Source organism: Peromyscus californicus, unplaced genomic scaffold, assembly GCF_007827085.1.
Source record: "Peromyscus californicus insignis strain IS unplaced genomic scaffold, ASM782708v3 Scaffold_5__1_contigs__length_169319896, whole genome shotgun sequence".
Classification (NCBI taxonomy): domain Eukaryota; kingdom Metazoa; phylum Chordata; class Mammalia; order Rodentia; family Cricetidae; genus Peromyscus; species Peromyscus californicus.
Window position 1 is genome coordinate 21,330,705 of NW_026294573.1, and position 122,307 is coordinate 21,453,011.

The window sequence follows — 122,307 nt, forward strand, 5'->3', positions numbered from 1 at the left end:
AATAAATCTAAAAACATTTAAAGAATATGTTGGGGCTTTGGACAAACAGACAAATAGTAGGAAGCCTCTGTTTCACAGCCCTGTTGCCTCATGGAAGAAAACCATGGCTTCCTTGGTTTGAGCCACTGGGACAGGCAAGAAGCAATAGAAAGGGAAAACTTGGCCTGTTTCAGAGCTTAGGGTGGAAAACACTTTACAAGAAACAAATGGGAGCCAGCGGTGGAGCTAGACTTTAATCCCACCCAGCACTCGGGAGGCAGAGGCAGGCAGATCTCTGAGTTGGAGGCCAGCCTGGTCTACAGATCCAGTTCCAGGACAGCCAAGGCTACACAGAGAAACTCTGTCTTGAAAACCAAACCAACAAACAGAAAACTACAACAGCAGTTCTTCCTTGCATAGAGCTGAAGCTAATGTTCCTGCTCTGTTTTCTGTGGTTTCTCCCTAGTAAGAAAAAGTCCTGAGAGCCAGGAAAGGGTTACAGTCTGGACCAGGAAGCAGTGGCGGTTGGCAATAAGGTCGCTAAGGCACGGAAGCTGTGAGGAGTGATAAGCGCACTGACAATCGGAGGACTCTAGCGAAGCATCATGTGAACCCTGCAGTAGGGGTGGCCCACGCCTTTGCCTGAGGCCTAGTCGATGCCATACTTGTGGGCAGTGGCCTCCGAAGCAGCATAGTAATAGTACCCCTCAAGACTGGCTCAGTAGCTGGATCTGTACCACCAGGCACCAGGGACCGCCACTGCACAGTTGCCCTAGCTTGAATCATGGTCTCTGTCATAGGTGGTAAAAGCCTTCCCATTGTGGAAGCTCAGAGAGTCCCCTGCAGGGAGGAGTGGAGGAGTGGAGTATGCCAGGCACCCTTAAAGATAATACCCCAAGGCAGCCTCCAGTCAGTGATGAGGTAGACATTATCAGTCCCCATGAGACCCCGACAGCACCAAGGGACCAGTCTTGTTTGTTTTTCTATGGTCATTCAGCTAGTCCGTGGAACTGGGGCTTGAGCTCAGAACTATCTTGTTCCAAGCTCCAAATCTTATCCCCTCCAGAACTCACAGTTTCTCTCCACCCTCTTTGTCTCCTCTCAGCCCCAGTTAGCAGCCTGGGCAACCGTGTGCCAGGGAGAGCTGGGAGGAACCTCTTGGGCCTGGGCAGGAAAAGGGGCTCCCCAGAGGCACCTCCCCATAACCACTTCCCCCTTTCAGATATCTCCCAACACTCACTGCTTCTCTGAAAGAAGTCTCTCTGGTTCGTGCCTCCAGTACAGAATGTGGCTGCACATCAAAGCCTCAGCTGGAGGCCCTGCCCCCACACTGTGGCCCCACTCATGTTGTACAAGGGGAAACTGAGGCTGTGGCCGGGAAAGGACTTGCTCAGAGTCCCATAGTAAGACCCAGCTGCACACTGATGTTCTTCCCTAGAGCTTAATTCTTTCCTTCAGTCACCGTCTTGTTTCAAGATTGCCATTTCTCAGATGAGGAAACTGAGGTGCACAGAAGGGAAGAAGTCACCTAGCCTTATTCGTGTACGCAGGGAAAACGTTGAGAAACAGCCAGCCTCCCTGTTCCCCACTCCTCCAGGGGCCCCCTGCAGGCCACTCCCCTGCAGTGCCCTCTAAGAACTTGCCCAGCACCCACTGGTAGTACTTCTGAATATAGTTTAGCGGACAAAGGTACCAGTGCCTTTGAAGTCTTCCAGCTCTACCTGCCCTTCCTGGGCACCTGGGAGGAAGAGGAGGCTGGGATGGTAGGGATTTGGCCTTGCCCCGCCCTCTTGCTGGGAACTCACCCTCCAGAGTAAGCTAGTATAAATTCTCATTCTCCAGCCAGAACTCAGACTCCTGTCTCTCAAATCTGCTTTGTAGGAGGTCCAAGAGTGGAGGAAATCCACAGACCCATCCTGTCGTCCCCGGAACACCTGGGCAGTTTCTGTGCACGTGCTACAGCTCCAAACTGGTCTGGGGCAGGGGAAGCCAGGGGAGGTGGCAGTTGAGGCTGGGTGGATGGACACTTCTCTGCTCTTTGGATTGGGGGCTTATTGCTCAAATGTGTCACCTCCGAGTGACACATTTGAGCCTGTGAATGATGATAAACTCAATTCCTTCATTCACTTTTGTTGACACTCAACCCATGGCAAAATCTTGTAAGCCCCTGGGGAGATTGACATGATAAAAACACCATCCTCATCCCTGGGAGATGGCCAGTCCTTCAGGAAGTCAGGCAAAATAACCTGTTTAATTTGCTGTGATAAGAAGTGAGATATTTAAACGTTACCCACAGAAGCCTAAGCTGGCCTTTTCCTCTGCCTTTTCCTCTGCCTTTTCTTCCTCCCCCAAGCCAAACAGTCCTCCAGCCCGAAGAGTCCCCTCTTAACTACCTTCCAGATGACGTGCGTCCGATTCCATTGATGGCGCTTTCACTGTCTTCTGCCTCGTCCATTGAATCTTCTGTGGTACAGCCTGGTTTTTGTTTTGTTTTAAATTAAAATATTATCTGTTTGGGGAGAGAAAGGAAATGTGTGTGTGCGCGCGTGCGTGTGTGTGTGTGTGTGTGTGTGTGTGTGTGTGTGTGTGTGTGTGTGTGTGTGGTATATGTATACATGTGAGTTCGGTTGGTATGTGTTTAGGGGAGAGACTCTGTGTGTGTGTGTGTGTGTGTGTGTGTGTGTGTGTGTGTGTGTGTTATATGTATACATGTGAGTTCGGTTGGTATGTGTTTAGGGGAGAGACTGTGTGTGTATGAGTGTGTGTGTATATGTGTGAGAGTGCAGGTGCCCTAGAAGAGCATGTCAGATCCCCTGGAGCTGGAATTCAGGCAGATGAGCCGCCCAGTGTGGGCCCTCTGCCCGGTCAGGGCTCTCTTCTAGCCATCTCTCCAGTCCCATGCTGCCCACCATGGGCCTCTAACTCCAGATACTCCGAGTATTAGGATTACAGGCATGCACTACCATACCTACATCTGACTTATCTTTCTTTTTTCTTTTTTCTTTTTCTTTTCTTTTTTTTCTGAGACACGGTTTCTTTGTGCAACAGTCCTGGCTGTCCTGGCACTCACTTTGTAGCCCAGGCTGGCCTCGAACTCACAGAGATCCACCTGTCTCTGCCTCCCAAGTGCTGGGATTAAGGTCTTTCTAAAACTAAGTCTGACCTGGCCTCTTTTCTGCCTAAACTTCCTGCATGGCTTCCCCATTGCCCTCCAGATCAGTAATGCAATGTCCTCTGTGAACTGGCCTCTGTAAAGGTCCTGGCTGCATATTGATCTGCTGCTAAACACCGCCCTCCCAACACCCTCAGCTTACTCCCATGACTCCTTAGCCCTTCCATTCTCCCACTTTCCTGAGTTTATCTTTGCTTCTACTTGTAAAGTGCTCCTGCACCTCGTGTGCCTAGAGAACTTCTACAGGGCCTTGAAGGTCCTTCTAAATGACACCTCCTCCATGAAGCCTTCTCAGACTTCTTCAGTCCCTGCAGGAGCTGGGCAAGCTCCTGTCTATGAAGTCTAGTAAGATATGCCTTGCTGCCGGGCGGTGGTGGCGCACGCCTTTAATCCCAGCACTCGGGAGGCAGAGCCAGGCGGATCTCTGTGAGTTCGAGGCCAGCCTGGGCTACCAAGTGAGTTCCAGGAAAAGGCGCAAAGCTACACAGAGAAACCCTGTCTCGAAAAACCAAAAAAAAAAAAAAAAAAAAAAAAAAAAAAAAAAGATATGCCTTGCTTCAGTAGACTTTGGCTCCCCCTAGGGAGACAGGGAGAGCAGTGACCACTGGGCTTTGCCTATGTCCTCTTTTCCTTACCAGCCAGCTACTCCCTGAAGTGTCCATATCTCAAAAGGCTGGGAGAGCTCTACCCCCTGGTAGACACAAATGGTACCAACCACTCAAGGTAGCACTGGGACTCAGCAGTTTCTGGCAGCTCTTGAGACCTGGGAAAAGGGAGAGAGATTGAAAAAGGCCCCAAGCTATTTCCCAAACTTCTCTACCTAGATTCTGGAACAAGTAAGGGACCCAGCAGCCCTCTCAGTTCCTGCGAGCTTCTGAAGAGGGGACTATGAAGAGACGTGAGGAGAGGCTCCACCACGCCTGGAGTCTTCCCAACACCCCAGCTTGGTCCGATTCCAAGTTCTTTGCTCCTGTAAAGGCCTCCTCACCCACCTGGCATCAGAGCAGGCCTGCTGATGTCCTGCCCAGAGAGAAAGAACTGGGTGTTGACTGTGAGGTCTGTGCACCTTCACCGAGGCTCCATGAGCCAGCAGTGAGGCAGAACCAGCCCTACTCCAAATTCTCACCATTCCCTCCAACACTTGCAGCCCTAAGTAGTGGAGAGGGCCCAGCCCTAGTCTGTGAACAAAGCAAAGTCTGAGGATAGCCTCAAGATCCCCAGGTTCCCCCTTGGGATCCATCTTGCCTGGTGGTCCAGGTCACCCTGAAATCTCAGAAGCAGATGTCCTAAGTCCTGCCCCATGCTCAGGACAAAACAAAAACAAAAACAAAAACAAACAAACAAACAAAACCAGGATTCGGTGCCCCGATCCTATCCTCACCCTTTTCTGGCTCTCTAATTGGTGGCAAGAAGTTGGTCCTTTCTGAGCCTCACTATCCTCTGCAGGAAAGCATGGGCAGTGTGACCTGCCTGGCACACCCCGGGATCCTGGGCACACACCCATTTGCAGCCTGGCACAGAGGAGGCTCCTGCTTCCCTGTTGCGGCTGCTCAACCCAGACAGCCCCTGCTGCACTCCAGTGTCTTTTTTTTTTTTTTTTTTTTTAAAGATTTATTTATTTATTACATATACAGTGTTCTGCCTGCATGTATGCCTGCAGGTCAGAAGAGGGCGCCAGATCTCATTACAGATGGTTGTGAGCCACCATGTGGGTGCTGGGAACTGAACTCAGGACCTCTGGAAGAGCAGTCAGTTCTCCTAACCTCTGAGCCATCTCTCCAGCCCCGCACTCCAGTGTCTTAGTCAGCGGTCTACTGCTGTGAGGAGACACCGTGACCACGTCAGCTCTTACAGAGAAAGCCTTTAACCGGGGCCTGGCTTACCATTTCACAGGTTTAGTCCATCATCACCATTGTGGAGAGGATGGTGGCGTACAGGCAGAAGAAGTAGTTGAGAGCTATTTCCTGATCTGCAGGCAGAGAGAGAGATAGAGAGACAGAGAGACAGAGACAGACAGACAGACAGACAGACAGAAAGATTGAGCCTGGCTGGCATGGGCTTTTGCAACCTTAAAGCCTTCCCTCAGTGACAAGGCCACACCTCCTAATCCCTCTCAAATAGTGCCACTTCCCCATGACCAAGCATTAACTATATGAGCCTATGGGGGCCGTTCTTACTCAAACCACCACACCCAGCCACAGGCTGCCCCAGCCAGGTCCTTAGCGTCCCTTACCTTGGGGACCTGTAGTTTCCTTCTCCCCAGGACTTCCTGGGACTCCCGGACGACTGCTTGGGAAGACAGTTTTGAAGGCTTCCAGTTCCCTGGGTTCTGCATGGAGACACAGGGCAGTGGGCACAGGGTGGACATGTCTCCTCCAGACTCCTCTGCAATTCCTTCTGCCTCCCAGACTCTAGACGTTAGGGTATCTGCTTCCTGAGATGATAAGGTTTTGCAGTATTTGCATCCTATTTACAGATATTTGCGTGAGCAGCCCAGATTATCAAGCTCTTACCTTTTTTGGGATGAGGGAAGAATGAAGAGTGGGTTGATGTGGAGAGCCACCTTTCAGCTCCCTGGGCAGCTAGGGTGAGCCTGGGCCCTCAAGCAGACAGCCCTTCAAACAGGCGAGCAGGAACAGTCGGGCCCAAAGTAGGTCCATGTTGCTGGGGCCACCAGTGGGAGGGCACCAGCTTAGAAGGACCAGGCCGTGAGGGTGGTAACTTGAAGCAAGACTTCTTCCCATTGTCCCCCAGGGACACCCCACCCAGACTGGAGCCAGCAGGGTTTTCCTCCCTCGGGCCCCAGAGAATTGATATTGCCTCTGCCTGTTCACCCTCACATCCAGGGCTCAGCAGCCATCTCTCCAGACCTCATCACTCACCCCTGTGGATTCTCCCCTCTCCTGCCCGCCCCTACCTCCCCCATCCCACCACACACACACACACACACACACACACACACACACACACACACACACCAGTCACTCAGCATTCACACCTTCTAGGTAGAATTTCTCCTTTATTCTCCACCTGTGGGGCTCTGCTCTCTGTGAAGGTCCAGCCCTGTTGCTGTCTCCACCTCCCGTCCTTGCCAACAATATTAATAGTGGCCATTGCCACCTTGTATGGGTCACCTGTTACACTCAGGTGTCACTCTTAGTCACCTGCCGGTGTTCACTAGTGCATATGGAGGTCAGAGGTCAGTGCTGGGTGTCTTCCTCACTTTCTACCTTATTGAGAAAATATTTTATTCATTTTATTTTATTAATTTATTTGAGACGGGGTCTCTATTATGTAGCCCTGGCTATCCTGGAACTCGCTATATAGATGAGACTGGCCTTGAACTCACAGAGATCTGCCTGCCTCTGCCCTCTGAGTGCTGGGATTAAAGGGGTGCTCTATGCCAGGGCCAGGCACACTTGCCTTCTATGTGGGAGCAGAGAGAGGGTCTGAAATGCTCACACAGCAAGCATCTTACTGACTTACTCATTTCCCCAGACTCCAGTTCCCTACCATTGGTCCTGCTACAAAGTAGGCACCTAAGAAACCATAGTTCCAGGACAGGCACCAGAAGTACATGGGAAACCCTGTCCCAAAAAGAAAAGAAAAGAAAAAAGAGGCTCATGCCAGGCATGGTGATGTAAGCCTTTAATGCCAGCACTGGTGAGGCAGAGGCTGGCAGATCTCTGTGAATTTCAGGCCAGTCTGGTTTACCAAGTGAGTTCTAGGCCAAGGCCAGCCATGGCTACGTAGAGAAACCCTGTCTCAAAAACAAAACAAAAACACGGAGCTCAGAGATGAGCCACGCTTTTGCTGTACCACCCTTACCTGTCCAAAGCCACAGAACATTCAGCCAATCCCTGTACAACAACCCCCACCCCAGCCAGAGAAAGAAGCACCCTTAGGGAAGTGCCCTGACCGCTTGTTCCGTTTTGAATTCCTTGGAGCCTTGGAAACATCTGTTAGCATAGGCAAATCAGTGGGGGTCAGGGTGCCTAGAGGCAGGAGGCTTGGCCCAGCTGTGAGAGGTAAGGACTGAGCTGAAGAAGAGCATGATGTGATGGGGGAGAAGGGAGGGGATGAGATCACCCATTCAGCAAACCCTCTGAGGGCCTGTCCTTTGTCAGGCCCAGTGTGGGTGGAGTGGGGATGGCTGAGGTACAATGAGGTGTCAGGGAAAGCAAAGTCTGTTTGTCTGTGGCATGGATGGGTCGCTGAGAAGGATGCCCTGAGCTTCTCCAGTTCCACCTCAAGGGATCTGTCTTATACGAGCCTACAGCAATGCCAGGCTTTGCACACGGGCCTGTACATGACTACTTATGAGTCAATATGGAAATAACCCCAGCAGTCATTGATAGGATCCAGGCAAATAAATTATGACCATCTGGACAAGTCACAGGATGCATCTGATCTGTAAGGAAGCAGTGACTGCAGAACAGCATGGACCCACTTTGTGCTATAAAAGAGATAAACATGCGTACAGAGGTTGTAAATTCACGGAGAACTGCTGTCTGAAATACACCGGTAACTGCAGCTATCTCCGGGAGCGGCCAAGGGAAGGAGTGCTTGTCACTCTTTGTCTTATTTTTCAATTGTAATAAACACCATGACCAGGGCAACTTATAAAAGGAAGCGTTTAACTTGAGGGTTCATGGTTCCACAGGGTTCGAGCCCGTGATCACCATGGCAGGGAGCACGGCAGCGTGCACATGGGCGTTGTGCTCAGCAGTAGCCGAGAGCTCACAGCTGATCCTCTGGTCGGAGACAGAGAGCAGGAGCTAACTGAGAACAGCCTGGGCTTTTGCAACCTCAAAGCCCACCCTCAGTGACGTGCTTCTTCCAACAAGGCCACCCTTCCTAATCCGTCCCAGACAGTTCCAGCGACAGACCCGGCCTTCAAGTATATGAGCCTGTGGGGACCATTCTTATTCAAACCTCCTTTCATTACTTTGTTTTGTTTTTGAGACAGAGTTTTTAAGGCTGGCCTTAAACTCTCGGCATCTTCTCCCCCAGCCTCTGGAGAACTATGAGTACAGGTGTGCACCACACCTGGCTTTATTTTTACATTTCTTTCTTTATCTGAGTGTATGTGTGCCATATTACATGTGTGGAAGTTGAGGGCAACCATGTAGGAATTGAACTCAGGCTTTTTTTTTTTTTTTTTTTTTTTTGTTTATTCGAGACAGGGTTTCTCTGTGTAGCTTTGCGCCTTTCCTGGAACTCGCTCTGTAGACCAGGCTGGCCTCGGACTCATAGAGATCCGCCTGGCTCTGCCTCCCGAGTGCTGGGATTAAAGGCGTGTGCCACCACCGCCCGGCTGAAATCAGGCTTTTACCTTCTGAGCCATCTTACTGGTCCCTACTTATTTACCACTATTACTATTTTTACCTATTTATGGGACAAGGTTTCATGTAGCCAAGGCTGGAGTTGAACTCCTGATCTTCTGCCTGTATCACAGATGCAAACCACACATAGCCCCACCTCCCACTGAGGCATGTTATTTGGGATTCTCCTCACTGTGTGTTTCCCGTCTTGCCTCTCCATGGTCCGTGGTGACAGCGGAAGGTGTCAGTACAACGAAACCGGATGGATGGATGGATGGAAGCAGATTCTCCTTCCTCTTTTCCATGCTTACAAGCTGTGCATCGGGCCTGGGGCTGATCCCTCCATCCTGTCTAATCTACCTGTATGATTGACAACGGTGTTCCCAGCTCTGTGGCCATCCGTGATTTCAAATTTGCCAAGGTAGCCATGCTTCATTACCACAGTTAGAGACCAGATGGTGACCTCGGAGCATGGCCTCAGAAGGATCTCCAGCCTTGTGGACCACCTCCGGGCACAGCCGGGGCATTCGGATGTGTCATCATGGCTGCTTGGAAAGATGGGGGAAGGAGCTGGCTCCAACACTTCTTTCTTTAAGATTTTATTTTGTTTGTTTTGTTGTTGTTGTTTTGTTTGTTTTGACAGGGTTTCTTGTGTAACAGCTCTGGCTGTCCTTGAACTCACAGAGATCCACCTGCCTTCCGAGTGCTGGGACCACCGCCCTGCTGTCCTGGAACTCATTCTCTACTTTTTTTTTTTTTTTTTTTTTTTGGTTTTTTCGAGACAGGGTTTCTCTGTGTAGCTTTGCGCCTTTTCCTGGAACTCACTTGGTAGCCCAGGTTGGCCTCGAACTCACAGAGATCCGCCTGGCTCTGCCTCCCGAGTGCTGGGATTAAAGGCGTGCGCCACCACCGCCCGGCTTCATTCTCTACTTTCAAAGGAAAAGACAGAATTTGATGAAGGAGGCAGACACAGAAAAGCAATCAAGCAGAGAGAGCTGAGGGAAGGGCAGTATGTCAGGAGGAACCACAGATGCAAAGGCTTAGAGAAAAGAAGAAAGCAAGGTGGCTGGAAACCGGGGACGCAGGGAGCTAAAGGAGGCTGGTGTCTGAATGGATAGATGTGGGCCTTGCATGGCCGCAGAGGAAGGAGAGCACTAAGGAAGGGACCCACGTGTGGCTGGTGATGTCGTATGTGAGCAGGTGAGCCCCAAGGCCAAGGAGTAGCTGGAACTACCTGTAGATCCCAGGTTCCCGTGAGGCTCTTCAGCTGCAGCCAGAGACCCCCTTGGGAACACGGGTGTTGAGTGCTCTGGAGAAGAATGAATCACAATCCGCCTGCTCTGAGCCTTTCCACATCCAACCAAGATGTTGTCCCACTTTACAGGTAAGAAAATGTGGCCCAGAGTTGTGAAATTCCTAGAGTTGGCATTAGCGGAGCTCACAACCTCCTAGCACAGCTGGAACAGAATATTCGAGATAAGACCCCAACACAGGCCTGGAAGCAAGTACAGTGCCAGGATTGTCTTCTGCCTGCCAGAGAGTCCCAGAGTGCTACTACCCCCACCCTCACCCCCACCCCACGCCCTCAGCTTTGGAGCTTAATTTTAGGGACAGAGAGTGGCAGAAGCTTCCAGAAGGGAATCCTGGTGTTCTGTTCACCCTAGAGTCAGAAATCTTAGACTCCAACCCCAGCTCAGTCTCTCCAGGGTTGCCATCATCCAGGGGTGCCATCATCCAGGGGTGCCGTCATGAGTGAGCACAGTTACCTGGCTGGTGGCCGTACTCTTTCTAGAAGAGGGTCAGTCACCACAGAGGGCTGGGGAGGTGACTCGGTAAGAGCCACTGATGTGCAAACACGAGTTCCTGAATTTGAACGCCCAGCACCCATGTAAAGAAGCAGGAATGCATGGGTTACCCCAGCACTAGATCAGGGGCATGCAGACAGACAGGCAGGTTCCAGCTGTCTGGCCAACCAGCTAGACAAAATGTCAAGCTTCCAGTTCAGTGAGAGACCCCCGCCTCACAACAATAAGAGGAAAAACAATAAAAGGAGACACCCAACCTCCTTCTTTGGCTTCGGCACGCTCACACAAGGGTGTGTGTTCTTGCGTAGTCACATACACCACACACAGATACACTATACACACATATGTGCTACACACACACACCACACAGATACACTACACACACATACATATGTTACACACACCACACAGATACAACTGCACACACACACACACACACACACACACACACACACACACACATAAAAATTAAATTAACCTGAGAAAAAAAATATCCCAGATGAAATTCCCTTTTGTTGTGATGATTTGACTTTTTGAGATGGGTCTCATGTGATTCAGACTGGCCTTGCATTCATTTGCTTACATTCTCACTCTAATCAGTGATGACCTTGAACTCCTGGTCCTCCTAATTCTATCTACCAAATGCTGAGGTGACAGGTATGCATCACAATGCCTGACTTGAAAATAAAAAATTTTGAGGCCTTATATAGCCAAAGCTATTCTAGAACTTACTATGTAGCTGTCACTGGCCTTGAACTCCTGACCCTGAGTGCTGGATACACACCACCACACCTGACTCCCAGTTCCTAGCTTGGAAATACCTTTAAAAAATGTGTCTTTAGCTGAGCGGTGGTGGCGCACATCTTTAATCCCAGCACTGGAGAGGCAAGCAGATCTCTGAGTTCAAGGCCAGCCTGGTCTACAGAGCAAGTTCCAGGACAGCCATAGCTATTACATAGAGAAACCCTGTCTCAAAAAAAACCACAAAAACCAAAACAAAACAAAAGAACAGTGCATGATCTTAACTGCAGAGCCATCTTCCCAATCCCTAAAATGTTTTAATTTAAATATTTTTAGTATCTATTTGTGGGTGGCAGGCACATGCCACAGCGCATGTGTAGCAGTCAGAGGACAACCTGCAGGAGCCAGTTCTCTCCTTCTATCAGGTGGGCTCTGGGGATCGAACTCAGCTTGTCAGGATTGCACGGTAAGCCCCTCTACCCACTGTGCCATCTTGCTGCCCTCCCACAGCTTGAAAATATCTTACAGGCAGACAACAGTACTAGACAGAAATCCCTCCCTCACCCCATCCAATTCACAGACAGCCCAAGACATCGGCCAGGCATCATGGGGTGGAAACAGGTCCTTTATTTGGGGGTAGACCCCAGACTGGGTTGGTGAGAAGCAGCAGCAGACCTCAAGTGCCAGGCTGGGGGCTCAGCTGGCTGGATGAAACATGAGGTGGATGAAGGATGCTCTCAGCTACAGGTGCCAGGCCCAGGACAGGAAAGAATGTCAGCCATCAGCGCTAAGCCTGCTTGGTGTCCTGTGCCTACGGGGGCCAGAAACGGGTGGCCAAAGTGTGTCCCACCCCCAGTGCTCATAAGGCAATCAAGAGGGTGGCCTCTGAGTCCTCTGTCCCTTCGAGGTGGAGCCAGGACCACTGGGGTCAGATTCTGTGGAGGCCAGACAGAGACAACACTCAGGGGTGAGGATCCCCTCCCCCCACTTTCCAGAGATCAGGCACAGCTGGAAGAATCAACATTTTAATGCAGGCTGCACACCTGGCCCCACAGCACACAGAACAGGCACACCAAAGCCTCGCCCAGCCCCTTCCTCAGAGAAAACCACACTGGACACACGGCCCTGGCTGCTGCCCACAGCGGCAGTGGACTGAGGACTGGCCTGGGGGCTGACACCTACTGGTTCTCTTCCCTGCTGGCAGCATGAGGAGACAAAGACACAAAGGCTCAGCTGGACCCTCAGACACTGAACTCTGAGGGCTGAGTCCCGGTCCCACCCAACATCTGGCAGGGGCAACCTCAGCTAGACAGAGGAGGGGTATTGTTCCCAAGGGGGATGTTGGGAGAGTAGGCATTGTCTTTAGGACCATCCCATAGAGACAGGTTGCCAGGTTGCCAGGCAGGAGGGAGTAGGGGAGGCAGCTGGCCCCCGTTGCTGGCCCCTGCAGCTGGCTGGCCGTGTACTCACAGTGTCTGGTAAGTGCTGTCCTTGGCCTTGAGGAAGCGCAGTATAAAGAAGGCTGTTGCTTGCAGACTCAGCACCAGCACAATGCCCCCGATGAAGCTGGCTCCGTCAAAACCCGGGCTGTGGGCTTCAGGGACGGGGGGACTCCCTGTAGGGTGGAGGTTACAACAGGCCTCTGTGGACCCGGATCCCACACCTGACACCTTGAGGCTTCCTTCAGCCCTCAAGATGGGGCCCATACTACCAGGCTCCGAAGTCCAGTTGAAGGCTGAGGATGGCGCTCAGGGATGGAGCGCTTGCCTAGCTTGTCTAGTGAGGCCTTGAGTTCGATCCCTGCATGCATGCACACACACACACACACACACACACACACACACACACACACACACACAGAGTGGGGAGGTGAGTCCATCTCAGGCTCTTCAAATCCCACAAGCTGGTGGAAGGGAGAGTTGAGGCTGGGATGGGTGGACCTTGTCCAGCTCTGTTCCTGAGTTGCTCCATCGCTTTATGTCACCCACACCCTCTCTGGGCCCCCTGGTCACATGGGGCCAACAGTGACCAAGGTCCTCTGCATCCTTGCTGTCCCTCACTAGCCTAGTAGAGGAAGGATGGACCTGGAACTCAGCCACCAGCCCTCCTTACGGCTCAGGGCACAGGCCTGGAGCACAGATGAACCCTCACAGTGCTTGAGGCCTTCTAAGCCTGGAGTCCTCACCAAGAGGGGGAGGAGCAAAGGATAAGGGGAGTCCCAGGACCAGCACCCTAGTGAGGGGACAAGTGAAGACTAAACACAAGGCCAGACCGGGCTGTCACCTCCCAGTGACCCTTTCCTCTGCCCTTTGCCCTTCCCTGGGAAGGCCTGAGCACTGAGTTACTTACTGGTCCAGGCTTTGGTGGCTACCAGCTGGACCACATTACCCATCAATTCCAACCAGGGATTTGATTTCAGGCCCTGGGCCAGGTGCCCAGGGCAGGAAAACACTGGTAAGTAGACGATCATTCTGGGACAATGGACAAGGGGCCCAACTGGGAACAGGGTCTCCTTCCCAGAGGCCATGGACAGTGCAGAACCTAAGGACACGAAGTGGGAAGGGGGCGGCTCTGCTGTGGCTGAAGCTGAGGGCTGCAGAGAAGGACGCTGGGGGAAGCGGACAGACAGGGAAGAAGTGAGCTGGGCATGGCAGATCTGGGGCTCAAGCCGAGGGAGCCGAGCCATCAATAATTAATTCTTTAAGATCAGTTGCCGGCTTTAATTAATCAAGAGCCTCTTCAGCCATCCTGGCTAAGTTTAGTGACCTCTAGGCCTCGGAGCGGGAGTGGGGACCTAGAGGCAGATGGGGTTCCTCCCCTGCTCTGCTGGGAACCCACTTTGGGGCCCTCAGCTTGCTGCAGGTGGTCACTGAGGGCATCTCTTAGCAACTGGAGCCACACCTCCTCAGCTCCAAGCAGGGATCTGGAGGGGTCACCCTGAGTTCCCAGAACGGGTGACGGAAACTGTCATTTCCCAACTGCTTTTGATGCTGATGCAACAGACCGTGAAGTGGGCCTCACACGGTCTCATAAATCCTCATGGCTCTGTGAGGCAAGTACCGTCCAACCCATCTCACGGGTGCCGAGAACTCAGAGGACCGAGGTCACGGAGGAGCATGTCAGGGCCTGTGCCCCACGCTGCCGTTTCCTTCTGCCACAGTCCAACCCCCTCCCCCCGGGGAGGACCCTACCTGTTGTGCTGGTCTTCGGTTCATGGGTGGGGTGGTGGTGGGAAGCTGAGGAGACAGGGAATCCACGATGAGACAGCTCTCCCTCTGACCAGGATCCCTAGCCTGGGTCAGTCGCTGGATCCCACTCAGACGGCACCCCCACCCCATTCAAGCCTGGTCAGCCAGTCTCCTCCCCCAGCTGCGCTCCATCTCCGATGCCACCTGCTTCAGGAGGATTCCTCCATTCCAAAGACCTCACTGCGCCTCACTTCACACAGTGCTAGCTCCCCCAGCCCCTGGGCACACCTGGACCAATGTGATAGGCTAGGGCACCAGCCAGGCCAAGGTACAACTGCTTGTGGACAAGGCCCCACCTGTCCGTGGGTGCAGTCCACTCCCCGAGAGAAGTTGGTACCTCCTGGAAGCAGGCAGTGGCTGCTGACCCCTCACTCCCCTCCCTTCATGTAGATTTAGAGTTAAACTCCCTTACCTGGGCATGACTCTGAACGGTTATAGACAGAGCAACCCTCCTTGACCACCTCAGCTTGGGCGACACAATGTCCTGGTGGGAGAAGCAGCAGGGAAGAGGTGTGGGGAGAAAGCTGGGGTGGGGTGGTGGGGATGGACTCGGGGAGGGCTCGGCTACAGACCTGGCTCCTCTGGCCCACATCGCTGCCAGACGCAAATGGAGAGGTTGTGGGCTCTGTCCACACAGCGTTCACAGTGTCCCAGGTGTTTGCAGCCCCCTTGGGCAGTAGGCCAGATGTTCAGGCGGATCAAGGCTGCCCGCCCAAAGCCTCGCGCTCCTTTACCTGGGAGTGGGGGTTGGAAAACAGCAAAGTGCCAGGTACCTTGCACTGCACACCTCCCCGACTATGGCGTCTCTCACCCCTCCGCACGGGCCTGGAGCTCCCCTAGCCTTACCCACCCCTCCACCCCCAGAACTTCTTCCTTTACATACTCCTGAAGTTCCCAGGGGCATTTGGAGTCACCCGCTCCACCTATCCACCTAAGTCTCCTAGTCCCCCCCACCTAGAACCCATAAATAAGCACTATGGTCTTAACACAGCCCTGGAGCCCTGAAGACGATGAAAAGGTCCCCCCCCACCCCCCACCCCCAAGCCTAGACGTGCGGGAACTGGAAGCTAAAGTGAAGTACACCTGCCCCTGCCTTGCCCCCTAATCAGGTCCTGCCCAGCGTTACCAGCTATAACCAGCTGGGCACACAGGAGGAGGCAACAGCAACCGCCGCAGAGAGCTGCGCGCAAGGCGCGGGGTCCGCCGGGTGCGGTCATGGGCGCGGGGGCCGGGATTGGGGGTCGGCGGACAGCTGGGGTGGCGCGTCCTTTCTTGACTCCACTCGCGGAGCTTGCCAGAGGGAGACCTGGGCAACGGGGGCGTGGCCACACAGGGGCGTGGCTGGTGGGTGTGGCCGGTGGGAGGGTCCAGGGAGAGCTTGGCCAGAGAAGAGGGGGCCAGAGGGAGGCGTGGCTGTGTTCGGCGGTTTGGGGCGGGGTTGGACCAAAGGGATGGGGCTCCGCCGGGTCACCGAGGGCAGCCGGGCGATGGTGGTACACGAGTTTAATCCATCAGCGCTCAGGAAGCAGAGGCAAGAGAATCTCTATGAGTTCGAGGCTAGCCTGGTCTACAGAGTGAGTTCCAGGACAGCTAGAGCTACAATAAAAGGCTGTGAGCCTCCTCCATGTGTGGGTGCTGGAGATCGAACCTGGGACCTCAGGAAAGGCAACCACTGCTCTTAACCACTGAGCCATCTCTCCAGCCTCCAGTAACCCTTCTTACCAACAAGATGTAAAATATATTCTAATCAGAGTCAGTCAGCTAATGTCCACAGCTGCTCCACGGCATGGGCTGTGCCATGTTCAGCCTGCAGCTTCTCAGGGGAAGTTATAACTCAGCTGGGCCTCCTGGGGGAGGGGGGTGTCCCTGTCTCCGGTGCACCTCCACCTGGGTGTCACTAGGCTTCTGTTTCCTGTCCTCCACACAGGAAAGCTCTAGCTTCTCTGTTCTTCTCACTGCCCCCCACCACCCAGGTTGGAGCTCACTTGGTTCTCACCCCTGCCCTCGCCCCCAGCTCAAATCCTCAGACCCCATCTCCCTGTCTCCTGGGCCCCACAGTCCCTCCCTGAGCGGGCCCTCACACAGATGTCCACATCTCTCTCAGTGACTTGTCAGCATGGCTTGCCCTCTACCTGGAACCCTTGAGCTCCTGCCTCTGGGTGTATCTTGCTTGTCTCAACCTTTCCCATCATGCCTCATTTCCATGATAGGAAGGCATTCTTCTTGCCTTTATCCCAGCTCTCTGCCCTTAGCTCCATCTGTCCAGCTATTACTCCTTTGAGCCACCACTGAAAATGATCCTTGGGAAAAAAAAAAAACCCACCCCAGGTCCTATTGCCCCCTCAGCCCCGCCAGCACCTTCCAGCTCCAGGCTCTCTCCATCACCCACTGGAGACTCTCCTGATGCATTCTGGGCTCAAGCCTACGCTCCCTTAGCTTCTGTGTTCATCCAGCCTCCTCTCTGGCCCTCATACTCTTCCCCTCCTGGGGGACTGTCCACTTGCTGTGCCCTGTCCTGGAAAGGCAAGCTCTTCTGTTCCCTCTTGAAGTGACTCATTTCCTAACCTCTCTGCTGAAAAGACCTCTCCTAATTATTCTACATGCCAGCACCTGCATTCCTTTGGAGCGCGTGTCCAATGCATAATTAACTGCCCATTTTTTTCCTGGTCTACACGCTCCACAATGGCAGGAGCCATGGCTTTCTTCTTCCCGGGTGAACCCCCTGCACACAGGATGAAGTAGATGCTGATTAGCTCTCCTGTCCTACTGTTCGTGTGCATGTGTGCCTGTGCATTGCTCTATGAGACCCTCAAGGACTTGATATCATAGACGACATCATAGTTGGCATCTCTTTGGGCGTTGTCTGTTTCTCTCTATTCTCTCTATTAAGATAGAAATTCCAGGAAGGAGGAATGTTTTCTGTTCACTGCGGTGTTTCTCTCCATGCCTGGCAAATAGCAGATACTCAATATAAATGAAAGTGGAACATGCAGGAGTGTGGCTTACGTATTGTTCTGTCCCCTACCTGACCCCGAGACCAGGCCACTGTTAGTAGAAATTGGTTGAATGAGGGCTGGAGACATGACTCCGAGGTCAAGTGTATGTGTTGATTTCCAGAGGGCCTGGGTTTGATTCCTAACACCGACAGTTCACGACCTTCAATAGCTCCACTTCCCGAGCATCTGATGCTCTCTTATGGCCTCAGAGGGTACCGGAAAAACAGTGGCACACAGACATACATGCAGACAAAAAACTATACACATAACATAAAAATAAAGAAATATTTAAAAAAGAACATTAATTCAATGACTGGATCCATACCCCACCCCACCCCAAAAAAATGTGCTAACTGTCCAGTCTCCTGAATTTTGGACAAAGTCAGAATGGAGACTAATTCTCTGTGCTTCTCATATATGCATGGACAGACACACATGTCCCTCTCTTTGGATGTAGGCCAAAGGTCCCCAGGCTGGCGGAGAAGACAGAAGTAAGGAAAGTTTTGCCTGGGGCTGGTGAGAGTAAGCTCCCGTGGTGGAGCACTTGTTCAGCATGCAGGAAGCCTGGGTTTGATCCCCTGCACCAAAAACGTAAACCCGTGTGTAGTGGTGCCTGCCTGTAATACCAGCACTCTGGAGGTGGAGGCATAAGATCAGAAGTTTTAAGTTTGTGGTCAGCCTTGGCTGCTTGAGACCCTGTCTCAAAGAAAAAAACAAAAAGTTTCACCTGGCCAGGGAAGCTCATAGCCATCTGGTGGCCACCTGAGGAACTGCAGGTTTGTCAGTGAGATGACTTCACTCAGCCCCTTGTTGGGAGAGGGTGCCATCTGTGCCAGAGTGGGAGGCACCCTGGGCGTGGCCACAGCTTTGAAGTCCAGTGCTACCACTCGCAGTGTGGATTGGGCAAGTCCTTCGGCTTCTATGAAGCGTGGGCTCTGTCCCTTCACTTTGTAGGGCTGGTGGTGGGGAAGCAGTAAGGAGATGGAGCAAGAAGGGCTTGTCCTTCCCCTGGAGAGAAGGTCTCAGGGAGGAGAGAGCACGTAAGAGCTGAGTTCAGCCGGGTGTGGTAGCTCACCTGTAATCCCAGCTAAGGAGGATTCCCACAAGTCTGAGACACACATGTGTATGCACATCGAATACACATGCACACACATGGGTGAGCATGTGCACAGACACAGACACACACACACACACACACACACACACACACACATACACACACAGAGTTTGGTGCCTGAGAGTGCACACATGTGAAAATCTATTGTCTCACTCCGTCTTTGAGTCTCCAAGTGCTCTCAGGTTAGACATACCCTCACACTTTCCCTCCCTGGCAGCCAGAAAGGCAATCCTCGCCATAAAGTACACAGTGACACGCAAATGAGGGAGTTCATGACCATCTGTTGGCTTCAGCAGAAACAAACGGAAGCTAATGTCTTCACCCTGGGATAACTGTCACTAAGAAATTTGAAGAAAACTAGCTCAAATGTCCAAGACCACACAGGATGTTATCTTCATAGTTAGATTCAGAACCTGTTTTGGTGCGGGATGTTGGGGCCACTGTATGTGTGTGGGGGGCACAGCTTGCTTGGGTGGAATTCATGGTTATCCTATAAAGAAAAATTAATCCAAATACAGATGGCAGGATATGGTCTGTATGAAGCAAAGATCTCAAGAAACTGCTGGGGTTGGGGATGGTGGGGGATGGGGTGGGTAGGATGGGGATGGGGAGACACAAGCCCTGGAGAAATGGCTCTGCAGTTATAAACAAACACTTGCTGCTCTTCTAAAGGACCCAACACCTCCTCCAGGCAGCTCACAACCACCTATAACTCCAGCTCCAAGGGATTTGATACTGTCTTCTGGCCTCTCTGAGTATCTACACATGCACTCAACCTAGAAACACACACATACACATCAATTAAAATAACTATCTTTTTGAGACGGGCTTTCTCTATGTAGGCCTGGCTGTTCTGGAACTCACTCTGTAGATCAGGCTGGCCTCGAACTCACAGAGATCCACCTGCCTCTGCCTTCCAAGTGCTGGGACCAAAAGTGTGTGCCACCCACCACCCAGCAGTAAAAATCTTTTTTAACAAAGAAAAGAAAATATTGTGCTGGAGAGATGACTCAGCAGTTAAGAGCACTTGCTGCTCTTCCAGAGGACCCGGGTTCAATTCCCACACCCACATGGCACCTCACAACTGTCTGTAACTCCAGTTCCAGGGGACCCAACAGCCTCACACAGACATACATGCAGGCTGAACCCCAATGGGAATGAAATACAAATAAGTTAAAATTTTTTTTTAATTTATGAAAAAGAGAAAGAAAACAGCTGTAGGGACAGGTGGACAGCACGGAGAAGTCAAAGGTCAGCGCTGAAGTGGCAAACAGGAGCATCTTTGAGGACTTGACTTGCAGAGATAGGACAGTTTGTTTTTATTTGGGTATGGGTCTCATGTAGTCCAGGCTGGCTTCATAGCTCAGGATGACCTCAAACTCCTGATCCTTTACCTCCCAAGTACTGAGGTTACAGGCGTGTGCCCCCGTACCTGGTGACTAGTTCTCACCAGCGCATCGGTGAACTGCAAACCAGCTGCTCACGAGGGCAAGTGTCCCTCAGATGCCACTTTCGTCCACCACCACCTTCGCACCTTGTTCCACCCCCTTCTCTGAAAGCCTAGCAGAGGAGGGACAGGGACAGGATTAATTGGTCATCTGTGACAGAGGTCAGGAAGCCTGTTTGGGAAGAAGTGGTTAAGAGCAGTGCTCTGGGGAGAGCAAAAGGGTTTCATACACAGGAACAGCCCATGCAAAGAGCTTGCAACAGGAGAGTCTCATCTACCTGGCCCCTCAAAGCAGAGCTTCCTGTCGCTCTTCATTTCTTTTTCTTTCTTTCTTTCTTTCAATTTAATTAATTAATTGGTTTATTTTTACACTTTTCATTCTCTTAGTGCTCACCTATGCTTCCCCGCTGTCCTCCACTGGCCAAACATACCATTGACAGCCAGTACATAGAGAGCCAGTGCTGATAATGGGCCCAACGCCTCCTGACAGTCCCCAGTAGGCGCCAATATCACTATTTCAGAAATGAAAAACAAAACAAAAGAGGCTCAGAGAGCCTGAGAGACTCACTCCTCAAAGTCACACAGCCAGGAAATGGAGGGATATTAGGGTTCGAAGCTGGTCTACTCCTACCAGCTGAACTAACTACATCCGACCCAAAATGTGCCATTCCCTTCAGCCCTGGTTCCGTGGTATCTGTGAGGGTGTGTGATGTTATTCCCTGCCTCTTGGCCTTCCTTTCCTAAGCCTCAGACCCTAACTTGACTCCTGACTCCCATCACCCTCCTACAATCTTGAACATTCCAGAATTGGGGCAGGACTGGTTACTAGGGTCACAAGGTCACTGATGGGGCGTTTCCCTAGGGACGGGGCTGGCAAAGAAGTTTCCCCCCTGCTCCACCCCCTGGGCTACCTAAGCTGGGCGCTCAGAGAGGCTGCTCTGAGCATGGAGCTGCCCGGTCCTTCTGTTTCCAAGTTCTTCCCGGCTCCCTATCTCCTGCTGCTTCGGGGAAGTGACACCCCCCCCTCCCCATCCCCGCTCTGGTTTTCCAGATCCTTCAATAAATTATTCAGGTTTTGAAATCTTGCCAGGCGCACCCTCCCGTGCTGCGAGGACGCTATTGGGCCCACATCAGTGACGTCACCCAGCTCCTTATCCCAACCCCAGCATCACGAGACCTGTCCTGGCAGCAACTTACCTGCTGGGTCACCGTCCAGTCGTCAGACTTCCTACCCTCTCCCCTCACTCTGGGACCCACTCACAAGTCACTTGATCTTCATTCCGGGACCCCACAGTCCTCATTTAGCTCTGTCGCCTCAGTCCTTCAGCACTTGACAGGGTCACAGTGACCTGAAGTTCCTTCACCCGAACAGTCATCTCCAAAGCTTTGTCACCACCTCTGAGACCCTGGGGTCTCCGAGCTTCCTCATGCTGCAGTCACCCTGACACATCCCTGGCTGCCCTGAGGAGCCCTATCCCTCCCCCCACCGCCAACGTCCCCCAGCCACCGTCCTCCCAGATCTGTCACCACGCTCATATCGTCACAGCCACCCACCTCCCTACTCCCTCGTGCTCCTGTCACCGTCACCTCAGGGCCCTATCAGAGGCAAAGCCTGTCATCCTCACCGGGGACGCCCATTCAGCCCCATCACCTGTCTGGTGTCAGCCCATTTCTGACACCCGAGGGTGCTCGTCACCCCCGCAGACTATCCCGGTCCCTTGTCCTCTTCCCACATCCTCGGTGGCCTCCCTGAGCCTTTTGTGAGGCTCTCCCATTAGCGCCCCCCAAAGCCCCCCGACCCGCAGAGGGCGCAGCGTCAAGGACAGCGCGGGCCGGCTCTGGAGGGGGCGGGGCCGCGGCCACGGTCACTTTTTATGAATGGGGGAGCGGGCGGCGCGAGGCCTCATTACTATGCCGCGCAGCGCGCGCTGCGCTCCAGCGCGCCGCGCCCATTGGCCGACTGGGCTTCTGACGTCACCAAACCGGTGGCCGGGGGCGGGGCGGGGCGGAGTGACTCACGCCGCGTCTCCCGCGGCCGCGGGGGCTTCTTGGGGTCCGCGCACACCTTGCTCTGCCAGGACCTGAGTGGAGGCTCCCCGCGGCCCGGCCGCGCCCGGTCCTGAGCGGTGAGTAGCGGGGTCCTGCCGCAGGTACCCAGAGTCTGGGAGGACACGCAGGGTGCAGGGGCACCGGGAGGGTGGAAGGCTGCTTGCCGCTGCTCAGGGTCCGGAGGTCGTAGCTGGGATTCTGGATTAGCAGATTCTGCATTAGCATGCGCCTCCCCAAGTGTTCGGGTGCTGGAGCGGTGTGATGGGGTGACCCGGCGAAGGGTGAGCATTTCTGCCGGACCCGAGGCCCTGGAGGGACCGGCAGTCATCTGAGGTTGAGGTGGCAGGAGGCATCTGGGGAGGGCACCTGGGCTTCCCAAGCAGGGGGAGGTGTCTTATTTAGGGATTCAGCTATCCAAGGCAGGAGGCGGAGTCAGGCCCAAGATCCAGGTGTCCCGGCAGGAGGGGTCTGACTCAGGAATCCAGGCTTCCACCAGGGGGTGTCTGCTACGGAGACCCAGGGGTTAGGTGGAGAACGGGGGTCTGTCCGGAGACAGAAGTTTGGAAGAGAGTGTTGGGAAATGAGTTCCGAGGTGTTAGCCTAGGAATGTGGATTGGGGGCTGGCAAGGAGCTGCACCGGCTTTGCCTGGGGGCGGAGCCTGAGGCTGGCGGTGCTGCGAATCGTGAGGGGTCTGGGAGCTTCAGGAACCGAGTCATCATCTCCGATGGGAGGGAGCTGACTGCCCTCCTCCTTGACAGGATTCCCTCCCCTAGTCATGAGCCTTTTTAAGGCTCACCTTGAATCCTGTGGTTCCCCATTCACTTATGGTAAGCTTTGATCCACTTCTCTGACCACACGTGGCAAGGAGGTCTTTAATAGGAACAGAGAGGAAGGTGAAGAGACACAGGGAAGGAAGGATGGCCAGGAATAGAGGCCCCTGTTTTGAGGCCTGGGGGCATCAGAGGACAAAGCCTGGGGCAAGAGCTTCAGGACATGAATTGGGGAGCAGGGCCTTGGTACCCTACTTGTTATCCTGAGAGCTATCTCCTTCCTCCAAGGCCTCTTGTCAGGATACAGGCCTGCCAGAATCTCATAGGGCCTTTCTTCTACAGGTACCACGATGTGGGGTCCAGGCAGCTCCATGGCCTGGCTCTCAGCTGGCTCAGGCAGCGTGAATGTGAGCGGTGTGGACCCAGCAGAGGAACCCACCGGCCCAGCTACACTGCTGCCCTCTCCCAGGGCCTGGGATGTGGTGCTTTGCATCTCGGGCACCCTGGTGTCCTGTGAGAACGCACTGGTGGTGGCCATCATCGTGGGCACTCCCGCCTTCCGTGCCCCCATGTTCCTGCTGGTGGGCAGCTTAGCCATAGCAGACCTGCTGGCAGGCCTGGGCCTGGTCCTGTACTTTGCGGCTGTCTTCTGCGTTGGCTCACCAGAGATGAGGCTGGTGCTGGTTGGCGTGCTAGCAATGGCCTTTACTGCCAGCATCGGCAGCCTGCTGGCGATCACTGTTGATCGCTACCTTTCCTTGTACAACGCTCTCACCTATTACTCAGAGACAACAGTCACACGGACCTATGTGATGCTGGCCTTGGTGTGGGTGGGTGCCCTAGGCCTGGGGCTGGTTCCTGTGCTGGCCTGGAACTGCCAGGATGGCCTGACCACGTGTGGTGTGGTATACCCGCTCTCCAAGAACCATCTGGTGGTCCTGGCCATCGCCTTCTTCATGGTGTTTGGCATCATGCTGCAGCTCTATGCCCAGATCTGCCGCATTGTCTGCCGCCATGCCCAGCAGATTGCCCTCCAACGACACCTGCTGCCTGCCTCTCACTACGTGGCCACCCGCAAGGGCATCGCCACACTGGCCGTGGTGCTTGGCGCCTTCGCTGCCTGCTGGTTACCCTTCACTGTCTACTGCCTCCTGGGAGATGCCAACTCTCCATCCCTCTACACCTATCTCACCCTGCTCCCCGCCACCTACAACTCCATGATCAACCCCGTCATCTACGCCTTCCGCAACCAAGACGTGCAGAAGGTGCTGTGGGCCATCTGCTGCTGCTGTTCTACGTCCAAGATTCCATTCCGGTCCCGGTCCCCTAGTGACGTCTAGTGTCATCCCGGTGGTTCTGTGGCTTTGACGACTTCAGATCAGAATGTTAGGCCCACCGGGGCTTTAGTTCCAACCCCCCAGCTCCACACCCTTAAGACCCAGCTGGTTCTGGAGTTCGAAGACATTGGGTGTTTTAGGATCTTGTTCAAGATTCCTTCAGGGGCCCAGCCCAGCTGGATGCATGGTTCTAGAATGTTCCAGATGGTGGTTCCAAGTGGTTTGCAATTCCAGAATGCTGGGAATGTTACAGTATGATTCCAAGTCCTTGATCTTCCTTCCCTGAAACTTGACCTTGGCCATGTCACTTTAGCTTTGAAGCTCCAGAGTCAGAGAGGTTAAACACTTAGTTGCCTAGATGAAAGATTTATCACTATATATGTGAACATACAAAGAAAGTATATTTATTTATTTATTATGTATTTATTTATAAATTTACTTATGGGTGATAAGGGAAAAAAAAAGAGACCCACACTTTGAAATCTAGTCCGCACCAGGGTGTCCCCAGCCCCTTGTCCCCATTTCTGACCTCAGTTCCTGGAGGGGGGATGGAGAAAGAAAAAACACGTATTTTGTTATTTTTGCTTATTTTTTATCAGAGAGATCAAGAAACCAGAGCCTCCTCCCAGGCCCGCACTGCTCGGGTTTGCAGGAGGAACACACCAGCCTCTGGTTTTTTTTATTTTTTTAAGAAGCCATCACCTGAGTAACCGAGAACTCCTCTGCGCTGAGGCCCGGCTTCCCTCTGGTGGCCATTTGGGGGAATTGCAACCCGGCGAGGCAGTCGGGACTGTAAAACGTACCCCCATCTCCACTCCAGCCTGGCTTTCAGCGCCACAGCCATGGCCTGGGGGCCAGGCCTTACCCTGAGGTGCCCGAGAGGAGGCGGGGCAAGAGCCAATACCCCACCCCTCTGCCAATCGGGGTACGGTCCCCAGTGCATTCCTGTCCAGTCCCCAACCCTACTCAATAAAAAACATTTTTAATAAATATTGGTGTTTGTGCATTTGCATGGTGTGGAGTTGAGCCAGGAGAGCGAGACTCCCTAAGGAATCTGGGAAACTGGAGACCCAGAGTAGAGTGTGGCTGACACCACAAGATGCCAGTGCCCCTCGGACCAGACCCTGGATACTAGCTTGCAAGAACCTCAGCACCCAGAGACTCAGCATTCAGAACCAGGATATTAGACTCCTCATAGTTTGAGGATACCCACAGTCTGTCCACAGTAGCTAGTTCAGGGCTCAGGCATGCAGAACATGTTTCTAGCATGCAAATTCCCTTCACAGTAATAGCTTCCTTCCAACAGTGCTTCCTCTGGGCTAGGCATTGTGCTAAGGGTACTGCATATGCCTAACCAACATCCCCGCACAGATAATATTTTCTCCATTTTACATTCATGAGAAAACTGAAACTGAGGTCATATAGCTAGGAAATATAAGACAATATGCAGACCTGGAACATCTGTTTCCCAAATCTGTGTTCAGACCTCTGGGCGATGACTTCTCATTTCTGTCAGTTTTTTTTTTTCCCCTGACCCTGGGGCTTAGAACCTTCTGGACCTTACCTTATAACCTTAGGGCCAGTGGCCCACATTTGGGAGGTGGTCACATGGGGTCTGGTCACTGTGGAGCTGGTAAAGCTTCTCCATGTAACTGTGTAACTGGAGACTTGAACTTGGGGCTTAGGAAGGCAGGCCTGTACTCACCACAAGGGCAGAGACAGCTTCAGGGGAAGCTCTGGGCTGGTGTGGTACATGCCTGTTGTAACCCCTGTGTGGGCAAGCCAGAGGCCAGATGATCATGAGTACTAGGCTAGCTTCCGCGACACACTGAGTTCAATACCAGCTTGAGTTGTGTAGTGAGACTCTGTTTCAAAATACCTAAGGGCTGGAGAGAAAGCTCAGGGGTAGAGTTGCTGACAAGGCTCTGGATTTAATCCCTATCAACACACACACACACACACACACACACACACACACACACACACACACACACACACACAAATATAGGGAGGGTTGAAGAGACAGCTCAGCAGTTAAGAGCATTGGCTGCTTCTACAGAGGGCCTGAGTTCAATTCCCAACACCCACACCGTGGCTCACAGCCATCTGTAACTCCAGTTCCAGGGGATATGGCACCCTCTACTGGCTTCCACAGGCACCAGGCACAGATACACATGCAGACAAAACACCCATTCATTCACATAAAATGGAAAAACAAAGAAATAGAAGAGCAGCCAAGTGTGACAGTACACGTCTGTAATCCCAACACCTGGGGAGGGAGGGCAGGAAGATCTGGAGTTCAAGGCCAGCTGCAGCTCCTGGCAAGTTTGAGGCCAGTTACACAAGGCCCCATTTCAAAACAAACAAACAACAAAAAAAACCCCTAAATACATGAATAAGGAAGCTCTCACTAGTTCAGCCTGGCAGTCTGTAAAGTTGGCCAAAGCCTGAAGGAGTCATCACAGTATTTCTGGTCTAGCCTACATTTCTTTTCTTTTCTTTTTTTTAAGACTTATTTATTTATTAATACAGTGTTCTGTCTGCCTGTATGCCTGCAGGCCAGAAGAGGGCGCCAGATCTCATTACAGATGGTTGTGAGCCACCATGTGGTTGCTGGGAATTGAACTCAGGACCTCTGGAAGGGCAGTCAGTGCTCTTAACCTCTGAGCCATCTTTCCAGCCCCCTAGCCTACATTTCTATCATCACACAGATAGAAAAACCAAGGCCCCAAGCTGGGTGGTTGGTGGTGCATGTCTTTAATCCCAGCAGAGGCAGGTGGATCTCTATGAGTTCAAGGCTAGCCTGGTCTAAAGAGAGTTCCAGGACAGCCAGGGCTACACAGAGAAACCCTGTCTTGAAAAAGAAAGAAAGAAAGAAAGAAAGAAAGAAAGAAAGGAAGGAAGGAAGGAAGGAAGGAAGGAAGGAAGGAAGGAAGGAAGGAAGAAAGAAAGAAAGAAAGAAAGAAAGAAAGAAAGAAAGAAAGAAAGAAAGAAAGAAAGAAAGAAAGAAAGAAAGAAAGAAAAAAGAGGCCCCAAGCAGCTACTTATCTGTTCAAAATCAGTTGTGTTGGGCCTGCTGGGACACAGCTCCATTTCCATTTCTCAGGCTCCCATTCTTTTTCCTAGAGTTCAAGATTCCTCCCTAACAGAGACTACAGGAGTCCAAGACCCAAGGGAGGGATGCCTCCTGGCTCCAGCCTTGGCTGTGCTCTCACTCCCTCTTTTGGAAGGCCACCTGGATGAGATCTTCACTGCACACGCACCTGCTCCACGCACCTGCTCCACGCCAACCCAGAAGCCACACATTGCACATCCTAGCGTCACGGTACCATCCGTGGGGCAAATGCCCTACATCTGAGGAAGACGGATGCTGGATGCAGTGGTGCATCTATTCCCAGCACTGGAAGGTCAAAGCAGGAAGACCAGCCTCAGCTTTAGTGTGAGTTCAAGGCTAGCCTCAGCTTTAGTGTGAGTTCAAGGCTAGCCTCAGCTTTAGTGTGAGTTCAAGGCTAGCCTCAGCTTTAGTGTGAGTTCAAGGTCAGCCTCATCTTTATTGTGAGTTCAAGGCTAGCCCAGGCAACATCAGACCCCATTTCAAAAAAACAAAAAATGCAAGATGTGAGAGGAGGCTTCAAGAGTAAATTGAGCATGGTGGCACATGCCTGGAAATCCCAAAGTACCATGTAATCCCACTTACTGAGGCAGGAGGATTGCAAGTTCAAGGCTTCCCTGGGCTATAGAAACTCTGAGAGTAGTGGGCCATCACTATTACCGATGTTTTTGCAAATAGCTCAATGTCTAGTAGGGGAAATAGCAATAACAGAAAAGGTTTTCTTTGTCTCTTTCTTTCTCTTCTCTTCTTTTCTTTTTTTCAAGACAGGGTTTCTCTGCGTACCCCTGGCTGTCTGGAACTTGCTCTGTAGACCAGGCTGGCCTCAAACGCACAGAGATCCGCCTGCCTCTGCCTCCCGAGTGCAGGGATTAAAGACATTCACTACCACTCAGAAAAGGTTTTCAATAATTGCAGTTAGAGCTGAAGAGACGACTTAAGGAGTTAAGCAGGTAGGATGCTCTTACAAAGGAACTGAGCTAGCTGGGGGCATGAGGTGTACACCTTTAACCCCAGCTGTCTCCAAAGACCTAAAACAAAGAAACAACAAACAAAACACCAAAGGAATGAAGTTCATTCCTCAGGACCCACACCGGGCTGCTCTCAACTGCCCATAACTTGAGCTCCCTGGGATCCAACGCCCTCTTCTGGCTTCCACAGACACGTGCACTTCAACATACACATACTCATACACGGATACACATACATACAAATAATTAAAAATAAAATATTTTGCCGGGCAGTAGTGGTGCATGCCTTTAATCCCAGCACTTGGGAGGCAGAGGCAGTCGGATCTCTGTGAGTTCAAGGCCAGCCTGGGCTACCAAGTGAGTTCCAGGAAAGGCGCAAAGCTACACAGAGAAACTCTGTCTCGAAAAACCAAAATAAATAAGTAAATAAATAAATAAATAAATAAAATATTTTAAAATATAAAGTTTTTAAAAAACAAAACAAACAAACAAACAAAAACAACCCTGCAGTGTTAATGCCTGCATCCTCAAATAAAAATAAAATAGGGAAAGACAGAGAATATAAGAGTAATTGTAAGATAAAAGTGGACAAAAGAAAGGCCTTCCTGGAGGCTGGGGATGCATTTCAGTTAGTAGAGTCCTTGTCCAGCATGCACAATGAAGCCCTAGGTTTGATCTCCAGAACATGTGCTCATGTCTGTGTGTCTGGGGAGGGGTACTAAGCCTCCTAGCCATGCTGCCTCTGCCAGCTTTTTTACCCCACGCTTGATTCTAACACTAAATGGTGTGGTGATGCACACCTGTAATGGTAGGACCTGGAAGGTGGAGGCCAGAGAGAATCACCAAGTCATCCGCAGCTATAAGGGGAGTTCGAGGCCAGCCTGAGCTATGTGAAACTCTCTCTCTCTCTCTCAATTTATAAAAGAAAAGGAAGGCCTCCCAGAAAGGTCACATTTATTGTCAGTTGAGCTAGGATTTGAACCCAGGTCATAGCTGCCTCCAAATCGTTTAGGGAGTGAGTTTTGGGAATGTGTCAAAAGAAGCTGGCCAGGATGAGGGGCAGGCAAGCCTGTGCCCATGCTAGGGTGAAGCTTGGGTATCCAGGTTATGACTCACCCTCTGAAGAGGCACGGTGGGGATGTGCCCCCTGGCCTACTCCTGAGCATCCCTGGGGAGCCCCGACCCAGGTAGTTTCCTGTTCCAACTGGGTGTGGCTGGACCCTTTCCATCCTCATTCCAGCTACAGCTCTGGGGCCCACAGGGGAGTCTATCAACTGCCATGCTGTGTCCACGAGTCTGTGATGGACATCAGAGAGGTGCTTGCGCTGTCTGGGCTGCGTACAGTGTTCTGAGCCTGCATGTGGAGCCTCTGTGGTGTGTGTGTGTGTGTGTGTGTGTGTGTGTGTGTGTGTGTGTGTGTGTGTGTGTGGTGGGCTGGCAGGGTCTTCCTTTCTTTGGATTTTTTTTTAAATTTTTTTGCAGAGACAGGTCAGTCCCCCTGCAGCCCAGCAATTCTTCCCCAGGGAACCCCTTGTTGAGTACTGCTGGGCTTAGAAAAAGCTGTTTATACAACAAAGCCTCCACCTCCCCTGAGCCACAATGAGCAGAAAGGTAAAAGTCAGACCCGGGCTCCTGAAGGCACTACTACATCCTGTCTCCAACTGAGGGTCTCTGAAAGAAGGGACATGTCCCTTCAAACTGAAGGCTCATCACAGCAGATTTCTTTGTCTCCTCCTCAGAGCTAGAGGCTCCTGAAGACCAGGTCGTGACTCTCCTCAGACCAGGGGCTCAGCAAGCTGAGCTTCCCCTTAGGCAGAGGGCTTCTAAGAGTCCTTGAGAGCGGGGCTGGGGCTGACTCTCCCCTTCATACTGAGCCTCTTGTCTCTTGGCCCCCTCTGGTGCTCAGGCCTGGGCTGCTCAGCCTGTGTGTCTGAGGAGGGGGTATTAAACCTCCCAGCCACTCCATCTGGGCGGCTTTCTCACCCCCATGCTCGAGTCTATCATCATACAGGCCAGGCCAGGGTGCTGGGCAGTGGGCTCCCTGAACTGAAGGAGGGGTCAGGGGCTCTCTTCTTGCTGGGCTGAGCCCTGGTCCTTGTGGGAGGTGGGGCAGCCCCGAGTGCTGAGCCCCGAGTGCTGTGCCCCGCAGGGGCCATGACCGTCTCTCTCTGCAATAAGTGAAGAGACGAGACAGCAGCTATTAATATAAGATGAGTTCACGGGCTCACAGCTTCCGCGGGCTGGAAAACAGGCTCCCGGGGCCGGGGGCTGCAGCAAGCCTCGTCTGTCAGATCCTCTTCTGCAGCCTGGAGCCCACCATCCCCCAGCTCTTTCCATGCCAAGATCTCTGCATACACAGACACATGGGCACACACACACACACACACACACACACACACACACACACACACACACACGGGAGCCAGGCACCTGACTGTTCAGAGACACATGCAAGCGTGCATGTATTCATCATCCCTGGATGCATCTGCACACTTGTGGCAGGCACACTTGATCTGCATACTAGATTCACCATTATACACATGAGCTTTAGGTACATGGGTACAAGCTGGAACACCCACCAAATGTACATATTCTTGCACACATGTGTATACAGACGTAACTATGTATGTACATATATACACATGTCTAGATATGTTTGTATAGCAAACCCATTTGTACACCACTGCAGTCATAAATACACATAAAAACCTACATAAGTGTATACAGGTGGCATTTACAGTCATGTAAACACAACTGCATACAGGACCACATTCAAGGACTTGAATGCATCTACATGCTACTTCACACACAGCATACACACACTCACACATGCTCCCTGCTGTTAGTGCTCAGCAATCACGAATCCATGGGCCCACCTCTGGTTCTGCAGCACCAACAGGCCTCCCTTCCTCTTCTTACCCTCCTCTGGCCTTATGAGAGGCATTTCCTGTTTCTGATAAGCCCTTGGCTGCCTTCAGCTCCCCACCCCCTAGGGGTCCTCAGATCCCTGATTAACCCCCTCACTAATTGGCCACCAGCCCCTTGACTTTGCTGCAGGGCCTTCTTGGGAGCTGAGAGCAAGGCTGAAAATTGGCTGAGCAAGATGGGTCCAGGGAATTGTGTGCATGTTGTGGGGAGGGAGCCAAGAGTCAGGGACCTGGCTGGAGCCCATCAGGGCACTCCACATATCACGGCTGGGGGCGGGGGTACTGGCATCATACTTTTCTCACAAGGGCATTCCTATTTTACACGGACTGTCATTTGTCACACATAAAGCCATTCCTATACGTGTACACACACACACACACACACACACACACACACACACACACACACACACACCACTAGCAGGCATATATAGGCCTGCCCCACCCAGCTCTACACACTAAGGTAAGTGAAGTGAACACTTGCATGTTTCCAAGTGTATTCAGTGCACCTGCTGAGCACACACCCAAGCAATACCTCACTTGTGCATTAAGTTACCTTTCAGACATGTAGAAACCACTTATTAAAGATTTACTTTCTTTTAGATGGGGTTTCAGGTAGCCTAAGCTGGCCTTGAACTCACTATGCAGTCAAGGATGGCAAACTCCTGATCCTCCTGCCTCCATCTGCCAAGGGCTGGGATTGCAGGCATGTAACACCAAACGTGGTTTTATATGATACTAGGGATTGAACTCACGGATTGGTGCATTCTAGGCAAGCATTTAAGCATTTACCCGAGTGCAGCCTTCAGACTCCCTGCAGCTGGAATTACAGGTGATGACAAGCTGCCCAACCTGGGTGCTAGGAATCAAACTCTGGTCCTCTACAAGAGCAGCAAGTAAGTACTCTTACCTGCTGAGCCGTCCTTCCAGCCCACAGACACTATTTATATATGTAAACGCATACACAGGGCCTGAGGCTATGGGTTCAATCCCCATTTGAAAAAAAAAAAAAAAAGCCAGGCATTGTGGCCCAGTGGCTTATACCTAGAATTTTTAACACTTGGGAGTCTGGGGCAGAGGGATCACCCATAGCTTGAGGCCAGCCTGGGTCATAGAGTGAGACTCTGCATCAAAATAAATGAATAAATAGCCACATAAACACAATCACAGTCATGTATGTGTGTAAGCTTAAATGCACTACTTATAGGCATGCATAAACTAACTCAGGTGAGAGCAAACACTGATAGTCCAGGTCTGGTGCACACATCACTCAAGTGTGCATATTTTGTTGTTTTTTTGTATTTTTTTTGAGGGGGGGCATGTTTCAAGACAGGGTTTGTCTGTAACAATCCTGGCTATCCTGGAATTTGCTTTGTAAACTAGCCTGGTCTCTAACTCACAGAGATCCGCCTGCCTCTGCCTCCTGAGTGCTGGGATTAAAGGTGTGCGCCACCATTGCCTGGCTTCATGTGTGCATATTTTTTTTTTGTTTTGTTTTGTTTTTGTTTTTTTTTTCGAGACAGGGTTTCTCTGTGTAGCTTTGCGCCTTTCCTGGAACTCGCTTTGGAGACCAGGCTGGCCTCGAACTCACAGAGATCCGCCTGGCTCTGCCTCCCGAGTGCTGGGATTAAAGGCGTGCGCCACCACCGCCCGGCTCATGTGTGCATATTTTGATGACCAAGCAAGTAGCCAGGGCTAGGGAGAAGCTTCCTTAGCTTCTTCCTGCCTATGCATAAAGCAAGCGAGAGGTTTACCCTGGGCAGTAGGAAACAGTGGAGTCCACACAGATTCCAAATTGCATTTCCCCAGCCTCCCTGCTGAATGCCTAAGTGTAGAACTTCCTCTGGGTTTCCCCTAAGTCTTCAGATAGCCATAGGGACCCTGTCAATGCTTTCCGGGGAGGGGGAAGGGCGGGGGAAAGTAAAGCTTCTGGCTTTACCCCTCAGCTCCAATCTCCTTAACTCTGGGCCCAAGCTCACAACGTGCTGTGTTCTCTGAAGCACTGGTAAGGTTTCTTTTTCAACATCTGATGCCAGTTTGCTGTGTGACTCTGGGCAAGTTGCTACACCTTTCTGTGCCTTTCCACATCTGTACAATGGGAATCAAAGGCTTCATGTGGGCAGATGTGCTCTACTCAGGCACACATCTGGGAGTGTTACTGTTTGCAAAGACAGTGAAACACCCTAGTGGGGCGGCTGGCACCCGGTATCAGGCTCAGCTCCTTGCTGAACAGAGGAAGTGCAGGCTCAGATAGAAAACAGTGAGCTTTGAGCTGGAGGAGCTCTGCTTGGTCAGCAAGGAAGTCTGCACCTCTGTACCTCCTGCGTGAGCACGAGCGTCTGCAGTTCCCTAGGGCAGGGCGGGGGTGGCTGCTTGCCTAAGTGGGAGGGTATCTGCCCTCCTGTCACACGGGACTGCAATTCTGATTCCTCAGGATGTTCAGGCTGTTTGTGTCCTTGGGCTTCAAGAGCCTCCTCTGGTGCCCCCGCCCCCAACCCTGGGCTTGCGGGGTGGGCAGAAATTGGTCCTGACCCAATGATCTAGGTGGAAACTGGTTGCCAATCACCCTGAGCAGAACTTCAGGAAATGGTGCCAGGTTGCCCGGGTGAAAAGGTGGCCAGGAGGGGGCAGTGAGCAACTGGCCGAGGCAGCCAGCCAGCACCATGGCTCTGGAGGACTGTTAGATGGCCTGCAATTATGCCAGCTCCTGTAGCTGTATGCCGACTTGTGTCCTTGTTTTGCAGAGCAGAGCTCTGTACACAACATGTGCATGTGTTCCTGGGCCTGGACTGTGTGCCGCTCATGGAAAATGTGTGTAAATGAACATGTGCATGTGTGAACAGGGCAGGGTACGACCACGTGGAGCCCATACTCGTGGAATCCACGTTGTTCCTAAGCAGCCAAGGGCAAAGGCTACTTCCCCGCCAAAGGTCGAAGACGGCTGGGCCCTCCCTCAGTCAAGCTTGCTTGACTTCAAAGAGCAAAACTAGCCCTCACCTGTTATTGCACCTGTAAAAGTGAGCATGGGAGGAGTGGGTGAGGCAGATAAGGGCTGAAACCTTAGACACGGGCACTCCCCACCCTGCTGCTGGATGGCGGTTAAGCCGTGTAAATGGCATGGCAGGCAGGGTGCAGGTAACTCACTTCACCTCTCTTGTCAAACGGGGGTACCTACCGGTTGGTACCTTTAAAGATCAAAACCAAGTATATGCTGCCTAGAGCAGCAGGTAGTGGGCGCTCAGTAAATGCCCATTTTCCCGAGGATGAATAGTTCCAGGAGGTGACCGGCACAGGGTCAGGGTTTCCGGGTGGCAGTAGCGGACCGGCATCCAGGCGCTCGGGCCTCCTCTTCCCAGAACACTCCTTCCCTGCCGTCCCTCCAAGGGCGGCTCCGGCACCATTTTGTCTTCTGCCAGGGCGGGCGTCTGGCTGCCTGTCAGTCACCAGCTCCAGCAGCCAAGTGCTGACTAAACACAGGCCGCACAGGAGGGGAGCGAGGGGCTCCGCGCCCCCTCCCCGGCACCCCACCTCCAGCGATGAGCTCAGAGCGGCTGGCGCAGCACTTGCTGACAATTCAAAACTTCTGCCCCCTCTCCCAGGACGCCTGTGGGTGACTCTCTCTGCGAACAGCAGGCCTGGTGACCCACTGGGCCTCCGACCCTTCTCCCTCTCATTTCCCCCGGGCCACCCCACTGTGTCTGCTGGGCCCGGAACTGGGTGTCTGCTCATAAATTACCCCCAGGGACAGTAACCCACAGCAGCTGTGCTCCGAATAACCCTTGCTTCCTGGGTAGGTTATTTTCTTTTTTTTGGCGGGGGGGTCCAGAATGCAAACCCAGCCCCCTCATTCTTCCTCAAACAAGCAAAAGAGGGGACGTGGAGCAGCCTAAACCTTTTTATCGGACCCCATTGTAAACTGTTCTATTTAAGGTAAGTTGCTGGGGTCTGAGAGGCAGACAAGATGCCCGCCAGATGTTGGGAGGCAGCATCAGCATTCAGTGTGTGCACCTCTCTTGCCTGGTGCAAGGAGCTGTGGGCAGCTAGCTCTAGGGCTGTCCTCCCACAAGGGCCCTGTGCCTACAAACCAGCTAGAAGCCTCTTGCCCTTGGGAGCCCGCCCATGACAGACCCCTTACAGAGCTCCCTTAACCACCTGTGGCCCTCAGGGCTGCCTCTTCTGACCCTCCTCCCATGAAACACGCGCGCACACACACACACACACACACAAACATATACCAGAGGTGACTGAGTGGCTATGAAGACTTTTATCAAATTATTGAAAATGTTGGCATTTAAACTATTCATGTGTATACATAAAAGTTACATGGAACCTTCAGGGCACTGAAGTACAGAGAAACAAAAGAAACCAGACTTGAAAACTTAAAAAAAAAAAATTGTTCTAGCCAGGCATTAAATGCCTATCATCCCTGAACTCAGGAGGCTGAGGCAGGGGGGGTCAGGTGTTCAAGACCAGTTTCAGCTGCGTAGCAAGTTCAAGGCAGCTTGGTCTATCTGAAACACTGTCTCAAAAAAGTGGCTGTTCTTTTTTTTTTTTTTTTTGGTTTTTTGAGACAGGGTTTCTCTGTAGCTTTGCGCCTTTCCTGGAACTCACTCTGTAGCCCAGGCTGGCCTCGAACTCACACAGATCCGCCTGCCTCTGCCTCCCGAGTGCTGGGATTAAAGGCGTGCGCCACCACTGCCCGGCTTTGTTTGTTTAGAGACAGAGTTTCCTTGTATAACAGCCCTGGCTGTCCTGGAACTTGCTTTGTAGACCAGGCTGTCCTAGATCTATCTCACAGACCCGCCCGCCTCTGCCTCCCAAGTGCTGGGATTAAAGGCGTGTGCCACCACACCAGCCTGCGGATGTTCTTTTACTGGTATGGAAAGGGCAGAAAAAAGGGCCACTGTGAGGGTGGCTTCATTTTACTACTATGATCTCCCAACTTTTAGGAGAAAGGGGTCTATTTTCAGACAGTATCCCCACTATATATTATTAGTTCACAAAATCTTGATGTGGGAAACACACCCAAAAACCTATTGGAATATGTCCTTATAAATATATTTATATCAGAGAAAACAAGGCACTTTGGGAGCATGATCGCTTTCTCTTCTAGGTGTACATCATTCTAGGCAGAGAGTAAAAATTGGTTAGTTTCTCAAGTGAATTAACTGAATCAAGTTAATACAGTAACAGAACTGTTCCTGGCCATCACTGAGGCCCTGTTAAAGTGAATGTGGCAGGAAGCTCAGGAGAAGGCATTCTCTGTGCAACACCTGGTCCCAGGTCGGATGGGCACTGGCCAAGCTCAAAGCTCTTTGCCCCCCAAGAAGGCTGACATATCTCCTGAACTGGAGCGCCTGGCCCCGGCACACTGCCTCCCTGCCCAGGCCGAGGTCAAGTGAGGGCCGCAGCAGGAGGCAGGTCCTAGTGCAGAGCAGGGACACGGTGGGAATGCTTAAGCAGGGTCACCAAAGCCACAGAGACCTCAATCTGTCCAAGCTGGCGCTGTGGAGTCGGAGGATCGGCGCCACGGGAAGAGATTTCACATTAGCCCTGACAACACTGCCTCAGCTCTGCGGTGACATTGGCCAGGGTCGTTTCTGAGGGCGCCTGAGCTTCCACTGGAGGCAAGCTGGAGCTTGGGCCAGCTGCTCCAAGCCTCCAAGGGATCCCCCCCACCCCCACCCTTGGAATGAAATCATCTCACGACCAAGGCAAAGCCACAAGTCACTTCTGACACTACCGATTGCAAGCCGGGCCCCTGGGCCCCAGGAATGGGGGCAGGCCCCCTGGGCTAGGCAGACCAGGAAGGGAGGTGGCTCCTTGGCTTTTGCACTTAAGAGTCCTTATGGGACACTGCTTTATACTCTTAGCAGCCTCAGCCCAGTTTAAATAACCACTAGACTTTGTATTCTACAATTACAGGATTCCATAAACACACCTATCTGCACTGGGTTCTTTATTATTTTAAAGGGCTCTGGGTTTAGAGGAGCATGTTTTAATTTTTTTGTACACATAAGCCTAAGTAGAGCCTAGAGGACCTCTCAGCCGACTGGGTCCCCAGCCCCCCAAGCTGAGGAGGCTCCGCAAGGCCGGCTGCTACAAAGCAGAGCTTGGCTGCATGGATTTTAATGAGAGCGTCAGGCAGAGCTGTGCTGCTGCTCTCCGGGACTTGCAGATCATTACCAAACCAGCTGTAGGATGAGAACACAGCACATCGAAACCCTAGGAGGTCACTGAGCTAATGATCTAATCCTACCTTCCGCAGACAGGGCCCCTCCCCATCTCCTCCCGCCCCCAGTCTTTCCTGGTGGACTCTGTCCATTCCAGAAGCCAGGCCAATACCGCCCCTTCAAGGTCGGAACAGAACCACAGTGAGTGCCTCTGGCTCCCTTTTCCCGGAGAGCAGGAGGAGGGGAGTCATTTAGTCAGAACCATTAGGCACAAACCCCGTCCTGGCCAAGCCCCAGGACTTGTATTTGGAAGGACCACTGCCCTCCCCTGCCTCTCCAGCCCCTGCTGGGCTGCAGCCGGGGTCAACAGCCATTTTAAGGTTCTGATGAAAGCACCTTCAGCTTCTCAAACCCAGGGTGGGAAACATGTGCAGCATGGAGTGCCAAGCCCTGTGCCAGGCGCGGGGCAGGGGAGGGGACGGACGGGGACAGACAGGGCACTCCGGAGCAGCCACAGCAGGAGGGCCCGCTGGCACCTGCGTGCTCACCACCTCAGTTAAGAAGGAGGCAGAGGGAGGTGCGGAGCAAGAGCAGGCGGCAGTGCCCGTGATTGCACTCTCCTCAAGCCGGAGGGGTTTATGAGGGCTTTGGCAATTACTACAACCATTGGCTCTGCTGGGTAGAGACAGATCCTGTTTCTCTTTGTTTCAGGCTCTGAAGCCAGAGAATCCAGCGGATTTCAGCACAAGAGGCCACACAACAGTTGGGGCAGAGAGGAAACCTTGCTGTTGGCCAAAGCTGACCAGTTTTTCCTGAATAATAGCACCGGTGTATTAGTTCTGGGAAAGGAGGGTAAAGGGGGAGCCAACATCACCATGCAGTGAGGTGGGGAGCCAGGAAGAAGACCCCATGTCCTTCTGCCTTTCAACCTTCTTCATGGCTGCCGGGCCCCCCCCAGGCAGGTACCTGCTGCGGCTGCCAGCCTGAGGGACTGAAGTTTCTACAGCTGGCAGAACCTTTGCTGAAATCGGGGAAAGGAGAGGAGGGAGCTGCAGTGAGCTGAAGCCTGCACCTGCCAGGGCTGCCGCCGCCCTCCTCCTCCTCCTCCTCCTCCTCCTCCTCCTCCTCCTCCTCCTCCCTACTCTGCTTCCCCAGCACAGCTCCATGCCACATGACTGGCTGGAGACAGAAAGGGGGATAAACGGTTACAAGAGAGGTCTTTGAGTGTCCAGGTTGTACTCGTGGGGCTGGCACAGACTGCAAGCCCTCCAAATGAGACCCTGCATTCGGGAGGCTGGAGTAAAATGGAGCAGGGCTGCTTTGCCCAGACTCCAGCAGGTGCTCATTATTTGGTCCCAGAAAACACAGGTGACTTGGAAATGGGAAACCTGGGCTCTTGCCCTGTCACTGTCTGTGTGACCTTGAGTGTCACTCCTCATCTTGGCCTGAGCGTCCCAAAAGGGTAGGACTCAAGGCACCCCACTCTCTTCCAGTCCTGCGGTGCCACGCCTTCAAGTTTTGCTCCTGACAGTCAGCAGAGGCCCAGGTCCCTGGGTGTCAGGGCTAGTTTGGTCATGAATATCAGAGGTTAAAACTGGGCTGTGCAGTCTAAAGGCACATGGGGTGAGGGAGGGGCATGCAAAGGACACCTGAACACCACACTCACTAAGAAGGAGAGTGGGAAGAAGGCAACAGCCCCAGCCTTCAGAAAGGCATCACTTCTGGGCAAAGGAGTGAGTCATTCTTTAGGGGCCGGATGCCTTCCGGAACAAAGGCATCCAGGCAGGGATGAAGAGAAGTCGCCCTACCTGCTGCAGAGGGCTGAGTGTGGGGCAGAGGGGTTGACAGTCTAGTTGCCAGGGCACCTGGCCTGTCCTATACTCTCAGGGTACAGGAAAGGGACCAGCTGTGTCCACACAGGCCACACCCATTGCTTTAAGACCAGGAGAGGATGTAAGGGTTTTGAGGAAGACCATGGGTTAAAAGGGTTCTTAGGGGAAGGCACTGTCTCCAGTTGACACCCAACCAAAGGGATCTGCTGTAGGGTTTTTCCTTCCTCTCAACAGTTAACAGTCACTTGAGGAGAAGGGGATCAGCTCAGCTATGGACCCTCAAGAGCCCACGGCCAGGGAAGAGGGAAAGTACATGGTGATTTGGAGGAAGCACTCAGCTACATCTTTGGTTGTTCCAGGGAAGGCTTTGGCCCTTGCAATTCTTTGTCCTCCCTTCCTTCCCCCATGAGACTGTTACAGTGGGAATCAAAGAAGGTAGGTAGGAAAGACAGAAAAGGGAATGTGGGCAGCAGGCAGAAAGTTAATCCGACCAGTCGTCTTCATCAAATTCAGAGGAATCGTCTTCCGAGTCGCTATACTCAACGGCAATCCGACGTGACAGGATGGTGGCCACGTCATTGCCCACTACATCACGCTTCTCTTGTTCCCGCTGCTCTTCAACCCTTCGAAGCTGGAAGCCTGGTGGGAGAGGGAGCAGAGTTAAGGAGCACAGCCCTAGCCTAGGAATCCTCAAGAATGAGTATGAATAATGGCTGATGATCAGGACAGGATTGTAAAGGACAGAAAGGATTCTTGCAGGAGCAAGATAAAAAGGAAGACAGGTCTTACAGAACCAACAGACAGCCCTGGGTTGGGGGCATCTCTGAAAGGAAGCCCCATGTTCTTCCTGGCCGTGGACATGGTCCTTTGCTCCCCAGGCTTCCCTATGAAGGTAGACTACCACCATATCCCATCAGGCAAGTGCTCAGACTACTCCCAGTCCCTGCTACAGTAGGGCTCAGAGGGTCACCAACAGGACACCCACAACAAACCCTTGGGACCAATGAGAGAGACAAGAGACGGGGGTGGAGTGGGGGTGGGGTTGGTGGAGGAGGGAGGGAAGTTGATGGTTGGGAGAGAAGGGAAGTGGTGATGAGGGAGCAGAGAGGGAGTGCATAAACAGCAGAGCAGAGAAGACAGTTGCAACCGAGTCTGGCAGAAAAGTTGCCCGCTGGGGCAGTGATTCATTTTCTTCTGGGGATCTTTCCCCAAGAAAAAGTATGGTATGTATGTAAACACAACATACAGCATGCTCATTTTAAGGAATTCCAGGATCCCAGCTTAAAAATAATTCACGTTCAACAAATGTAGAAAGAACTCTCAATCTCAGCATCCTTAGGGAAGCCCCACTCCCACCCCTGGGGTCCCAAGCTCTCAGCTGTCCAGGAAAGCTGTTCCCTAGAAAGGGTGAAGATCCGGCACCCCCATCCCAGGTTCAGAAAGGGTACCCGCCCTCAGACCCACCACTGGGATTTACCTTGGCGGATGGCAGAAAGCAGGTCACTACGTGCATCACTCACAGCAGGCAAGGAGGACTTGGGCTTGGTGGCATCAGAAAGAGGCGGTGGTGCAGCAGGCTGGACATCAGCACCACTGAAGGGGAGAGGCGGGGGCCCTGGGGGTGGAGGAGGTGGGGGAGGGGGAGGAGCACCTCCAGATGGTTGGGACAAGGGAGGTGGTGGCATTGGGTAGTCAGTTGCTGGTGGTGGGGGAGGTGGGGGAGGGGCAGCGAAATCAGGGTGAGGTGGAAAAGATGGAGGTGATGGTGGTGGAGGGGTCCCGGGAGACCCGAATCCTATAGGTGGTAGTGGAGGCGGCACCCCCATCGGAGGGGGAGGGGGAGGGGCAGGAGGTGGAGCAAAGCCAGGTTTGGGGCCTGGTGGAGAGCCCAGAGGAGGGGCTGGGGGTGGGTGGCTTGGGCTGACCACACTGGTTCTTTTAGGTCCAGCCAAGACAGATCCTCTTTGGTTGTCTGCAGGGTAGCTAAAAGGCCAAGGAGACAAGACTCAGCATCGTTCTTGCGATGCCAACCTGCCCAGAGGCGGGCTTATCTACAAGCTCAGGCCCTTCTTAGTTGACTCCCATTTCACTCTGGCTCAGACAGATGGAAATGGTCAAAACAGATCACCAAGGAAATGAGCATCACCATGGGGAAAGAACTTTCCAACATGTGAGGAATACAGCCAGAATCTGAAGGGAACGATCAGAGGAATGTTCTGGCAGGCAGGCTGCAGAGACATCTCTTAGGTCCCTTTAACCTTAGCTTTCCAGGAGATGGCTCCTTCCTGAACCCTCCTGGAGAGAGTGGCCCATGGGTGGCTATTAGTTTAAGCCTAGAGCTAGACCTAAATACATACAGGAAAGAGCTAGAACAAAAATTCAAAGCTGGGCGGTGGGCGTGCACATCTTTAATCTAAGCACTTGGGAGGCAGAGGCCAGCCTGGTCTGCAGAGTGAGTTCCAAGACAGCCAGGGCTACACAGAGAGACCTTGTCTAGAAAAACAAACAAACAAAACAAAACAAAAACCAAACAAAACAATTCAAGCCCTATCCATCCACTGGCTTCTGTTTCTTAGGCTCTGAATACTCATTGGACTTGATGGCGGCAAAAATCTATTTGGAGTTGGCCCAATGGAGGTAGCCTATGTAGTCCCGGCTGGCCTAGAACACATGACAATCCCATCTTGGCCTCCCACATGCTAAAATTATGGGCTTTGTTTATTTGGGACAGGGTCTCACTATGTATCTCTGGCTGGACTAAAACTTGCTATGTAGATCAGGCTGGCCTTACACTCACAGAAATTGGCCTGCCTCTGCCTCCTGAATGCTGGTATTAGAGGCGTGCTCAGCTCCCAGCTAACTCTTGACCCAGATTTGGAAGAGGGTAAAGGCTCACTTCAGGGAGCAGATCTCCCCGAGGCTCCAGCTTCAAAGTCTCAGACCACGTGTTTTCTTCTTGTACCTTTGCACCTGCCCTGCACTAAGAGCTACTGCTTAGGAAAGCACCCTACCAGGAATGCTGGCTCAAGCCTTTAATCCCAGCTCTTGGTCTACAGAGGGAGTTCCAGAATAGCCAAAGCTACACAGAGAAACCCTGTCTCAAAAAACTAAGAAAAACAAATAAATAAAACTGTGATTGTGGAGGGAGATTTGGGTTAGTGATTGGATGAGGAGAGAGGAGAGAGGAGGCATTGTTTTAACTCTCTGTCTAAGTCCTTCAACATACCCAGCCACTAAGTAAGTGGTGTCCAGGGAGAGAAGAGCACCTCCAAAGGCCCGCATCTCAGGCATAGAGAGGAAAAGAGAGAACAGAGGAGCCGGAACCACCCTCAGACCTTCTAGCAATCATGGGCAATCCTTTGTACAAGTTGGCCAAAGACACCAACAGACAGGTACCCAAAGGGACAGACTGGAAGTCACACAGTCTGGGTTGTTCCCCTTCCCTGATGGCCTAGAACTCACATGGAGTCCAGGCTAGTCTTAAACTTTGCTGGGATTACTTGTGTTGTTACCACACTCAGCTCCTGCTTTGAGGGGACAGAGAAGTGAGCCGAAGACAGAGAAGTGAGCAGGAGACGGCTGCTACTAGGTCCCCCAACCTGCTAGTTCATCAAAGTCGACGTGCCTTAGGTAAGTAAGTTCACGGGCCTCTGTGTGCCCAACAGATCACTCCAACAACACTGCCAACGCTTGATAAATGTTATTCCCATGATCTACACACTCTTGCCTGAAGTCATTTTAGTGGTCCTGAACTAGATTTTGAACTCTTACTTTGTTCTTGACTGTTTTACTACCCGGGATGGATGCAGAGGTTCTGCCATTTACCTGAATTCTGCTGGTGGGGGGGGCAGGTTGTCTTCCGAGAAGGAAGGAGATGGTGAGGAGGTGGAGTCTGACTGTGGTGGGGGTGGGTAGCTGCCTGCATCCACGTTCTCAACAGAGCCAACGCTGCCGTTCTGGTACACCAAGGCTGACGAGTATCTGATAAGACATGCAAAGCACCACAGTATGTTTAAATACACAGAGCTAAAAGATATCACATGAATGCATCTGACACAAAAGTTATTAGAGAGGAACAAAATAAGGAGATTCCCATGTATTTCCTGTTACGCCAAAATTATACTTCAGGCTAGGTGTGGCAGCATGTGCCTTTAGTTCTAGCACTGGGGAGGCAAAGACAGGTGATGAGGACAGCGTGGTATACATACCAAGTTCCATGCCAGTCAAGGTCACACAGTGAGACTTTGTCCTTGTCTGTCTGTCTGTCTCTGTGTGTGTGTGTGTGTACGTACATATGTATCAAACCCAGCAGTTCTTTTAAATGCTCTCCCAAATATTAGATGCAGCTAAACCCGAATCCCAAAACCTTAAGGCAAAGAATGAAGCCAAGTCCTACAGGTTAGTTGCAAACATGTGACTGGCATGCAGCCTGATTTTGAGGTAGGCAAGTCCCTGGAGTGTTCAAAGGCTAAGGACGCATTTGATTGCAAAATCAAGCCGAAGATAAATGCAGGTTGCCGTGTGGCAGTAAATGTGGCTTCTCTACCATGTCCTCCATCACACGATGAGGGGCCGCTTAAGGCAGGTGCTAGAGGTAGCTGCATGAAAACCCATCCTCTGAGCACTGGGCTCTGGATGAACATCAAAACCTCGTACAAGCATAAGCACACCACACAGGAAGCCTACACGTTTCCTAAATACAATGGGCACCAGCTAGCAGAGCTGGCCTGCTCTGCCTTCTCTTCCTCTCCCTCACACCACTGCTGAGTTCTACGGAGCTCATCCAATGGGTCCCAGGAACAGAGTTGTAGGGGAACAATTGTCCGATGATGCTCTACTGTGAAAACCCCCCAAACCTGGACACATCTCTGACAGCTTCACCCACAAGCATGCTCTAATAGACCAGCCACACAGCTAATTCTAAACCTGGAAAACAGGGGCACTCCTCATCTTCACTACCCAAGCCTCAAAATGAGACATACAATTGTTGTTGTTGTTGTTTTGTTCTCTGAGACAGAGTTTCTTGGTATAGCCTCCGCGTCCTGGAACTGGCTCTGTAGATCAGGTTGGGAGACATCATATACTTCTGACAGTTGGCATCATGGCCTCAGAGTCACTAATCCTATGCCGTGTGTCTATATCAGAATGGGACGGGACTGTGGAACAAAATGGGCCCTTACTGGGTAGTGAGATCAGTGAAGGCACCCTTAGTACTGGTTTCTCTGTAGAAAGGTCCTTTTTCCCCTCACTGTCCTCATCATGCTTATAAAACAAACCTCTGAATCTAAGAAGAACAAGTGTCACAAGTGTCAAGATTCTTAAAAGTCAAGATTTTCATGGTAGAGTTATTCCTAAAAGCAAGAACAACTCAGCTCTTTCCTTTTATCACTCCTCAACACCCAGTATGGGCTGGTGCGGTTCTTTGACAGCCAGAATGCAATGACTTTAGAGGCAAAGCCAGGGTGACACTCACGCCAAGCAGTCATGGTGACTTGGCTTTGAATGTCACAGGGGTCAGACATCAGGATAAGCATCAAACCAACCTTTAAATCCATTCTCCCCCTTTAAACCTCTAGTGTGATTTGGTATTGGGAAATGGGTCAGGATGACATCCCCCACTTCCCACAGAGATATATAGCCTCCACAGTGGCCCAGCAACCTTTCCCACACTGACTCTGAGGTCTGCATTCAGTCCCTTTGGCTAGTCTCTCCCAAGGCTGACAAAGACTGGCTGAAAATTTGTTTTGGTAACGTGCACAGCTTGCCTGCCCCCCCCCCCCCCCCCCCCCCCCCCCCACCCGCCCCGGCTGCCCCCGCCCCTCCCATGCTCAGCTCTTCAGTACAACCTTCTTGTGTGCTCTGGAAGCAAAGGGCTCCCAAGACCATTTTCCTTGCTCTTTCAATCATCTTTCCTCTGAGACCGTAGGTATACTGGTTTCTGGCAGAGTAGCAGCACTAGAAGCCATGGCTCTTCCCCTTCAGACCACTCCAATCACCTCATTTAAATTGCCGAGTCTCTTGACTTATTGAGAAATTTTAATCACTAGATGGATACACTTAAAAGTAGTCGACATACAGTTGTATTGGCTTAAATCCTACAGCTAGATTTCAAAGGGTGTGGAAGGTATCATGCCACAGTCTATTGTCCTGAGGTCCCCAACCCCTTCAAAGATTGCTATAAAACATCACCTACCCAGAAGGCCCCAGCTTTTCTTGGGACTCTACAAATTCTTGCCCCATCTTCATCTTCTCCCACTCTTCCTTCCGTGTCTTGATTTTACGTGGGTTTACATTCCCTCTATTCGGATTATCTTTCTTTTCTTTCTATAATGAAAAGGAACAGAAAGCCTTTGTAAAACATTTTCCAAAGTGCTTCATTAAAATTCTACCCATCTTCGTGGACACACACTCATGAGATGATTTGCCTAGACAACACATGATAACAGCAGAATTTACAGAATTACCAGGTTTGCAGTGACCTAGAGGCCATCCAATTCAAACCACCTCCCGGGCAAAACATTTGCTCAGTCTCACACACAAGCACCTCTAGCAAAAAGAAGCCACTGCTACCTCTCTGGGTAACTGTTTCACATGTTTAAGCACTCTGTTAGGAAGTTAGTAAACACTTATTTGTTCTTTGTTGTGCCATAAAGATCAGTCAAGGGATGAGGACCGACAGCTGAGGAGATCTGGAGCAGATAGAAGGAAACAGCTAAAAACAACGAAACCCAACCCAGTGAAGGATTTCCATCTCACGCAGCTGCACTAGCCTCTGGCACTCTCCTGGGCCTGCTGACAGCCATGCTAATGGGATTTCGAGGTCAAAGCTGGCAGGCCACAGTACCAGGAGCCTAGAGAGAGAAGCATCTCTCCAAACCAGGCGGCCCCCGGCCCCACCCACGCAGTAGTGAAGGGGTTAACCTTCTGCTGTAAACCAAATACTGCAGAACCTGGTGCTTGTCTCTGAGAAATGAGCTGCAAAGCCGGCAGGGACGGGACCAGGCTAGCAGAGTGTCCAGTAGAGTCAGGTGCAAAAGAAAAATAAATGGTGAATATAAAAGTCCATTTCTAAAACTCAGCCCAAATACACTCAATTCACTCAACTGTTAATAGTGCCAGGGGAACAAGCACATATTTGGTGTGATTTATACTTTCTCATCCTGGTGGTGTTTGGTGTGGACACATTCCTTTTTTTTTTTAAAGAGTTTTACCTGGCATCCAAGCAAGCAGCCACTTGGAATTACTTCACATAAGACTGGCTTCCTTTTTATCCCCCCTCCACAATCGTGCCTACTGATGTGTAGAACAGAGGCCCCTTTCCCCTCACCCTGTGCTTTCTCTTCTCTTTCATGATATCCTTGGTGTCCTGCAGCATCTTCTCCTTCCAAAGATCAAAGAAGTATGAAGGGTTGGTGTAGAATTTGAGTGCCTCTTTTCCATCATCCCTGGGACAGAAATGAAGACAAGTAGCTGTCAGCAGACACATGAGCTCCCAACCAAATCCAATATTCCAAACACCAACCAGTTAGCAGTTTTTACACTAAGGAATCAGGAAGCCATTCAAATCGATTGCCTATTTCCTCTCCCACATGGGATTCTCAATGGCTCTGAACAGTGCCCCCCTACTCCTCACAAACCTTTGCATACCTTCAATTCCCATACAGTAATCTGCATCGTCAGGGTAAGAACAGGCTAGGGCAGCAGGAAGTCTGATTATTTCTAATCATTTGCAAGGTCACAGACAGTTCCCTAAAGATATATGGGTGCTGTGCACCTAAGGAGATTTCCACCACTGGTTCCCCTTCCCTACCCATTCCCCAGGACTCTGTAGGAAGCACTGAGGCCTTTGCACCCATATGAAACCTGTACACTCATGTGTCTGTGTGTATAATTGCTCTTCTACACACAGACAAGGAACCGAGCACACTGCTACTTCTTGCTCCCTTCTAGAGCAGCTCAGTGTCCAGTACCAACCCAAGGGGAACTACTGAACACATCGGCCACTGTTTGAATGAAAACTACAAGGTCTGTTGGGAGGCACAGGCAGGTGGATATCTTGAGTTCGAGGCCAGCCTGGTCTACAGAGTGAGTTCCAGGACAGCCAAAGCTACACAAAAAAACTCTGTCTCAAAACAAACAAACAAAACAACAACAACAAAACAAAATTGGAAGCCAAGACAGGTGGTGCATGTCTATAATTCTAGCACTCAGGAGGCAGGGAGAGAAGCATTGTGTCAAGCCCAGCCTAGGCCATGTAGAGAGAACCTGTCACAAGCAGAAACACACAAGGAAGAAAACATAAAAGGCTGAGTCTGAGGCCAGCCTGGTGCATATAACAAGTTCCAGGGCAGCCGGACTGCACAGAGGGAGGACAGACTACTAGAGAGATGCTGTCTCCAAAAACAAACAAACAAACTAATAAAAGCAAACAAGCTGGGCAGTGGTGGCTCACGCCTTTAATCCCAGCACTGGAAGGCAGAGCCAGGTGGATCTCTGTGAGTTCGAGGCCAGCCTGGGCTACAGAGTGAGTTCCAGGACAGGCTCCAAAGCTACACAGAGAAACCCTATCTCGAAAAACCAAAATAAATAAATAAATAAAAGCAAACAAATTAAAACTCCTGAAAGGCAATTCTACTTGTTTTTCCAAACACACAGACTACACTTCTAAATCAAACACTAATACTTCCTTAAAAAAAAAAAAATCTCAGATTTATTTTATTTTCATTTAATTTATGTGTACTGTGTCTCTGTGTATGTATGTATGCACATGCGTGTGGGTGCCCACAAAGTCCAGAAGGGGGTGTCAGATCTCCTGAAGCTACAGTTACAGGCAGTTGTGAGCTACCTGATGCCAGTGCTGGGAACTGAACCTGGGTCTTCTGAAGACCTTAATTGTTGAACTATCTCTCCAGGCTCTGACAACTAATAATTTCTAGATTAACTAAATCTTGCTCTGAGTTAGAGACAACACTGCTTCTTTCTGTTAGACCAAGATTAGATAACTGAGAGGAGATATTAATTCTTCTTGTATTTTGTATCTAAAAAATAAAATATTGTTTCCAGAAAGGTAAAATATCTCAATATTATTTGTTTCACCTATCCCATCATACATATGCTGTATCATACCCCTTTCGGTATGTCAACCTTTCTGTCACACAACTCTATACAAACTCAATCAGACTAAAGCATGACAGCCACAGGGGTAACCATGACTACTTCATATACTAGTAACAAAGGGCAAGATACTCTGGCCTCTTCTCTGTCTGTGTGTCTCTGCCTCTGTCTGTTCCTATCTGAGGTTCTCTGAACAGGCCAGTGTCCTTGAATTCACTAGGGACACACACACACACACACACACACACACACACACACACACACACACACAGAGCTTTGCAGTATACCCATGTCTGACAGACAGCATCCACTTCCAGTTACTTGTAATTACTTTTTACCTATTCCAAAGTTATTTATGGATACAAGCAAAATAAATATTTACTATCCACTTCTGTTTAGTTGGTCTGCGCATGATGACAGCATTATCAAATCACCAGAGGGGAGGACTATAAGTGTTTTTAAAGCTACCTTCCTTTTCCATGTCTATCTACAGCAAGGTAGGTCCTTGCAAAGAAAAATATCCAAAGGGTATCCAAAATGAAGAGACTGACACAGGGAAGGATGCCAATTACTCCCTATGCTTTGGAAGGCCCCCTCTGAGCCTAGAACAGTCCATCTGAGGCCAGTCCCACTAACTTGCCCAAACATCTGGGAATCTACAGTTTTCCCAGTAAGTGGAAGCCCTGCTAGAATGCAGCCCTTGGGAATCCATAGTGCAGGAGTGCCTGCTAACAAGTCCTTTTGCTTCTGTAATAACTAAATTCCTTGGATGGAATCCAGATGGACTTGCTTTTACCAAATTAAACTCTGCAGCATTCAATGTTACAGCGAACTTTCAGTCTATAGTAGATGCTGCATGCCTTTCAGAGACCAAACAGTGAACTCTGTCTTTGCGGCCACAAGCACCTCTGGGGTAGACAGTAAGCTCGGTAAGAGTCTCTGATATAAACATTTCTTTAGATATTTTAGACAATGTAGTGTTTTTAATCACACACGTCCCCAACAAGGGAGAGCTGTTACCTGTAAGGACTTAGATTGTTGAGAGGGGGGGGAGCATCACAGCTGTTGTAGGTTTCTAAGACGGGCACTGGGAGAGAATTTCTGTCAAAAAGCTTCTGGTCTTGGATAGTGGAGCTTCTGAAGGCTTTTCGAGTGTTGATTCCTTGTAGTGACACTGAGAGAAGATGGAAGGCGTTAGGAAATGGACGACAGGCTATTTGAGCAAACACTGAGTCACACTAGTCAGAGAGGCCTCAGCTGCTTCGTTGCTTGGCTGCGGCCGGCCATCTGCAGCCAGGTTTTTCTCCCTCCCGCTCTGGGGAAGCCCCACAGGCTGTCAGCAGCCCAGCCATTTCATGACGGAACAGAAAGAAGCAACACAAAGGTTTACTATGTGGCCAGATCTCACAGGCCTCACTTTAGGTGAAACGAATCTTCCAAGTACTTTTATGGTAATAAAACAGTACCGAGAGAAAGGAGATCTGAGAACAAGGGAATTGGGGAATGGGCGAAAGGGAGTGTGGGAGTGTGGTAGAGCTAAAAAAGATTTCTTTACCCTATCCAGGCTTATGTTGCTTCAAAGCAGAACTGTACCAGTCTCTCTGATTTCACCCCTTGCTTTTTAACAAACCAGGGGCAGAATTCTCAGACACTGCTCAGCAGAGCCTGCAGCTCTGGCTCAGCCTCACCTTCTTCTTCCTTGGGATCCAGCTGAGTGACTTTAACTTGTACTCGGTCAACCCGCTCAGCAAGGGAGTTTACCCGGGAGGCAAAGGCACTTGCCTGAGTACAAATCTCTCCAAAAATGTCTTCTGCATATTTACCTAGAAAGAGCAAAGAGACCAATCACTAGTGCATAGGAATGACAGAAACACAAACCCAATGACTACAGAGTGTATCATCCACCAAACACACATGCGCATGCTTGTCCTTGGAGAGAGATATTCGCCATAGCCTGGGCAGTCTGTGTGTCTGTAACTAATAGAACCTTCTTGGCAAATTCTGAACAAACACGAAATTCAAAGCAGGATGAACAAAATCAAAAGGTGCAATGTCAACAAATTAGTCCTAGAAGAGCAGACAGTGGATGCAAACCTTTGTCCATGGCTCTTAGCCCTCCTAGTCTGTCAAGCACCTTGTAAAACGGCTGGAGAGCAGACTGAGAGGTAAGAGGAGCTACGGGGTGTCCATGATTAATACACTAGATAAGAAATTACTTCCACAGTAGAATTTCAAAAGTCCACTGAAAACCAAGAAGAGGGTATCTATCTCTAAGGAGCCTGAACTTGCCCACACCCACACAGAGATGCAGAGCTGCTTCTAAGCGGGCAAAGGTCATCTCACGTCCTCTAACCCACAACTTTCAAAGTCTTTGCTCTAGGTTACAATCCTTCAAATCTACACCCCAGGGAACAAGTGAAAGGCTGAAACGTTCAAGCCCTCCCTAAAAAACAACACACCACTGGTCTTTTCCCACAATGTCTCGCTTTTTAAAACAAGAAAAGAGCTCTGGACTTTGAACCCTGAATGCAAGGAGAATTTGCAACCACAGAAACAGCAATTTGGCACTACCTCCATATCGTTATTCAGAGCCACAAGGTCCTTTCTCACTAGGAACAGAGGAAAGAGGTAGGAACGGGTAAATTACCATCTCACGGTCACTCACAAAGCAAAGGCAGACATAAGTGACTGCCCAACCTAAAGATATTGTGAGACCTATTTAAAGTAAGATCTCTCTCTTTTTTTTTTTAAAGCTTCTAAGCTTAGTATGTATTTGAGGGGGAATTAGGCTAACCTAGTCTGAAAGGCCAAGCAACACCCTCAGGGTGACCCACAGCTAACCTCTCCAGTGGAACCAGAGAACAAGGGCATTGTGAACTAGCGGTGAATTTAAGTCAGTAAGGGCTTTCTAACTGCAGACTGCAAGGTCCCATGCAGCAACAACCAAGGGGAATGCCTGAGCTCAGAGGACTCAAAGTGGCCAACAAGCTGCACTGCTGCTCCGTGTGGAGGATCCTATCCGATTTCTCTTGTTGATATGGTAATGTTCCTGCTCCACCAAGTAATGAAAAACTGTATTTGGGGAAAAATCCAAGAAATATACAACATTATGCATGGAAAATAAACCAACCTTAAAAAATACCCAACGATGATGGCGTGTACCTGTAACCTGAGCACTTGAGAGGCTAAGGAGGATTGCTGTTAGTTCAAGGCCTGCCGGGGCTCCATAGTGAGACGCTGTCTCAAAACAAAACAAAAGCAAAAATTCAACTGCTTTGGCAGAAAAGAAAAAATACAAGCCAACCTGTCTTTCTGTCTCCAAGAAAGGACCCAGATTTTCTGTTCCTTAGTAGAGAAGACGGTGACAGTGTGGCATCAGGTAAAAAAAATCTCAAAAAGGAGCCGGGCCGTGGTTGCACACGCCTTTAATCCCAGCACTTGGGAAGCAGAGGCAGGCGGATCTCTGTGAGTTTGAGGCCAGCCTGGTCTACAGAGCGAGTTCCAGGACAGGCTCCAAAACAACATAGAGAAAGCCTGTCCCGGAAAAAACAAAAACAAAAACAAAAAATATCTCAAAAAGGACCTCAAAATACAAAATTAGTAACTTTTTTTTCCCCTGTTTTTGAAACAGGGTGTCACTATGTAGCCCTGGCTGGCCCAGAACTTGCTGTGTAGATCAGAAAGCCTAAGTTTAGAGAATGTAAAGTGGCCTTTTCACCATTAGCAGAAGCTCTGCATCTCTGTGTGGGGTATGGATAAGTTCAGCCCCTTAGAGACACACTATCTTGGTTTGAAATTCTACTAAGTAATTTCTTATCTAGCGTAGTAATCATGGACAACACAAGTTTGTTTCTCTCTAGAGCCTGCAAGGTGCTTTTCAACTCAAGAGATCTGCCTGCCTTTGCTTTCCAAGGGGTAGAATTAAAGCTACCTTCCCAGCTTTTCTCTTCCTGTTTTTGTTTTTTTCTTTTCTGTCTTGTGTCCCCGTTCCCCCCACCCCCCCCCCCCCCCACACACACACTGGGCTTCTCTGTCTAGTCGCGGTTGTCTTAGAACTCACTCTGTAGAGCAGGCTGGGCTTGAACTCAGAGATCTGCCTGCTTCTGCTACCTGAGTACTGAGAGTAAAGGTGTGCGTACCCCACCCCTCCCCCCCAGGCTCTTCTTCCCCACTGTAAAATCAGGTCAGGCCCTGGGCACACTCACAATCACACTATGGAAAATGGAAAAAGTAGCAGGCCTCAAATCAGAAGACCTGGGTTGTTATGTCTCAGAATTTTCTTTTTAGATAGTGTCTCACTGCGATCCCCTGGCTGGTTTCAAATTCTCTTAGTAGACCAGGCTGGCCTCAAACTTGTCAAGATCCCATTCTTTTCTTCCTCGGTGCTGAGATTACGGTGCACAGCACTAGACCCGACCTATGCCTCAGCTATTCCTGTTATGCCAGTGTACTTTTTGTAATATTTATTTTTATTTACGTGTGTGCGTGTGTGTTTCTGCGTGTTTAGCATGCACATGTGCATGTGGGTACCCACAGAGGCCAGCTGAGGGGGCCAGACCCCCTGGAACTGGAGCTACAGGAGGTTGTGAGCCAGCACGTGGGTGCAGGGAACTAAACTCTGGTTTTCAGTAGGAACTGCAAGTGTTGGCCAGGCGGTGGTGGCACACACCTTTAGCCCTAGCGCTCGGGAGGCAGAAGCAGGAGGAGCTCAGTGAACTCAAGGCCAGCCTGGTCTACAGAGTGAGTTCCAGGACAGCTACAGAGAGAAATCCTGTCTTGAAAAAATAAAAACAAAAACAGAACTACAAGTGTTCCACTTTGTTCATTCTTCTGTTTTTTTTTTTTTTTTTTTGAAACAGGATCTCCCTATGTAGCCTTGGCTGGCCTCAAACTCACAAAGACCCACCTGCCTCTGCTTTGGGGGTGCTGGGATTTAAAGGAGTATACTGCCAGATCTGGGTGCAACAAATACTCCCAACAGCCAAGCCATCTCTCCAACCCCTGTGTACTTCATAGGAAGTCACAATCTCTCAAACTCAGTCTCACCTGTGAACTGGGGATTGTGATTCTATCCTCCTCACCAAGTTACTAGAAAGATTAAATAAACTGTTAAAATGAACTTCTTTCTTATCGCTCAGTCCCGATTCCATTTTTAAGAGTTCAGCTATCTAAGCCAGCATGGAATCCTTCCTGAGCAACTCAGGAGGCTGCAAGGCTGAGGGGTAGGATCCCTTGAACCCTTGAGTTCCAGTGAAACCCAGGAACCATAGCAAGGCCCTGTGACAAAAGTAAAATCAAAACCAAGTGTGACTATTAAATATCCTAAGTTCTAGGCTTAGGGGAACCCCCACCCCAATTCAGAATGATGGTGTTCAGTTTAATCTCAGAAAACAGAGTTCTCACCTGCATGACATAACCAGCAGTGAAGGACAGCGGGAGACAGAAACTTAAACTGACATCACAATCATCCTTAGAGGAGCCCCTTTTTAAAGGTTTATTTATTTATTTATTATGTGTACAGTGTTCTGTCTGCATGTATGTCCGCAGGTCAGAAGAGGACACCAGATCTCATTATAGATGGCTGTGAGCCATCAGATAGTTGCTGGGAATTGAACTCAGGACCTCTGGAAGAGAAGCCAGTGCTCTTAACCGCTGAGCCATCTCTCCGGCCCCTGAGGAACTTTTATTTTTAAATTTATTTGTTTTATGTGCACTAGTGTTTTGCCTGCATGTGTCTGTGTGAGGGGGTCAGATCTTGGAGTTACAGTTGTGAGGTGACATGTGGTGCTAGGAACTGAGCAGTCAGTGCCCTTAACCACCTCTCCGGCCCCCACTTAGAGGAACTTTAACTGTAATTCTAATCAGTGATTTGATGGTTTCTATTATTCAAATGTAAAAAACTACTGTAATTTTGGAAACCGAAGTATGACATTTCAATAGGATAAAGTCAGAGCCAGAGATTTAGTTCTGTTGGTAGAGTGCTTGTCCAGCATGTAGAGCCGTGGGTTGGTTTGATTTCCAACATTTCATCATAATGGTATATGCTGGTAGTCCTTCATTTGGGAAATGAAGGTGGGAGGATTGAAAATTCAAGATCACCCTTGGGCTATATGATGAGTTTGAGGCCAGCCGGGGCTACATTAGACTGTTTCCATGTAAAAAAATAAGAGCTGGAGAGATGCTCAGAGGTTAAAGCCCTGGCTGCTCTTCTAGAAGATCCAGGTTTTTTGTTTGTTTGTTGTTGTTCTTTTTTTTATTATTAAGAAGAAATGTTCTGTTCATTTTACATACAAACCACAGATGCCTTCTCCTCCCTCCTCCAGCCCCCCCCCCCCCCATGGAGGATAAAACCATCTGTAATTCCAGTCCCAGAGGATGTGATGCCCTCTGCTGGCCTCCACTGACACTGCACACACATAGTGCACACACAAACACGCAGGCAAACCACCTGTACACATAAAGTAAAATTAAAAATAAATAAATTTAAGTAATCAAAAGAAAAGTGCCAAGTCCAAAGGTGAATTTCTCTCATCCAGACATTACCTAGACAGACCCAATATCCATCAGTATATTCCTTTTACAAAAATTTTCAGAATAGTCTTCAGGTGGTTCCCCCAAGTGCCTCTTAGCAAATTCTTCAGGTGGAATGTTACGTGGAAGCATAAACTGGTCAAACTCATTTTTTAAACGGTTCATCTCCTCTTGTTGAAATCTGAGTGAGAGTGCCATCCCTCTACCCATAATGCTGCAAACTCCAATAGAGCACAATTTCCCAGCAACTCAAATGGGGTTCCACCCTCCAGGATGGGCACAATACTGATCAAAAGTGCTGGTTGGGGCTGGGCATGGTGGTGAATGCCTTTAATCCTAGATCTTGGAAGGCAGAGACAAGGAATCCCTCTGAGTCTGAGGCCAGCTTGGTCTGTGGGATATGTTGGGAGTTCCTGGGGAGTGTAGGAGGGGGAATCTGGGACATGGTTGATGTGATCAAGATACACTGTTTACATATATGAAGTTGTAAAAGAATAAATAAAAGACATTTTGTTAATAAAATGTAATTTAGTAATAAAAGAAAGATAATTTGTATTATGGGATATGCAATAATACAGGTATGTAATAAGTATGTCCAGTCATCCCTGAGCTGAAACTGTTCTGTGTAAGAGCAAGGGCGTCTAGTACTCGGGTGAGGGACCAATACCACATTGATGACAATGGAGGTGGGAGTGTCAAAGAAGATGGTCTAGAAGCCAGGCATGATGGTACACGCCTTTAATCCCAGCACTAGGAGGCAAAGGCAGGGAATTCTTGCCCTTGGAGGTCACAGGATGACCTTTGAGAGTTGGTTCTCTCCTCCTACCATGGGGGCTCTAGGGACTAGATTCGGGCTGCTGGGCTTGGCGGCAACCACCTTTACCCACAGGGCCATCGCATTGATCCTCGCTTCTCCACTTGAACAGAATTTTTATTTCAATAGTGCAAAATTGGAGAAGATGGATACAGAACCGTGGAAAGGAAGATAGGGCTTGAAGAGGCCTTTATACCAGGCCAAAGAATTTACATTATTCCATCACGAGGAGCAAAAGGAGATTTAAAAAAAAATGTACTTTTCAAACATTTATTAAGCTGGGCCAGTGGCACACACCTATAATCCTAGCTATTTGGGAGACTGAGGCCAAGGTCAGCTTGGGCAATTTAGCAAGACACTGTCTCAAAATAAATAAATGAATGAATGAATGAATGAATGAATGAATGAATAAATAAATAAATAAATAAGTAAATAAGAGCTATGTATGGATACAGCTCAGTGGTAGGAGAGGAAGAGAAGAAAGAGGAGCAGGAAAAAATTTGTTTACGAATTAATGGACAACTTTTGAAAAATTCCAAGGCTAGGTTAGGCTTGGTGGTATGCTTGTAGTCTTGGCACTTAGGAGGTGAAGGCAGAAAGATCTGGAGTATAAGGTTATCCTTGGCTACACGTCTAGATGAAGGACAACCTGAAGTACAGGAAACCGTGTCTCAATAACAAACAAACAAAATTCCAAATTAGAACCAGGAATAGTGCTGCAACATCTGGGAGGTTCAAGGCCAGCCTGTGCTACACAGTGAGTTCCAAGCCAGCTTGAGCTACATCATGACACCCTGTCTCAAAATAAAAATTTCAAAGTTCAGAATTACAGAAAGGAAAGGTGAAATGTATGTTCTAGGCATACCACTGTTGGCTACAGGACAGATCTATACTGAAAGGAGGCGGCCAGGGGAAGGCTGGGCACTGAGTTCACCTGAGACTTCACAGGGCAGCTGTAATGTTAACACTCGGGAGCTGAGGCAGGCGGGTCACAAATGGGAAGCCGGACTGAGCTACATAGTGAGACCCTGTCTCAAAAAATAAGTCAGTTAATTAATTCAATTTAATTAAAAATATTTTAGGTTAAGTCAACAAAGACCCTACTGGTAGGGATAGAATTAGTGACTAAGCAAATAACTCTTAGCTAAGTTTAAATATTCACTTTGGGGCTGGGGGTGTAACTTTGTGGTAAAGCATGTGCTTAACATGCATAAGGCTCTCGACTTGAGCCTTAGGATAAAGTAAGTAAATACAAAAATAAGTAATAGATGAGTACCTTTAGTCTTACTGGCTTTTCTTTAGGAAAGTTATTTTATGTCTCTGAGCTTTCATTTGTTCATCTGAAAAATGGGAATACAACTTCCTAGACTTGTAGAATATTAAATGAAATTACATCAACATCTCATTGAAACGGGCATAAAACAGCATCAACAAATACGAGCTCCCCTCTCTCCACTCTCCCCTCAAAACTTATTTCCTCGTGTCTCTTTTGGTAGATTCTGAGCTCCTGGAGGTCAGGGGCCATCTCTTCTTATTTCTGTATCTTCACAGCATCAAGCATATAAAATATATCCAATCCGCCGGGCGGTGGTGGCGCACGCCTTCAATCCCAGCACTCGGGAGGCAGAGCCAGGCGGATCTCTGTGAGTTCGAGGCCAACCTGGTCTCCAAAGCGAGTTCCAGGAAAGGCGCAAAGCTACACAGAGAAACCCTGTCTCGAAAAACCAAAAAATAAATAAATAAATAAATAAATAAATAAATAAAATTATATATATATATTATATATATATATATATAATATATATATATATCTCCAATCCATGTTCACTGGATGAGCAGAGGGTCAGTTAGCGCCCTAATGTGATGAACTCTTGTTTCCTCAGGTAGAAGCTGACCCTGGCCCTCAGATGAGCTTCAAGAGGAGTGGTTGGATCACAAGTGGGGAGGCCCACAACAGCCTTCATCAATGCTGGAAACCAGCTGGGGGGGCGGCAGGACTCCTGCTGAGTGAGCAGCAGCAGCAGCAGCTGCTGGCTGTTCTCTGGCCTGGGAGAAGGCAGGGAGGAGGCAGGAAGCAGCGAGGTCTGCACTTCCCTGGGCTTCACTGCTGCTGTGCTGCTCCCAGGGTCTGTGAAGACAGGCGCTGTCAATGGGCTCACTCTCCACGACGATGCCCAGCCAGGGTTCACTAAGTCCTGGATCAACTGAGACAGGCGCTGTGCTAGGCAGAGGCTTAGGAGTCTCAGACTCCATACATCATGTGGTCACAGAGCTGTGTCTCCTCGGGCTCCTACTTTAAAGGTAGGGCCTATCACTACCTAGGGGAGGAAACTCAGGCTTTCTGATATTCCTCTGCCTTCACTAAGAGCAGTGAGTGCTGGAAACAATTCCTTTTCTAAGGAAGATCACTAAAGTGGCCTTTCGACCGAGGTGCTTATGGGAGCTGGGGTAGCACCAGACAAATGCAGGGCTAGTCCAAGCATCTGCCTCTCCCATACCTCAGCTTCAAGCAAACATCGGCTTGATTCAGAACGGAATCCAAACCAATGCAAATACCCCACCCAAGGCAGTCTCATTAATTTAGCCAATTAAAGAATTATATATAAATATCTGGATTTCCCTCACCTCCCAAACAGACCGGGCTAACTGCTGTCTTCCTCCTAGAGAAGAACGGCTCCAGCCACCGTGTGTCTCACAGTGTGTTCACACAGCTTGCGAAACTCCTCATACTCCAGAGACTCAGAGTAATCTGTACCCTGGTCTTGGACCTGGGGGCTTGCGGCACAACTGAATGTGTCCCAGGGTAGACACGTCAGCCAGAATCTCTGCTGAGTGCACGCTTGCCTTTCGTCCCTTTGGGAAGATCACGGTGGGGTGTTGGGCAGATAGACTACTGGCACATGTGAGGCTTAGCAAAGCAGGCTACATGGAACAGCTCATCTAATTACAGGAGCACTCCTGACCCCAGACACCGCTCTGCACCTCCCACCTCACACAGAATTCTGCTCTGTCACTGCATCTGCAGTTTCTGCTGCAGCCCTGCCTGCCTGCCACCTTCCCTCAGCTTCTTTGTGAAGCAGAGAGGGTAGAGGGGAGAAGATGAACCACAAACAGAGCCCTTCTTTGGGAGAGAGCAGGGGATACAGTTTCACATTACCCAGGGAAGGCAGATTGGGGAGAAGTAGGAACAGGGAGGAGAGGGAAACAAAATAAAGAGCACCAATGGCCCCTGAGGGCAAAGCGCAGGCTCTCCAGGGCACTCACTCAGGCTGCCCAGCTGTCGGATGACATTTGCCAGGGTGATGTTGGTCCTGCATTCCAGCTCGCTTGTATCGCTAGGCAACGTCTGACGGCACAGGTGCCTTGGCTCGATGTTCCTGGTTACTAACGGCATGGTGGACCTGCTTCAGGCAATGTTCTCAATGATGAAAAACAACCTAAAAAAGAAATAACAGGAAAGCAGTACTCAACCACAGATTCCAGACACACTGGCTGTGTGAGTCTTCTCCTCTTCCTTTCTGGGGTTGCTCTGGTCTGAAACAGTTTGTTGTTGGTGTTTATTCTTTACTCCCCTACCTACCTTCTAGTTTAAGCATCCCACCTTTTCGAGGTTTACTAAAGAGTCCTGCTATAAGTTTAGAAATTCTGAACTGGTGACGTCATGGAGGCATCGAAATCCAGTAAGAGTCTAACCAATAAGAGTCCTCCAGGTAAGGAGGCATGGTAAGAAAATAGCAGTCATAGGACGGTGGTACAGATCCTATCCTTGGGGTATCCACAACCAATACAGATCAGATTCTAGGTCACCAGTTACAAGGTTTAAAAACATCCCTCTGTGGCTAGGGATGCAACCTAGCTGATATGGTACTTGCCTAGCATTCATGAGATTTTAGGTTTGAGCCCCACCCTAACATGGCATTAAACTTGACATGGTGGTACACACCTGTAACCCCAGCATTTTGGTGGCATAAGAAGCCGGAGTATGAAAAATTCACAGATCTTCTCAGCTAGAGTCCAAGGCCAGACTGAACTACACAAGTTCTTTTTCTCAAGGAAAAAGAAAAAAGAAAAAAAACAAAGGCAGCCTTGCCTTCATCTGATAATCTTCACAATGAAATCAGCTGCCAACAGTAATTCCACTGATAAGCCTCTGTATACAACTTCTCTAGGTCTTCCTGGATGATGACTATTAATGTACAACTGAATACTAGATGCCAGGATCTAGTAACACTACCAAAGTTTAGTCTGTACATTGACGGAATGAAGGAAAATCAAGGAAAAATTTACATGTTCAAAATGTCAAACGGGATGCTGAGCCAACTGTGTTTTAAGACTCCCTGGCCCTCTCTTCCACTCAATGTTCCTCTACTGAATTCTATACACTTGGGCCAAGACCTTTAGCGTGTGTCTGGAACAGACGCACAAATTTTCCCATTACTGTTTCTCATTCTAGTGGCTGAGCCCTTTCCCCAGGTTGCACCCCACATGCCAGCACTTCAGGCTCACATGGAGCTATTATTTTAGATTTAGATTACCAAATTCCTACATTACTAACTTAAGGAGAAAATGGTTATGAGCCGAGCAGTCAAGTCACAGTGGACAGGTCTTGTTTTCATATCTTAGGAAAATATAAAGAAATCTAAACTGTCTTAACAGCTTTTGTGCTAGGGAAAATGACAAATTCACATCAAATTAAAAGGCACAGAGGCAACTACAGAAACTCAACTATAAATTCCTAAGAAGAGGAGGAAGAAGAAGAGGAGGAATTAGGTTTACTCACATCAAATCCTAAAACGCCAGCTCATCACCAGACAGTTGCTTGTGAATACAAAATGCTTACGGCAAGCTAATCACTGCAGAGATTAAAACCAAACCACCATATTGTTTCACCAAAACAAAAGAAAACATCCAAACTAACAAACACACAGAGAGGCAGTGGGACTCTTTGGAACAGGCTGCTCCTTGTTATGGACATTCTGATCTGCTACAAGTAAAAATAAAACAGGAAGCCAGCAGCCTGGGGACCAAGATTTCCTGTCACCAACAGCAACAGCCTAGGAACTAAAAGAACCAGCTGTTTACTTCTAACTTTGAGCCTCCCTAACGGTCACTGTGTGGCAGCTGTGCCTATCTTTGGGGTACAGAGGTGTTTCCTGAATACTTGTCCACTGTCTTAGGAAATGACTTCCATTCCATATCTCTATTAAGATCCTCCTTCGAGCCAATAGGTTTTTAACCCCAACTCCAGACTTTCCAGTTTAACTCTTTCCGTCTTCTACTTACAGCAAATGGTATCAGGTACAAAGATGCACACTTACACTTAATAACACGTAAATGACTCTAGATCATGGTAAAAAGAATCTAGAACAAGAAAGGAGGTAGAAGGTTAAAAGTAGAAGAACGTTGGGCCAGTGAGTTGACTTAGTGAGTAAACATGTTGCTGCCAAACATGATAACCTAAATTCAATCCTGGGACCCACATGCTGCAAAGAACCAACTTCTGGGGCTGGAGAGATGGTGGCACCGTGGCCACAAGCACTTATGCAGCCGTGGCGCACACCTTTAATCCCAGCACTCAGGAGGCAGAGGCGGGTGGATCTCTGTGAGTTCGAGGCCAGCCTGGTCTAGAGAGCTAGTTCCAGGACAGTCAATGTTACACAGAGAAACAAACAAGCACTTATTGCTCTTGCAGAGAACCTGGGTTTGGTTCTCAGCACCTACATGGTGGTTCACATCTGTAACTTCAGTCTCAGGGAATCTGATGCCTTCTTCTAACCTCCATCGGTACCAGACATTCAGAAAGTACATCTACATGTATGTAGGCAAAACACACATGCATAAGCAAGTTGTCCTCTGATACCTTCACATGTGTGTGCAGTGTAACACACACACACACACACACACACACACACACACACACACACACACACACAGAGTAAAAAATTATACATGTAAAATAAATTTTTAAAAATAAAAAAGACAAAGCCAGGTGGTGGTGCATGCCTTTAATCCCAGCAGAGGCAGAGGCAGGTGGATCTCTGAATTTGAGGCCAGCCTGGTCTACAGAGGCAGTTCCAGGACAGCCAGGGATATATAGAAAAATCCTGTCTCAAAAAAAAACGACAAATAAATAAATAAATAAATAAATAAATAAATAAATAAACAGAATTAAAAGAGTGAGAGAAAAATAATTTTTTTTGAAAAATAATATTAATATCCATCAAGACAAAACAATCAGAAAAGCAAGTCTGCTATTTCTTTTAAAAGGATGGCTCTTTTGGCGGGTATGGTGCCCCGTGTCTTTACTCTCAGCACTTGGGAGGTAGGGCAGGTAGTGTCTGAGTTGTGAGCAAAGACATTAAAAAGAGACAAGATTCTCTTCTATATGGAACTACCTGTACCAACTGCTCGTTTTTCTTTTAGATAATCAAGGATTGGTTGTTTCCTGTATAAGAAGTATGAAATTATGCATAACCCAAACCACACTAGTAATTTTACAGAAGGAAAAAAATCCTACATTTGAATGACAATAAACTTAGAATTGGTAAACAGACTTCTGCCTTTAGAAAATACATGGGTTTTGGAGTTAGGACATAGTTGGGTTGGTCTCTTGACTCTGACATCTCATAATTGTGATCCTCAACAATTTTCCTACAGACACTGAAAAATATATCTAAAATTCCCTCTATAGTGCTTAAAGCAAGAGGATAGTTATTTGTAGTTCCACAGATCCTAGGCAAATCTTCCTACTGAATGAATTCTATTCATTGATAAATATTTAAAAACACTTTAAACCATGGACATATTACATAGTTGAATGCAGCATTCACATAAAAAATTTAAAGATGAAACCCTAGACTTCAATGAATTTGATGGGTTTTCCCCTGAAGTTGCCCCTAGCTATACTCTTAGACCTCCTGAAATACAGCACTCTCTCCTCCAGTCTTTCACAACTGCGCTCCTCATCTGAACCACAGAACAAAAGAAATGATTACAGTGACTGTTTTCTCAATTTTCCTCAAGACTGTACATAAGGAGTGCCACTGTAGATGCCCCGGAGAAGTTAATATCTCACACACAACAGGTGCCCAGTGGCCTTAAGCTTTCATTCTCTCACGGAACTCTAGTTAGGAAGGCTCCTCCACCATCAGAAGTACTACTTTACTGGGGAATTGGGAGAACACTGGCTGTTGAAGAACCACTGAAACGAAGGGTCTAATCCACATTTTAGACAGATCATTCTAATACAAGGACAAAGGTTACACGGGGCAGAAGGTTGGAGGTAGAAGATGAACTGAGAAACTTCACAGGGTCAGGAGAGAGTAGACTCGGAGACCCAGCACACCCCAGCTAGCACTTAGGAACTGAGAAACCAGAGAGGTTCCAGGAGTGAATCAAGCCCATCAGCCCCACCTGTTAACTCTTTCCGTACTGTTCGGTACAGCTACAGTAACAGAGTGATAACATGCATGCTCCTTTAGTAAAAGGTGTCACTGAAACCTTAAATGCTAGTGCTAGAGAGAAATATAAACAAAGTAAGGAGAACCAAAAAAGTAGTTCTTAGTCAAGAAAAAGATATGAGGGCTGGGGACACAGCTCAGAGGGGGACACTTGGCTAGCGTACACTAGACCCTGGGTTTGACCCCCAACATCATTAAAAAAGGTTAAAGTTCTAAATACAGGAAGAGTAAAATGCCCTGTTTTTAATGGAATCAGTAAATGTCTTTTCCAGTCATATATTAATTTTTCTTTATTGGGGAGGTGTTTGTAGGATGCACAAGTGAGTGTGCAGGTGTACACACAGACATCAGGTATCCTCTATTGTTTATTCCCTGGAGACAGTGTTTCATTGAACTTGAAGATGCTATTGTGTCTAGACTGGCTGGCAGTGAGCACCCCAGGATCCTGTCTCTACCCAACATTGCTGGGGTTACAGGCATGCATGACCATACCCTAGCTTCTTTACATGGGTGCCAGATAGCCGAACTTGGGTCCTTATGCCTGCACAAGAGCTCTTACCCACCGAGCCCTCTTTCCAGCCCTTCAGTCATATGTTCCTTGAAAAGAACATGATAGAGCAATGTTTGCTAATCTGGGGACTTGAGACGGTCTTATCTTGAGAGCTGTTACATAGAAAATGAACTAGAACTGTCAAAAACATAAAAGTTACAGAGAAGTAAATTCCAATTTATCTAGTTCTTTATAACTAGAGCTGCTCTATAGCAGAATGGTTCTCTTTAGATAAAATTATGATCTTCCCAGTCTTCAGATGACCAGCTGTCAGGCATGCTGAGGGAGGAATTCCTAGACTATGAGAAGAAATTGGGAGGGGCTTGGGATAATATGTACAAGGCTATAGAGATGGCTCGGAGGTTGAAAGCATACACTGTTCTTGTAGGAGATCTGAATTGTTGCCAGCATCCACACCAGGTAGCTCACAACTACCTGCAACTCCAGATCCAGAGGATCTAACACCTTTTTCTAGACTTCATGGGCATCCATATGCACACATACACATATGCACATACCCACCTACACCCCCTACATAATTAAAAATAAAAACTTAGGGGCTGGAGAGATGGTTCAGCAGTTAAGAGCGCACTAGCTGCTCTTCCAGCGGACTTAAGTTGAATTTCCAGCCCACATACGGCGGTTACTAACCATCTGTAACTCCAGTTCCAGATGCTCTCTTCTGTCCTCTAAGGGCACCAGGCACGAATGAGGTGCACAGACATAAAGCACACAAAACTCCCATACACATAAATTGTTTTCAATTAAAAAAAAATAGAGCACGTGTAAGGCCTTGGGTTCATCCCCAGCTTCACAAAAGAGGAGGAGGAAAGGGGACCAAGAGGTCAAACTGGATAACATCTACGTCCATCTAAATCAAGGATGCAGGATGGGAGGGCGGTCTGGCTGAGACATCTCCCCACTGATTGCCAGGGTGATCTTGCTCATCAGGCTGGCTAGGCAAGTGTCCTCTTACTCCTTCACAGCCTCATGCCTGTCCCTCCCAAAGCTGTATGCTTTCTCCTGTCCCAGAGGTAAGCACCAGGACTGTTTTAGCTGCACTCCCCTGCCAGACCTCCAAAGAAGCTCTCAAAGATGTGGGCTGGGGCTACAGCTCGGTGGTAAAGTGTTTTTTTGTTTTTGAAGATTTATTTAATCATGTATACAGTGTTCTGCCTGCATGTATGCCTGCAGGCCAGAAGAGAGCACCAGATCTCATTATGGATGGTTGTGAGGCACCATGTGGGTGCTGGGAATTGAATTCAGACCTCTGCAAGAGCAAGCAATGCCCTTAACCACTGAGCCATCTCTCCAGCCCCACCCCCACCCCCCGTGGTAAAATGTTAAAGCACTTGCCTAGCATATACCTAAAGCCCTAGGTCTAATCACCACCACGAACACCACCAAAAAAAAAAAAAAAAAAAAAAAAAGCTGTAATTTTGTAGGTTTCAGGTTTCAGTCTCCTCCTCAACTACAAAATAAAAGAACTAAGCTAAATGATCTTTGAGAAACTGTCAAGGCCAGACATGCACACACCTGTTTCCAGGGGAGACTGAGGCAGCCAAAGATCACTGAGAGCTCAAGTTTGCCAGCCTGGGCAAACGTAGCAAGCTGTACTAGGCCTGCCAGGGCTATAGAGCAAGACCCTGTCTCAGCCAACTCCCGCTCCTCACAGGTCTCTGACTTCTAAGACTTCTGGATTTGCTTCTAAGCTGTTACAATCCCCTTATCTGGTCAACAGCCATGTGTTCTACACACAAGGTAAGATGAGTCGAGATGTTGTCAGTTAGCAGAACCTATGAGATACACAACTGGCCCAAAAATATTCCAGAGAGAATACTGGGGTTAAGTTATTTATATTCTAGGAGGGTCCCAGACCAATCTGAGGGAATAATATAATACCTGAAGAAGTTCAAAAGAAAAAGGTAGCTCTGGACCAATTCCAAATATCCAGGACAGATCTAGAAGCTATCCTCATATTTACCCCTAGCAGTTTTCAGTTTAGGGGAGTAAGTCCAAACATAAATAAAAAAATCTCACAAATCCATCCCTCCCTAGCCAGGATTGGCAGTGTACCAAGCAGTCTGGACCCTGACACCATGATGGGATTTATATTTTGAAAGTGAAGCTGGATGAGAGGGTCTTCCAGATCTCCCTCAAATGAAGAGACTCTTCAAGTGTGCACACTAGAGATTAGCATGGAATATTTACATGTCACATTTGGTCAGGGAAAAGTCCAGCTCTGCTCTCTGAATTTCCCCAATTCTGTTTTCAACATCATTGGGTAGTTGTGGGGAGATGCAGAGGTCACGGGTGGAGGAATGTTCGTGTGAGAGGAAGAGGAAGCAACAATGCAGTCCATACTCTGAACCCCTGCTAATTACCGACTGCCCTAATGGCAGTGATAGTCATTTTGAACTGTTAGATAAACAAACAAACAAACAATGCTGCATTTGAGAGTGAGCCAAGGTCACTGACAACACCTACAGACTCCTACCGTTATGAGGCATAACCATAGCCATCACCAGGAAAAGGCTTCTCAAGGCAGTTCCTCTTCGAAATAGCCCTTAGTACTGATCACGGCAGAGGGGACAGGAACCCGTGAGGATGCTGTGTCGAGGCAGTTAGGACTTCTGCTTTCACTTCAACTTTTCCCACTGTCCATAGTTAACAGTGCTTTGCAAGGGGACAAACAAGACGTTTATGTTGTAGTTTCCTCTTGCAAAAGGCAAATTTCCTTGTTTAAAATGTTTAAATCTGTTCAATCAGATTCAATGTTTTATCAGCTGAGTGTGGGCACAGGCCTGTACTCTCAGCACTCAGAAGTTGGAGCTAAGAATTCAAGGCCATCCTTGACTATCTAAGACCTTAGATCAATACCCACTTCAACACCTTCCCCTCCAAAAACCAATGTTCATTGAAAAATCAAACCATCATCTAACTGGCAGACAACAGTCTTACCACAGTCCAAGCTGGTACAATAAAACATCTAAAGTATCACAGTGGGCTGGAGAGATGGCTTGGTGGTTAAGAGCATTCGCTGCTCTTCCAAAAGACCCAAGTTTGAGTCCCAGCACCCACATGAGGTGATTCTGTAACTGCATGCATGTGCGCGCGCGCACACACACACACACACTCTTAAAAGCACAACTGTTGAATACAGCAATCCTCACTATCATGCAAGGACAAGGAAGAAAGCTTTCTCAAAGCACACACCCACTTCCTGTTGAAACACAGGGTGGGGCTGAACTGACAAATACAACCACTCTTTCCAAACACAAGGCATTACTGACAAATCAGGTTAGGTCACTGAAACAATGTCCAACAGAGTTGGCAGGACGGAGAAAACATGACTACAAAAACCAAGCCAGAGAGCTTGTGAGCTAAAACTAAGAAATTTCCAGCTCGATAAAGGAATGGCCTCTAGGCTATATGCGGTCAGCGCAAAGAAGCTTCCTGTTTTAACTTGGCTGAGACTTGACCTAGGAAACAACTTCTAAATTTCAGTATCATACTCCTGAGCACTCTGTAAATCCAAAGACCATCTCTGGTAATCCCCAAACTTTCTATAATCTTTGGGGGCCAGTCCACCTTTCACCGTTGCCTCTATTACTCTGCAAGCTTTAGTCACAGCTCTGCCCTGAAAACTAAAATTGAGGGATCATCTTCTTCAAAATTAATTTCGTCTAGAAAATTTCCCCATAAGCAACTAAAATTAGACTTTATTTTCAGGAGAATAGGATCTACCTGGTATCCCAAAAGACAATGCATTAAATTGTGAGTTAGAAACCTGGATCCCAGTTTTTAATCTAATGATGACTGAAAATTAGGAATAAAATTTTACTTTGTCTGGTTTAGCTGTAGTGTACACTTAAAAAAAAAAGTTTAGAATGGAGACTTGTATTCTCAGCTCTGAAAAAAATAAACATTTATTTCTCTTCTTTTATTCATTTTTTTTTAGTTTTTAATTGCAAAAAAGTTTTAACCATAGAGTATTTCTCATATCCTCATTTTGGCCCAATTCCTTTTTAAGAGCCACTTGAATGCCAAAATTATTTTCAGTTACAAAGTTCATTTACTTTCCTAACTTAATGTTTATTTCCAGTAATATCCATATTGTCAAATGGTATGGTCTGAAATACTTAAAGCTACTCATCACCTATATTGGCACCTTTTTGTTTTGTTGTTGTTGTTTGTTTGGGTTTCTTTTGTTTTTTTTGTTTGTTTGTTTGTTTTTTTGAGACAGGGTTTCTCTGTGTAGCTTTGTTGCCTGTCCTGGATCTCGCTCTGTAGCCCAGGCTGGCCTCGAACTCACAGAGATCTGCCTGGCTCTGGCTCCCGAGTGCTGGGATTAAAGGTGTGCGCCACCACCGCCTGGCTTGTGTTGTTTTTTGATACAGGGTCTCACTAGGAAGCCTTGGCTGACCTAGAACCCACGCTGTAGACCAGGCTGGCCTGAACTCACAGACATCCCCCTGCCTCTGCCCTGAGTGCTGGAATTCAAGTTGTGCACTACTATGCCAGTCCCTAAATCAGTTTTAATTAAATAAATACATATTATGAATAAGTTCCCTCATCCTAACATTCGTAGAGACCGGACTTCCTCCATCACTTAAACATTAAGTCACACACATCAAGGATCAGGGAACACACCTTTAAGCCCAGCACCCAGGAAGCAGAGGCAGGCAGATCTCTGTGAGTTCAAGGCAAATCTGGTTGGTCTGCAGATCAAGTTCCAGGACAGCCAGAGCTGTTACACAGAGAAACCCTGTCCCAAAAAACAAATTTAAAAAGAAAAAAAAAAAAAAAGGAAAAAAGAAAGAATGCTTCTAGAGGAAGCAGGATGTGGTATGGAATGCTGACTTCCAGGAATAACCTGTCCAGTGCACTCTTGAACTCATAGAACTGGAATTGGACCTGCACATCTACTATCTGAGCTGCAGACTAAACCCTCAGACGCTTCCACATGTGTGCCATGGCACGCACAAGCCCCAACCCACTCACCCACCCAAAATTAATAAATGTAAAAAAAAAATTTTTTTTTAAATTTTTGTTTTTTCAAGACAGGGTTCCTCTCTACATAGTCCTGGCTGGCCTGAAACTCACTATGTAGGCCAGGCTGGCCTCAAACTCACAGAGACCCTACTGCCTCTACCTTCTGAGTGCTAGGATTAAAGGAATTAGACATCATGCTTCATTTAAAAAAAAAAAAGTAAGACATTGAAGTAGTAGGAGGACTAATTAGAAATAGGAAGGCAATCAATTCAAGTGGAGAGAAATAAGAAAGGGTACAGGGGGGTGAATATGATCAAATACATTACATGCATGTATCAAAGTGTCCTAATCACGGGCTGAGGAGACAGCTTAGTTAGTCATAAAGTGCAAGCATGAGGATCTGAGCCCCCCTCCATAAAAAGCTAGGTGGGGCAAAGAGCTCTTGCAATCTCAGCAGTGGGGAGATAGGATTGAGGATGACCCTGAACTTTTAATCCTCCTGCCTCCACCTTCCAAATTCCAGGATTAAAAGCATGTGCCACGTGTCTGGTTTGTATGGTGCTGGGGATCGAAGCCAGGGTCTTGTGCATACTAAGCGGACCCTCTACCAGCTTCATTAGTCTCCAGTCCACAGCTGGTGTTTATACAGGACTCTCACCCCATCTCACTTCCCTACTTCAGGGACAGAGAGGACGGTACTAAAATAGAACCTTTCTGCCTTGGCACATGCAAGTAGCAGTGAGTATGATCTGGGGGCCACTGGTGGGTCAGATGTAGAGGTGTGTAAAAGTGGAGGGAAGGAGACCGTCAGAGCTAAACTGCCTGCCCATCAGGCACTGAGTCTCAGCCCATCCTGCCCACTGTCTAACCCTCATTAAATCTGTCCTCTTCCTATTTCAAGCTCCTCTATGCAGTGACTGCTCTTTCTGGAAATGGACAGCCAAAAAAGAGGCCGACCGACTTTACACAGCTGAGAAAGGGCACGGGAAGGAAGGCTACAGGGCGATGACAAAAAGGGCATTCAGCCAAGTGTTTTGCTGACAGCTCAGGGCAACACACAAACACACCGTGTGATCATGGAGCAAGCAGATGCAGCAGTCTCGAGATGTGACTGTACACCAGGAGAGAGGGGAGAGACCTAGCAATCACAGCTACAGCTGAGCAACAGGGAGCAAGATTATGGAGCAAACTGCCATGCAAGTCTGTATCAATGATTCTATTCTGCCAGCTGCAACAAGAATTCATTCCTGAAAAAGTGTCACATACTCATCTGTCACAAACAGCTAAGCTGCCAGCAACTGACTAAGAGTCAGCAAAGGGCAGCTGTACATCTACTTCCCTTCATAAGGTCTAGTCACCACTCGAAACATAGGAATTATAGCAGAGGAAAATTATAAATACCTTTTCTGCCTCAGTTTACTAGGAAGTAATCAAACCTAATAAGCACTGGGGCAAAGCTGCAAAACCACGAACAAGACGGGAGGTGGATGTCTTTGTGTGTGTGCGTGTGCGTGTGCGTGTGCGTGTGCATGTGTGTGTGTGTGTGTGTGTGTGTGTGTAGTGGATTCACTCCATCACCACATTTTAGCTTTGGCTAACCTCTTAATCTCTTTCCTAACCTGATAAATTGGTATTCTCTAAGATTGTTGTGAAGAAAAATAAAACACAGATATCCAATGCATGATGCAGGGCTGAGGAGAGCTCAGTCCCCAGCACTCACATAGCAGCCATATGTGACAGCGTAGCCTGCACCCCAGTGATAGGAAGTGGAGACAGGAGGACCCCCAGGTTTTGGCCAGGCGCTCTAGCCTAATGGTGAGCTCCAAGCAAAGAGAGATCATGTCTCAAACAAGAAGGACAGCATTCTTGAGGTTGTCCTTTGGCCTCTACATGCACCCAAGTGCACATATACCTCCCCATATGAATATAAATCAAGAGCACACACGCACACATTTATAGTCAGATGGGTGGTGCATGCCTTTGATCCTCACACTCAAGAGGCAGAATCAGGCACATTTCTGTGAGTTTTCAGCCAGTCAAGTCTACATAGAGAATTCCAGGCCAGCCAGGACTACACAAGTCTACACAGAGAATTCCAGGCCAGCCAAGGCTACACAAGTCTACACAGAGAATTCCAGGCCAGTCAGGACTACACAATGAGAACCTATCTCAAAGAGAAAGCAGAGTGTAGGTCGCTGAAATGACAGCAACAGTAAATAGGAGTAACAGTGGTAGTGTAAGTATGGGTAACTTCTGTGGCTGAAGAGATGGTTCAGTGGTTAAGAGCACTTACTGTTCTTGCAGAGGATCCAGGTTTGGTTGCCAGCACTCACATGGTATTTCATACCCACCTGTAATTCCAATTACAGGAAATCCAATGCCCTGTTCTAGCCTCCAAGGGCACCAGGCATGCACATAGTGCACAGACATACATGCAGGCACAACACCCATACACATAAAAAATATAGGTTTGGAGTTTTTGTTTTGTTTTTGATACAAGGTTTATGTGACACAGGGTGGCCTTGAACTCCCTAGGTAACTAAAGATGACTTTAAACTCCTGATCTTCCTGCCTGTACCTCCCAAATGCTGGGATTAATAACAGCTGTCTTAATACTGTTGTCTGCTAATTTATCATTTGTCCGGTTTGTTTCTCTTGATGGTACTGGGGATTGAACCTAGGGGTATTTGCACTCTAGACAAAAGCACTACCACTAAATTATATACCTGCCTTCTTGTTACTTTTTAATTTGATTTTTGTTTGTTTTGAGACAGGGTCTTGTTTAATAGCCCTGGCTGTCCTAGAATTCCCTATTTAGACAAGCCTGGTCTCCAATTCATAGATCTGCCAGTCTCTGCCTCCCAAGTGCTGGACTTAAAGGCATACACTACCTGCTCGGCTTAATTTTTATTCTGAAACAGGGTCTTACTGAATTGCTCAGACTAGCCTTAAGTTTGTTCTAAAACCTAGGTAGGCTTTGAACTTCCCATCCTCCTGCCTCAGCCTCCTGTGTAGCTGGGATTACAATCTTGTGCCATCATGCTAAACCATCTCTGTCTGAGTCCTGGAACTCACTCTGTAGACCAGGCTGGCCTCAAACTCTTGAGATCCGCCTGCCTCTGCCTCCTGAGTGTGGAATTAAAGGCGTGCACCACCACACAGCTCTGAGTCTATTTCAACTAGCTGATTTTTTTGTTTTTACTTCTTCTAGTTATAGATGGTATCTTCTTGAATGCTATGTAAATTTTAAGTAGCATGTATCCATTTTACAAAAGAATGGGTTTCATTACAACATTTTCATAAATGTGTATCATGTGTCAGTATCTTTTCCTTTTCCCCATCCCCTGGTCTCCTTGTATTTTCATATTTCGTTCATTTTTTTTTTAAACTTAACTTTATTTTTTGACTCATTTATGGACTCAAAGAATGCTGAGAATTGAAACCAGGGCCTCATGTATGCTAGGCAAACTCTCTACCAACTGAACTACATACGCTACACACACACACACACACACACACACACACACATTTGTTTATTTTGTGCACATAATTTTAATTTGAGTGCTTGCAATGTATGTCTGTGTGCATTTGTGTCAGGTGCCCAAGGAGGCCATAAGAGGGTGCCAGATACCCTGGAGTTGGAGTTACAGGTGGCTGTGAGTCACCAAGTGGGTCTTAGGTATTGAACCTAGAACCTCTGGGAGAATAGCCGTAGCTCCAGCCCCTGCATAACTTTGGTTGGATGCTGGACATTGTGATTTTTCAATGCTGGGAACCCAACATGACAGTCTTCCTTCTCAGAGTGTTGGCCTTTGTCCTGTTAGCCAATTAAGTTTTTATTCTGAAGACTGTCTTTAAATTTGGTCAGGGCAGGACTAGGGTAGTCTTTCAAGACATTTTACCCCCAATACTAAGATATGGCCCTTTGGGAACTCCATTTCATGCCCTCAGTAGGTCACATGGACTGTACACTGGCTGATAGAACTCCATGTCTGGGAACAACTCAGTTCATAGCTTCCTGGTCACTACTTCACCAACTGGCCTTACAAGAGCATATGTGGTCAGCAAAGTCTCAAGTGAACCCTACAAAGATAGTTCTAGTGGGGCGGGACTCCTTTAATCCCAGCACTCGGGAGGCAGAGGCAGCCGGATCTCTGGGTTTGAGGCCAGGCTGGTCTCCAGAGCAAGTTCTAGTACAGTCAGTCCTATCTCAAAAAAAAAAAAAAACCAAAGAAACAAAAAAGATTGTTATAACAGTTTTTGTGCATGTCTCCCAGTTACCTCAACTTCCCTTAAACTGCAGTCACTGTCTCTTTAGTACAGCAAAACTCTGTTTTGCTTCAGATCTCTCACCCTGCTTCATGGTTTAGAAAATGCATCTGAATTTACAGAATGGTCAGGGTCCATTTTTATTTCCCTTTTCTCAGTGTCACAGGTCTGTGCTTCCTGTTTAAGCCAAGAATGATTTCCACTCTAGTTCTGCAATGCTTTAGTCATAAAGAGGCACTGGTAAAAAGAATTTAGGAGTGTGATATATTCATGTATATATATTGTAATAATGAGTACTGTGTTGAAAAACAAAACACTCCTAAACCTGACAGCTAACTGGAGGCAAGAATGGGATCTCCCCTTCACTTTTACACAAAGTCTCTTTATTTAGTCCAGTCTGACCTGGAGCCCGTGACCCTACAACTTGGCTTATTTAGTACTGGGGTTACAGTATGCACACTAAACCCAGCAGAAGGTAGGTTCACAAGATGCTTACACTCTGTAGTGTCTGTTTCTATTAGGATGGATTTTTGGGTTTTTTGTTTGTTTGTTTGTCTGCTTGCTTGTTTGTTTGTTTAAGAGAGAGGGTTTTGCTTTATGGCCCAGGCTAGCTATGAACTCATAACAATCCTCCTGACTCAGTCACCTAGCTGCTGGGATTATAGGGAGGACATGCCCAGTATATAGTGTTTGGACAATAAAAATTTGTCAAATCTAGAAAATATGCTATGTATTTATTATACATCTCTTTTTTTTCTTTTCCTTTTCTTGCTTTTTTGGACTTCAGGTCAGGGTCTCATAATCCCAGTATGGAGAGCTGCAGGCAGAAGGACCTGGAGCTTTCAGCCATTCTGGGCTAAAAACAAAAACAAATAGAGAAAAAAAGAATCCCACGTCTACCAGGTGGTGGTGGCACATGCCTTTAATCCCAGCACTTGGGAGGCAGAGGCAAGCAGATCTCTGAGTTTGAGGCCAGCCTGGTCTACAGAGCGGGTTCCAGGACAGCCAGGGATATACAAAGAAACCTTGTCTTGAAAAACCAAAAAATAAAAAATAAAAAGAAAGCCAGGTCCATGTGAAGTTCATGTCCTCCCCTAACACACTGCTAACTACCCACAAAATACATACAACACACAGCCAGATAAATATGCTCCAGTTTCTCACTGTAGAATATAAGTGCCCCAGCCCCAAACTACTACCTTCTCCCTTAAAAGTTGCATGCTAGCACAGGAAAGCTTCCTGACACAGTTATCCTAGAACGAAAGTGGTGTTAATGAGAATAACACGCTGCTTCTTCCCTCTCTGCACCCAATTTTAGCCAGCTGCTCAGGGGCTTTACATCTTTGACTTTAAACAACATAAACACCGGCTCATTTAAAGTGCCAGCCTCAGACGGCACGTTCAAACATGCTGCTTTTCTAAATAGATAGATAGATAGATAGATAGATAGATAGATAGATAGATAGATAGATAGATAGATAGATAGATAAAGCAAGCGAGCCCCTGTTTCCGACAGCGAGGCACCCGGAGCCCTGTCACTTTGCTGGTTACTTTTATCTCCTGGTCCCCGAGAGTCACTTTAGGCTTCTGTCTCTGTTCACTGCTCAACTTGTCACATCTTTTCACCAGGGACTTCTTCTAAAAAGCATCTAATCTCTCTTTTTTTTTTAAACAATGAATCAAGACATATTCCTATGGGTAATTCTTAAACTACATATGTATATTTTAAAATAATATTCTTGCAACTTTTCTAAAAATATAGTTGTTTTAGCCCAAGTCAAGACACTAAAATCAGAAATGAGTTTTCCCTCATCTCTTATAGGGCATACTGAAAAGATGTCTTTTTAAATTATTAAATGTAAATAGCTCATTAAATATAATCCAATTACTTTAATTTAAAAAAGGAAGTAATCACAATATGTACATGTATTCTTGCCTAGTAGATTTAGTATCTTAAATTAATCTTTTCAGCATTAATATTTTAAATTAACCTTTGACTTTAGAAAAATGTAAATGATGTCTCTCTTAAAACGCATGTGTATGTGTATAAAACTGTACTGTACTTTACTGGGTTTTGTTGCAGTTTTACCCACAAACAGCTCTGCCAGGAATAGTTCACTCCTTCAGACAGGCCTAATTATATCCTACCTGCCCAAACTTAACTGGTATTTCCTATCTGCCATGAATTATGTTAAAAGGTCTGTGTAAAATTCTAATGCTTAAGTGGGACAAAAAGCCAAAAGATAAATTGTGTCGCATTCCAATCATTACAAAAATTTTACTTGGAAAGATAATCTAATACAAAATCTGTTATCAGAATGTAATGGCATAGTGGTCCACATGTTCTGTTTCCTAGTCTCTACTCTGTGCTCACCAATCAGCTTTCTGGGACTCGCCCGGCACTCTTCTTCTTTATTCTCTGGGCCTAGCCCCGAGTTTGCCGCCGCCGTCATCACATCTTCTTCTCTGTGCAGCCACCCGGTTCTTTGGTTTGTACTTTTTCTGTTAAGCAACAGTAAGTAAATTGTGTATATAGCTAAGTCTCTATGAACTGCTTTGAGAGTGGGCTCCAAAACTTTCAGGGAACATCAATGAGAACAGAGGAAAAAAGAAATTAACCAGTTTGATCTGTGTCAAATGTTGTGGCTCACACCTGTAATTCATGCACTCAGAAAGCTGAGGTGGGATGATCAAGAGTTTGAGGCCTGTGGTGGTGGTGTGTTCCCTGAAATATTGTGCACGCTAATAAACTTATCTGGGGTCAGAGAACAGAACAGCCACAATATTAAACATAGAGGATAGGCAGTGGTAGCACATGACTTTAATCCTAGCATTCCAGAGGCAGAAATCTACCTGGATCTCTGTGTGTTCAAGGATACAGCTAAGCATGGTGACTCACGCCTTTAATCTCAGAAAGTGAGCCTTTAATCCCAGGGAGTGATGGCAGAAAGCAGAAAGGTATATAAGACGTGAAGACCAGAAACTAGAAGCTTTTAGCTGGTTAAGCTTTTAGGCTTTTGAGCAGCAGTTCAGCTGAGATTCATTCTGGATGAGGACTCTGAGGTTTCCAGTCTGAGGAAGCAGAATCAGCTGAGGAACTGGCAAGGTGAGGTAGCTGTGGCTTGTTCTGCTTCTCTGATCTTCCAGCATTCACCACAATAACTGGCCTTAGGTTTGATTTAATTAATAAGACCTTTTAAGATTCGTGCTACAGAGGCCAGCAGGCAGTGGTGGCGCATTCCTTTGATCCCAGCACACAGGAGGCAGAGCCAGGCGGATCTCTGTGAGTTCGATGCCAGCCTGATCTACAGAGCGAGTTCCAGGATAGGCTCCAAAATTACACAGAGAAACCCTGTCTCGAAATCCCCCTTGCCCAAAAAAAAAAAGGGTTTGAGGCCAGCCTGAGTTATATGAGACCCCTATTTTAAAAAGTTTGAGGGCTGGAGAGATGGATCAGTAGGTAAAGATGGCTCACCACCAAACCTGATAATCTGACCACTCACGTGGTGAGAGAAGATAACCAACTCTCTCTTTTTTAATTTTCTGTATAGGAGTATATTCCTTTCATGTACCATGTACATGCCTGGTGCTTGCAGAAACCAGAAGAGGGCATGAGATCTGCTGGAACAGTAACTACAGACAGTTGTGAGCCACTGTGTGGGTGCTAGGAATTGAACCCAGGTCCTCCAAAAGAACACCAAGTGCTGTTAACTGATGAGCCATCTCTCCAGCCCCAAAAGCTGACTCTTGCAAATTGTCTTCTCTGACCTCCACACCTGGACTCAGTTCAATTACTATTTTATATATATATATATATATTACATATATATATATATATGAGGGCTCTATCATCATGCATGAATTTATGCCAGAAGAAGAGGTCACCAGATCTCATTACAGATGGTTATGAGCCACATGTGGCTGCTGGGAATTGAACTCAGGACCTCTGGAAGAGCAGCCAGTGCTCTTAACCTCTGAGCCATCTCTCTGGCCCCGTAATAGATTCTTAACAGTTACCAAAAGTTAGTGGGTGGAATAGGGTCTTGATATCTGATGATGGCCACAGTGCTCCAGAGGACAGTATCATTAAAAGACTACAAAAAGTAATTTCACAGATAAAAGGTGCACCAGCAGCTAAAACTAAGCCCCATTCAAAATTTCAATGACTCAAGCTTCATCTTGATAACACTGGTATTTCTGTCCAAAATGTATCTTATTAGGCAGCTCTTGAAAGTTAAAAAGGTGTCTTTAAATGCCTGCTGACCTAAAATTGCCATGTTCCATACTTTAAAGGGATTGATTCTGTGCAGGACAATAAGATGCCAAATTCTGTTCAATGGAGATCAGAACACTATTTGGTGAACCTATTCTGCACCTGTAGAAGGAAAATAAGACTGGCTTGCACATCCCTAAGGGAGGGTGGTATTTATGTGGGCTCTCTCTATGACCTCTTGGCAGAAAATGTTAAGAAAGTCCTTTTCGGAGGCTAAGGGGCGGACCCAGGACTTTCAACTACCCATTCAAGCAGGGTTACAATCCCCTCCTCCATAATTAAGTTCCCGTTTTCTCTCCATGCATGCATGAGTTGCCGTGACACTGACATGGGGGCCTGACATTAGCCTTTGAAGGTCATTTAAGTCTTTCCAAGCAGCCTAAAAGCTATGCATCATCCATTCTACAATGCCTGAATGTAGGATTTGACACAGTCCTCAGAGAGAATCACCTAAAGAATAAGAGAGCTCCAAATATAAAATGAACATATCAAAAAAATAAAATATCACAAAATTCAGTTACTAAAGAGACAATAGTAGCCTAGCTGAAACGGCTCATGCCTTTTATCCCAGCACTCGGAAGGCACAGGCTAGAGGGTCACTGCAAGTGCAAGGCTAGCCTGGTCTACTCAGCAAGTTCTAGGCAGCCTGGGCTATACAGTGAGACCCTGTTGTCATCTAACACAGGAGAATGAACTTATTAATAATAGCAGCTTTATCTGCGAAAGCAGAAGAGATCGCTCACAACACAGCTGCTCTACACGGCTCAGGCCTCATGTCTTGTTGCTGCCCCACACAGACCTTCCCACTGTCTCTCCACTCACATGCTCTTCACACTAGCGCTGAGTCTGACCCCCCCCACACACCAACTTCGAAGCTCTTCTGAGGTTGAACACGAGGGCAGCATCTCCACAGGCCTTGCCAAGGACACTGATGGCCTCTTCCCCTCATGTCCTACTGGTTCTCTCTTTCTTAGAACTGGAGCCTTGTGAGCACATGGCAAGTACTCGACCCCTGAGCTATACTCCCAGTCACTTTTCCTCTATGAAGAGAGGGTCTTGCTAAGTTGCCCAGGCTAGTTTGAACTCCATCTATCAATCTTCTGACCTTAGCTTTCTGAGTATGATTGCAGGTCTGCAGTACCAGGCTTAGGTCCACCTTGGTTCTCTAAGTTTTATTATCCCTGTCCTAATCAGAGCATCACACTGGGTTATACTCACCGATTTTCTTACTTGCTGTCCTGATAACCCGAGAGGTTCTTGTTTTTTTTTTTTTTTAAGATTTATTTATTTATTATGTATACAACATTCTGCTTCCGTGTATGCCTGCAGGCCAGAAGAGTATACCAGATCTCATTATAGGTGGCTGTGAGCCACCACGTGGTTGCTGGGAATTGAACTCAGGACCTCTGGAAGAACAGCCAGTGCTCTTAACCTCTGAGCCTCTCTCCAGCCCCCAAGAGGTTCTTTGAGGCCGGCAGTACTACTCATCTTAGTCTTAGTACCTGCAACCGTGTGAGGAAGCAAGAGATTGCAGGGATGGAGGAGCAAATGAGTGAAGCTCCCACAGAGATAAGGGTGAGGGTACTGTCCGGACATCTGTTCCTGTAACACTATGAGGGAAGAGAACCAATATCCAAAGTATAGCCTGTTTCAGAGTTTGGTGGTGGTGGTGGTGGTGGTGGTGGTGTTGTGGTGGTGGTTTTTCAAGACAGAGTTTCTCCGTGTAGCTTTAGATCTTGTCCTAGACCTTGCTCTGTAGACCAGGCTGGCTGGGATTAAAAGTGTGCACCACCACCCAGTTTAGAGTTTGTTTTTTGAGACAGGGTCTGCCCTTCCCTCCCCTCCTCTCTCCAGACAGTCTCACTATGTGGCTCTGGCTCACTCTTGCTCGCTCTTGGCTTGTGTTCTTTCTCCCTCCCTCCCTCCCTCCTCCTCCTCTCCCCCCCCCCCCCCCCTTCTCTCCCTCCCTCTCTCTCCAGGCAGAATCTCACTATGTGGCTTTGGCTGTCCTAGAACTCACTATGGCTGTCCTGGAACTGACTATGTAGACCAGGCTGGCCTCAAACTCTGATCTGCCTACCTCTGCCTCCTGAGTGCTGGGATTAAAGGCTTGTACTACCACACTCAGCATCTGTGTTTAGTTTTCTTTGTGGGGATTTATGTTGTTGAGAAAGGATCTCCTGTAACTCGGAGCTGACCTAGAATTTCTTATGTAGCCAAGGATAGCCTTTCTATCTCCACAACCAGAAAAACAGGTCCCATTTATGTGGTGCTGGGGATCAAACCCAGCAGCTTCCAGCATACAAGGTCTCACTGTGTATCCACCTGGCCTGGACTCACTATGTAGACCAGATACCTACCTGGTAAGTGCTAGGATTACAGACACATGCTACCATGCCTGGTTCAAGCTTCAAATTCATATTCTCCCCTCTCCCTGTTTGTCTGTTTTTTGAGACAGGGACAATTATGTAGCTCTGGCTGTCCTGGAACTCAATATGTAGACCAGGCTGGCCTCAGAGATCCATCTGCCTCGAGTGCTGGACTAAAGGTGTGCACCACTAAGCCCAGCATAAACCTCAAATTTTTGAACCTTCCACCTCAACCTCTAGACTTCTGAGGTTATGGGGATGGGAGGAGGAGGGGATGTATCTTTAATAACAAGTTTAGCTGTGTGAGTTTCAGGTGGACAGAGCAGCAAGTGCAGAAGCAATGTTCCAGGAAGAGCCAACAGCCTGGTGGGGCTGAGATACAGGAAGTAATGAGTGATGAGCCAACAAGGCAGACAGAAGTGGAGACATGTGAGGCTGTACCACTCAGAATATGCTGAAGGCTACTGGGAGCCATTGGAAACTGAGGGCAGAGAGTGACAGGATCAGATCTGCATTTCGAAAGCTCTCTTTGGCAGCAGTGTGGAGAACGTACTACACGAAGGGTGAAAGACGACTGAGGCAGAAGCACCTGTAGTACTACACGAAGGGTGAAAGACTGAGGCAGAAGCACCTGTAATTGACCGACAGAAGCTCCACAACCTAACAGGAAAACTGCGACATGCGACATACGACATACGGTGACAGCAGAGCTCCACTTAGTAGGAAACCAGCTTCTGCCACTGATAAGCGGCTGCCTTTAACATTTAAATTACACTGCTCTGAGTAGTCATTCTGAGGCGTTTTTTGCTTTTTAGGGTTTTTTGTCTGTTTCTTCTGGCCTCAAACTCTCAGCAAAGTGGAGGATGACCTGAATCCTTACCCTCCTGCCTTCACCTCCCCAAGGACTGGAACTACAGCCAGTGCCACCAGGCCCATTTTTTTATGCGGCGCTAGGAATCAAACCCAGTTTTTTTACATAAGCTAGGCAAGCACTCCACAACTGAACCACATCACCAGCCCTAGGCATCAGCTTTATACTCTGAAGCACGTGCTTATGTATGAGAGAAGAACGAGGAAGAATACTGACTATGTCAAGTGTCACAGCTCTTTTTTTTTGGGAGGAGGCAGGGTTTTTCTGTGTAGCCTTAGCTATCCTTGGCTGTCCTGGAACTCACTCTATATGTAGACCAGGCTGGCCTCAAACTCATCAAGATCTGCCTGACCATGCCTCTGCCACCAGAGTGCTGGGATTAAAGGCATTCACCAATACTGCCCAGTAAGTTAGGGCTCTTTTTAATGATTTGCAATTATTTATTGATATAAACTTTTTAAAAGGGCCAACAACCATCATGGTGGCACACACCTTTAATCCCAGCATTTGGGAGGCAGAGGCAGGAGGATCTCTTAGTTCTAGACCAGCCTGGTCTAGAGAGTAAGTTCCAGGACAGCTAGGGTTACACAGAGAGACCTTGCCTAAAAAATAAATAAATAAACAAACAAACAAATAAATAAAAGATGGGCCTGATGGCATATACCTGTAATCCCAGCACTCAGATGGCAAAAGTAGGCAGATCTCTTTGAGTTTGAGGCAGCCTGGTCTACAAAGAATTCCAGGCCAGCCAGAGCTGTACAGTGAAACTCTGTCTCAAAAACAAACAAACAAACAAAAAATAAAAAAGAGACAGGGGGCAGTGAGACGCCTTGGTGGGTAAAATGCACTAACTGCCAACCCTAATGACCTGAGTTCAATCCATAATGGAAGGAGAGAAATACCTCCTCCAAGCTGTTCTCTGTGTTTGTGTCTTGCCCTAGGGAAACAACCTTCCTGACCATGGTATCTCCCCTGCCAGGTAGAGTACATATATTTATATGCACACACACACACACACACACACACACACACACGAGAGAGAGAGAGAGAGAGAGAGAGAGAGAGAGAGAGAGAGAGAGAGAGAGAGAGGAGAGGGAGAGAGGGAGAGAGGGAGGGAGGGAGGGAGGGAGGCTGGAGAAGCGACTTAGCGATTAAAAGGGCACACTGCTCTTACAGAGGACTTAAGCTGGGTCCCCAGCACCCACATCAGACAGCTCACAACCACCTGTAACTCCAGCTCCAGAGGGATCCAATGCCTCTGGCCTATCCAGATAGTTGCAGTCATGTGCATATTCTCCCACAAAGATACTCATATACACAATTAAAAATAAGTCTTAGAAAATGAATAAATACATACACATGGTATAAAGAACCATGATATATAGTAAATAGTGTTTCTATCCCTGCATGCCTCTCCCAAATCTCTCTTTTTACCCTAGGATAACAATTATCCTGAAATGTAACTTCACCATTTCCTTGTTTTATCTTTATGGCTTTATCATATTTCTATCACTAAACATTACTTATTTTACATTCCTGAATTTCAAGTATCTCTAATTTTAATGTATATATTCTTTTTATCTTTTCTTTTTCTTTGAGATAGGGTCTCACGTAGCCCAGACTGACCTCTAACTCTCTATACAGTCAAGGATGACCTTGAACTTCTGACTTCTTGCCTCTCCTCCTGAGTTCAGGGGTTACAGGTGTGCACCATGATACTCAGTTTGTGTAGGAGTAGGACTCAAACCCAGTTTCCTGCATGCTGAGCCATATCCCTAATCCTAAATGAATACATTCTTAGTAACTTCTTTTTATTCTGTAATTTTTCTTGAGATAATGCTGCTATAATTTATAATTTGTTTCTACTGATACGTAGTATCCCATTATAGAACATACCATGATTTACTTAGCCAATTTCAAAATAATGTACAGGATTTTTTTCCAATTTTGATTATTTCTGTTAGTTTCCTGCCAATAGAGTTGTTGCTATGAACACTTTTGTAAATATGTCCTGGTACCTTGTATAACATTGTATAACATGTCCAGAATTCTTCAGGACAAGGCTGGCAAGATGGCTCAGCAAGTGAAGGCATCTGCTGCCTAGCAAGATGAACTGCATTCAACCTCCAGGACCCACATGATAAAGGAAGAAAACCTACTCCTATGAGTTATCCACACACACACACACACACACACACACACACACACTGCCCACACTCAGAAACACACACGACGAAGTAAGTTTTTTTAAAAAAAATTCTTTAAGGTAGACACCCAGGAATGGAATGCCAAGGCACAAATCCAGTGTGTTGCACATGCTAACCAGGTGTTCTAAAACTGAGCTACATCTTTAACTGTCACACTCCTGTTTGTAAAGTTCTAGATTCTTTGCTAGCTTTTAATTTTTTGAAACAGGATGATAAATAGCCAAAGCTGGTCTTGAATTCACTATATAGCTGAGGATGATCTTAAATTTTTAATCCTCCTGCTTCTACTACCTGAGTGCTGGAATTATAGGCATATGCCTCCATGCCAATTTTTTTTTTTGGTAACAATTTTTGTTTTTATTTCTTGCCAATATGATTGACCAACATTACTATGGTTTTAATCTGTACTTTCCTAGATATCTCCAATTCTTTTTCTTTCTTTTTTTTTTTTAAAGATTTTATTTTTTGGATGCCGGGCGGTGGTGGTGGTGGTGGTGGTGGTGGTGGTGGTGGTGGTGGCGCACACCTTTAATCCCAGCACTCAGGAGGCAGAGCCAGGCGGATCTCTGTGAGTTCGAGGCCAGCCTGGGCTACCAAGTGAGTCCCAGGAAAGGCGCAAAGCTACACAGAGAAACCCTGTCTCGAAAAACCAAAAAAAAAAGATTTTATTTTTTTTATTATGTATACAGCATATACGACAGCAGGCCAGGAGAGGGCGCCAGATCTCATTACAGATGGTTGTGAGCCAACATGTGGGTGCTGGGAATTGAACTCAGGACCTCTGGAAGAGCAGCCAGTGCTCTTAACCTCTGAGCCATCTCTCCAGCCCTCCAATTCTTTTTCAATAAATGATTTAGTTTTTAATTTTTTCAAAATGCTGAGACCAAAATGCAAGCACCTTTGAAAACCTGCAAAGTCATGGACTGCAACAATGTAACAGCAGTTGCCTCCCAATAATTAGCCCGAAAACTGGTCTCTCTCAATAATAACAGGAAACCATATGACCAAATCCAAGTCCTATTGAACCCCAACAAAAGGGCAAACCTGGAAATGTTGATCTGTGGTGGGTCAGAGTACTAAAGAATTGAGACAGAGACAGAACACTCACAATTATCAGGTATCTATGTGGCATGTGCTGCGTGTAAAGGAGGTAGGAAGATCAAGAGCTCAAAGACACCTTCAACTACATACAGACTTAGAAGCCAGCCTGGCTAGACCATGGCTCAAAATACCAAAACCAGCCAATCATGTTGACACATGGCTTTAATCCTAACTCAGGAAGCAATACCAGGCAGATTTTGTGAGCTCAAGGACAGCCTGTTCTACATATAAAGTTCCAGGCCAGTCAGGTCACTTGGCAATGAGACCCTTTCTTTAAAAAACAAAAATGGAAAAAAAAAAAAAAAAAAACGGCGCTGGAGAGATGGCTCAGCGGTTAAGAGCACTGGCTGCTCTTCCAGAGGATCTGGGTTCAATTCCCAGCACAGACATGACAGCTCACAACTGTCTGTAACTCCATTTCCAGGGGATCTAACACCTTCACACCAATACACATAAAATAAATTTAAACAAAACACATTTAAAAAAAAAAACTGGGGCTGGAGGGACAGCTCAGCAGTTAATAGTATGTAGAGGACCCAGGTTAGTTCCTAGCACCCACATGGCAACTCACAACCAGCTGTAACTCTAGTTCCAGGAGATCCAACACTTCTTTTGACCTCCAAGGGCTCCCGAATGCACGTGGTACACAAGTATAAACTCAGACACACACTTAAAATAAAATAAAATTTAAAAAATCATCTGGAAGGCAGCAAAATAATTAATGACTGGGCATAGTGGCACACACCTTTAATCCAAGCACTCAATAGTGGCAGGTAGATCTCTAGGTATTCAAGGCCAATCTGGTCTAGATAGTGAATTCCAGGACAGCCAGGGCTAAAAAAGTGAGACCTTGCCTTGGGGGAGAGAGGGGGTGAGAATTAACAACAAAAGTGTTATTCATTGTTTGCTACTGACATACTATTTTAGTGCCCTTTTTTGGGGGTGGGGGAACACTGTTTCTCTGTGTAACCCTGCCTGTCCTGGAACTTGTTCTACAGACTGTAGAACTTGGTCTACCCTCAAACTCACAGAGATCTGCCTGCCTCTGCCTTCCAAGTGCTGGGATTAAAGGCTTGCACAACCACTGTCCAGCTTATTTTAGCCTTTTTTATGGTGATACTTCCTTAATAGGTCATACCCTCCAGCCACTGCTCATTACATATCCTCTACCATTTCTGTGATTTCACTCAAAACATGTTATATTTCCTGAATTATCAACCTTTTACTGTCATTTTATTGACAGTAAATTTTATTAATCTTTCCTTGTCTGCTCCAAGTATAATCACTTCCACAAGGATCAGATGTTCGAAGTCCTCCTTGGCCAATCGGGGGTACGTGAGACTGTCTCAAAGAAAACTGGGGGTTGGGTGTGCTGGAGATGGCTCAGCAGTCAAGAGCACTGACTGCGCTTCCAAAGGACCAGGGTTCAGTTCCCAGCACCCACATGGCGTCTGTGACTCCAGGTTGAGGGAGTCAGATACCCTCATCTGGCCTCAAGTACCAGATACACATACATACATACATACATGCAGGAAAACATTCATACACCTAAAATAATATTTTTTAATTCAGTGTACTTTGTACTAGAGTAATTTTGAAAGCTTGTTTAGTGATTGACCAAAAAATACTATTCCTGGGGCTGGAGAGATGGCTCAGTGATTAAGAGCACTGGCTGCTATTTCAGAGGTCCAGAGTTCAATTCCCAGCAACCACATGGTGGCTCACAACCATCTGTAATAAAATCTGACATGCAGGCAGAACACTGTATACATAATAAATAAATAAATCTTTAAAAAAAATACTATTCCTCTCTTAGTGAGGGTCAACATGTAACTGGATTCAACTTAGCAGAGCACTATTACAAGTAACTATGATTAGAAGAATGGCAATGGACACTACTAGGCTGACAGATCAATGAGACAGCACATACACCCTGGATTCCAGACTGGTACAATCCTTTTTAACAAACATTAACACAGCCTCAGGACCATACAATAAGGCTATTTCCAAATATCTATGAGAACTGACAATAGTACTAATTCTCTGACAATCTAGTAATACAGATGACTTTCCCAGCTCCATTCCTTGTAGAAATCATGTTAATAAAGATGTTTTGGGATTTATGGCTTTAAATGCCAATATTTTAAAAAACAGGACAAGTGTTACAAAAATTCCTGCTGGTATTTTTCAGACTTGGAGGAAATAGAGTTTGACAAAGAGTATTTCCCAAGTGGTCTGGTAGGCAGCAAACGAATTAACAAAATCGAGAAAAGAAAATACGAAATGTATCAGGTAAAGGCCTAACTTCTATCAGCAGGAGAAAAACAAAAGCATCTGTACTGTATTAGCAAGAATCTATGGCAAACAAAATTCAATTATAATTAAAAATTACCATGTCTTGTCAAATACATTAAAGCTGAACTTTGCCAACAGGTATCCTTTTAGGGTATCCATTCATCTTGGCTCACATCAATGGTTCCAGTAGGATTACTAATAGTATTGTCTCTTGCTTTTTTTAAAAAAGAATTGTTTTGCTGGACAGTGGTAGCATATGCCTTTAATCCCAGCACTTGGGAGGCAGAGGCAGGGGGATGGATCTCTGTGATTTCAAGGCCAGTCTGGTCTACAGAGTGAGTTCTAGGACAGCCAGGACTACGAAGAGAAATCCTGTCCCAAACACCAAACAAACAAACAAAAAAATGAAAAGCTGTTTTAGATTTATTTTATTTTATGTGTGTGAGTGTTTTACATGCAGGTTTGTATGAACACCAGGTGTGTGTCTGTTGCCTGAGGTCAGAGAAGACATTTTACAGAAGGCTGTGAACCACCATGTAATTCTGGGAAACAAAAACAGGTCCTCTGCTAGAGCAGCCAGTGCTCTTAGCTGCTGAGCCATCTTTCCAGCCTCCTCCTCTCTTGCTCTTAGAAGTGAACCAAGAGCTGGAGAGATGGCTCAGTAGCTAAGAGCACTTGTTGCTCTTCCAGCGGACCTGGGTTCAATTCCCAGCACCCACATGGTGGTTCACGATCATCCCTAACTCCGGTTCCAGGGGACCCCAAGCACTCTTCTGACCTCTGAAGGCACCCACTGTGCACATATATGCATGTAGGCATATATCCATAAACATAAAATAAAAATAAATTAAAAACTTTTAAATAGAAAAAGTTTAAAGTGAACCAGTCTAAGAACTAGAGAGTTGGCTCATTAGGTAAAGACACTTGCTGCCACACCCATCCGCAGGATCAAAATGGTGGAAGAACCAACTCCTACAGTTGTCCTCTGACCTCTATATGTATATCACAGTGCGCATGCACACACACAACACACACACACACACACACACACACACACTCACTAAATGAATGAATATTTCGATTTAAGAGCCAAACTTGTGTTACGTTTCAAACTGACAAATGGCTGAGGTGCCTATTTAACATAATCATATTGGACCTGGCCACCAGGTTCTCCCAGCATCCCTCAATCCCCACCTGTTCCAGGGTATAGCTGGCACATCCTGCCCTCTACCCTGCACTCTGCAGCCCAGGGGCTTGGCCGCCCTTCCCCCTGAGGCTCTTCCCTATATAATCCAGCCATGTTGGGTACCCACCCTTTTTGGACCTTTGGCCTCCTGGCTGCTGCACCTGGTTCTCCTCTCTCCTCTCTCCCTTTCCCTCCCCCCACATGGCCCAGCTCAGTCTGGTCATGTCCACTGTGGACACTCCCAGATGTCCCTGCCACTAACTATGCTCTCCCTTTTATCTACAATAAACTTTCTCCTCCACCATTTTAGGAGCAGTTATGTCCTTTCCTATCCTTTTTATCTTTTTTTTTCATTCAACATGGATTCTGGAAATAAATGGTCTGGGTTTAAATTATAGCTGTGTTTCATAAGGAAAGTTTTTATTTAGTCTTAATATTCTTTTTTTTTTAAACTTTTGTGTTTACTCTGTTTTTGAAACAGGGTCACACACAGCCAGGGCTAGCTTCAGTCTTGCTGCGGATACAAAACATTGCACTCCTGGTTCTCCTGACTCTCTCTGCCTCCTGAGTAACGGGATAACAGGTTGGGCAGCTCCCAGCTTGACTTACTTTTCATTTTAATGTAATTCCAAATTTGGAGAAAAGTTCCAAACAGTAGAAAGAACTCCCAAATATCCTTCCCTGAGTTCACTAATTAATACTAAGTCACACTTGCTTTCTACACACACACACAATTGTATTGCTTTCAACCTTTTGATAATAGGCTGAAATACCCCCTTCTCTAACTAGGCAATTCTCAGCTCTCTGTGATAGGATGACAGGTGTCACCACCTGCTCTTGGCCATGCACACAACCATCTGTAACTCCAGTTCCAGGAGATCCAACACACTTCTGGCCTTTGTGGGCACCAGGCACAACCGGTACACAGACACACATGCATGCAAAATATCCATAAACATAAAATACAATTTTTAAATAAATAAATAAAGGTTCAGAAAAGTCAAGCATTTTTACTCTGGGCCACATGTCAGCAGGCAACACAGTCCATGATTGTCTAAATGAGGTCTAGAGGGATACTATTGCACAGATTAAGAAAGGAGCTTTCTCAAAGTCCCTGCTACTCAGCTAAGACTTCAGTTTACTTTAAGGTGCAATTCTGGTTGGCTGAAACCACCAGATGTCTAATTTTCAGATGTTCTTCCTCTACTTTCTCACATATCTTCCTAAACTCCTCTGAATTTTACAGGCAACAGTTTATTAGTACAGACAACACACATTTGAAATGAGACAAACTTCAATCAGAGCTAAAGTTTACCTCTGCACTCTAATAAGGAAAAGTCTATGAGAACACTAAAGAATTGTAAGAAAAAAACATTTAATGAGCAGTTTTTAAGCACTGCAAGAGTCTAATTTACATAAGTGAAAGTGTGTATCATTCTCAGCTAGTCATTAAGCCAAACACAAGACCCTCTACCTAACAAAATAACCTATAACACTATGAGCCTAATTTCACTTACTATACATACTCCTAACAGGAAAAAAAAAGGTACACACAACACTCTTAAGTTTTCTCCCAATTAGCTTAAATTAATAAGTTTGATGGTACCTCAAATGAGGACCTCCAACACCTGTCTTGCCCTGAAGGATAGAGTAGAAACTGAAATGTAGTTCTATAAAGTAGGTACAAGCCAGGCGGTGGCGCACGCCTTTAGTCCCAGCACTTAGGAGGCAGAGGCAGGAGGATCTCTGTGAGTTTGAGATCAGCCTGATCTACAGAGTGAGTTCCAGGACAGCCAAGGCTACACAAAAAAACCTTGTCTCGAAAAACCAAAAACCAAAAAAACAAAGTAGGTACAAGAATGAAGGGAAAAACAGTTATGGTGCAGGGCTAAGAGGCAGAGGTCCAGGCTTACAGGGTATGACAAGGCACCAAATCTGTGCGATCTTGATTAAACCACTGAATTTAACTGGCCTTCGGCTGCCTTACTGACAAAACACAGAAGCATGTTCTCCATACATAATATATACTAAAAGAATGATACACTAAAAGAGTACAGAGATATTTAGGGAAATGGTAGGAAGTGTGCAAGATGAATCTCGAACATTGTATCATGTAGAAAGCCCTGAATATTACCAAAGACTGCTGCAACGATTTCAAAAAGAACCAGCAGTCAACTTGCAGAGCTACTCACTGGTCCAAGACGTGGAACCCACATGGCGAAAGAGAGGAGTGACTCCCAGGAGCGACCCTGACCTCCACAACATGCTGTCACAAGCATCAACCAATCAATCAACGTATACTGAGATATGGAGACAGAGAGGGAGGAGTGGGGTGGTGGTTGGTTGTTTAGTTCTGGCAGACGTAATTCACGGTTTCATGCGTGCCGGGCAGGCGTTCTACGACTACTGAGCGGCACTGCGGGGAGCAAGATGGGCTGGTTTGGTTTCCACTGAGGAGGACTTTTTATTTTTGTTGTTCAGTGCTGAGAATCAAACTCTAATCTACTGAAAACAGAAACTAGATTTTTTATTAGAAAATAGAAACGAGGTTTTTTTGTTTTCTTTTGTTTGGGTTTTCGAGACAGGGTTTCTCTGTGTAGCCCTGTCTGTCCTGGATCTCACTCTGTAGCCCAGACTGGCCTTGAACTCACAGAAATCTGCCTGCCTCTGCCTCCGAGTGCTGGGATTAAGGGAGTGTGCCACCACGGCCCCAGCAGAAATGAGTTTTGATATAATACCTTCACTAAAGATGTGTAAACAAATGGTCCCCAAGGTATTGAGACTGACATCATAATTAACATTAAAAAAAAATTAAGGGCCTGGAGAGATGGTTTAGTGGGTAAAGTGCTTACTGTGCAGAATGAGGACTGAGTTCAGACCCCCAGCACACACCTAAAACACTGGGTGTGGCAGATATATCCACACACACACACACACACACACACACACACACACACACACACACACACACCATCTCAAAAGCTGAGATGGAGAGTGAAGGAGGAAGACATCTGACATCAACCTTGAGTCTCTACACTCGTCTGGAGGGATACACACAGGCATACACCACACACACACACACACTGTGACCTAAAGCCAGGCCTGTTTTGCAATCTTACAATCCAATGTTTGGGAGGTAGAAGCAGGAGACCCATCTCAACACCACCCTCCAACACACACACACACACACACACACACACACACACACACACACACACACCCCTAAGCTAGGAGTACTGGTATGTGTCTGTAGTTCTAGCACTTGGGAGGCAGACACAGGAGGATCACTACAAGTTTGAGGCCAGTCTAGTGTACACGGCAAGTTCCAGGACAGTAGAGCAACTCAAAAACAAAAAATGGGGGGCTGGACAGTTGGTTTAGGGGTTGAGTATATATTATTCTCCTAGAGGAGCAGGGTTTGATCCCCAGCACTCACAGAAGGCAGCTCACAACCTCTCCTAACTCCAGTTCCAGTGTATCCAATTCCCTCCTCTGGTCTCCTCAGCACCTGCACACATACAGAACACATACAGACATTCAGGCACACATGCATACACATAAATATATATATCTTTTTAAAAAAAAAAAAAGCCAATTGTTAGGCCCTCCGTTCAGTCCTCATCCTTGGAGGAACCAGCAAGGGCAGCACACGCCTTTAACCCAGCACTCAGGAGGCAGAGTCAGGTGGATCTCTATGAGTTTGAGGCCAGCCTGGGCTACAGAGCTAGTTCCAGGACAACCAAGACTACACAAAAGAAACCTTGTCTCGAAAAGCAAATAAAATAAAATATCTATAAATTTTGAATCTACTGTTTGGAATCCTCAGTACTAGAGAGAAATATGAGGGTCTAAGATTGGATGTGTCTGGAATTGTGGGAAATAGCCTCCATGTAGATAAAAATAAGGTAATGTAGTAATGGGAAAATAGTCTAAACTATAATTATCAGAAGATGAGCTCTAAAGCTATCTGCTGAACACAGGAAGGGGGTTAAAAGTCTCTACCCTGAAAATGCTGGATGTTATTATGGAAGCCTCGGAAACACAGGGCACATTATCCTTCCCTGTACAAACCAGCATGTCTGTACCTAGAATAGAATGGACAGTTATGGTCACCACACAGAAAAGGTAAAATAGAAACAGTCTAGGAAGATAACTGAAAAGAACAAAGGACAGAGCATTTCTGTATAAGGCAGATTCTTTTTAAAAATACAGACACATCTATAGCAACTTTAATATAAAGTAAAGTGGTAAATGGAAGATATTTCTACTTAAAATCTTTTTTTTTTTTTTCAAGACAGGGTTTCTCTGTGTAGTGCTCACTGTCCTAGAACTCACTATGTAGACCAGGTTGGCTTTGAACCCAGAGATCCTCAGGATCCTGCCATGGCCTCCCAAGTGCTGGGATTAAAGGCATGCCCCACCACTGCTGTCTCTATCAAATCTTACAAGTTACAAAACAGAAGTCAAGAAACAATGTTTTCACTTTGTTATCATTGCTGTTTAGACCCAGAACCCAATAGGTTTTTGAGGTAAGATTTTACTATGTAGGCCAGCCTGGCCTTGAATCCACAATCCTCTGGCTTCAGGCTTTTGAGTGCTGGATTTGGCAGAATACAAGAATGTACCATACCACCATGCTTGGTGATGCAGAATTTCCAAATTCTATTTTTAGTAGACTTAGGTGTATAACCATTTTTTTTTTAATTCTTTCCTTCTCTCTTTTTTTTTCTGTGTCTGAAGTAGGATGCCATCCATGCAGTGTAAACTATCCTTGAACTCTCTATGTAGCCAAGGATAGCCTGGAACTCCTGCTCTGTCTCCATCTCCCAAGTGCTTGCGCCCCCCCGCACTTTTGAGACAGGGTCTTAGCCTTGGCTGGCCTAGAATTCACTATGTAGACCATGCTGGCCTCGAGTACTGGGATTAAAGGCTTGAGCCACCATACCCAGCTAAATGTCTTTTGGCCCTTATCTATGATAATCTGAAGGACTGCTATGAGAATAGAAGAATTCTAATATAATGTTTTAATATTTAGTAGCTATTGCTTTTACTAGAATGAGTAACCAAGTTACCAACAAAAAGTAACAGTTCACTTCCCAGTTCAGAGTTTAAAATACTCAAACTCGCCGGGCGGTGGTGGCGCACGCCTTTAATCCCAGCACTCGGGAGGCAGAGCCAGGCGGATCTCTGTGAGTTCGAGGCCAGCCTGGGCTACCGAGTGAGTTCCAGGAAAGGCGCAAAGCTACACAGAGAAACCCTGTCTCGAAAAACCAAAAAAAAAAAAAACCCCAAAAAAAAATACTCAAACTCACTGCTGAAGTGGGAATGTAGAATGTAAGAAAAATACAATTCAAAGGTGGCATAGATTCATAGGCAACATTTCCAAAAGAAATGCCTAGAGAAATTATGAATTTTAGGCAACAAAGCCTTAACTTCTGAAATTGGCATTTTCATGCCTTCCCTACAAAATCGTAGAACAAGGTTTTGGTAGAAATCTTCCTTTTCACCAAAACGGCACCAAAGGGAAATAAAGAAGTTTCTGCCACTCCCACCCTCACCCCAAAGGCAAAGCTAAGGCAAAGACAGTAAATTTAAGGAAGATATTACTGATAGGCATTGAATGCCACACCCACATTAAAGAGCTGGACATCACCCACTGGCAGCCCAAGGCAATGTGACTCCAAATATCCTCAGAAGAGCAAAGTCAGAAAAAACCTTGAGCACTACACCATCATCACCAAGTCCACTATGACCATATAGTCTACGGAGCAAACAGGACAGGGTAACACATGGATGTCAAGGTTGACAAGCACCACACCAAGCAAGCTATAAAGAAACTGAATGTCACTGAAGTAGCCAAGAACAACACCCTGATCAGGCCTGGTGGAAATGTACAGTCAGTGAATTCCTGACTACAGCACTCTGGATGTTACCAGCAAAACTGGGATTGTCTAAATTGGGTCCAGCTGGCTAATCCTAACTATACTTTTTGTATCATTTAAAAAAAAAAGTTAGGCGGTGGTAGCTCACGCCTTTAATCCCAGCACTCGGGAGGCAAAGGCAGGTGAATCTCTGAGTTCGAGGCCAGCCTGGGCTACAGAGTGAGTTCCAGGACAGGCTCCAAAGCTACACAGAGAAATCCTGTCTCGAAAAACCAAAAAAAAAAAAAAAAAAAAAAAGTGCAAAGTATGCAAAGTGTGATGACAGCGCACACGTTTGACCCCAGCACTCAGGAGGCAGAGGCAGGTAGATCTGGGAGTTGAAGGCCAGCTTGATCTATAGAGTGAGTTCTAGAGCTACACAGAGAAACTATGTCTTGAAAAACAAACAAACAAACAAAAAAGTGTAATTCTGGAATAGACTGAAGCACATGGCCAAATATGCCATTCCTTAATTTATGGTAACAATTTATGTTAATAGTTACTGAGCACTGGACTAAGGAGTAGCATCATTATTTAATCCTCCCAATGTTTCTCTAAAATATACTATGTATTTTACAGATGAGAAAACAGGCTAAGAAAGGCTGCATCACTAGTCCAAGGCTACTGACAGAGGAAATTACATAGGAATCTAAGTGGACTTTTTTGGGGGGGCTATAGGGAGATCTCATTCTATAGTCCAGGCCTGATACTCATAGCAACCCCCCTACTCATGCACCCAAGTGTTACAGTTATAGGCATGACCTACCACACTTGGCTCAATACCTATATTCTTCTGTTGTTTTATTTATTTATTTATTTATCTATTTATTTATTTATTAAAGATAGAACCTTACTCTGTGGCCCAGGCTAACTTAGACCTCACTCTGAAGACCAGGTTGACCTCAAACTCAGAGATCCACCTGTTCGTGCATTAGGACTAAAGGTATGAACCACCATGCACCATGTCTGGCTTCAGATTTTAATTTCTTTTTTTTTTTTTTCTTTTTTTTTTTTTTCCTTGAAACAGGGTTTCTCCATGTAATAACAGCCTTGGCTGTCCTGAAACTCACTCTGTAGACCAAGATGGCCTCGAACTCACAGAGATCCACTTGCCTCTGCCTCTACATACTATATACATAATATGTACATAACACTATATACATAATAAAGATTTATTTATTTTATGTATATGAGTGTTTTATCTGCATGTATGCCTGCACGACAGAAGAGGGCAAAAGATCCCACTAGAGATAGTTGTGAGCCACCATGTACTTGCTGGGAATTGAACTCAGGACTTCTGGAAGAGTAGCCAGTGTGCTCTTAACCTCTGAGCCATCCCTCCAGCTCCAAAATAAATAAATCTTAAAAAAAGAAAAGAAAAAGACAGAAAAGAAATGAACACATCATTTAATCATGAGATTCTTTTTTTTTTTTTTTTAAGGAAAAAAAACAAAAAACTAAAAATAATGAGCCAGCATGGTGGAACACACCTTTAATCCCAGCACTCAGGAAGCAGAGCCAGTCAAATCTTTTGAGTTCAAGGCCACCATGGGCTACACAGTGAGACTTTGGTGATATACTGTGTACCCTAATAAAATTTGCCTGAAGATCAGAGAATAGAACAAGCCACTAGATTAAACATAGAAGCCAGGCAGTGGTGGCACACACCTTTAATCCTAGCACTGGGGAGGCAGAGATCCATCTGGATCTCTGTGAGTTCAAAGCCACCCTGGACTACATGAGATTGACTCAGTCTAGGAGAGAAACAGAGTCAGGCAGTGGTGGCACACACCTTTAATCCCAGTACTGGGAAGCACACACACGCCTTTAATCCCAGGAAGTGACGGCTGGGCGGAGAAAGGTGTATAAGGCTGAGGAGACAGGAACTAAAGGCTTTTGCAGAACAGTCCCTTTCAGCTAGAGGCTTTTTCAGCTGGAGCCTTTCGGGTGGACTCAGAGAATTTCAATCAGAGGATTCATGGAGTTGTTGAGGTGTAACATGGCAGTGGCTTGTTCCTTTGTCTCTCTGATCTTTCAGCATTTACCCCAATATCTGGTTCTGGGTTTTTTTTATTAATAAGACCTTTAGAAATCCGAGTTACAAGATTCTGTCTCAAAAAAAAAAAAAAAATCAAATTAATACTGATAATAGATAAACAAAGCTGGGAACCAGGCATGGTGGAAAATACTAATAATCTTAGCTGTTTAGGATCCTGAGATTAAAAACAATGAAGAGTTCAAGGCCACAGAGCGACAGAGCCAGAGTAAGCTCCAGGACAGCATTCAGCTACATAGTGAGTTCTGAGCCATCCTGGTTACATGAGACCCAATCCCCAAAAGGAAAAAAAAAAGGGAGGGGTGGGGATTTCAGTCTGAAGTCTGCTATTCATGAATAGAATGATTTTTAAAAAATGTATCTTGTGCCTGGCAAGACGGCTTAGTTAAGAGCACTGGCTGCTCTTCCAGAGGACCCATGTTCAATTCCTAGCACCCATATGGCAGGTCACAACTGTCTACAACTCTAGTTCCAGAGGATCCAAAATCCCCATACAGATATATGTGCAGGCAAAACACCAATGCACATGAGATAATACATTTTTTTTTAAAAGCTGTGAACCAATGTAATTTTATTCATAAAATACAAAAGGTAGCTACTAGGCCAGGCGGTGGTGGCTCATGCCTTTAATCCCAGTACTTGGGAAGCAGAAGCAGACGGATCTCAGTGAGTTTGAAGTCAGCCTGGTCTACAGAGCAAGTTCCAGGACAGCTCGGACTGTTACACAGAAAAACCCTGTCTCAAAAAGACAAACAACAACAACAAAAGGTAGCTACTACCATTACTCTATCTCAAATGCTGAGGACTGACCACACAGAATATATCAAAGTCGGAGCTCAGTGAACCTGAGCTAGAAAGGGACAAAGTTGGTCTTCTAATCAAAATCCAATCTTGATTTCAGGAATCTACAGTTCCCAATGTGAATATCAACAAGTATAACTCAAGAAGTCCTACACAGTCAAACAATTTCTCAAGGTCTGTTTTGAAGCCAGGTCTGATGGTACAGGCCTTAATCCCAATTCCCTGAAAAGCTAAGGCAGGAGAACGGCAAGTTCAAGGCCCTGCTGGGCTACAGAGTGAATTCAAGGCCAGCCTAGGATACTCGGTGAGACTGTCTCGAATGAAAAAGCACAAAGAGGGCTGGGGGTGTAGTTCAGTAGTGAAGCTCTTCCCGAGCATGAAAGAGGCTCTAGGTCAACCCCAGGACCACAAAATGAGGGAAAAGAAGAAGAAAAAAAACACCTGTTTTGAGAAAGGGTCTTTAATACTTGCCAGAACAGTGGCATCATGGGGAGAGGGGATAATTCTAAAGACTGGAGAGCAAAAGAATTGCTCTTCTTATTCGATTGTGTCAACTACTGAGTTTAAATTAGTTTAAGTTATACGAGATATATGTGTGTAATAAACAGGTGTGCATACACTCAAATTGAAACTAAAATGAGCCATAACTCTCTCTGAAAAAAAGGCGTCTATATCCTAAAATAAGAAACTTAATTTTATTCGACTGGAATTAATCTTACAACTAAGAGAATACACTTCAGATTTTCCTATATTTTACCGGAGAAGGAAAACCAGAGCTCCAAAATAAATATCATAAGCAAAGCTTAATAGCCTCACCCATCAATCTCAAACTGTTTATTTTTAGGTATCTAGAAATCATGATGAAAAGTAGATTTGTTCTAAGATACGTCTGTATCTGAACAGCATTCCCTCTGTACAATCCTTGTTTCTATTCTTCTCTTTTCTAATTCAATTCTGTTTGGTTTCTAAGTTAAGAAGTGTGTTTCATTTGCATAAATGGTAACTATTCTGAGATACTATTCATGACTATACATTTGAATTCTTTAGAGTACCATTCATAACTTCAAATGAAACAGGAAAAAAACATTCATTCAACTTTACCTTCATGGTGACTAAGATATGAGTGATGCTAATGTTATACTACTGTAGAGCAAGGAGTCCAATCTACAGCCCCAGGAGAGCTATGGAAGCAGCCCAACACAAAATCATAAACATACTTAAAACAGCAGGGGATTTTGTGTGTGTGTGTGAGTGTGTGTATGTGATTTTTTGTTGTTACTTAATTTTGCAGGTTTTTTTCCTTAAGATTTTTAATTTTGCCGGGCGGTGGTGGCGCACGCCTTTAATCCCAGCACTCGGGAGGCAGAGCCAGGTGGATCTCTGTGAGTTCGAGGCCAGCCTGGGCTACCAAGTGAGTTCCAGGAAAGGCACAAAGCTACAGAGAAACCCTGTCTCGAAAAACCAAAAAAAAAAGATTTTTAATTTTTTTTTTTTTTAAAGATTTATTTATTTATTATGTATACAGCATGTATGACCGCAGGTCAGAAGAGGGCACCAGATCTCATTATAGATGGTTGTGAGCCACCATGTGGTTGACTGGGAATTGAACTCAGGACCTCTGGAAGAGCAGTCAGTGCTCTTAACCTCTGAGCCACCTCTCCAGCCCCCGATTTTTAATTTTTATTCACGTTTATGTATGTGTCTGTAAGTGTGTGCAAATACCCAAAGACACCTGAAGAGGGTATGAGATTCTCTGGAGCTAGAGTTACAGGCAGTGTGAGTCCTGGATAAGGGTGATGGGTATTAAACTGGGGTCCTCTGTCCTTTGGAAGGGCAATGAACACACACACACCCTTTTTTTTTCTTTTCTTTTTTCTTTCTTTCTTTTTTTTTTTTTTTTTTGCGACAGGGTTTCTCTGCATAGCCTTGGCTATCCTGGAACTCACCTTTAGTTCCAGCACTTGGGAGGCAGAGGCAGGTGGATCTCTGTAAGTTTGAGGCCAGCCTGGTCTACAGAACAAGTTCCAGGACAGCCAGGGCTAATTACATTTATTTATTTTGTGTGTGTGGAGGTCAGAGGACAACTTGGAGGAGTTAAATGTCTCCCACCATGTTCAGTTTTGGTTTTTGTTGTTGTTGTTTTTAATTAATTTACTTTATATACATAATAGATGTTTTGTCTGCAAGTATGTCTGTATGAGGAATCAGATCCCCTGGAAGAGGAGTTACAGACAGCTGTGAGCTGCCATGTGCTGGGAATTGAAATTGAACCTGGGTCCTCTGGAAGAGCATCCAATGCTCTTAACAGCTGAGCCATCTCTCCAGCCCCATGATGATAACACAATGTAGAATCGCCTCAGAAGAAAATGTCAATGAAAGACTATCTAGATTAGGATAGCCTGTAGGCATGTCTGTGAGGGATTGTTCTGATTATATTAATTAATGTGGAAAGACTCAGCCCATGTGGGTGGCGACATTCCCTGGCTTTGGGTCCTGGACTGTGTAAGATAGTAGAGAAAATGAGCTAAGCAATAGAAGCATGCATGCACTCATTCTCTCTCTGCTCTTGACTGTGTATGTGACTAGCTGCTTCAATTCCTGCCTCAATGGATTATGACCTGGAACTGCAAGCAAAATTTAAACCCTTTCTCCCCTAAGTCACTTTCTGTCAGAGTATTTCATTAGAGCAACAGAAATGAAACATTTCATTCAGAGGCTGAACTCAGAGGTCTTCAGGTGTGGGAGCAAGAGCCTTTACCCAGGAAGGCCTTAAGCCGTTTTTTAGAGTTACAAAGTATCTAAGCAGGGACAGCAAAGATACATCTTAGCCATAAAGCTCAAACTTCAGTTAAGAAGAATCCCAGCAGGTTCTAGCAAGTTCTTTTAAAAAGCAATGCAGGTTGATCTTTGGGCCTAAAGCTTTTTTGTGAGTCTTTCATTCATGAAAGTAATAGTCTACTAGCTCTTTACTCCATCTAATCTTAATCAGTGATAAGAAATTGAATTTACATAGATCTGCATAAATAATTCAGCTCTCTGTACTGCTCCAATATACTTTAACTTGATAAAATAAAATCTGAACAGAATAAAGATAATGTGGCTATTTGAAAGTTGTCATTTCCTGATTTCCCTCAATTTCTTTTCTCATCCAAAGACAGGAGACGTATAACCAGAAAGGAGGAACAGAAGCCAAGCAGCCCAAGCACCAGCTCAGCACCCATCTGCACTCACTTCCTTCTACTGAGTTACCCTGCTAACTCAGTGGTTTTTGCCTGGGGTGATCTGGCTCCTCAATGTCCGTGCAACGATGTCTAGAGATATTTCTGGGTGTCACATTGGGGGAGGATGTCACACTGCTATTGGCACCTAATGGGTAGCAAACAGGAGACTGTTTATGAAATGGAACTAAGAGAAGCCCACACAAATGACCTTAGAGAAGCCAGACATGGTGGGACAGGACATCCGTCGAGAGACTGAGGCAGAAGGATCAAGAATTCAAGACTGGCCTGGGCTACAGAGTGAGATTCTATTTTAAAACAAAACCACAAGAACAGAATAAAACAGAGGCATTGTTAGCATTTATTAAACCTATATGGTATGTTGTACATTGACCATACAAAAGTGAACCATAAAAAGGCTGAGGATACCAAGTGTGGTGATGCACGCCTTTAAATCTCAACACATGGGAGGCAGAGGCAGGTGAATCTGTGAGATCAAGGCCAGTCTGGTCTACATAGTTAGTTCCAGGACAGTTAGTGCTACATAGTGAGACCCTATCTCTAAGGGAAAAAAAAAAAAAAAAGCTGGGAATGTGGCTCAGTGGTATGACACTTGCATAGCACATATGAAAGCCTGGGTTTAGTCTCCATTAAAAAAAAAAAAAAATTGCCGGGCAGTGGTGGCACACGCCTTTAATCCCAGCACTCGGGAGGCAGAGCCAGGTGGATCTCTGTGAGTTCGAGGCCAGCCTGGTCTACAGAGCAAGATCCAGGACAGCCTCCAAAGCTACACAGAGAAACCCTGCCTTGAAAATACAAAAACAAACAAATTAAAAAAGAACATTAAGTCCCATCTTTAAGAAGCACACAGTAGGGCTGGAGAGATGGCTCAGAGGTTAAGAGCACTGACTGCTCTTCCAGAGGTCCTGAGTTCAATTCCCAGCACCCACATGGTGGCTCACAATCATCTGTAACGAGATCTAGCACCCTCTTCTGTATACATAATAAATAAATAAATCTTTAAAAAAAAAGAAGAAGAAGAAGAAAAAGAAGCACACAGTAAACCAGGCATGGTGGTGCACGCCTTTAATCCAGCACTTGGGAGACAGAGGCAGTTGAATCTCCAAGTTTCAGGACAGCCAAAGGCTACAGAGGAACCCTATCTCTGGGGGGAAAAAGGAAGAGGAGAAGGAGAAGCAGAAGCAGCACACAGCCAGGGAAAGCAGTTTTATAACTTGTCTGACTTTGGGGGGGGGGGGGTAATAATTTTTTGAGATTACAATATAATTACATCATTTCCCCTTCCTTTCTTCCCTCCAAACTCTCCAATACCCACCCCTGCTTCGTTCCTTTTCCCCTATTGTCCTTACGTGTGTGTGTGTGTGTGTGTGTGTGTCTGTGTGTGCCTAAATACAAAACTACAGCCGGCTCGGTCGGCACGCTGTCTCCTTTTTTTCAGAGCTGACCACTTGGTACTGGATAACCAATCAGTGTGCTCCTCCCTGGGAAGAAGCTCCTGCTCCCATTGCTCCTTGGCTGCCTGTAGCTTTCATTGTCTGACTTAGTTTGATTCTGATTAGTGCTTTAACCAAAGGGGGAGGGTAAGTCAATGAGCCTTTCCCAAAGCAGAAGATGACATCTTAGATCTGCTCTAAAGGAAAGCAAAAAGCATCTTGCCGGGCGGTGGTGGCGCACGCCTTTAATCCCAGCACTCGGGAGGCAGAGCCAGGTGGATCTCTGTGAGTTCGAGGCCAGCCTGGACTACCAAGTGAGTCCCAGGAAAGGCGCAAAGCTACACAGAGAAACCCTGTCTCGAAAAACCAAAAAAAAAAAAAAAAAAAAAAAAAGCATCTTATTCCATAGCCTATATACACTCTTCCCAAAAAAGGAGAAATCCAACAAAAAGTCATGGAGCATCAACTGTTCCTCATGCCATAAACTTCAATTTTCTTTTATTTTTTAAATTTTATTTTATTTATTTATTTAGGTTTTTTGAGACAGGGTTTCTCTGTGTAGCTTTGGTGCCTGCCTGTCCTGGAACTTACTCTATAGACCAGGCTGGCCTTGAACTCACAGAGATCCGCCTGGCTCAGCCTCCTGAGTGCTGGGATTAAAGATGTGCACCACCGCTGCCCAGCCTTTAATTTTATTTTTATTATTTAACTATGTATATGTGTGTCTATCTGCACACAAGAGCAGGTGCCCACAGAGAGGAGAGGTGTCAGAGTCCCCTGGAGCTGGCTGTGAGCCACCTAATGTGGGTACTGGGAGTTGAACTCAGTTCCTCTGCAACAACAGTATATATGCTCTTAACCTCTGAGCCATCTCTCCGGCCCCTCAAACTACAACTTTCCATGTCTTCTTTTGGCATCACTAATGCCCAGGAGTCTGCCTCCCTTATCCAAATCCCCAAAAATTATGCATTTCTACCTATTTCCAAATTATCAATTGTCACCCCACTCAACCTGAGTAAGACTAATACTCAAGAAATAAACATAACTTTTGGTTGGCCAGGCATGGAAGAGCATGCCTTTAATCCCACCACTCAGTATATCTTTCATTTGTGTGTGTGTGTGCAGATCCACCTGCCTCTGCCTCCCGAGTGCTGGATTAGAAGTGTTTGCCACTACTCCTGACTGACGCATAGAATGTACTCAGAATCACAAGCAGATGTTAGAATGGAGCATGCTAGTTCACTATTTCTGCAGTTATTTTCAATAGTGTCAGCAATTACGAAAGGATGTTCTAGACCAGGATCACTCCTATTCCCTGGTCCAATTCCACCATTTCACACCCTCTACACCCAATGAAAGTGCTATTATCAGACACTATGGAGCCATTCAAATAGAATGAACTGGAGCCTTCAAACAGTGGTTCCATAGTCTTCTGAAGGACAAAATTCTTAAAATCTATGTTGTCATGAGGGTTCTTATAAAGAGAAGAAACCCTTCATTGTCAAACAATGAACTTCATTCTATAGTAGAGGTAGCTCAGAAAAGCTAAGGGTACATATAGTATAACTGAGGATGTAGCTTAATTGGAAGAGGCTTGCCAAGCATGCACTAAAGTCCTAGTTCAATCCCCAGCACCACAAAACTAGGTATAGTGGCACAAGCCTCCAGACCCAGCACTTGGGAGGTGGAGATATTGGGATCAAGAGTTCAAGGTCATCCTCAGCTACACAGCTAGTTCCAGACAAGCCTATGGAAAAAGAGACCTTGTCTCAAAGCACCAGGGAAAAAAAGAAAAGAAAAAAGGAAAATCTGACCCAAATTCCATCTACCAGAGATTATCCCATATTACACTAAGCACCACCCTGCAGGAAAAAAATCAGCTCTAAAATCCTGCAGGCACAGATCTTTCTCTCAGTGTACAGAAAACGGTACCATTTCTCTCAATAGCTATAGAAAACAAAGAGAGCAAAGGACCTATGGAGTATTGTTTATAAAAGGGGGGCAGAGAGGCTGGTGATGTGACTCAGCTGTAAAGTGCACCCCCTTAGCAGACACAGTGGAGTCCCCACTATCAGGACCACGAATAAAGAAAAGGTGGAGGGGTCCTTTAGCATCTAAAAACAAGTAGGGAGAATACTAAAAGATCTGTTCCGGTACCTAAATAAATGCACATCAGCTGTATTTTAACTAAAGTGAAAGCTTTATATCACAGAAAAGGAAAGAAGAAGTTCTCCACCTAACACTATTTTTCGGACTCTGAAATCAACTCCGTTATACAGTGTTCACTGTATGAGTGTTTTGCTTACAAGTATGCATGTGCACCATGTGTGTGCCTGCTACCTGAGGTCAGAAGAGGGAATCCGATCCTTTGGAACTGGAGTTACACATACCCACACAGACAATTTCTTTAAAAAAAAAAAAAAAGAAAAGAAAAAGGCTTAAGGGGCTGAAGAGATGGCTCAGCAGTTAAGAGCACTTGTTGCTCTTGCAGAGGACCCAAGTTACTAACACCCACATGGTGATTCACAGCCATTAAAAATAATAATAATATGAGCCGGGCGGTGGTGGCGCACGCCTTTAATCCCAGCACTCGGGAGGCAGAGCCAGGCGGATCTCTGTGAGTTCGAGGCCAGCCTGGGCTACCAAGTGAGTTCCAGGAAAGGCGCAAAGCTACACAGAGAAACCCTGTCTCGAAAAAAACCAAAAAAAAAAAAAAATAATAATAATAATAGTAGGGGCTGGAGAGACGGCTCAGAGGTTAAGAGCACTGACTGCTCTTCCAGAGGTCCTGAGTTCAATTCCCAGCAACCACATGGTGGCTCACAACCATCTGTAATGAGATCTGGCTCCCTCTTCTGACCTATAGTCACATATGCTGCATATACAATAAATAAATAAATAAATAAAATAATTAAAAAAAACCTTAACTGTCAAAAACCAAGTGGGAAGCTGGGCAGTGATGTCCCAGCACTCAGGAAGCAGAGGCAGGCGTATCTCCGTGAGTCTCAAGGCCAGCCTGGTCTACAGAGGGAGTTCAAGGACAGCCATGGCTACACAGAGAAACCCTGCCTCTGGAAAAAACGAAAACAAGCAGGACATGGTAGTGGCCAATGTCTGTAACCCCAACATTCCAGAGTCTGACGAAGGAAGATACTGAGTTCAAGGTAAGTCTGTGTCACATAGGAAGACCAGACTCAACAGAAAATAAATAACAACATTAAAAAGAAAACAGTAAGATATAAATAAATGTCCAAACACATCGTGTTTTTCAAATGACGATGGCTCTGAATCCTCTTCATAGCAAAATCAGATTATGTTAAAACCCAGAGTTAAACCAGGCGGTGGCGGCGCACGCCTTTAATCCCAGCACTCGGGAGCCAGAGCCAGGCGGATCTCTGTGAGTTCGAGGCCAGCCTGGGCTACCAAGTGAGTTCCAGGACAGGCTCCAAAAATACACAGAGAAACCCTGTCTCGAAAAACCAAAAAAAAAAAAAAAAAAAAAAAAAAAAAAACCAGAGTCAAATCACAGCTAAAATTTGGCCAAAGACTGAAAAGTATGGCGGGAACAAGGAATCAACAGTGATAACTCACTCAAATGTTGTCTAAAAATTTATCCGAGAGGATTTGAGACTTAAAGTTATTTCATTCTAGATTCTAGAATCTACAAGCTCATTCTCGAAGTCCAGCCAACTCAATTGCCTTTTCCTGGGCAAACAGTGCCTCCCACACGGCCGGGGCTGTCCTCAAAGCTCCCTGACAGGAAGCAAGAGTTTAGAAGTTCCTTCCTTCCTTCCTCCTTTAGCTGATGCTTTTCTGCTTTTAGAATTTCAAACAAAGAAAATACATATTGGCTCCTGAGCTAAGAAACGCCCTCTTTCTCAGCAACTTCCTCTTCCGATCTTCCTCCCTGCCACTGACAGAGAACAATACCCACAGCTGGACCTACTATTTTGATTAACCCAAAGCTCTAGAGGGTTCTAAAGCTTAAGGGCTATGACACCCGACTACCTCCTACCCAAGTCCACTGCCTTCACTCACCTGAAAGAGAAGGAAGAAACGGTACACTTACAACACAGGTAGGCTACAGAAACGTTGACCATGAGGAACCCAGAGAAATGTAAACGAACGAAATTTCCGAGATTCCTCCCTCCCAAAAAAAACGTAGTCTTCTTACAGAGAGACAGACACTGGGATCGTCCCCCCCTGGACCAGAACTCCGGTGTCAAGTCAACACCAGAAGCCGGGGAACTTTCTTCTGCAGGACGCAGACCGAACTCTGCTGTCCTGACATGCTTGGGGAGGGACTTTTAACACTCGCAAAGGGTCCCTTCTAAGTCACGGAGTGAGAAAGGAGGGTGGACTTGTAACGAATAACCCTGAGCTCAAGACCTCGCCTGTCCCCACACCAGGAGCGGAATCAAATCTCTGGGCTACACCCCTCCATTTCTGACAAAGCGAACTTCCCTTTTGAGCGGGCCGTGACTTACCCCTGGCCCGGTGCTTCCCAGAGGAAACACCCTCACGTTGGTAAGCGCCTCACAGTACTGTGTGGCCCTGGGCAAGTTACTTAACCTCTCTGAAACTTGGCTTCCTCACCTGAAAACTTGCAAGGTCAGCTGGAAAAACTAACCAAGCATGTATTCCTAAGGTGTGGCACATAGTGGGACGACCGGAAACGTTCTTCTTGCCTTTCTCCCTCTTCAGTACTGGCTGAAATGCCAATAGTAGCCCCAAAGGCTCCAAGGAGTTCCTCCTCATCTCTCAATCTATGGACGGCTGTATAAAACTTCCTCATCTCACAGGACCAAAGGAACCTGGCCCGACCCCGCCACGATCTGGTAGCACCCACGCTTTGGGACAAGTGGTCCCGTAAGCCAACTCTCCTTTCTCTACGTGTGTTCTGTGCACACGTGCGCGCACACTTAACACACAGTGCCCTACCCACTCCCCAGCTTAGCAGCAGGCCAGGGACCTCAAAAGAGGACGTCAATTCCTTCATGGTCCAAATATGGAAACTGAGGCTCAGCCTGGAGGAGAACTTGTCCAAGAGCTCGGGAAACTGCTGAGACCCAATCCACATACTTCTGGCGCGAAGTCTTTTCACAAACGGTAAACTGAGGCCCAAAGGACGGAAGTGACTTGCTCAAGAGCACACGGTGGGCTGGTGGCAGGGCCACAGGTCGGCACACTTTCGCCGGGCCCTTCCAAGTCTCCGAAGGGCCCTCTGGGTCACCACCACCCCTGGGGTGTGGCCACGGCGCTGACAGCACGCGGACCGCAGCGGCGGCGGCCAGAGCGGGCACCGGATCCCCCCGGACCCCGCAGGGGCCGCCGGGCCACCGCTCGCGCCTCGCAGCCGGACGCGCCCGGGAGGGACTTGTTGCTCACCTGACCTCGCGCAGTCGCCCTCAGCGACATGAAGGGCTGGCCGGCCGGCCCGTGTCCCCACGGAGTGCGCCCCGGCCCACCGCTTCGCGGGCTGCCACACTGCCGGAGCCCCCCTCAGCGCGCTACGCCCCTAGCCGCACTCCACCGGCCCGAGTCCGCCATTACGTGATTCCCCGCCCCGGGACGCAGCCACACCCCGCCAACCGTTCTGATTGGCTCTCCGCCCCGCCCGCCCTGGGCTTCCAGCTCCCCCATTGGTCTGAGTCCAATGCCAATTAAATAAGTACGCAAAAGACGTATTCGAAGGTAGTGTCCCGGGAACTCCACCCGAGCGACTTCCGCAATCGGAGTAAACAGAGGCCAGGGCAAACCAAGTGAGGTGGAGGTGGACAGAAAGGTAAATCGACGCCCAAGTTCGAGCGGAAGAATATCAGCTAAGAAAGTGCAAGACCTCGTCAAACATGGGTTGAAAGATGAATTCTTTTTATTAGAGTCCAGAAATCCAGTGTTTTGGGTGGAAGGAACGGGCCGAGCCTGTGAACTTTCTGAGGACACCCCTCGAGTTGCAAATAGTTATGTCCCTTCACGCCTTGTCCCAGGCGGGACCGAAAGTTGGCTGGAGAGTGTGAGTCATAGGCTTCAGCTCGCCCCAAAGCCTAGGTATCCTGGCTAAGCTTGGGTACTGGAATTGGGAGTTAGTTCTGAGAGGCCACTGTCACCTGTCTCTTCACTCTGCGACTTCAGACAACTCCTGCCTACCTAATTCTCACTTTGTTCTACAAAATAGAACAGCAGGCCCAGGCAGATCTGCTTCCAGTCCATGAAGGTGGGCGATGCGAGGATGCACGCCCAGTGGCTTCTTGAATCTAAAATGCTGCAGCTGGATGACAACGTGACGAATCCAGTTTAGCCCATTTAGTATTCTAGAGCAAGTCTGTGTAACAGGTATAGGCCTCTTACGGAAGAATGAGTCTTAGGCAGGTGGCTGCTCTGTTACTGTCATGTCCGCTGCGCTCTTTGCAGTGAACTGAACTTTTGAAAACGAGAGTTGTGGGGAGACGCAGCTGTCAGTAAAGCGCCGCCTTGAAAGCAAGAGGACCTGCATTCTAGAACTCAGATTCAAAACAAGAAGTCGAACAGACCCGATGAGGCAGACCTGTAGTGCCATCTCTGGAGAGGCAGAGACAGCAGACCTCTAGAGCTCACAGGCCCAGGCAGCTAGCCTGCTTGTCCAATCTAGGCCAATAAGAGAACCAGGTCGCAAAAACCAAGATGGAAGTTGCCAGAAAAGCCCCTGAGGTGATTCTCTGGCCTGCACATATACACCCTCACACACAACATGCACACACACACACACACAAACACACACACACCACCCTGAATTCATGAAATAAGTTTTGCCCACAGTCACCCGGGTAATTGGAAATTACCCCAGGACTCAAACCTACATCCCTTAGCATCTATCCCTGTTTTCTTACTCTTATTAGACATCTTGTCACCTGAAAAAGGCTTTGCTCCCCCACCCGCCCCCTTAGGAGGCCAGGGTAGCCCGAAAGGTGCCAGGGCAATGTTCCTTTCACTCCTGTCAACGTAAAAGTGGGCCCTGCCATCCACCAGCTAGACCAATATTCTTGTGGAAATGTGCCCCAGGGATGTGGTCAACATCTTCCTAGCATTCTAGGGGTCAAGAGAGAAGAGATGACGAGTAGGTGAACAACTTAAACAGAAGCCAGATGAGGTTGCCACTGGGGGCCGTCAGTGACGGACCAAATACCAGGTTTTTATTTTTATTGTATGTATGTATTTATTTATTTGTTTATTTATTTATTTAGAGCAGGATCTCTCTATTATGGAGCCCTTGGCTGTCCTGGAACACTATGAGCCAGGCTGGCCTGAATTTACAGAGATCCCCCTGCTTCTGCCTCCCCAGTACCGGAATCAAAGGCATTTGCCACCACACCTGGCATTTCCAGGTCTTCAGGCAGGTCTGTCCGCTCTTGCGAGCAGAGCTCTGGCCGTCAAGGACTGCTTTGAGTGTGTTTCCAAGTCTTTAAGACTTCAGAAAGGCCAACACTGCCAAGTAAGCAGTGCAGACAGGGCCCCAGAGATGGCTGGATTAGTGTCTCCCGGGCTTAGATTGAGACACTCAACCTGACATGTGACTGTTGAAATCCTGGTGTGCCTGGAGAGTGAGGGAGGCAGCTGTGTACATGACAGAGGCCTTGGGCTGAGACTGACCAAAGACAGAAGCATAACTCCACCACTCTCAGTCTGCCTGTGCCTCACGGACTCGTTCTCTGACGCGTGGACAACAGGCTGGAGAGACGGCTCCGTGTAAGAGCGCTTGCTGCTCTTCCAGAGGATCCAGGTTCAGTTTCCAGCACCCACAAAGTGGCTCACAACCACCCAGAACTCCAGTTGCAAGGGATCTGACACCCTCTCCTGACCCCAATGGCACTGCATATACACGGTACACATGCATACGTTTAATGCACATGTAAAATAAAATGATTAAACCTAAAAGAAACAAATGTTTTGATGTAGACAACAGATCAATCATGAGAGTTCAGTGAATTAATGGTAGACTCAATGAGTACACAAAGCTCCCAGTAGTTATTTATTCACTAGCAGATTCATCCATCAAGAGAAACTACTGATGGTTCAGCAGCTAAAAATGCTTGTTTCTGAGCCTGATGACCTCAGTTCAATCCCCAGAACCCACTTGGTGGAAGGAGAGAACCAAGGCGTCCTTTGAATTTCACACACAGGCCTTGGTATGTCCATGCCCTTACACAGGTTCACACGCGTACACACATACACTCAATAAATGAACATTCTTTTAAAAATGCTAAGCACCTACAATATGTAGAGCACCCTGGGAATGGACAACTGCAAGGGTGAGCAAAACAGCCTGGGACCCCCACGGAGCTTAGAGTCAAAGGTCAGTTAACGAGCAGGCACTTCAAAATTCCATGTGAAGCCGGGTGGTGGTGGTGGTGGCGCACGCCTTTAATCCCGGCACTCCGGAGGCAGAGGCAGGCCAATCTCTGTGAGTTCGAGGCCAGCCTGGTCTACAGAGTGAGTTCCAGGAAAGGCGCAAAGCTACACAGAGAAACCCTGTCTCGAAAAACCAAACCAAAAAAAAAGAAAAGAAAAGGAACAAGAAGGCAAAGAGCAATGTGTTCACCAGAATAAGTGTGGGCCAGGGGAAGCATTCTGAGCAGGTGGTATCGGGGTGAACTGATGAACAGTGCGGGAGAGTGTCTGCCCATAAATGAGCTGGAAGTTGGAAAAAAGTGGTGCAAGTCAATAGATGGGCGCAGAAGGAGCGAAGCTGATGAGAAGACTGGCAGGGGGAGGTGGGGCAGAGCACACAGGACCTTCAGACCCCGTTATTGCCAAATGAATAAGGATATTACAGGGGAGGGAATCTGCCTTTGAAAGTGGAGCTGTTCCCCGAGGATCTCTGCACTGCTTTGAAAGAACACAGTCTTCAAGGTACACTCTCTTGGGTTTGAACCTTAACCGTACCACCTTACCTGGGATTGAGTGACCTTGCAGGCACAAATCTTGCTGTACCTCGTCTATTTACTGGAGGACTGAAGATGATATGATAGAAGGTCATAAATTAGGGGATGATGGTTTTTTGTTTGTTTGTTTGTTTGTTTGTTTGTTTGTTTGAGACAGGGTTTCCCTGTGTAGCCCTGGCTGCCCTGGAACTTGCTCTGTAGACCAGGCTAGCCTCAAACTCACAGAGATCTGCCTGCCTCTGCCTCCCGAGTGCTGGACTAGGCATGTGCCACCACTGGTTTGACCCATAAAAGGCACGGTATAAATGGTGCTTGGTTGACCCAGCATCCAGGGAGGTAAGTCTGAAGCAGCAGATACAGCCAATGGATTGAGATAGAACCGATCCAGACATCTATGCCCTAGCTGTTTTAACATCTGATCTTAAGACTTTGGAGCTAGCCAGGAAGTGGTGGTTGGTGCACGCCTTTAGTCCCAGTACTAGGGAGGCAGAGGTGGGAAGACCTCTGTGAGTTCAAGGCCAGCCTGGTTTACAGAGTGAGTTCCAGGACAGCCAGGGCTACACACAGAGAAACCTTGTCTGGGGGAAAAAGAAAAAAAGACTTTGAAGTCAGACAAGCTGGCTTTAACTCATTTTTTGACAACTTCTTCAATGTGTGATTTTGTTATTATTTGGTTTTTGTTGTTTGGGGGTATTGTTTATTTTGGTTGGCCTCAACCTCAAGGCTGTCCTCCTGCTTGAGCTTTCTGAGTCCTGAAATTACCAGTGTGTACCACCAAGTCTAGCTATGGGCAGGGTATTTCATCTCTCTTGAGTTTGTTTCCTTATCTGAAAGATACAGATCATAGCTGGGCTTAGTAGCCCACACTTTGTGTGTGTGTGTGTGTGTGTGTGTGTGTGTGTGTGTGTGTGTGTGTGTACCTGCAGAGGACAGAAGATAGCGGTGGTGATGTCATATCCCCTAGAGCTGGAGTACAGGCAGTTATGATTTGCCCTCCCCCAGCTTGACTGCTGGGCATGGAACTCTGGTCCTCTGGAAGTGCAACTGCCAAGTCATCCCTCCAGCCCAATACTTGCTATGTAGCCCACACTAGCCTCAAACTCCCAGTAATCCTCCTGCCTCAGCCTCCTGAGTGCTGACATTACAGGTGTGTACTACTGGGCCTGGTCTGGTGGTCCTGAGTGCTGACAATACAGGTGTGTACTACCCATTTTGGTGGTGCACACTTATACTCTCAGAACTAAGGCAGAAGTACAAGGCCAACCTGGACGAGATAGCAAGTTTGAATCTAGTTTGGCCTACACATGAAGACCAAATAAACAGAAGGTAAGGGTTATAATTGCTTTTGGCCTTGTGCGCAGGGAGAGGCAGGTGGATCTCTCTGAGTTTGAGCCTAGTCTACATAGTGAGTTGCCAGCCAGCCAGCCTACATAATAAGACTCTGTCTCAAAAAAACAATTGAGTAAATTGTTTTAAATTGAATCAAAAAAATTCAGTACAAAATAATTACTATTACTTCTGTTTCTCAGAGCTGTAAAGATTGAATGAGATTGAGCTGGGTTTGAAATTGTAGCACTCAGGAGGCTGGAACAGGAAGATCAGTAGTTTGAGGCCAGCCTGGGCTACACTATGAGACGGTGTCTAAAATAAATAAATAAATAAGTAGACGTGGTGGCACCTCTGTGATCCAAACACTCAGGAGGCAAAGGTAAAAGGATTAGAAATTTAAGGTCGCCCTCAATACATAGCAAATTTGACACCACCCTGGACTACACGGGATCCTGTCTCAAAAACAAAACAAAACATGTGAATGAGACAGTAGATGGGAGGCATTTAGCACAGTGATCCGCATACATCAGCAGTTACTGGATGGTAATAATAGATCTAACAATGATTATGGTTATTAAGCCCAGTGTGGTGGTTCATGATTGTAACCCCTGTACTCAGGAGGCTGAGACAGGAGTATCACCTGGGCTACATAATGAGTTCAAGGACAACCTGGGCAAGACTTTGTTTCCAAACAACATATTGAGCCTGGTGTGGCCGGCCTTTGATGCCAGAACTTAGGAGGCAGGCAGTCTGATGTCTGTCAGTGGCAGGCAGTCTGGTGTCTGTGAGTCTGAGTCCTGCCTAGTCTACATAGAGAGTTCCAGGACAGTCCAGACTACATAGTGAGACCCTGCCTCAAACACAAGTAAAAAGTATTGTTGACATGCTGCTGATGTCATCAGTTTTTACCTGCACTAGAAATTAAGGTTTGGGGCTTTGCTGACAGGTTAGCAAATAAGAACCTTAGTATTTTCTGTGTAGGTGATGTAGCTGGAGAGCCTGCTTTCTGAGAAAATAATGCTACACATATTAAAAATATTAATAATCAACATTTAATGAGCATGTACTCTATGCTGTACACGTGCGCATGCTGTACATGTATGTATTAACTCAGTCCTTACAACAAGCCTATGGGCTTCTTTCCGTTATCCTCATGTTATCCATGAGGTCAAGAAAGAACAGGGTAGCTATGTGCCTGGCCCCAGGACATCCTGTCAGGAAGCTGACTGAACCCAGCCTGGGCTAGCCAAGCCCTTCCCTCCTCTATCCAAGGAATCAAAGGCATGGCCAGAATGTTGAAAGTATCCAGTACCTGGAGCAGATCGCCCAGGTTGCAAAGGCCACGCCCTATGCTCTGATTGAGCTCTAAAAAGTCAAACTGGCTGGGAGTGATGGCATTCCCTAGGAGGCCTAATGAGACCCTGTCTCAAAAAAATAACAGTCAACTGACCATTCCCTGAGAAGAACATGAAACAGACCCTCTTCCTGCACAGGGGAGGCAAAAGAACTCCAAGCACACTCCATTTGCACGTCAGCTTTGCAGTTTAATGGCTCTGTAATCTTAGCTGGGTCACACCCATTCTCTGGGCCTCAGTTTCCTTATCTCTGAAATAGGGATGATAAAGCTTCAAGGCACACACACAATAAGGCCTGCACAAACTCTAAAGTGCAGTCCACCCGGAGTTCCTGTCACTGTTGCTATGGGGACAGGAACCCTTTGGGAAAACAGCCCATCAGGCTGACAAGCAAAATTGCCACCTGTGGAAACAGACCAGGGATCAGTTCCTAGCTATGCCTCTTCCACAGTCTGGAGCTAGGTGTGGGACACCTAGAATCCCAGCACCTAGAGGCCGAGGGAAGAGGATGGAGGCTTTGAGGCCAGTTTGGACTCCCTAGTTAAAACTCTGTCTCAAAAAACATAACCACAAAACTAACCAGCCAGACAACCCAAACATGATTTCTGATTTGGTCAAGGTGTATAATCTAGTAGAGCCTCAGTTTTCTTGTCTATAAAATGGAGCGACTCATATGGATCTTGTAGAGAGGGAGAGAAAATGTGAGAACGTCTGTAGAGCTGCAGGCCAGTGTCTGGTATAGAACCAGCAGAACCAGGGATGAAACAGAAGGATCAAAACCAATCACCTCTCGGGCAGCCTGCACCCCATCCCTATCTGGGGGGGGGGGAGTGGGTGGCGAGCACTGTCCTCAGAGCCCACAAAGTCCCTGCCACTCCCCTTCCTCTGGCATCCTCAGCTCTCTCTCTCTCTCTCTCTCTCTCTCTCTCTCTCTCTCTCTCTCTCTCTCTCTCTCTCTCTCTCTCTCTCTCTCTCTCTCCCCTCTCCCCCCCCCCTCTCTCCAAACAAGTTCTTCTTCACTGAGCAATCCCAGAGGGCCCCAAACCTCGGTCCCAGCCTGGCTCACAGGCTTTCCCCGCCTCCACATCCTTAATCCGCAGCCTTCTCGCCTGCCATTCCTTCCACCTGGAAGGCTCTCTCCTCCCTGAGCGCCTTTGAAGGGGAAGCGGGGTGCTAGAGGGGAAGGAGCTGGAATGATGTTCCCCTACCTCCTCGCTCCGCTCCCCCCTGCATCCCCAGCGGCACACCTGACCTCCCCCTCCCAGCGTGGGGGAAGAGGCAGCTGGGAGGGGGTGGGAAGGGGGGAAGGAGGGAAGGAGAGAAGGGCCCTCTGTAGGGTTTTTCACCTGCTTGGAAGAGACTGGCGGAAATGAAAGCTCTAGAAAGAAACTGCCTGCTGCTCTGCTTCTGAGGCCCAGCTCAGTGGAGCCTCCCTGCCTTCCCACCGTGCTACTCTGCCACCTTCTTCTCTTCCTCCTCCTGCAGGCTCCAGTCAGGGAACATGGGTGGGCGGCAGGGTTAGAGGGACCTGGGTTCAAATCCCCTTCCTGCCACTTACCCAGCAAGTGACCCCAGCAAACTGTTGGGCCTGCTTCTACCTCATTTCTTTTCTTTCTTTCTTTCTTTTTTCTTTTCTTTTTTTTTTTGGTTTTTGGTTTTTCGAGACAGGGTTTCTCTGTAGCTTTGGAGCCTGTTCTGGAACTCACTCTGTAGACCAGGCTGGCCTCGAACTCACAGAGATCGGCCTGGCTCTGCCTCCCGAGTGCTGGAATTAAACACGTATGTGCCACCACTGCCCAGCTTACCTCATTTCTTTAGAAAAAGGGACAACAACCAATCCCTGGCTCTGTGGGCTGTGGTAAGAACTAAGTGAGAAGGCCGATAAAAAAAATGCCTAACGTGACCATGACCAAAAGGCTCAGGACAGCGATAACAGTGGCAGCAGTTAACACTGTGCCCATGTGTGCCTTGCACCGCCCAGTGCCCTGATGAGGATGAGGAGGATTTGTGTCTGTCTGTCCTGACTCTGTTCCCTTGGTGGAAACATGCCATGCTTTTTCCTCGTGCCTTCAAAACCACGCATGCGCATGCAGCTGAGGTGTAACCCAGCTCTGCTAGCTGCTATCACATACACAAAGCCCTTAACCCCAGCAAGGCCTGAGTTCACTCCCCAGCACCCACCCACCCCCCAAAAAAAAAGCCCAAATCCTGCCTGAACTTGACCTCCTTTGCCAGTCTATTAATTTAATAAGTATAGATTGCTGTCTGCTCCTGTCGGGGCTTATGCAGGGCACCAGTGACCCGGGATCAATCTCCCCAGCTTCTGTCTCAGAGTGCCCCTTAATGAGAAAGAAGCCATACATAAAGAGTGACATGATGAGGTTGGGGATTTAGCTCAGTGGTAGAGTGCTTGCCTAGCAAGCGCAAGGCCCTGGGTTTGGCCCTCAGCTCCGGAAAAATAAATAAATAAATAAATAAACCAATAAATAAATAAATAAAAGAAGGACATGAAGCCAGATGGGCTCAGTAACTCCTACCTGTCATTCCTATACTTGGGGTGCGGGGGCAGGAAGATCAGAAGGAGTTCAAGGTCATCCTCCTCCTCCATTACATAGTAAGTTTGAGACCAGCCTGGGCTACCTGAAACCTGTAGCAAAGGTAAAATGAGATGGCTCAGTGGTTAGAGGCACCTGCTGGCAAATCTGAGGACCTGAGTTTGATCCCTGGGGGTCCGCATGGTGGAAGGAGAGAACCGACTCCTGCACGCTGTCTTCCGACCTCCAAGCATGCCCCCTCCACACACACAACAGAAATAAATGGGCAACATAGTGAAGAATGCCTTGACTCCCAGCTGGTTCAAGGCCAGCAGCTAGGGCTGAGGCCAGAGGATTGGGAATTCAAGGCCCAGCTAGAGAGTGACGTTCACAGCCGAACTAGACAATGTAATGAAGCTTTATCTCAAAACAAGAAGTGAAAAGGGTGGGGATGCCACTCAGTGGTAGAGTTTGTCTAGCACACCTGAGTCCCCAACACGTGCACATACACACAAAGCCGGGGGTGGGGGATAAGGAGGAAAGAAGAGAGAGAAATGAAGAGGAGTGCCCTTGCCGTGATGCTACTCTATATGCACTCCTTGGATGACAGGAGAACAGAAAACAAGCTAAAGAGCATTTCCTAGGCAAGGATCTAGAGGCAAGAGGAAAGATGGCTTCCTGGGTTAAAAAAGCCTCCACAGGAGCTGGTGACTAGAGAGAGGTGGAGATGAAGGTTTGAGCTGATGAAGGTACTGGGCAGGTGTGGAAGGTTTCTCTTTGTTTTCATTTTGTTTTACATGTATTTATCATAAATGGGAGTGGCCAGCAACCTTTCATCATGTGGGAATTGAACTCAGATCATCAGGCTTGGCAGCAAGCAGCCTTACCCACTGAGCCATATTGCTTGCCTGATTTTTATTTATTTATTTATTTATTTATTTATTTATTTATTTTTGAGAAAAGAGTTATAGATGAATTTCTATTCTATTCTATTTCTATTACTAGTGTAGCCCTGGCTGGCCTGGTACTTGCTATGTAGTGCAGGCTGACCTTGAACTCTGGATAATCCCACCTTGGCTTCCCGAATGCTGGGATTACATGCATGCATGACCTCACTCACTTTAACAGGGATGTGCCATTGCCAAATGGCCCTCCACAAGATTTCTCTGAATATTTGGGGGGATCTATTTATGGTTTGCATTCATTCATTCAAGACACACTTCCAGCAACATAACTCTGAAGCAGGCATGGGAACTACACATAATTAAAGATTCTTCAGCCAGAGCAAAGGGTGGGACATTGACTGCCACTACTGTGGAGGGTTCCAATGAACAAAGACTTAGAATGTGAAAATAAATGGCTCTTACAAAGGAGGAGGAAGAGGAGGAGGAGGAGGAGGAGGAGGAGGAGGAGGAGGAGAAGGAGAAGAAGAAGAAGAAGAAGAAGAAGAAGAAGAAGAAGAAGAAGAAGAAGAAGAAGAAGAAGAAGAAGGCGGCAATATCGAAGACATGGGTGATGGCCCCGGGGGAGCTTGCACTGGAGAGACCAGGGATTCCAGAAAAGGAGAGCCAGCAGGAAGTAAAGGGATAGCTAGGGCTGAACAATCGATCCAGATCCTGTAACCTCTGGTCTGGAGAAAACGGCCCAGCGGGCAAGGCAGTGGGGTCCCCCACCGGCCCCCTCTGCAACTCCCACATTTTCTCAGCCCTGCTGAGCCCTGCAGCTTGTCTCCAGGTTCTGGAAGGCACACCAAACCCAGAAAGAAAAAGAGGTGGTGAGGATGCAGTCGGGCGGGCGGGCGGGCGGGGGACAGGTCTAGGCCTCTTGCTGGAGTACAGGCTTCTTTCCAGGGCCTAGAGCCAAACAGGCTGGCTGGGGAGGCAGAGGTTGCAGGCAAGGATTAAGGAGCTGGTTGCTTTTCTACCCAAACCATAGCTGCTTCTCTGTCTCTCTCTCTCTCTCTCTCTCTCTCTCTCTCTCTCTCTCTCTCTCTCTCTCTCTCTTTGAGGTCCCCCCCCAACCCCTCCTCTTTTTTTAAAGAAAAATGTTCCTGTACATGTACCCGGAGGCTTTTGCAGGAGGCAGCTTTTGGAGAGCTGGGAAAACAAGCCAAGAAGCAAGAGGGAGGGAAAAGACCACGCCTCGCCTGGCAGATTCCTAATGGCCCAGGAGACCAGGGCTTTGCAGGGGGAGCTGCGGGGGTGGGGGCTGGCTCCAGCAGGAGGGGAGGGAAGGGCAGGCCGAAGGACAGCCACTTGCTGGCCAGTGACCTTGGGTGGGATGCTGCTTGCTTCCCTCTGGTGTGGATGGAGGAGGAAGGCAGAGACGAGGCTGGCCGGCTGAGGTCACAGGAAGGCCCCTTCTAGCCTGAAACGTGATCTCGGGATGTGGAGCCTGCCAACCTGCCCCGACCCTGGGCCAGCCTAAGATGAAAGGCTGCCTGTCTCCAGCTTCCAGACACCACCACCACCACCAACCCCCACTAACTCCCCCAACCAACCAACACCCTCCCTTCTCCCCCCCCCCCACCTCCCCGCCCCAGGCCCAAATACCTCCAACTTGGAGAGCAGCAAAGATGCTTGCAGCTGGCTGGAGCCTGTTGCTGGGCTCCCCACCCTACTTGTATCATCCCACCCTCCCTCCCTTCAGTTTGGTGGACCCAGAGAGGGCTGATGACCTGCATGAGGTCACACAGCAAGTCGGAGGGGCTGAGCCAAGACTCACCACAAAGTCTGGACTCCAACTCCAGACTTCCTTGTCTTTCCCAGAAACTTGCTGCTGGGAGGCTTATCCTGGGGACTCGGAGGGATCTGGGGCCAGGAAGGACAGTTCAGAGTGTATCTGTTTGAAGTCACAACACGACTTAATGTTAACTAAAGTGGGTTTTGCTTTGTTTTTTTTTGTTGTTGTTTTGTTTTAAGACAAGAAGAAAATTCCAGGCCCCTGCTTAAGCCTGGGCTTGCCCTGCTAGCAGGGGAAGGAAGGAATGCAGCTCTGGCCACCACAGCTGCTGGTAGCCATCTGCAGTCTGGGCTGTTCTCATCCCAGCAGGCACAGGGACAAAGGCCTTTTCTCAGGCCTGTCCCTTCCGGCCTGCTAAGTCACTGTCCTCTCGGGGCCTTAGTGTCCTTTCTGTGAAATGGGGGCAGTGTGTCTCCCTGACCCACTTTCTCAGCACGGCTTTGAGGTTCAAAGAGTCAAAGTGACCGAAAGCCTGCCATCGCTCTGTCCCTCCAGCCACCAGGCCTGTGCGCTTTCTCCCGCCTTGCCTGGCAGCCCAGTCCAGCCTAGACCAGCCGGCTGTCACTCCGGGAAGCCTGCCCTACCTCCAGTCCCTGCTGGCTCCGTCAGGATATTTATCTCTGTTGTAATGAAATAGTTAAACTGTGTTATTGGCTCTGTCTCCTCGAGAAGAGGGGAACAATGACAGCTAACGCCGCCGAGCGCTCACTCCATTCCGGGCATGTAGGTGACATTAATGTCCCCATCCTACAGATGACAACAAAGAACATAAAAGGTCCTATCACTCGCCTTAAGTCATAGTAAGCTGAAGGTCGAGCCAGGACTCACCGCAAGTCGGCTGCAAACCCAGGCTTGCAATCCATACCCAAGGCTGTAGCAGTGCACCGCTAATGATGTCTCCCCAGCTCCCAGCCCAGCAGCCAGCAGCCACTCAGTGATCCATTAAGTTGGCTGAATGCATGCACAAATGGCTGGGGGATGTACAATGAACGTCTGGAGAATAAAGTATCTTCCTGGGTGAGCTGGGCAGGTGGCGGGTATGGGTCCCCACTCTGGACTATTATGAAGAACAATTACTAGATTCTTTCAGCGGTACGGAAGCCACCTGGGGCATCACCTTTGGCTCTTCCCTCCATTTCATCCGCCAGAGCCAAGCAGTCCCCACTAGAACCCCATCATCGGCTTGGTGTCTCCCCAGCGTACTCTTTCCTCCCCACCTCTTCTTATTTTATTTATTTTATGTGTATGGGTGTTTTGCCTGCATGTTTGTCTGCGTACCATGTGCTTGCAGTGCCTACAGAATCCAGAAGAGGGCATCAGATCCCCCTGGAACTGGAGTTACAGACAACTATGAGCTACCTTGTGGGTGCCGGGAATTGAACCAGAGTCCTATGGAAGAAAAAAACAGTGCTTTTAGCCACTGAACCATCTCTCCAGTCCCTCCTCCCCACCTCTTAACCAGCTTAAATTTTCTATGTAACAGAGGGAGGGTGACCTTGACTTCTATTCTTCCTGCCTCCACCTCCAAAGTACAGCAATTGCACTCCATCAGGCCTAGCTCGTTTTTGTTTTTTTCCCTATAGGCATGTGTGTTTGGGGGGAGAGAGAGAGAGAGAGAGAGAGAGAGAGAGAGAGAGAGAGAGAGAGAGAGAGAGAGATGGGGGCATTGAATATGGGTCCATGTGCATCCGTACATGCCACAGCACAAGTGTGGAGGTCATAGGATTATCTTTCAGGAATCAGTTGTCTTTGTACTGTGGTTCCAGACATTGAACTCAGACCTTTACCTCTTAGCTCTAAGTACCTTTACCCTATAAGACATCCCATGAACCCCAGACACAGCTCTTTCTCTTGGATTTTTGACCAAGTTCCTCACAGATTGTCTCAGTCTCTACCGTGCCATGCACCTCTAAACTGGGCGTAGTGGCGCACGCCTTTTATCCCAGCACTCGGGAGGCAGAGGCTGGAGGATCTCTGTGAGTTTGAGGCCAGCCTGGTCTATATAGTGAGTGAGTTCCAGGATAGCCAGAGCTACATAATGAGACCCTGTCTTGAAACACACCCACCCACCAAAATAAAAATAAGTAAATAAATAAAGTGCACCTCTGAAAATAGACAGCTAATTATGTCACCTCTTTATCTGCCCCCCTTGAATGGCCCTCCAGTGCTCTCTGGGTAAAACCCACACTTCTCACCAAAGATTCCACACCCATAACCCTGGGTCCACGAACCAGTCTTACCTCCCGCAGTCTCCTCATGGCTCCACAGGTTCTTTGCCCAAGCTCCTCTAAGGAACAAACAAGGCAACAGATGAAATGAGGCTCGAATACCGCTCCTCCCACCTGCCTGGAGTGTGGACAAAATCACAGCTTCTCACAGGGTCGGCGTGAGGGTGCCCTGGTTGCTGTGGTCCTGAGCAGTCGCTGTATTCAAGAGTATGTCTTTTAAAACTACATTTGATTATTTAGTCTGTTTGTGTAGTATGTGCCAGAGGACGTGGGTGGAGTCAGTTCTTTCTCCCTACCAAGTGAGTCTCTTGTAGCCCAGGATTTATTGAAACTGGGTCCATAACCTTGAGTCTCTGAACCTTCTGCCTCCATCTCCCAAGTATGGGGATGATAGGTGGGTGCCACCATGTCTGGCTCCTGTGATGATGGGGATCTAACCCAGGACTGTACTAGACAAAACTGCTCTCTGAGGTACATCCTCACCCTGTTTCTTATTTATTTATTTATTTATTTATTTATTTATTTATTTATTTATTTATTTTTCTCTGTGTAGTTTTGGTGCCTGTTCAGGAACTCGTTCTGTAGACCAGGCTGACCTCGAACTCACAGAGAACTGTCTGGCTCTGCCTCCTGAGTACTAGGATTAAAGGCGTGTGCCATCACCACCTGGCCATTTTTTCTTATTTTTTTAAAGACTTATTTATTTATGTATTTTACATATATAAGTGGTCTGTCTTTATGCACACCAGAAGAAGGAATCTGATCCCATTACAGATGGTTGTGAGTCACCATGTGGTTGCTGGAATTGAACTTAAGACCTCTGGAAGAACAGTCAAGTGTTCTTTTTTTTTTTTTTTTAAAGATTTATTTATTTAGTATACAATGTTCTGCCTGCAGGCCAGAAGAGGGCACCAGATCTCATTACAGATGGTTGTGAGCCACCATGTGGTTGCTGGGAATTGAACTCAGGACCTCTGGAAGAGCAGTCAGTGCTCTTAACCTCTGAGCCATCTCTCCAGCCCCCAGTCAAGTGTTCTTAACTGCTGCGCCATCTCTCCAATCTTATTTATTTATTTTTTGAGACGAGATTTCTCTGTGTAGCCCAGGCTGGCCTAGAACTCACCGTTTAGCTCAGTCTGGCCTCAGACTACAGTCCATCTCAGCCTGCTGAATGCTGGGATTACAGATGTAAAATACCATGCCTAACTTCACCAAGGACATTTTATCTATCTATCTATCTATCTATCTATCTATCTATCTATCTATCTATCTATCTACTTATCTGTCTATGTTCTTTGACAGTTTTGTACATGGATATAATGACGTTTGTTTCCTTTCACACCACCATGACCACTTCTGGGGCATCGATGAAATGACACCATTTCACAGAGTCAGTGTGAGGAACCAATGGCTGCTTTGGTCTCAGCAATCACTTTAATTCTCTCTCATCCTCCTTCCTGCTTGTGCTGAGACCCTTTGTCCCTAAAAGTCCCCCTCCTACTTTCTCAGGTCTTGTGTGTGTGAGCCACTGAGCTTAGTTAGAGTTGCTTACCTCAGCATGGATGAGAGGTTGTTTACTGGGGCTATACTACTAACGAAAATGACATCTCTCCCCATTAGCCATTAACTATCAGAAGTACCTCAAAGTGTGGCCTCATGAGCTAATCCCTCATCCATGATGAAATGACCAAGAAAGCATTTTTTTAATTTTTATTTATTTAGGTTTTTGGTTTTTTTTTTTGGTATGAGTGTTCCATCTGCATGTATTTCTGCAGGCCAGAAGAGAGCATCTGATCCCATTACAGATGGTTGTGAGCCACCATGTGGTTGCTGGGAATCAAACTCAGGACCTCTGGAAGAGCAGCCAATGCTCTTAACCACTGAGCCATCTCTCCAGCCCGAATTTTTCTTCTTCTTCTTCTTTTTTTTTTTTTTTTTTTGGTTTTTCGAGACAGGGTTTCTCTGTGTAGCTTTGCGCCTTTCCTGGAACTCGCTTTAGAGACCAGGCTGGCCTCGAACTCACAGAGATCCGCCTGCCTCTGCCTCCCGAGTGCTGGGATTAAAGGCGTGCGCCACCACCGCCCAGCTTTTTTTTTTTTTAGATAAAAAAAAATGTGTGGTGCTGGAGAGATGGCTCAGAGGTTAAGAGCATTGGCTCCTCTTCCAGAAGTCCTGAGTTCAATTCCCAGCAACCACATGGTGGCTCACAACCATCTGTAATGAGATCTGGTGCCTTCTTCTGACATGCAGGCATACATGCAGGCAGAACACTGTATACATAATAAATAAATAAATCTTTAAAAAAAAAATGTGTGTGTGTGTGTGTGCTCATGTGCACACGTGCACATAAGGATTTGTACAAATGTGAATGTAGGCACCTGAGGAGTCCAGAAGAGGGCATTGGATCTCCTGGCCCAGAAGTGACAAGTGGTATTGAGGCGCTCCATGTAGGTGCAGAAATACTACTACTACTGATTTTCTGCCTCAGCCTCCTAACTGATGGGGGTTACAGCTGTGAACCATTATGCCTGCTCTCCAGGAGCATTTCTTACTGGCAGTCTTCCTGATTTCTTATGGTCTAGCTCACATGGCCCCCTGTGGAGTAAATTCTCCTTGATGTCCACATACCACACCCCAGATAAAACCAGCCTTTCTCGCTAGACTCCAATGCACTTTGTACCTCTATAAAACATACGGGATGTTGCTGGCTATGGATAT

The 122,307-nt window shown here is 47.5% G+C and overlaps 4 protein-coding genes across 27 annotated transcripts; 1 reads left to right on the plus strand and 3 right to left on the minus strand.

Moving 5' to 3' along the window:
* Window positions 1-571: 571 nt before the first annotated feature.
* Window positions 572-8,695, minus strand: Fcn3 (ficolin 3). The gene is given in 10 exon segments (XM_052715577.1): window positions 572-819; window positions 1,673-1,717; window positions 1,785-1,850; window positions 1,853-1,913; window positions 3,787-3,914; window positions 4,140-4,166; window positions 4,364-4,405; window positions 5,385-5,562; window positions 7,834-7,905; window positions 8,669-8,695. Coding segments are annotated over 10 exon segments (894 nt in total).
* A 2,933-nt stretch (window positions 8,696-11,628) lies between these two features.
* On the minus strand, window positions 11,629-22,979 carry Cd164l2 (CD164 molecule like 2). 23 transcript variants are annotated; one of them, XM_052717268.1, is made up of 9 exons: window positions 21,895-22,009; window positions 20,224-20,341; window positions 17,993-19,942; window positions 15,396-17,522; window positions 14,842-15,003; window positions 14,682-14,753; window positions 14,213-14,257; window positions 12,492-12,636; window positions 12,031-12,215 (listed from the first exon to the last, which is right to left on the minus strand). In XM_052717268.1, the coding sequence occupies exons 4-9, from the start codon at window positions 15,484-15,486 to the stop codon at window positions 12,200-12,202; spliced, it is 531 nt and encodes a 176-aa protein (XP_052573228.1). In that variant the 5' UTR covers window positions 15,487-17,522; window positions 17,993-19,942; window positions 20,224-20,341; window positions 21,895-22,009; the 3' UTR covers window positions 12,031-12,199. The 23 variants fall into 23 exon arrangements, 20 of the variants coding, with proteins under 20 accessions (XP_052573220.1, XP_052573228.1, XP_052573227.1 ...); XM_052717267.1 differs by lacking the exon at window positions 21,895-22,009 and adding an exon at window positions 21,481-21,826; XM_052717264.1 differs by lacking the exon at window positions 21,895-22,009 and adding an exon at window positions 21,027-21,826.
* Window positions 21,848-24,990, plus strand: Gpr3 (G protein-coupled receptor 3). The gene is made up of 2 exons (XM_052717258.1): window positions 21,848-21,955; window positions 22,992-24,990. Exon 2 carries the CDS (start codon window positions 23,000-23,002, stop codon window positions 23,987-23,989), a length of 990 nt encoding a protein of 329 aa, XP_052573218.1. The 5' UTR covers window positions 21,848-21,955; window positions 22,992-22,999; the 3' UTR covers window positions 23,990-24,990.
* Window positions 24,991-35,238: 10,248 nt separating this feature from the next.
* Window positions 35,239-106,041, minus strand: Wasf2 (WASP family member 2). 2 transcript variants are annotated; one of them, XM_052716713.1, is made up of 9 exons: window positions 105,872-106,041; window positions 58,722-58,894; window positions 49,801-49,935; window positions 49,133-49,286; window positions 46,326-46,443; window positions 45,192-45,322; window positions 42,824-42,979; window positions 40,476-40,981; window positions 35,239-39,637 (listed from the first exon to the last, which is right to left on the minus strand). In XM_052716713.1, exons 2-9 carry the CDS (start codon window positions 58,849-58,851, stop codon window positions 39,480-39,482), a joined length of 1,488 nt encoding a protein of 495 aa, XP_052572673.1. In that variant the 5' UTR covers window positions 58,852-58,894; window positions 105,872-106,041; the 3' UTR covers window positions 35,239-39,479. The 2 variants fall into 2 exon arrangements, with proteins under 2 accessions (XP_052572673.1, XP_052572674.1); XM_052716714.1 differs by lacking the exon at window positions 105,872-106,041 and adding an exon at window positions 60,238-60,421.
* Window positions 106,042-122,307: the final 16,266 nt, after the last annotated feature.

Coding starts and splice junctions, on each gene's coding strand:
- Cd164l2 (XM_052717259.1), bottom strand. CDS start 22,206: ATGACTGCCGGTCCCTCCAGGGCCTCGGGTCCGGCAGAAATGCTCACC. Junction 14,258..14,681: donor CCGTTCAGAGTCATGCCCAG/GTAAGGGAGTTT, acceptor CTGTCTCCTCAG/CTTCCCACCACCACCCCACC. Junction 12,637..14,212: donor ACCGAAGACCAGCACAACAG/GTAGGGTCCTCC, acceptor TCCACCCTACAG/GGAGTCCCCCCGTCCCTGAA.
- Wasf2 (XM_052716713.1), bottom strand. CDS start 58,851: ATGCCGTTAGTAACCAGGAACATCGAGCCAAGGCACCTGTGCCGTCAG. Junction 45,323..46,325: donor AAGAGAAGAGAAAGCACAGG/GTGAGGGGAAAG, acceptor TTTTCATTATAG/AAAGAAAAGAAAGATAATCC. Junction 42,980..45,191: donor GAAAAGCTGGGGCCTTCTGG/GTAGGTGATGTT, acceptor ATGTCTTATCAG/ATACTCGTCAGCCTTGGTGT.
- Gpr3 (XM_052717258.1), top strand. CDS start 23,000: ATGTGGGGTCCAGGCAGCTCCATGGCCTGGCTCTCAGCTGGCTCAGGC.